The sequence below is a fragment of the Scomber scombrus genome, chromosome 18 (genome assembly GCF_963691925.1).
Source record: "Scomber scombrus chromosome 18, fScoSco1.1, whole genome shotgun sequence".
NCBI lineage: Eukaryota > Metazoa > Chordata > Actinopteri > Scombriformes > Scombridae > Scomber > Scomber scombrus.
The window spans coordinates 24506586-24650764 of NC_084987.1; the positions used below are offsets into that span (position 1 = coordinate 24506586).

At 39.2% G+C, this 144179-nt stretch overlaps 3 protein-coding genes across 3 annotated transcripts; all 3 read left to right on the plus strand.

The window, feature by feature from the left end:
- Nucleotides 1–3166: 3166 nt before the first annotated feature.
- On the plus strand, nucleotides 3167–94410 carry LOC134000055 (uncharacterized). Its single transcript, XM_062439362.1, has 9 exons — nucleotides 3167–3245; nucleotides 4330–4365; nucleotides 4463–4777; nucleotides 5166–5474; nucleotides 6426–6719; nucleotides 6857–7150; nucleotides 8067–8387; nucleotides 9766–9900; nucleotides 93899–94410. Exons 1-9 carry the CDS (start codon nucleotides 3215–3217, stop codon nucleotides 94408–94410), a joined length of 2247 nt encoding a protein of 748 aa, XP_062295346.1. The 5' UTR covers nucleotides 3167–3214.
- Nucleotides 94411–109471: 15061 nt separating this feature from the next.
- On the plus strand, nucleotides 109472–110607 carry hspb9 (heat shock protein, alpha-crystallin-related, 9). The gene is made up of 2 exons (XM_062439114.1): nucleotides 109472–109857; nucleotides 109977–110607. The coding sequence occupies exons 1-2, from the start codon at nucleotides 109634–109636 to the stop codon at nucleotides 110437–110439; spliced, it is 687 nt and encodes a 228-aa protein (XP_062295098.1). The 5' UTR covers nucleotides 109472–109633; the 3' UTR covers nucleotides 110440–110607.
- Nucleotides 110608–131528: 20921 nt separating this feature from the next.
- pyya (peptide YYa) lies at nucleotides 131529–136188 on the plus strand. Its single transcript, XM_062439119.1, has 3 exons — nucleotides 131529–131716; nucleotides 135978–136058; nucleotides 136164–136188. The coding sequence occupies exons 1-3, from the start codon at nucleotides 131529–131531 to the stop codon at nucleotides 136186–136188; spliced, it is 294 nt and encodes a 97-aa protein (XP_062295103.1).
- Nucleotides 136189–144179: the final 7991 nt, after the last annotated feature.

Here is a 144179-nt window from a genome sequence, read left to right on the forward strand (position 1 = left end):
CAAACATATTAACATATTTGTACAGCAATGTCCTATAAAAGCAAAATGATACCAGACAGTTAACTAACCCTACACTGATTACTCTCTACTGTGCTGTTCAATGCTGGAAAATCTGGAAAAGAGATGTCATATATTCTGATGTCATATCCAACTGTGTCATTACACAGGGTACCTTTTGGATTATATTTGAATACATACAATGAAAATCTTTTTTCTGAATAAAACCATTATGTGGGAATTGCTAAGCACCTTGCTATTCATATACAACTGTGACAGAGCATGAAATGGGCTATAGGAAATTTGATAGGAGATATTTGATTAGAAGATGTGATATGGATATGTAAAACTTTATTTAAAAGTTCATCTCAAGCTAATATGAAGCCTCAAGTCATCCAAATAAGTCAAATTAAGTAGATATCTGTCAAGGTTTCAGTCTTAAACTTGTGAACGTGTCCTGTATCTTTATTATAGACTATGAATTTTCTATCTTTGAAAACTTGAATGAGGCCATTACTGTGTTATCTTTGAACATAGATAGATAGATAGATAGATAGATAGATAGATAGATAGATAGATAGATAGATAGATAGATAGATAGATAGATAGATAGATAGATAGATAGATAGATAGATAGATAGATAGATAGATAGATAGATACCAACAACAAACACACATTCACTACCCCACAATAGTAATCCACACCCCCACAGTGGAGAAATCTGATGTGTCAAATTAAGCCAAAAATGTATTTAAATCATTAGCAAAAGTCAGGTCATCATCACTGTTCCTCACATTTCTATTTTTCTCCTCCTTACCTATCACTGTACGACCCCTGGTATGCCTGTCTTAAATAATTACCTCTAATCTTCCGCTCAATCTTCAATGTGTACTCATGCTTGCATTCACTGATTATTTAAATGTCTTTTTGTATACCTTTCAATTAGAACACATCTCGTTCGTCAACGGGACTCATCTCCCATTATCTATGAATCATGATCCACTCTTATTGGGTCTCTGAACCCTGTGATCCGAAGTCTGTGATGGTGCTCCCTCAACTCCCAGAGTTGATTATGACTGTAACAGATAATATCACTGGCTGGGGCTTCTATTGACTTGGAAACAGTAGAAGGAAGATCACAAAACATATTGCATACAAGATCACTGTTAAATGCATCTTGATTGTCTCCAATTGTTTCGGCTCCCAGCACCGACAGACCTGCAGCTGATGTTTGAATTAAGACAAACGAGGGCACATAAAGACACATTACAAACGAACAAGGAAACAAATCTGACGTTCCTTCCGTTTCCACTCTGCAGCAGACAGAAAAGAAAAAGAGAGAAGTCTGCACACTGTGGAGGTACTGTCAAGAAAATGATGAGGAACTTGTGGCCATTTCACACCCCAACCCAGTTGTCACAGTCATTAGTTGCTGCTTTCATAAAGTTGAGAGTATGCAACCATATTTGTCCATTACTCCAGAACTCAACTGCATGTGTGCTTCAGGATCCATTTTAAGATTCTTTTATTGGGTTTTAAAGCTCTTAATGGTCCTAGTCCTACTTATTTATCAGAGTTACTTCTAACTTATGAGCCATCTAGAACTCTGAGGTCTTCAGATAGAGGTCAGATAGAGGAGGGAGAAGCAGCTTTTTTATTATTACGACCCCCGTCTGTGGAACGGCCTTCCTGAAGACCTGAGAGCAGATGCGAGTTTGGACATTTTTAAAAGCAAACTTAAGACTAAACCTTTTAGCCTGACTTATGATTACATTTTATTCATAGGTTTTATTATATTCTGTCATTCTATTAATCTATTTTAATTGTAGTCTTTAAGTTTATTTAGCCTATTTATTGTATAATTTTAGTTGTTTTTTGATAGTTGTTGATTTTTATGTCCTTGTATTAATGTTTGTGTTTTTGTGTGTGCTTTTATTGTGTAAAGCACTTTGTTCTACATTTTATTGAATGGAAAGTGCTTTATAAATAAAATCTGATAGATTGATTGATTAAATTGAATACATAGACTCTAGGGACTGACATGAAACAATGCATTCATATAATCCATCATTTCTATCAGAATCCTTGGAAGAACTGTGCTAGTAGATCCAGGTGTTAAACTTGCCCAGGAGTCCAGACAGTCTACTGCCACCAGATGTTTCTTGAGCTCTCGCCCAGTTGATTTGACAGATTCTGTGTCCTTCAGAAAACTGTTGAACACCTTTCTGAACCTCTTAATTGGCTTTAGGGTTAGATCCCTTTCCTCAGCAATTATGACCTGGATTTTATTGGTTTACAGCTAATCAGTGCCCATGTGATAAGCCTCTCCAGACCACTCAGTAGCTAGCTGCAACTCTGGGACCGATGTTATAATTACAGTGAGATTGTCAATAAATGCTTGGATTGGTGGCTGACAGACCCCAGACCTGGACAATTAGCCTCTGCATTCCACCTCTGATAATTTAGCCAGCATGTTCATAGCCATGGCTAAAAGGTTGACTGATACTGTGCATCCAGTGATTATCTCCTTCTCCAATCAATGCCAGTCTGATGTAACAGTCCCAGAGGTTATTCTGACTCTGAAATCACTGAATCCCCACAAATGCTCCTATATTTCAACACTTCCAATAACAAGATGTTTCAGTCTTTCGGGTAAAATAAAGCAAGCAAACATAAAACAGGAAGAATATTTACATTTTATTTAAACAAAGATGACATTATCACACAAATGCACACAGTGTACATTGCAACAAATAAAATTGGACACCTGTACCCAGAGTCAAATCCTATTCAACACGTGCAGGCAAGCAGCCAGTCAACACACGTTTTGTTGAAGGGGGGCAGGGTTTCTGTAGATACACCACCACACACTTTTATTGGGTCATAAGTGATGATTGAGAGGAATTATTCTTGTATGATTCGAGGCATTGATTTTTTTGGAAAATCCTGCATAGTACTGTAGATGTTTATTAAAAAGAGCATTTTAAAGAAGTAAGACAGTTGGTGTTAATGATAAGTCGGTGATATCTGAACAGGAACTAGTGCTGTTTCATACTGTGTCTCAGCTGTAGGCAGGAAGCAACTACTGTTTTGTGGCTTTGAAAAAAAATGTGTTAAAGTGTGATGAAGTGCAACACATGCAGTAAGCAGTAGTGCTGCCTATCTACATCTATACCAGTCCTCCTGAGCCTGAATGCTTCTCTGTGTTTGACCAGGATGTTGAAACTAACACCTAGACTGTTTTTTGGTGAGTAAAACTTGCTTAAAATGAAACTGTTGTTACTGGCTTTATGTGGCTATGTGAGCTGTACTTTTCTTATGGCTATATCATAACTACAGTATATCAAGGGCAGCAGGACACTAAACTCAGTCTGTTCACATTCAGATTCAGATTATACAACTGTGAAGGTTCTTAAACTGAACTAAATGCTTTGTTACATCCTGTAGGAGCCAACTATAGCAGTGGTATTAATGACAAGTTTACAATTCACTAAAAATGTTAACTTCTATGTAAGAGTAATGCATGGGTATTTAGTTACTGTTGCTATTTACTGTTGAGGTTTCCATTCTTGCTCAGTAGTTTTAGGACATTACATGTTATCAATGAGATAAACTTGTTCTTATATACATGTATTGTTTATTGTGAATCCTTCATGATTCAGATTGTCTCTGAATCCATTGCAACCATGGTGGCCTCCGCCACTACCAATATATACTAATTTATACCAATATATAGAGAGGAAATATCTGAATTGAACAATTGAGAATGATTATTGCAGAAAAAATGCAGGTTTGACATCATTAAAAAATATACTATACAGTAAATATGTTCATGACCTACTACATAATTTATTGGTAATAGCTCAGAAGTAAAGTGCTTATATTTAAAAGTGAGACTTGTACCCTTTTATATGTGTTTCTTGAGTGATGCAGCTTTTGTTCCTTTCACATTATGGTTTTATTTTAAGAAGAAGTAAAAATACCAGAAAGAGAAAGAGGAAGTGGTCCAACATGGGCAAGCAGTATGAAGCGTTTCTGTACACTGTGGTTTTTAGTTCTCTGTTAACTGCTCTGTTTTTGTCTCATTAATAGGAGCATACTACAGAAAAAGCTTTGCTTTTTCACTCTGATGCATTTTCTAAAATTGAGTTCTAAAAAACAGTTTGTCTGTATTCAGATTTTAGAAGAAGAAGGAAGACTTTCACATTTCAGTTTAGAGATTCATGATTTTCTTTCATTACAATAGGAACTTAAATCAGAAAAAGGCATTTTTTATCTCAGCACTTTTCAGCTTATATAATGAGCCATGTTGTGTTTTTTCTTTCCTATAGTCTTTCTTCTCCTCACTTCAACTTCAACTGCTGCAGGTCAGTCCATTTCCCTGTGTGATGCATAAAATCATTTTAGACTATGAGAATTTATGTTTTGTGAAATTTTGCACATTATGTCTTTTGTGCCTTATAGGTCAGCAGATCAGATTAGCTGGATCTGGGTCCACTCGGTGCTCTGGAAGAGTTGAAGTCTATCATAACAATGCTTGGGGAACAGTATGTGATGATGGCTGGGACTTAAATGATGCTAAAGTGGTTTGCAGACAGCTGGGCTGTGGGACATCACTCAGTGCCCCTGGATCAGCTCACTTTGGTCAAGGAACAGGACAAATCTGGCTTGATGATGTGAGTTGTTCAGGCAGTGAAAAGTCTCTAACTGAGTGTCAACATAACGGATTTGGGACACACAACTGTGGACATGAAGAGGATGCTGGTGTTGTCTGTTCAGGTAAGAAAACCTTTGAATTAAGTATTTAGAATAATTGTACACATTGATTTTTAACAGCTTTTTCACCCAGTCAGTGACTTGTGATGTGTGTCAACACAAACCAGCTGCTAACCACTGTCTGCAGCATGTTCTCAGAATCTAAAAGTAGAATAACAAGTGTGAAATGTTGCTTAATCCACTGTTCATGAAACTGTGTAAGTGTTGATGTCAATCAAGCATTTGATAACTCTAAAAAGCATTATATCTTACTGGCAGTTGATTATAGTTATTTGTTTATTCAACACTATTTGTCAATAATAATGGTTTTGGTAAAACTACTCTTAAGATAAACACACAAGAGAATCTTTTACTATCCAGTAATAGTTTTTCCTCTGTGTTCTGTATGTAGGTGTCAGATTAGCTGGATCTGGGTCCACTCAGTGCTCTGGAAGAGTTGAAATCTATTATGACAACACCTGGGGAACAGTCTGTGATGACGACTGGGACTTACAGGATGCTGAGGTTGTCTGCAGAGAGTTGAACTGTGGGACAGCTGTTAATGCCCCTCAATCAGCTCACTTTGGTGAAGGAACAGGACAAATCTGGCTTGATGATGTGAGGTGTTCAGGCAGAGAAATGTCTCTAACTAAGTGTCAACACAGAGGATTTGGGATAGAGGACTGTGGACATGGAGAGGATGCCAGTGTTGTATGTTCAGGTGAGAAAGCCTTTTAATGACTTATAATAATGTACTGTAAAATATAATAGAAGATTGGTAGTCTGAGGGGCCATATTACACAATGCTGTTAACTTTAATATCATATGAGTCTTAGATACAAAGACACTAAGTTGCAGTTTGACTCTTTACTAATTTAACAGAAAAGCTACACTGACAAGATATTTACAAAGTCTGCACAATGTTAAGCTGACATTTAGGAAAACCAAGCAGTTCTCCAAAGTGAACCAATATAGAAAGTGATTCATTGTTACTGTTTAGAAACACTGTTAAAGGAATGCTTGAAGTATCACCCAAATCACATTATTAACAAGTAATAAACAGTTTGAGACTCAAATAGTAAAATTTATAAATAGCAAACATATGATAAAAGTTCAAAGGTACATGCTTTTTTCTGTTTTTTCTGTTATTGATATACTGTTGTTGGATGTCTGTTAAAAATGGTCAAACCTGAGGAGAACAAGTCAGTCCTGAATGCTTCATTTACAGTCACCTATACTCCCTCCTCATGGTGATGTCAGATTATTCACGCTTGCCAACAAACAGCCAAACAAACAGTCATCTCTTCTGTAGCCTTGGTTGCTCAGATTGTTGCTAAGGTCTTTTCATGTGTTGTTCACGTCGTCCAAGCTCGAACATTTACGGATGCATTTGAGAAGTTTACATTTTGATTAAAGAATGAGAAAAAGAAGGGAAATCCTGCTACTTCTACAACAGAGTGTTCTCATTAGGAGTGGGGTCTTAAAAAGAATATCAAAAGAATGTCTTTTCTTTCAAGATTTTTTTTATTGAATTTTCCTTGGTTGCACATTGACATCAAATTAACAAAGCACAATTGTGAATTTGGTCCAAAACATCCATAGTATAGGCAAACATTTATGCTAAAACTGAATGCCTTGAATCAACTTGATTACTCTGCTTTTTTTTTCTCAGTGGATCTCCCAAAGCCCAGCATCTCCATGAATCCTGCTGGTGAGGTTAGCTGGGGTCAGAGCATCAGCATCACTTGTTCAGTCTCAATTCAGCTTTTAGGTGGAACATTCATTCTGAAGAAGACATCAAGTTCATTCAGAAAGACCCAATCATCAAGTACCAACTCTGCTACCTTCAGCATCCGTAACGTGAACTTTGATAATGAGGGATCGTACCAGTGTCAGTATGAGAAAAGCATTTCAAGTCGATCGTTCAGCTCCCTACTGAGTGACTCTGTCAGACTCTCTGTTACTGGTAAGATCCAGGTCCTGCACTTATTTTATTCTCTTGTTTGTAGAAGAAGAAAGGAATCAAGAGTTATCAAGAGTGCAGAGTATATCGCTCAGATCAGTGGCATCCCATTTAAAACTAATATTTTGTTGATTTTTCAGTGACCTTCCCAAAGCCCAGCATCTCCATGAATCCTGCTGGTGAGGTTAGCTGGGGTCAGAGCATCAGCATCACTTGTTCAATCTCAACTCAGCATTTAGGTGGAAAATTCATTCTGAAGAAGACCTCAGACTCATTTAGAATGACCCAATCAACAAGTACCAACTCTGCTTCCTTCAACATCCGTAACGTGAACTTTGATAATGAGGGATCGTACCAGTGTCAGTATGCGAAAAGCATTTCAAGTCGATCGTTCAGTTCCCCACTGAGTGACTCTGTCAGACTCTCTGTCAATGGTAAGAAAAAAAATCTATATAATACAATAACTCTTAAAGCCAAAACGAGAATCACACAACAGTATACCGCAGCACACCATCAAAAACCTCATCAAATCTGTCACATCACTAGATAAAAGGCGTTATGCTCTACCAACAAATCAATGCCATGCAATGTGATGCAATCAATTTCAGAAATGTGTTAGAAAAAGTTATTGTTAAAATAACTCAAATATACTGCATAACTGGCTACAGTAATGTATATCACTAGAAACTAGAAACACACTGACACAGAATTCAGTAAGTTTGTGTAGCTGATGAGAAGCTAAAATGATGCATAATTAAGAAACAAAAGAACAGAGAGGAATCTGCAATGTTTTAGTATAATGTAATTGCAACTGGAATGCTGCTGTACCTGCTGTTCAGGTCAATGAAGGTTAGGGTTATTGTTAATGTGTTTCATGTGTTAAACTGTGAACATTGTAAATGGAACAGCAAAAATTAAATTTAAAAGCCCTCTAAATATGTTCACACATATTACTTTTATGAATTATGTTTACTTTTTTCTCTTTTCATTATTTTATTACAATAATAGTAGAATAGAATAGTAATACATAACACAATTCATTTTAATAATGACTTCATGGTTTTCACAGCAAATCAAATTTGTTGATTGAATGAACCACAAAAACATCTACGATTATTCCAGTGTCAAAGCACAGCTCTAATTCAAAATCATAGTATCATCACTTATCCTCTCTGTTCTTTGTTTGTTGTATGTTTTTTTCTCTTTTAATCTTGAAAAATTGCATTCAGATCAGTCTCACGAATTGTGATGCTTGAATATGCAAAGTTCAGAATGAATCTTATCTTTGCTGATTTAAAAGTTGCACAGTTTTCAAAATGTTGAAAATGATGTTTGCCCTTTTGTACCCAGTGCCACTGCAGCAGCCCAATATCTCCCTGACATCTCCTAATCGAGGACTGGTCTGGGGTCCTGAAGGTGCAGAGGTCACTAGGGGCTACAGCTTTGTCTTGACCTGCTCCATTAACTCCAACTATCATGAAGGCCGTTTCTTGCTCATCTTCTCTGGCTCCTACATCACCACCAAGCCAGCAGTCAACCTCTCAGCTTCCTTTAACTTCCCTGTAGCTGAGTATGAACATGAGGGCAACTACAGCTGTGTGTATGAAGTCACTCTGTCCAGACGGGACTTCAGGTCACCAGAGACGGCACCGATTATTGTCATCATTAAATGTAAGTAGACAGTAGAATTTAAACAAAGCATTGTTATATTTTATGAACATCACTGAAAGATACATTTGCCAATTATATGACAACGGTCCTCTAAACTTGTATGAATCATACAACCTGATGCTGACTGACAGTGGTGTTAATTACTTTCCACACTTCTTCACTGGAGGACAAAGTGTGTGGTTTTCACATACACACTGTAATCATCAACCACCAAAGTTTTGGTTCAGGCACAGTTTCTTTCTATTTCTCCTCCCACCACACACACACAAACAAGCCTTGATATATACAGTATATGAGAAAAAGACATTGAGACCGACAGAGAGAGAAACCGGAACACACAAAACAGAACATGGATGAGCATGAAAACGAAACTAAGAGAGGAAACAGACTTCAAGTTCAATGAACCTGTGTCTAAGGACAGAGTTTGTCATGTGCTGTACTGATTGTAAAGCATTTTAGAGTCCTGACTTTAATTTCTTTGACTGTAATGTTACGTGATTGTTTTTCATAAAAAAAGGGGGAAAATATGTTAAGTTAATGAAGGTCTTTCCTGGATTAAATCTTGTGTTATTAACAGCAGCCAAATGGTACACTTTAGGAACTGCCTCTCTGAACCCCTCTTGTGAAAGACTAGGATCCACCAATTAACATACTCTAACAAAACAGTTTATGCTCTGTTCAGAGCAGTGGCTTTCAAAGTGGGGCCTGGAGACCTCCAGAGATCCTTAAGGGGGTATCAGGAAGTCACCAGCAAAAAGGAGAATTTTCTTTTCTTTATAATGTTATCCATAGGTAACACGATGACAGAATGTATGAATATTTTGGTGATGGGTTTTTCTACATTTTCTGTAATAAAACACATAGAAGTAAACATCTTTTCAGAGGGCAGATCCTGGGACAAAATCTTTTCAAATAGAGGTTTGTGGTCCAATGTGTGTCAGTTTAGGGATCCTTGATGTGAAGAAGTTTGAGAACCACTCACTGTTGGGGAATTAAAATGCAAGTGTATGCAGATGATGCAGGTTTGTCATAAAAGATGGGAACAAGAGCAACAAACACATTTAGAATATCTCCAAATTGTTGACTGCTTCCTCATTGCACCCACATACTACATTGCCTTACAATTGTCGATATGTATGATTTTTGTAAAGGTTTATCCACATATGAAATTTTAAAGGTAGTAAATGTCAACGGAAAACATGTGAGTGGATGCAAAAACACGCAGGCTCACTTTATGCAGCACTGACACAAGCACAGAAACTCAGTTTTCTGAAAAGAAAGAATCATTCATGTGTGAATAAAACATGTGAATGACACAGTTGTGTGTGAAACCCAATGTGTTAACCATAACTGACTATGATGTTATTTCCTCCTATAGTCCCTTTGTTGCTGCTGGTGTCCTCAGTAGCTGCTGGGAGTCTGCTGCTGTTCCTGCTGGTCTTGCTGGTTTTCTTTCTGGTCTGCAGGAGAAGACGACGAGCCAAACATCCCATAGCCATTGCCATGAGTCCAGGTCTGTGTTCACCAGAACACACAATTCCTTCATTTTTAATACACACTTTAGTCCAAGGAATTTCGTTCTGTTAACAAACTGATTTCACATTCATGGCATGCTTGTGTTTCAGTGGCTTTCAGTGTTGTGAACCATTATGAAGGTGTTGAAGAGGAGGAAGGGGATGAGGAGGAAGACTATCAGAACATTGAGGCAGTGTACAGCGAGAAGAAACTCAAAGAAGATGAAGATGAGGAGGACGGGGAAGACTATGAGAACATTGATTCAATGTACACTGAGAAAAAACTCACAGATGATGAAGATGAGGAGGACGAGGAAGACTATGAGAACATTGAGCCAGTGTACAATGAGAAAAAACTCAGAGAGCAAGCGGGGGTAGCGGAGAAGGAGGACAGTGATGATGAGGAGCCAGAGAGTGACGAAGATCATGATTATGAGGATGTGGCCAAAGAGACAGATTACATAAAAGTGGAGGAGGACACTGTAGAGGACAACAGAGAGGAAGAAGAAGAAGAAGAAGAAGAAGAAGAAGAAGAAGAAGAAGAAGAAGAAGAAGAAGAAGAAGAAGAAGAAGAAGAAGAAGAAGAAGAAGAAGAAGAAGAAGAAGAAGAAGATGAATTCAGTGATGATGAAGATGACTATGAAAATGTGGGCTAAACTGATTATTTTGGGAACAAACTGTACATAGAACAACAGGATATTTATCAAAACCTCTGAGGTTACCACACGTCAACAGTATTACAGTGCTGACTATGAATACAGGACTGAACTGCAAACGTTTTTACCTAATGTTGGAACTATTAAGACAGTGAGGTAAATGAAAAATGGCTGGAGCAGATAAATACTGAACGAGAAGAATGCAGATCTATGCAATGTGTGTCTGTGGGGCATTTATAGTCTCAGTTTTCTTTAAGATGCATAGAGAGAATAGTATAGTGAGAATAAGGACACTCCTACATATTTGTTTATTTTATTGTCTCAGATCCCTATAATGTATTGGTCATGTTATGTGTTTGATGTAGTCATTATGCTCCAACTAGATTACACAGACATTGGACATTGTTGATGTAGTAACTAAGTTTCACCATAAGATGGAGTTTCTGCTTTGTGATTGCTATATGTCAGGAGAATCCTTATGCAGGAAACACACTGAAGAGTGGCGAAAAGCGACCTGCGGTGAGTTGCCATGCAATCTCTATGTAAACTCGCAGCGGCTGCACTTGGACAGCGGCGGTGTGTTTATATTCCACTTTAAAAGACAACACACTGAACGACTGAGTATAGTTATATGAGATTTATACATTTACAATAATAGGCAATCAATAAAAAAAAATATGAATAATTAATAAAACAATATGAATAAGAAAAATAAGGATGTGGCTACAATAATTCAATGAATGGGAAGATGATGATGAATGGTGAATTTGAAGGAGGTTTTGTGATTTATCTTAACAGTATTGAAACTGAAATCAACTTTGATTTAATATTTTAATTTAATTTAATTTAATTTAATTTAATTTAACTCCTAATATCACACCAGCCCGATCATATAAGAGAAATGTTTCAGTCCACTTTGCTAGGAGATGGAAAGCATCAGCGGTCTGTATGTCAGAGCCTTTGTGGTGCTTAACCGGAGGGAGGTATGGTCAGCTGGCTTGTTGTGGCTGCTCGGTTTGGCAGCGGCTGCTGGTCTCACAGGTTGAACTCTTTGCTGTAGAAAGGCTAGCACGCCTGGTGCGGTGGTTTTGAGGGTGGTGATGAAGGAGCGGGTCTAATTAACTGTTATCTCATTGCTCAAGACATTTCAGAGAGTCAACAGTGGCAACACGTCAAACTCCGAAAAAATTGTCAAACAGACAAAACTGATCAAAAATCAAAAGGAAGTATTTAACTTCTGTAGTTGACTTAGCTTGAACTGGTCTAAAAGTAATACTGAGCTTTCCGTGCACGCAGCTCACAGGAACAAAAATTAAGGACTTGGCAAAACTACATAAGCTGAGCACTCAACTCTATATTTTCAGAAAGAAAGTAAAAGGCCGCCTTTTATTCTTTAATGCCACTTTGAGTTTCCTCATGGTCTTTACTGGGAATACACAGTCCACACAAAATTGTATACAGTATATCTGTCACCACATAGTTGAGCTCATCAAAATCCCTGCAAGTGTCAATAAAGGTATCCCATGTTGTACAGTCAAAGCACTAAGCCTAAGCAGTTAGGCACTCCTAACTAAGTTATTGTGTCTTATGTTACATCTGCAGCACCCTTGGTGTTAGCACAGGGATAGACATATACTGTACAACAGTGACAAACAATTGTCCAAACTCCCTGGGCAGGTAGAAAGGCCTAAATGAAAGGGATAAGAGCTCAATGTCTACTCAAATGTAAACTCAAACTACTCCACACATTGTTTTTGCCCGTTACCTATGAATCATGATCCAGTCTTATAGGGTCCTCTGAACCCTGTGATCCGAAGTGTAGAGTTGTCAATCGGAGCAGACAGTTACTTGGGGAGAGAACAGGTGTTTGCTAAAGTCACTGTTGGTGGACTGCTGCCATGCACAACCCCCGAATTGCACGATGGGCCCTCCACCTTCTTCCTGGTGTTTTTGCTTCTCTCCTGCAGTCCTCAAGCAAATCAAGTGTAAGGTTATCGCCATGATGGCGCTCCCTCAACTCCCTCAACTCCCAGAGTTGATAACGTCTGTAGCAGATAATGCCCCTGGCTGGGGCAGTCTGCTGAAGCCTCTCTGCTGTGTTTGCAGCTACTGTTTGACTCAGAAAAAGTAAAAAGTAGATCACAAAACATGTTGCATACAAGATCACTGTTAAATACATTTTGATTGTATCCAATTGTTCCGACTCCCAGCACCTACAGACCTGCAGCTGATGTTTGAATTAAAACAAACAAGGGCGCAGTAGTGTATGTGTATTTAGTTAGTGCTGCTATATCCTGTCGAGGTTTACATTTTTGCACAGTAGTTTTATGACAGTTCATGTTATCAGTGAGCTGAACTTGGGCTTATATACATGTATTTTTTACTGTGAATCCCTCATGATTCAGATTGTCTCTGAATCCATGGCAGACTGTGCCAATAGCAATATAAAGAGAAATTACGAACAAGCAAACTAATCTGACATGCCACAGGCAGAAGAGAAAGTATGCACACTAGGAGGTAATCTGAAGAAAATGATGAGGAACTTGTGGCCATTTCACATCCCAACCCAGTTGTCACAGTCAATAGTTGCTGCTTTCATACAGTTGAAGGAAGTATGCATGCATAATTTAGAGAAAAAAATGTGTCACAAAAGGAACTCAATTAACGAACAGCAGATGCTCATGGCTCCAGAGAAGAGGAAGTGAAAATTCTAACGATAAAATGCAACCATATGTGTACATGTTTGAAGATCATTTATCGTGGTTATATGTTAAACAGGAAAGACTTTAGAGCAACCATCTTGAGTTTTGGGTCATTTTGTCTAATGTCTAATGCTGATTAGGTTACACAGAATGAGAGCTGCTACCATCCATATGTACAAGAAAGTTTGTATGTTCTCAGTCATTCACTAGTAGTGTCCAACCAAACATAATGCTGCTTGTATCCAATCAGATTCCTTGTATTCTATGTATGTAACTCATTGTATTTACATTCTCTAATCATCTCTTTCTATGTTGTTGTTATAGTTATATATGTAATGGACTCCACCAGTCCATTAAATTGAATACATAGACTTTAGGAACTGACATGAAACAATGCATGCATATTATCAATCATTTCTATCAGGATCCTTGGAAGAACTGCGTGCTAGTAGATCCAGGTGTTAAACTTGCCCAGGGGTCCAGACAGTCTACTGCCACCAGATGTTTCTCAAGCTCTTGCACAGTTTATTTGATGGATTCTGTGTCCTTCAACCAAAAAAAAACTGTTGAACACCTTTCCAAGCCTCTTAATTGGCTTCCCTGAGATGGACGGAATCTGAGTGCCTGCTACGGAAAGGTGAAACTGGTCAGCCACCTTCCCTTTCCTCAGCAATAATGACCCGGATTTTGTTCATTTAAAGCTAATCCGTGCCCATGTGATAAGCCTCTCCAGACAACTCAGTAGGAACTAGTGGTATTTTATTCTTACTGTTTCCCAGTTATAAGCGGGAAGCTACGATCTTTGTAGATTTGAAAAAAAGTGTTAAAGTGTTGGATTGATGATGTGCAGTAAAACATGCAGTAAGCAGTAGTGCAGCCTATTTGCACCTATACCAGTCCTCCTGAGCCTGAATGCTTCTCTGTGTTTGACCAGGATGTTGAAACTAACACCTAGACTGGTTTTTGGTGAGTAAAATTAGATTAAAACACTGCTGTTACTGGCAGTGTGTGGTTATGTGACCTGTAATTCTCTTATGGCTATATCTAGCCTAACTACAGAATACCAACCTCAGTCTGTTCGGATTCAGATCAAATAATACAACTGTGAAGGTTCTTAAACTGAACTAAATGCTTTTATTACATCCTGTAGGAGCCATCTACAACAGTGGTATTAATCAAAAGTTTACTTCGCTAAAAATGTTAAGATGTATGTAAAAGTAACATATCTGTATGCATGCATAATTTAGAGAAAATAAATGTCTGAGTAAAGGAAATCAATTAACAGACATCAGTTTCTCATGGCGCCAGAGAAGAGGAAGTGAGAATTTCTAACAAACCATATTTGTACATGTTTGAACATCAGCATGTTTGTTTACAAGCCTCATGCATGAGTATCATTCATCATGTAATGTTAAACAGGAAACACTTTAGAGCAACCATCTTGAGTTTTGGGTCATTGTGTCTAATGTCAAATGCTGATTAGGTTACACAGAATGAGAGCTGCTACCATCCATATGTACAAGAAAGTTTATATGTTCTCAGTCATTCACTAGTAGTGTCCAACCAAACATAATGCTGCTTGTATCCAATCAGATTCCTTGTATTGTGTGTGTGTAACTCATTTTATTTACATTCTGTAATTATCTCGTTCTACATTGTTATAGTTTTTAATGGACTCCACCAGTCCATTAAATTGAATACATAGACTCTAGGCCTCTGCACTCCACCTCCGATGATTTAGCCAGCATGTTCATAGCCATGGCAAAAAGGTTGACTGATACTGTGCATCAGGTGATTATCTCCTTCTCCAATCAATGCCAGTCTAATGTGACAGTCCCAGAGGTTACTCTGACCCTGATATCACTGAATCCCCACAAATGCCCCTATATTGCAACACTTGCGGCAATAGTCATTCCCGTCATTTGGGTAATTTGCCTATACCCAGAGGTGACGCCTATTCAATATGGTTACGCACGCACCCACTCATCACACATTTTGTGTGAGGCGGAGGACAGGGTTTCTGTAGATATGTACAGCACCACACATTTTAGTGGGTCATAAGTGATGATTGAGAGGGATTATTTTTGTATGAATCAATACATTTAAAAATAAATCCTGCATAGTACATGTTTTTCTTTGAAGAGCTGAGGTTTGTGATAATGACGAGTTTGTAATATCTGAACAGGAAGTAGAGCTGTTTTATTCTTACTTATTTCCAACTGTAGGAGAGAAGCAACTACCGTCTTTGTGTATTAAAGTGTTGGGATGATGAAGTGCAGTAACACATGCAGTAAGCAGTAGAGCTGCCTATCTACATCTATACCAGTCCTCCTGAGCCTGAATCCTTCTCTGTGTTTGACCAGTATGTTGAAAGTAGGTGTTGTCTACTGTGAATAATTCATAATTCAGTGCAACCATGGTGGACTCCAACACTAACAATTTAATCCACTATATAGAATAGAATAGAATAGAATGGAATAGAAAGTCTTTATTGTCATTGTACAAAGCACAGCGAAATTGAGATGCTGTCTTTAAAGTACAGAAACAAAAATAAATAAATAATTGCCATTATTTAATGCAGTTTAGTGCATTTATGGCTTTAGCGTAAAAGCTGTTTTGAAATCTATTTGTGCGTACTCTCAATGTCCTGTAGCGTTTGCCTGAGGGCAGCAGCTCAAACAGCGAGTGTCCTGGATGAGATGAGTCCCTGAGAATATGGCGAGCTTTCCTGAAACAGCGGGAACTGTACAGGTCTTTCAGGGAGGGGAGAGGGCAGCCGATGATCTTCTGGGCTGTGTTGATGACCCTCTGGAGCGCTATCCTCTCTGCAGCTGTGCAGCTGGAGAACCACACACACATGCAGTAGGTCGAAATGCTCTCAATGAAGCAACAATAAAAGGACACAAGCAATTTTTGTGAGAGTTGGCTGAGTACTCTCAGGAAGTACAATCTCTGCTGTGCCTTCTTAATGATAGCAGTGGTGTTGATGCTCCAGGTCAGGTAATCCTCCATGTGAACTCCCAGGAACCGGAAGTCTGTGACCCTCTCCACACAGTCCTCGCCGATGAACAGGGGCGGAGTGTCGGTTTTATTTCTCCTGTAGTCTATGACCAGCTCCTTTGTCTTGGTAGTGTTCAGTGCCATGTTGTTTTCTGTGCACCACACTGACAACTGCTCCACCTCGTCCCAATATGCAGACTCATCCCCCCCCAGAGATGAGCCCCACCACAGTGGTATCATCAGCGAACTTGATGATGCTGTTGCTGGAGTGGACGGGTGCAGTTGTGGGTGTAGAGGGTGTAGAGGAAATATCTGAATTGAAATATATTGAATGACTATTGCAGAAAAAAATGCAGATTGACTCCATTCAAAATGATCAAGGATTATAACATTAAGTAAATATACTATACAGTAAATATTTTGATGACATACTACATCATTTATTGGTAATAACTCAGTGGTACGGTGTTAGTACAGTGCTCCATTTTATACACATATATGTTGCTTGAGTGATTTAAGAAGAAGAAAATAAAAACAAAACCAGAAAGAGAAAGAGGAAGTTGTTCAGGAAGGGCAAGGGGGGTGAAGTGTTTCTGTACACAGCAGTTTTTAGTTTTCTGTTGCTATTTGACTCTGATGCATTTTCTAAAATTGTGTTCTAAAATCTGTATTCATATTTTAAAGGAAGGAGTACTTTCAGATTTCAGTTAAAAGATTCTTGATTTTCTTTCATTAAAATAGAAACTTAAATCAGAAAAAAGGCAATTTTTAGCTCAGCACTTTATTAAATGAAATGACAATGATTGTTTCTTGACTGGATTTAAAATATAATATCCTAATCATTTATTATTGTCAGATGTTCCTTTCTCAAAACTGAAATAAATGAAAAGCCAAGCTCACTTAAAGCTTGTTGACCATCATATTTGATTTTCAGTGTCCATTTCTTCAACAAACAGTGGTGTTTGACTATAAAATGAACATGGTCAGGCAGTTTATCAGATTTGTAATGAAAAATACCTGTTACATCCATTGATACAACCCTGTGTCCCATAGGTGTAAGCAGTATTTTTTCATAAAAACCTAATTATGTACAGGAAAATAAATAATTAATAATAATAGTAATCCTCTTTTGCAATGCAACAAAATGTTTTTAAACACATTTTACATCATTGGCTCCAACATATTTAGAAAAAAATCAAATTTTTTTCTCTTCATTTGATGTTTTAAAATGAAGTAATTCATTTAGGGAAGGAACTACTGTCTTGTGTTGGGGTGGTGAAGTGCAACACATGCAGTAAGCAGTAGAGCTGCCTAGCTTCATCTATACCAGTCCTCCTGAGTGCTTCTCTGTGTTTGACCAGGATGTTGAAACTAACACCTAGACTGTTTTTTGGTGAGTAAAATTAGCTTAATATGAAACTGCTTTTACTGGCTTTATGTGGCTATGTGAGCTGTATTTTTCTTATGGCTATATCATAACTACAGTATATCAAGGAGAGAATACCAACCTCAGTCCGTTCACATTCAGATTAGATTATACAACAGTGGAGATTCCTCAACTGAACTAATTGCTTTGTTACATCCTGTAGGATCCAGCTTCAAAAGTGGTCTTGAGTTTATTGCACTAAAAATGTTAACTTTAATGTAAAAGTAGTGTATGGGTTTTTAGTCATAAATGTTCAGTTTATTAGATGATTTTCTGCTCAGATATTTAGCTTGTAGCGACAAGTTTTCAAAATCGTAGTTTATAAAATCTGTAAATTTGCAGATTATAAGAGAAATTAAATTGGTGGAGACCAAATCAGGGCCCCCTTAGTTACTGCTGTTGAGGTTTCCATTCTTGCATTTTAGGATATTAGAAATGTTATCAATTAAATAAATGTGTTCTTACATAAATGTGTTGTTTACTGTGAATCCTTCATAATTCAGTTTGGCTCTGAATCCAGTGTGACCATGGTGGACTCTGACACTACCAGTATAAACCACTATATAGAGAGGAAACATCTGAATTGAAATATATTGAATTGCTGTTGCAGAAAAAATTCAGTCCATAAATAGTATCAAAAAATGGGGTTTAATTTCATTAAAAAATCTTACAGATTATAATTTTAAATTATATAGTAAATATAATATACAGTTAGTATGTTGACGACATACTACTTAATTTATATGTAATAACTCAAAAGTACCACACTTCTATTTGTATTAACAGTAAGAATTGCACTCAAAGAAGGGGATTTTTCAGATTTCAGTTTAAAAAATCTTGATTTTGTTTCTTTTAAATATAAATATAAATCAGGAAAATGGCAATTTTTATCTCAGTACTTTTCAGCTTATATAATGAGCCATGTTGTGTTTTTTCTTTCCTATAGTCTTTCTTCTCCTCACTTCAACTTCAACTGCTGCAGGTCAGTCCATTTCCCTGTGTGATGCAGAAAATCACTTCAGTCAATCAGAATTGACATGATTTGTGAAATGTTGCTTGTTATGTCTTTTGTGCCTGATAGATGGTCAGATCAGATTAGCTGGGTCTGGGTCCACTCAGTGCTCTGGAAGAGTTGAAGTCTTTTACAACAACACCTGGGGAACAGTATGTGATGACAGCTGGGACTTACAGGATGCTGAGGTGGTTTGCAGACAGCTGGGCTGTGGGACATCACTCAGTGCCCCTGGATCAGCTCACTTTGGTGAAGGAACAGGACAAATCTGGCTTGATGATGTGAGCTGTTCAGGCAGTGAAAAGTCTCTAACTGAGTGTCAACACAGAGGATTTGGAACACACAACTGTGGACATGGAGAGGACGCTGGTGTCATTTGTTCAGGTGAGACAACTGAATCAAGTATTAAGAAATAAACACACTTTAATTTTAAAAAGCCTTTTCACTTTCAGTCAGTGTGGCTTGTGATGTGTGTGAACACCTTTCACTGCTGGAAAACAGTTGCAAACCACTCTCTGCAGTATGTTCTCAGAGCAGAATGAAAAAGCAGAATAACAAGTGTGAAATGTTGCTTAATCCACTGTTCATGAAACTGTGATGTTAATGTAGATATTTGTTGAGCATTGATAACTGTGAAAATCATTATATCTTACTGGCAGTTGTGATTACAGTTATTTGTTTTTTTTAACACTGAGTGTCAATAATAATGGTTTTGGTAAAACTACTCTCAAGATAAAAACACAAGAGAAACTTGTTCTATCCAGTAATAGTTTGTCTTGTTCGTGTCAGCTGGTCGTATCAGATTAGCTGGGTCTGGGTCCACTCAGTGCTCTGGAAGAGTTGAAATCTATCATGACAACACCTGGGGAACAGTCTGTGATGACAGCTGGGACTTACATGATGCTGAGGTTGTCTGCAGAGAGTTGACCTGTGGGACATCACTCAGTGCCCCTCAATCAGCTGTTTTTGGTGAAGGAACAGGACAAATCTGGCTTGATGATGTGAGATGTTCAGGCAGTGAAATGTCTCTAACTAAGTGTCAACACAGTGGATTTGGGAAACACAACTGTGGACATGGAGAGGATGCTGGTGTTGTTTGTTCAGGTGAGAAAACATTTTAATCACTCATAATGATGTACAGTAATAATATAATAGATGATCAGCAGTCTGAGGGGCCATATTCCACAATGCTGTTTACTTTAATGTCTTGAGTCTACAAGGAAACACTAAGTTGCACAATGACACATAACTAATTTAACAGAAAAGCTACACTGACAAGATATTTACAAACTCTGCACAATGTTAAGCTGACATTTAGGAAAACCAAGCAGTTCTCCAAAGTGAACCAATATAGAAAGTGATTAATTGTTACTGTTTAGAAACGCTTTTAAAGTAATGCTACACTGACAGTCTATGAATAATAACGAGAAAAATAAGTGAAATCCTGCTACTACTACTGCATGTAACCTCTTGAGCTGTTGGAGGTTGGTTGAGACGTAGATTTGGGGAGCTAACCAATCAGAACGGAGTGTTCTCATTAGGAGGGGAGTCTAAAAGAAAAATTAACTAAAATGGCCTTTTTCAGGCTGAACTAGATAAATACAGACCTTTTTAGAATCTTAATATAGAGCTGAAAATGAGCAGAATATATCCCTTTATAAAACAAGAAAGAAAAGAATATCAATTTCAGCAGAACTTTATCCAATTACTTTTTGGAGAGGGCCTGACTCCTAAATGTAGAACCACAGGAAATGAATATCTTAAACCTCCAGTCAGGAACTTTTACAAAAAAATGATGTTTGTTACAAGCAATTATCAAACAAGTTCACACAATGGTGATCAAACCAGCTATCACCACCAGGTAAATCTGTCTGTATTTCATGCCTGTGTCAGCCAATCGTAGCCGAACGCCCCCCTTTACTCTCACATTGAACTACCCACCTCAAGCCTTAGGGGTACATGGGCCAGTAGCTATTTTACTACACAGTCCTTGATGGCTGTGGAGCACTAAGGACCAACTCAAGAGCCATTTTATACTGTCTCAACAAAACTACAATAATTTTTCTAATTCAGTATAATCCTCATTAACCAAAAAGATATTTCTATAACCAAAATAAACATACATTCCCTTTAAACTGATACTATCTTCTGTACCTTCAGTTATTGCTACAATTTAAATAATCTGTAATATTGCACATCATGTACATCTCATTCAACTGGCTTTCACTCCTAACAGTATAATTCTGACTGACAATAAGTTGTTTCAACTACCACCATCTTAGCCCTAATAATATTTTTATACCGTGGGAGTCCTATTACATAACTGCAAAGTCAAATATATGAAAATGATAGAACAAAACCGTTAAAATAACAAAAACAACATCGCTACATATAGTTCTCTTCTCCTTACTGGACCTGGTATTGCAGCGACACCTAGTGTCATAAGAAGGAAAGGCAATATTTTACCCACACATATTATCTGATGATATACTATCTTTTTTTTTTTTTTTAATAAAAAAATAAATGAGGGAAAAATATTTATGCTACTGAGTGTGGTGACTCAATTTGATTTCTACGCAATTTTTTTCCAGCGGATCTCCCAAAGTCCAGCATCTCCATGAATCCTGCTGGTGAGGTTAACTGGGGTCAGAATGTCAGCATCACTTGTTCAATCTCAACTCAGCTTTTAGGTGGAACATTCATTCTGAAGAAGACCTCAGGCTCACTTAGAGACACTCAAACATCAAGTACCAACTCTACTACCTTTAACATCCATAACGTGAACTTTGATAATGAGGGATCGTACCAGTGTCAGTATGAGAAAAACATTTCAAGTCACTCATTCAACTCCCCACTGAGTGACTCGTTCAGACTCTCTGTTGCTGGTAAGATCCAGATAATCTATTTGATGTTTTATTTTCTTGTGTTTATAATCAATAAAAATTAAGCAATTTAACAAGAGTGCAGAATAAATAGCTCAGCTCAAGGGTAACACATTTATTACTTATATTGTGTTACATTTTCAGTGACCTTCCCAAAGCCCAGCATCTCCATGAATCCTGCTGGTGAGGTTAGCTGGGGACAGAGCATCAGCATCACTTGTTCAATCTCCACCCAGCTTTTAGGTGGAACATTTATTCTGAAGAAGACCTCAGGCTCATTCAGAGACAATCAAACATCAAGTACCAACTCTGCCACCTTCAACATCCGTAATGTGAACTTTGATAATGAGGGATCATACCAGTGTCAGTATGAGAAAATAATTTCAAGTCAATCGTTCAGCTCCCCACTGAGTGACTCTGTCAGACTCTCTGTCAATGGTAAGATCCAGGTCCTGTACTTGATATTTTATTATTTTTGGATAATCAATAGACATTAAGTGCAGAATAAATAGCCCAGCTCAACACATTTATTACTAATATTTTGTTGCCTTTCAGTGACCTTCCCAAAGCCCAGCATCTTCATGTATCCTGCTGGTGAGGTTAGTTGGGGTCAGTGCGTCAGGATCACTTGTTCAATCTCAACTCAGCATTTAGGTGGAACATTCATTCTGAATAAGGACTCAGGATCATTCAGAATGACCCAGTCATCCAGTACCAACTCTTCTAACTTCAACATCCCTAACGTGAACGTTGATAATGAGGGATCGTACCAGTGTCAGTATGAGAAAAGGAGTCCAAGACAAAACTTCAACTCCCCTCTAAGCGACTCTGTCAGACTCTCTGTAAATGGTAAGAAAAGCAAATTAATCAATATAATACAATAACTCTTAAAAAACAAACAAAAATCATTATACTACAGCACACCATCAAAAACCTCATCACATCTGTCTGAAAACATCACAAGATAAAAGTCATTATGCTCTACCAACAAATCAAATTGTGATGCAGTTAAATGTGCTTTTTTTCTTTGCTGTCTTATTTAAAATATGTCTTAGATAAAGTTATTGTTAAAAGAACTCAAAAATACCACATAACCAGCAACAGAAGTAATGAATATCACTGTAAGAATTCAATAAGTAGTAAAATGATGCATGATTACTAAACAAAAAGAACAGAGAGGAATCTTAAATAGCAATTTCAAATGTCCATTACTATTAATCACTGCTCTGTTTTCCACTAGAGCCCCTGCACCACTGTCTACACTTTCACTGATTTCTGTTGACAAGTACCTCCCCTTTCTGTTGCACATTGCAGTATTAAACACTAATGTAGTAGTCTTATCTGCAATCAAACTTGAGGAAGAACAATAAAAAGGAAAATTCTTATTCTATTTTCATCCCCATTAGCTGCCACTAATGCTCTTGATGCTCATTCTGAGGTCCACATCATGGTGGTTAATGAAGGCTAGGGTTATTGTTAATGTGTTAAAATCTGAATAGCAAAAATGAAATTTAAAAGCCCTCTAAATATGTTCACAAGTATATTTTTCATGAATTATGTTCATAAAAAAAGTATAAAAATGTAAAACACAACTTATTTTATCAGTGACTTCATTGTTTTCACAGCAAATCAGTTTGTTGATTGACACTAATCAATCACAGAAACATCTACAATTATTCCAGTGCCACATGCCAGCTCCAAGTCAAAATCCTAGTATTATCACTTATCCTCTCTGTTCTCTGTTCTTTGTGTTTCTTTCTCTTCATTTGTCTTTTATTCTTATGATGTTGCATTTAGATAATTTCCATGAATGATGTACCTTGAATATGCAGAGTTTAGAATAAATCTCTTCTTTGCTGATTTAAAAACTGTAAAGTTTTAAAAATCCTGTTTGCCCTTTTCCCCTCAGTGCCACTGCAGCAGCCCAATATCTCCCTGACATCTCCTAATCGAGGACTGGTCTGGGGTCCTGAAGGTGCAGAGGTCACTAGGGGCTACAGCTTTGTCTTGACCTGCTCCATTAATTCCAGCCATGGTGAAGGCCGTTTCTTGCTCATCTTCTCTGGCTCCAACATCACCACCAAGCCAGCAGTCAACCTGTCAGCCTCCTTTAACTTCCCTGTAGCTGAGTATGAATATGAGGGCAACTACAGCTGTGTGTATGAAGTCACTCTGTCCAGACGGGACTTCTGTTCACCAGAGACAGCACCGATTACTGTTACCATTAAATGTAAGTAGACTGTAGAATTTAAACTAAGCTTTCTTATATTTTATGAACATCACTGAAAGATACATTTGCCAGTTATATGACAATGGCCCTCGTGTCATTCATATAACCTGTCATGTGATGTACTGATTGTAGAGTGCCGACTTCAATTTACTTGACTGCAATGTTACCTGACTGTTTTTTCATTTAAAAGGGGGGGAAACTGGATGTTAAGTTAATGAAGCTCTTTCCTTTTTATTTGTTCACATGTGAAGCAAGTTTTAAAGGTAGCACAATCAATACAATGTCAATGGAAACATGTGAGTGGTTAATGGACTCGACTTATATAGCGCCTTTCTAGTCGTTATGACCACTCAAAGCGCTTTTGCACTACATGCCTCATTCACCCATTCACACACATTCATACACTGATGGCAGGAGCTTCCACACAGGGTGCCAACCTACTCATCAGGAGTAAACTAACCATTCATACACTGTTGGCGCAGTAATGGGAGCAATTTGGGGTTAAGTATCTTTCCCAAGACACATCGACATGTAGACTAGAATGTAGAGGAACCAGGAATCGAACCGCCAGTCTTCCAATTGGTGGACGACCGCTCTACATCCTGAGCCACAGCCGCCCCAAATTGATGCAAAAACGCGCAGGCTCATTTTATGTAACACTGACACAAGCACAGAAATTCAATTTTCTAAACAGAAAGAATCATTCATGTGTGAATAACACGTGAATGACACAGTTGTGTGTTAAACCCAATGTGTTAATCCTGAAGAGGGTTAATGCCTGACCCTGACCCCACCCAGTCAGTCAGAACTGAAAACGTCTTTAGGATGAGAGATGACAAGAATCCAAAGCAAATCCAGCTTCCTTGGAATGAATGAGAATGACTTGTGGAGTAATATATACTTGTATGATATCAGCTATGCTATGAAGATGATCCATAACTGACTATGATGCTATTTCCTTCTATAGTCCCTTTGTTGCTGCTGGTGTCCTCAGTAGCTGCTGGGAGTCTGCTGCTGTTCCTGCTGGTCTTGTTGGTGGTCTGTCTAGTCTGCATGAGAAGACGACAAGCCAAACATCCCATAACCATCGCCATGAGTCCAGGTCTGTGCTCACAGGAACATACAATTCCTTCATTTTTAATACAATTTAATCCAAGGAATTTTGTTCTTTTAACAAAATGATTTCACATTCTTGACACGTTTTTTTCCCGATGCTTGTGTTTCAGTGGCTGTCAGTGCCTTGAACATTTATCAAGGTGTTGAGGAGGTGGAAGAGGAGGGGGAAGACTATCGGAACATTGAGGCAATGTGCAGTCAGTGATGATGAAGATGACTATGAAAATGTAGGCTAAGCTGATTATTTTGTGAACAAAATGTATTCTACATAGAACAGGATATTTATCAAAATCTCTGAGGTTACCACAGGTCAACAGTATTACAGTGCTTACTATGAATAAAATACTGAACTCTGCAAACATTTCCACTAAATGTTGGAACTATCAAGACAGTGAAGTAAAGAGAAAATGGATGAAGCAGATGTTAAACTAGAAGAGTGCAGATCCCTGCCAGATGTGTCTGCTGGCATGTATAGTCTCTTTATTGTCTGAGATCCTCATTTGTGTATCATTTACTGCTGATGTTATGTGTTTGATGTATAAATAGTTATTGTGCTCCAACTAGATTACACAGGCATTAGACACCCTTGGTGTAGTGATTAGGTTTCACCACAAGATGGAGTTAATGCTTTGTGATAGCTATCTGATTTCTCGTGACATTGTCATGCAGTGCTAAGACAGAAAAGTGTTGCTAACAATGTATCATTATGTCTGTGTCAATATTCTTCTATTTGTTTTAGTAAATAGTCTCCATTAATAGTATCCTGATTTAGCTACCAGCAGTTCCTGTTTGCAGTGTACCTTACTATATCTGGATTACTTTGATACTGAAGAAAACTTGCAGATGTTATGATTCTCAGGCACATTCTGTTTTTAAAAGGATTTTAAGCATATTTATGGATGATCATGAGCAATAGAAATTGTAGATAATGACAATTCTGGGAAGTGTATGTCAGTCTGTCTGTGAAAATGTATGACACTGAGAAACAGAACAGTTTTAAACTTAAGTTCACAACTTCCCCCAATGGAGGCTTTTGTATTTCTTCTTGGCTATGTACGGCTCAATGTCCACGTTCTATTACACACCATATCCTGAAATTTGAAATCATCAAACTGTGTCTGCTGAGGAAGGCCATGCGATGTGGTTGAAAGTAGAGGGCATCAGGTGGACAGGTGGTCTGGAAAGTTCCATAGAAATGAATGCAACCTGGGTGAAGTAAGGAGTAACTTAAAATGCAACCGTGTTTCCTTTTCTTTTTACCTCAGCCATCGAAGATAAAGCAGGGACGCAGGAAAAGATGGAGGGCAAGGAAACAATTTTACACAATTTTAATGGAGTGAGTTTTTCCTCTGAACCATCATTTGAAGCAATGTCAGTTTCTGTTTAAATCGATGGTTCGGCGTAATTTCGACCTAGCGTCATATGCACCATGAGGTCTATCTAAACACCGCCTCAGCCCTTTTTTTTCATTTGGTCACAAATTAGTGGAGTTAGAGCTATCAGCCGAATGGCTTAGTACAGGCGCTAATGGGACCACCAGTGTATCTCGTAAATTACCCCACTAATAATGCCTGGATTGTTATCAAACTTCTACAGTAGTACAAATAGGGTCTCAATCAATGCATTGGAAAGTTTGTAATTACACCAGGAGTTTATTAAAATAACACTTACTTGATGGCTTTTACTCTGCTGCTACTGCTAAAGCTGTAAACATCGTCGAAATCTTGCACGATCACTGAAATACTGTGTGGTCCCGCGAGACCACACCATATCATCGAGGGAATCCCTGTGCTGACTGATCTTGAAAATCTGGCCAGAGAACGTTTCCTCCTTCTTGGGGTGACATATAGCCTAAACTTAAAGTATCCATTCAAATTTTCCCAAACTTTTAGGTCTTTCAAAGACATTTTGTGGAACTCATTATACTGCACCCAAAACGAATCTCCAAGTGCGTTTGCAGCTTTTAGCTGTTATGCTGCACACAACTGGAACAAACTACCAGCAGAACTGAAATCAGCCCCAACTGTGAATATTTTTTAAATCCAGGTTAAAAACACTTCTCTTCTCCTGTATTTATGATTGAGCTCTTTCAAAGCACTTTAAATTTGAATCTTTCATTTGCACTCTATGTCCTTTTAATGATTTTAAAGCAAATCATTATTTTATGCTGCAACCTTATATTTAATGCTCTATTATAGTATTTTATTTGTCTCTCTTTCTATGTTTCTGTACTTTGTTTGTATTATTAGTGTCTGTGTGTGTGTGTGTGTGTGTGTGTGTGTGGGGGGGGGGGGGGGGGGGGGGGGGGTATGTATGTGTTTACTATAATTGGGTTTTATTTTTATTTCTCAAATTATTTTTTTTCAATTTTTTCTGTTAAATGTTTGTTTTATGTAAAGCACATTGAATTGCCACTGTGAATGAAATGCGGTATATAAATAAAACTGCCTTGCCTTGCCTTGCCTAAAGACATTTCTGGCGGGAAAGTTGTATTATATTTTCATAATCTTTCCCCAGTGAATGCATACAAGCATCAGTTTGTCTATTAGAAATTATTTGTCGGCAATATCTATGTCAAGTAAATGCATACAACCCGAAAATATCTGAATTTAGAACCTTCAGTTTGTTATATGATGGAAATCAAATCTAGTTGCCATGGATACCAAATACATTTCAGACCTCTCAAGTGTCAGGCATTGGGAGTCTTCCGCATATCTCCAGATGCTAATGTCTCAGCAAGAAAAGGCACAATTTCATTTTTTTCAAGATCAACCAGAGACTACTACCTGAAGAGAAAATGAAGAAGTAAATACTAAAACGGAGTTCAGAGGTAACATTTTGCCGCTTATTTGTCAAAGTTTACATTTTAACAATGTCAACTAGTATTCCGCCAGTGATAGATGTCTGTTTGTCTAATTTCCTCTCAACTTTTATTACTGTGGTCTATTTTAGCCGACAAGCTAACATTAGGTATATGGCTAGCAACAAATGACAACCTGTGGTCGTTTGAGATGTGGAAGTTGTAGGTTATGACAGCAAAATATAGTTGATAGTTATGTAAATCATTAGTAATGTTCGTGTTCCCAAGGAATTTTATGGCGTCATGTATTTGGCTTGTCGTGGCACCTGCTCCCTCCATGGTCCCTTGTTTAAGCTGTAGGTTAACATGTGTTCACCTGGGGCCGGGCTAGGCTATGTCGGTCAACCTATGTAGACTTAGCTATTTGACAGTTGCTTTGAGCTGGAGATGGCTTATTTCAACAAGTTTTTATTATGGTTATTTGTGTAGAACTTTTAAATCAACTTTAAGCAGTGAAGATACTGATGAGACAGATCTCTAAACTAATGTTTTGAATTGGTTGTGTTGTACACTTCTAATGTTGACAATTAGTAAACATACTGTGATCTATATGCAGCATAGGCCAATGCAGGTTACGTTGTTCTTCTTTAAAGGAACAAAACAGAGGAAAATATACTCAGGGCAGGCCTTTGACAGTTATGCAGATTTCAACAGAGCACTGAAAGCATGGAGTGCTGAGGGCTACCATCCCATGCACAAAGAGAGATATGAGAAGATGCAGAGTTCAGATACAACTGTCTTGTGTGCATTATGGTTGCCAGAGGACTCAAAAAACAATTAAAATTGTAAATTGACCTATAGCCTTATTGTACAGGGTCACAACGTGCTGTCCATAGGGGGGGAAAAAAGAGAATTTGGCACAACCTAGACTGAGTTATGGACAGGTAAGTAAAGGTGACCTAATGGGGCATAGAAACTAAAGGCTCTCTGCCCCTACAGGTCAGCTTTAGCTGCCTGTCCATAACTTTGTCTAGGACCTAGGTTGTGGCTAATTTTCTTGTTCTTTTTTCTATAGACAGCACGCAGTGACTTTGAACCACAGGGCTATGGGTCCATTTAGAACAGAATTGCCCTTTAAATTATAATTTGAAAAGAGAAATGTATCGACATATTGTTCAGTTATGACTAAAAGACATTTCATATTGTTACAGGCAAGCATAAAATACTTTTTCAACACACTCCGCGGATGGGATGCCCTGTGGTCATTAAGATTCGAGTCAACAAAAAAGTGAACAAGCTGGTGGTTTTCGAAGTGGTGGAATAACACAATCATCCTGTGTCTGCGCAGCTGTAGAGAAAATGCCATGAACGAGCAAGGATTAGTAGAAGGCTTATGCCTTCCTCCGTTCAGAAACAGGAAATAGCCTATCTGACATGTGTGACCTATTCAAGCAGAGAAACAGAGACTGGGAAAGGATAAAGATGTTTATGGTTGATAAAGATACCACACAGATTAAAGTTATTTGTAATAATTTTGAAGGTGCAAATGTGTTGCTTTGCTCTTTCCATGTCATAAAACACTGGGAAAAAAAGTATTGCTGACCTGGTGCTACCAACAACAGAAAAGAAATAACTGCTGACTGTATTGAAATCTCTACTGTACAGAAGTACAGATGGGCAGTATCAGAAAGCTCTTGAAAAATTAAAATGTGAGTGCAAAGATGAACACTTTCTCAACTACTTCATGACACAATGGGATGCCCAGAAACCGGCTTAGGCACACATGTTCAGAAAGAAATTAGCCACCATGGGCAATAACACAAACACCCGAATTGAGAGTCACTTTCAGAAAGTGAAGAAGGTTCTGCACCTGAACACGTCGCGGAGACGACACCTTGTGGACTTGTATATCTGCTATTTTCAGTGCAAGACGCGACGGAGCACAAAGCTAACGTTAGCTTAAACGTTGGTGAATATAGTAGCCTCGGATCGAGCCTGTTCTATTTATGTCTTCACAACTTTTTGAGGAACTTTTTTTTTGAATAGCTGAAGGATAAAATAGAGTTATAGTAAAACCACGGCAGCCAATACACAAATGTGTATACTGTCAGAGTTATACACATGTAAGGGTCCTCTTAAGTCAGTGAGGGTTCGTGGGTACCACTTTTAAAACCACTACTGTGTAGGCTAGTTATGTATGCCATAATTTTATTCTTCAAAATGTGTTGCATTGGATGTCTACTTTAAAGTAATTGTATACCCTCTTTTTTTCCCCTCACTCAGATCATACAGAACATAACTCCAAAAAGAGGTGGCGCAAAGAATGACCAAACACAATCATCTCTCCCAGCAGCAACCGGACTCAGCAGAACAACTTTGGATAGGACGCACCGGACTTCCTGCTAGATCTGTGGAGGATGAAGATTTCACCCTTATGATTGAGAGATTTGATAAGAGGCTGACCATACCCAAAAAAACAAAAATAAGCAACTTAGTTGACAAATTTTATAATGCTTAAAAAAAAATTATAAGAGAGACTTGCCACAACACGCAAAGTAACACTTGGGATGGATATATGGAACAAAAAAGGGCTAACGGCGTCATTCCTGGCAATTAGTGCATGCTACTTATGCACTGAGAACAATAAGGCAGAGCACATATTGTTGAGACTTTAACAGCTCACCCACCCACACAATGCAGAGACCATATAAGCTTGTGTTGATAGATGCTGTGTTGGGAAATACGATCACACAAAATTCTGACAGTGATCACCGACAACAGAAGCAACATGATTGCGGCATTCATAGCTAACGAGGAGCCCAGCAGCAGTGAGGACGAGACCAAAGGTAAATTATTTCAGTTTACTGTTACTTAATATTTTCAGTAGCAGATTAGAATGTCTGTCACATTTAGACATGTTTGGGTTGGGTATATTCTCTTTTAGCAATAAAGATGTTGTGTGCACATACATTCTTTATTGCATGTTGTTCAATGCTCATTGTAATAGAATTTCCTATAGAAGATTGAAGTCTTTCTTTTTTCTGTGCTTTTGTGTTGTCTTTCTAAGTATGAAGCCACAGATAGGAGCCCCTGCGTTGTACACACACTGCAACTGGTGGTGAACATGATCCAGAAAGAACCAAGTGTCAAGAAACTCCTGGGCATAGCTAGAAAGCTTGTCAGGCTCTTCCGCAAGTCATCCGTGGCAACTGAGCGACTGTTGGAGCTGAGTAAACTAAAGCCCAATTTCCACTGGGTCCGTCAGGGACACTTTACGGCTGCGCCGTGGTCACCAGAGCTGATAGGTACCACTATAATCAATGAGAGTATTTCCACTAGGAGCGTCCCAGCAACGTCCCAGCAGTGGCTCTCCGCGCTGCAGCGCTATCAATCCGCAGCATTTCTATTTTTGACGGAGACGTTTCTAACTCGCGACAAGCTCAACAGAGCAGACTGCACCAGACAGGAAGTCAGACACAGAATCGGCATAATAAAACTTCCGTCCCCTTACAAAATAAAACACAAGGCGCAGATCACAACCTCACATCCACATTACGTCATAACCGGTGGCCCCAGGTCAGCAGTCAATCGATCAGAGGGTCTCGGAGAATTAAAAAACAACTAATATAGAAACTGACTAGAAAACTTACCCATGGTAGAAGCAGAAAATTGAGGAAAAATGACAAGATGAACTACTTTCACGTCCGAGAAGCAAAGTAACCAGTTGTTTCTTGTTGTTGACTTTATACACCCAGTTGAGATCACGCGATAATCGCGAGATCTCGCGCGAATACTACTGGCTCGCAAGGCAACGCTCTGCTGCTGTAACGCTCCCGGTGTGAGTTGACGCTGGGCAGAGGACGGAGCTAAACTGTGGTGCAGCTGTAACGTTCCGCTGACGGACCCAGTGGAAATCCAGCGTAACTCTGCTCAAAGACTGTCCCACTAGATGGTCTAGCACATACCAGATGATCGAACAGCTTCTCATACTCAAGGACTCTGTAGTTCAGGTCGCTGAAACGATGAAATGGGACACTCCACTGATAAGTGAGTGGCAGAATCTGACTGCTGTGTGTGATTTGCTCTCCCCTTCTGTTGAACACACCAAGATGCTCCAGAACGACACAGCATCTCTATCCCTGGTGGTTCCTGCCCTCTTGGACCTTCAAGCTCACCTGCATGACTATCCCAATGCCCAGGCCTCTTTCAAGGACCTAGGTTCCTTGGCAAAAAAGATGAAGACAAACATGTAATGTGAAGACAAATTCCTGTTAAAGGGAAGCCGGCCATCTAGGTCTAGTGTGGTACACTCAAAAATATGTGATGACTTAATGAATGTATTTTTGATTCTTCATTTTTCCGGGCATTTCATATGTTTTTCAGGTCAGTACACTGCGAAAATCACAAGAATCCATCCATCCATCTTCTACCGCTTATCCGGGGTCAGGTCGCGGGGGCAGCAGCCTAAGCAGGGAAGCCCAGACTTCCTTCTCCCCAGCCACCTCGTCCAGCTCTTCCCGGGGGATCCCGAGGTGTTCCCAGGCCAGCCGAGAGACATAGTCTCTCCAGCATGTCCTGGGTCTTCCCCGGGGTCTCCTACCGGTGGGACGTGCCCTGAACACCTCACCCGGGAGGCGTCCGGGAGGCATCCTAACTAGATGCCCAAGCCACCTCATCTGGCTCCTATCAACGCGGAGGAGCAGCGGGTCTACTCCGAGCTCCTCCCGGATGACCGAGCTTCTCACCCTATCTCTAAGGGAGAGCCCAGCCACCCTACGGAGGAAGCTCATTTTGGCCGCTTGTACCCGCGATCTCGTTCTTTCGGTCACTACCCAAAGCTCATGACCATAGGTGTGTCATGAGCCCTCTCACTCCACCTGTCTCTTCCCTGCTCTGCTCTAATTACCTGGCCAGCTGCGCTACATTATCCACTCACCAACCTCTCCTTGCACCACTCTGCTCTGATTACTCTGCCAGCTGCGCTGCATTACCCACTAACCTCTCCCAGTATTTAAAGCCTCTTCTTACAGCTCTACTTTGTCAGATCGTCTGCAAAGCCCAAAGCAAAGTTTGCTCGCACTTCAATCTGATTCCTGCTTTGTGACCCCGGACCTGCCTGTATCCTGACGACTCTTCCACCCCGGAAAACTAGACCTGCCTTCTGCCTTCTCGACTCCTGACTACTCTTCTACCCCGGTAATTCTGACCAGCCTTCTGCCTTGCACTACGATTTTGGATTCTCCTTGAACTGTACTTCTGCCTTCTTTCATCGTGCTGTTGTGTTTGTGTTCCCCCCCACCAGGACTTCTGGACCACCCACCACCGGCTCCCTTGGATGCATCATTGCCACTGGGGGGGACACACACACAGCACGTTGGACGGACCACTGGAACCACTGGAACTCCTGTAACCCCGGTACCCCTTCACCACTGGAACCCTCACTCACTTCCAACTTCCCTTTCCCTGAAAATTCAATAAACATTCTTGTGTGACGCAATTGTGGTCCTCTGGTTGTCTGTCTGATCTGTGACAGTACGATCTGACCACCATGGACCCAGCGCACACTTTCCCCAACATGGAAACCGACGAGCCTGAGCAACCCACCGCCATGCAACGTCTGGAGAACGCTGAGAGAGAGGTAAACCGCATGAGCGGCGACATTGCCTCCCTGCTACAGGTCGGCCACCTACAGCAGCAGCAGTTCCAGCAGCAACTGCAACAGGTCCAGCACCAGCAACAACAACTCGGCTTAATCGTCCAGCTCCTCACCAACCTTACCCCAGTCGCTCTACCCACTGGCCCAGCTCCAGCCGCTCTGCCCGCCAGCCCAGCTCCAGTCAGTCTGCCCACCAGTCCAGCTCCAGTCAGTCTGCCCACCAGCCCAGCACCCGAGTCATCTGCCCCAGCCACTGCAGCCGCTGCTTTTGCCCCAGAACCCAAGATTGGAAACCCAGAGCGGTTCAACGGCGATTCAACCCAGGTCCGGCCATTCCTGATTAGCTGCCGACTTCAGTTCTCCTTGCAGCCAAGGACCTTTGCCACGGAAGGGGCTAAAGTCGGGTATGCCATCACTCACCTGACGGGCCGAGCTCGACTCTGGGGAACAGCAGAGTTTGAACGTCAAACCCCTGCATGTGCAACCTTCGACCTGTTTGCCGAGGAGATGCTGAAGGTGTTTGACCTGGATTCGACGACCGCAGAGGCATCCCGTGAACTGTTTAGTATTCGACAAGGCAGACGAACAGTTGCAGACCATTCCATCGACTTCCGAACCCTGGCAAGACGAAGTTCTTGGAACACACTGTCTCAATGAGCCTGTCTGGAAACGATCAAGAAACCATCTGGTTTCACCTGCTCCACTCCCCGGGCCAGCCCCTCATCCTGGGTCACCCATGGCTCCGCCGGCACAACCCTCAGCTCGACTGGGTGACCGGGGAGATCAGGGAGTGGGGAGAAGACTGCCATCGAACCTGCCTGCTTGCTGCCGCCTTACCCCAACGGCCAGTACCCACCAACTCTGCTCCAGACCTTGCCAATGTCCCGGAATGCTACCACGGTCTCAGAGAAGTGTTCAACAAGGCAAGAGCCACATGCCTGCCCCCTCACCGGCCGTACGACTGTGCCATCGACCTCCTCCCTGGAACAGCTCGTCCCAAGGGCCGTCTCTATTCATTGTCTGCTCCTGAGAGACAGTCCATGGAGGACTACATCAATGACTCTCTGTCTGCAGGGTTAATCCGTCCATCTTCATCTCCTGCTGGTGCTGGCTTCTTCTTTGTGGGGAAGAAAGACGGATCCCTTCGCCCCTGCATCGATTACAGGGGGCTCAACGACATCACGGTTAAGAACCGTTACCCTCTGCCTCTGCTCACCTCTGCCTTTGAGTTGCTCCAGGGAGCCACAGTCTTTACCAAATTGGATCTCAGAAACGCATACCACCTAGTGCGGATCCGGGAGGGGGATGAATGGAAGACTGCATTCAATACACCAACAGGCCACTACGAGTATCTGGTTATGCCCTTTGGCCTCACCAATGCTCCTGCTGTGTTCCAGGCTCTTGTGAACGACGTGCTGCGGGACATGTTAAACCAATTTGTCTTCATTTACCTGGATGACATCTTGATCTTCTCCAGAAGCCTGTCTGACCACACCCGTCATGTCCAGCAAGTCCTTCGTCGTCTCCTGGAGAATTCCCTCTATGTCAAGGCGGAGAAATGTTAGTTTCACGTCAAGACGGTGGCCTTCCTGGGGTACATTGTGGCAGAGGGAAGTATCCAAATGGATCCAGCCAAGGTGTCAGCAGTCAGTTCATGGCCAGTTCCGGAGAACAGAAAGAAGCTGCAGCAGTTCTTGGGGTTTGCTAACTTCTATAGAAAGTTTGTCAGGAACTACAGTACCGTTGCCGCCCCTCTGACTGCTCTTACCAGCACCAAGCAACCCTTCACCTGGACCCCAGCAGCCGACAAGGCCTTCGCTATCCTCAAGGCAAGGTTCACCTCCGCTCCCATCCTCCTGATGCCTGATGTGGACCGGCAATTCATCGTGGAGGTGGATGCCTCTGATGTGGGAGTTGGGGCTGTGATTTCCCAGTGGGCTGCGGAGGATAAGAAGCTCCATCCCTGTGCATTTTTCTCACGTCGGTTGTCCCCCTCTGAGTGCAATTACGACATAGGGAACCGAGAGCTGCTAGCTGTAAAGCTTGCCCTGGAGGAGTGGCGTCACTGGCTGGAGGGGTCCACCGTCCCATTCCTCGTTTGGACTGATCATAAGAACTTGGAGTACATCCGCACGGCCAAACGGTTGAACTCCAGGCAGTCCCGCTGGGCCCTCTTCTTCACGCGGTTTAACTTCACTCTGTCATACCGGCCTGGATCACGCAACACCAAGCCAGACGCCCTCTCCCGCCATTTCCAGAAAGGTGACACTCCTTCCAAGGATCCTGTGTCGATTCTGCCCAGTCCCTGCATCGTAGCAGCTCTGACCTGGGATGTCGAGGAACGGGTGCTGGAAGCTCTTCGTAACCAGCCAGGTCCCAGCACTTGTCCAGTTGACCGCCTCTTTGTTCCCGAAGATCTCAGGTCCCAGGTCATTCAATGGGGACACATCTCCCGCCTAGCTTGTCACCCTGGCTCCAACCGCACTTACGACCTGCTCGACCAGAGATTCTGGTGGCCCTCTCTGAAGAAGGATGTACGGGAATTCGTCCAAGCCTGTCCCATCTGCAGCCAAAACAAGTCGTCCTGCCAGCCCCCAGCCGGATTGCTGCAGCCTCTGCCTGTGCCCACACGTCCCTGGTCTCACATCTCCCTTGACTTTGTCACGGGCCTGCCCCCTTCCAGTGGCATGACTGTCATTCTCACCATAGTCGACAGATTCAGCAAGATGGCACACTTCGTTCCTCTCCCCAAGCTCCCAACCGCCAAGGAGACCGCCCAGGTGGTCCTAGAACACGTCTTCCGCATCCACGGCCTGCCCAAGGATGTAGTTTCTGACCGTGTCCCACAATTCTCCTCTGCCTTTTGGAAGGAGTTCTGCCACCTGCTGGGAGCCACAGTCAGTCTGACTTCTGGATTCCATCCCCAATCCAATGGGCAGTCAGAACGGACAAATCAGGAGCTTGAGAAGGCACTGCGATGCATGTCGTCCCGCAACCCCCACTCCTGGTCACAGCAATTGACATGGGTGGAGTACGCACACAATTCTCTGACCAGCTCTGCCATCGGTATGTCCCCCTTCCAATGTGTCTATAGATACCAGCCTCCTCTATTCGCCAGCCAGGAAGGGGAGGTTACCTGCCCATCTGCACTTGCTTTTGCCCGTCGATGTCGTCGCACCTGGTCACAAGCCCGAGCCACACTCCTCAAATCCGTTGCCAGCTACACTACCGGGGCCAACCGTCGGAGAATCCCTGCACCCACCTACCATGTGGGCCAAAGGGTGTGGTTATCATCCAAGGACCTGCCGCTCAAGGTGGAGTCACGAAAACTGGCGCCCAGGTTCCTTGGTCCATTCCCCATCCAGAGGGTGATCAGCCCAACTGCTGTCCGGCTCCAACTGCCCAATTCCATGAGGGTGCACCCAACTTTCCATGTGTCTAAGAATAAGCCCATTCATGAGAGTCCGCTGGTTCCGGCTGCACCCCCTCCTCCTCCTCCACGCCTTGTCGATGGTGGTCCAGTATACACCGTCCGCCGCCTGCTTCGGTCCAGACGGAGAGGTAGGGGCCTCCAGTACCTCGTCGACTGAGAGGGCTATGGACCTGAGGAGAGGTCCTGGGTGCCGGCTGGTCGGATTGTGGATCGGACCCTCATCACCAGCTTCCACCAACGGCATCCTGATCAGCCTGCAATCCGGAGGGGGCGCCCCAGAGGGGTTCCTGACCATCCTACCCGCCCGGCCTCCCGTCCTGTGCCTGACCCTGACCCTCTCCCGCAGCCAGTGATCCATAGGGGCCGTCTCAGAGGGGCCCCTGGCCGTCCTACCCGCTCGGCCTCCTGCCCTGTACCTGACCCTGACCCAGTATTGGGCCCTGTCCCCGACCACGAGCCTCCAGCTTCCTCGGAGGATGAGGGCGCTCACTCGGACCGTTCGGAGGAGTTCTGACCCTCCGCGGGCTCCCCTCCTCCCACCCGGCGTGATGTTGCTCCTGGGACTTCTGTGGCCGTCCCTTGGGTGGGGGGTTCTGTCATGAGCCCTCTCACTCCACCTGTCTCTTCCCTGCTCTGCTCTAATTACCTGGCCAGCTGCGCTACATTATCCACTCACCAACCTCTCCTTGCACCACTCTGCTCTGATTACTCTGCCAGCTGCGCTGCATTACCCACTAACCTCTCCCAGTATTTAAAGCCTCTTCTTACAGCTCTACTTTGTCAAATCGTCTGTAAAGCCCACACTCTGAACCTGTTTGCTCGCACTTCAATCTGATTCCTGCTTTGTGACCCCGGACCTGCCTGTATCCTGACGACTCTTCTGCCCCGGAAAACTAGACCTGCCTTCTGCCTTCTCGACTCCTGACTACTCTTCTACCCCGGTAATTCTGACCAGCCTTCTGCCTTGCACTACGATTTTGGATTCTCCTTGAACTGTACTTCTGCCTTCTTTCATCGTGCTGTTGTGTTTGTGTTCCCCCCCACCAGGACTTCTGGACCACCCACCACCGGCTCCCTTGGATGCATCATTGCCACTGGGGGGGACACACACACAGCACGTTGGACGGACCACTGGAACCACTGGAACTCCTGTAACCCCGGTACCCCTTCACCACTGGAACCCTCACTCACTTCCAACTTCCCTTTCCCTGAAAATTCAATAAACATTCTTGTGTGACGCAATTGTGGTCCTCTGGTCGTCTGTCTGATCTGTGACAAGGTGAGGGTAGGAACGAAGATCGACTGGTAAATCGAGAGCTTCGCCTTTCGGCTCAGCTCTCTCTTCACCACGACGGATCTGTGCAGAGCCCGCATTACTGCAGACGCCGCACCGATCCGCCTGTCGATCTCCCGCTCCATCCTTCCCTCACTCGTGAACAAGATCCTGAGGTACTTGAACTCCTCCACTTGGGGCAGGATCTCATCCCCGACCCGGAGGGTGCACTCCACCCTTTTCCGGGCTGAGGACCATGGACTCGGATTTGGAGGTGCTGATTCTCATCCCGGCCGCTTCACACTCGGCGGCGAACCGATCCAGTGAGAGTTGGAGGTCACGGTCTGATGAAGCCAACAGGACCACATCATCTGCAAAAAGCAGTGACCCAATCCTGAGGTCACCAAACCGGAACCCCTCAACCCCCTGGCTGCGCCTAGAAATCCTGTCCATAAAAATTATGAACAGGATCAGTGACAAAGGGCAGCCCTGGCGGAGTCCAACCCCCACCGGAAACGAGTCCGACTTACTACCAGCTATGCGGACCAAGCTCTGACACCGGTTGTACAGGGAACGGACGGCCTGTATCAGGGGGTCCGATACCCCGTACTCCCAGAGAACCCCCCACAGGACCCCCCGAGGGACATGGTCGAATGCCTTTTCCAAGTCCACAAAGCACATGTGGACTGGTTGGGCAAACTCCCATGCACCCTCAAGGATCCTGCAGAGGGTGTAGAGCTGGTCCACAGTTCCACGACCCGGACGAAAACCACATTGCTCCTCCTGAATCCGAGGTTCGACTATCCGACGGACCCTCCTCTCCAGTACCCCCGAATAGACCTTACCAGGGAGGCTGAGGAGTGTGATCCCCCTATAGTCGGAACACATCCTCTGGTCCCCCTTCTTAAAAAGAGGGACCACCAGCCCAGTTTGCCAATTCAGAGGCACTGCTCCCGATGTCCACGCGATGCTGCAGAGTCGTGTCAACCATGACAGCCCCACAACATCCAGGGCCTTGAGGAACTCCGGGTGGATCTCATCCACCCCCGGGGCCTTGCCACCGAGGAGCTTCTTGACCACCTCGGCGACTTCAGCCCCAGAGATAGGAGAGCCCACACCCGGGTCCCCAGGCCCTGCTTCCTTACCGGAAGGCGTCTCGGTGGGATTGAGGAGGTCTTCGAAGTATTCCTTCCACCGATCCACGACGTCCCGAGTCGAGGTCAGCAGGGCACCGTCAGCCCCATACACAGTATTGACGGTGCACTGCTTCCCCCTCCTGAGACGCCGGATGGTGGTCCAGAACCTCTTCGAAGCCGTCCGGAAGTCGTTCTCCATGGCCTCACCGAACTCCTCCCATGTCCGGGTTTTTGCCTCAGCGACCGCCGCAGCCGCCCCCCCCGCTTGGCCAGCCGGTACCTGCCTGCTGCCTCCGGAGTCCCACAGGCCAAAAAGGCCCTATAGGACTCCTTCTTCAGCGTGACGGCATCCCTCACCGCCGGTGTCCACCAGCGGGTTCGGGCATTGCCACCACGACAGGCACCGACCACCTTGCGGCCACAGGACCAGTCGGCCGCCTTGACAATGGAGGCGCGGATCATGGCCCACTCGGACTCAATGTCCCTCGCCTCCCCCGGTACATGGTCAACGTTCTCCCGGAGGTGGGAATTGAAGCTCTCTCTGACAGGAGACTCTGCCAGACCTTCCCAGCAGACCCTCACAATGCGTTTAGATCTACCAGGTCTGACCGGCATCCTCCCCCACCATCGGAGCCAACTCACCACCAGGTGGTGATCAGTTGACAGCTCTGCCCCTCTCTTCGCCCGAGTGTCCAAGACATGCGGCCGCAAGTCCGACGACACGACTACAAAGTCAATCATCGAACTGTGTGTCCTGGTGCCAAGTGCACATATGGACACCCTTATGCTTGAACATGGTGTTCGTTATGGACAATCTCTGACGAGCACAGAAGTCCAATAACAGAACACTGCTCGGGTTCAGATTGGGGGGGCCGTTCCTCCCAATCACACCCTTCCAGGTCTCACTGTCGCTGCCGACGTGAGCGTTGAAGTCCCCCAGCAGAATGATGGAATCCCCAGAGGGAGCACTTTCCAGCACCCCCTCCAAGGAGTCCAGAAAGGGTGGATACTCTGAGCTGCTGTTCGGGCCATAGGCACAAACAACAGTCAGGATCCGTCACCCCACCCGAAGGCAGAGGGAAGCTACCCTTTCATCCACTGGGGTAAACTCCAACATACAGGCGCCAAGCCGAGGGGTATTAAGTATTGCCACCCCTGCCCGGCGCCTTTCACCAACGGCAACTCCAGAGTGGACGAGAGTCCAACCCCTCTCGAGAAGACTGGTTCCAGAGCCCTTGCTATGCGTCGAGGTGAGGCCGACTATATTTAGCCGGAACTTCTCAACCTCGCGCACCAGCTCGGGCTCCTTCCCCGCCAGAGAGGTGACATTCCACGTCCCTAGAGCTAGCTTCTGCAGCCGAGGATCGGACCGCCAAGGCCCCCGCCTTCGGCTGCTGCCCAGCTCACATCGCCATCTACCCCTTTGGCCCCTCCTGCGGGTGGTGGGTTCGCTGGAAGGGGGTCCCATGTTTCCTCTTCGGGCTGTGCCCGGCCGGGCCCCATGGGTGCAGGCCCGGCCACCAGGCGCTCGCCATCGAGCCCCACCCCCAGGCCTGGCTCCAGGGGGGGCCCCGGTGACCCGCGTCCGGACAAGAATAAGTGTCTCCTAAAGCTAAACTTAATGTAGCACGAGTGTGACGAGTTTGTTGACATAACTAAGTGTTTAATACAGAGTTTAAAAGTGCGCGAGTGCAGAGCTGTGTATGACGTCACTGTTAGAAAATGCCGCGCTGTGAAAGGAGCACAATATGAGAAATGTGTACATTGTACAGTGATATTTTTTTATGCTAAGGGCCTGAACACCTGACGGATATTTTGAGTAACGTTATTTCTGTTGATGTGATGTTAATAAGACCTGTGAATATTCCCATTTCATGATTTGGTTAAAGTTTAAAGGGTAACTTCTTAGAGTTGAGAGATTGAATCAGACCCAGACAAGCTAGGGTATGTAGTGTTGTAAAGCTAGCAAGAGAGCTAGCAAGATTTGAAAATATCACCTCCTCCTGCCTCCTCTAAGTTCCACCCCGCTGCTCACCCTCCCGTCAGTGAGTCCGTCCAAGCCACGCCCCACCAACTCTGTAGTTCTGTAGAGAAGTGTGCTGTTTTTTTCCGGCAACAGCGACAGGTGAAGACTGCACGCGCGAAGTAGGCAGGGAGAGAGGGGGGCGGATGCAAAACTAGACATGAAGGCACCTGATTGGTTTTTGCTTTTCGGTTCGAAGAGCATGGATTGGTCGGTGTTTTATCAGTCCTGTGACTGTCACAGAGGTCAGATTTTTTCCGTTCCTTTTTCTAAAGTCATAATGTATTGATACCTATGATAATAGAAGGACCATTTCACCCAGTATAACAAAAAGTGCTTCTGAATAACATAACATACCCTACCTTTAAACTGTATTTTAAGTTCATTATGTGTTGAATGTTTTGGGATGAGAACAGTCATCTATCAGTCATTTATATTACAAAGAGTATTTTAAAGCGAAAGTAGGTTAACTACTGCACGTTGCTCAGTTAATTAATTGTATATTAAAGTTGTAGCTTAGGTATTTGATTTGATTTGCACTATGTTAGCTATGGAACAGCATACATGCTAAAGTGATGCACCTGAACAAATAATGTTCATTTGGTTTAAAGTGTTTTGAAACTGACAAAGTGTGTGAAGGAGTCAGAAAGCAAGAGAAACCATATTAATGCACATTTAAAGAAAACAATGGACATTGAAACAAAGAGACACTATTGCACTAGGGAGTGTTCAGGAATGAATATTTTATGTTTTTGACTAAGTTGTAATAAATGAGAGAAAACTTGGGAAGAGAAACGTTTGGTTCACGTCTTCATTTCTCCTTACATTACCTGTGTCTTTACATGTAGTTGACACTCATGTATTTAAACCGCTGTCTTCCCTCAGTCTGTAGGTGCATTTCCAACTCATGTTTTAATTCACATTACCACATACCATCCTTGGTTTTGATGCACATTAAAACATGGGTTGGAAATAGATCTCATGGTCTGTCTTTTGTAATGTATGTCTTGCACTCTTTAAATAATCTTGGTTTGTGACCTAGTGCCTTATTCAAAATAAAGCTCCTAAATTTAATCTGCGGTGTTTGTGCTTTTGGGTGCCTTTTGCCAAGTCTATGATAGCCATGGATACCAAATACATTTTTAAATAATAGAAAGAGTACTTTAATAATAAAGGCAATGTTACAAGATGATTGGTGGGGGGAAAAATCACAGTATGCCTATGGTTAACTTATTAAATTACTTTTTACATAGGTATACATACATTAGAATTAGCCTACTTTGTTCAACAGTTCCTATCTAAATTTTGTAACCTGAGGTCAAGAGTTCCTCACTGCATTTTGTAACCTGAGGTCAGCAGTTCCTCACTGCATTTTGTAACCCGAGGTCAGCAGTTCCTCAATGCATTTTGTAACCCGAGGTCAGCAGTTCCTCACTGCATTTTGTAACCCGAGGTGAGCAGTTCGTCACTGCATTTTTTAACCCGAGGTCAGCAGTTAGTCACTGCATTTTGTAAGCCGAGGTCAGCAGTTCGTAACTGCATTTTGTATCCTGAGGTCAGCAGTTCCTCACTGCATTTTGTTTAATAAATGTTGGAAACAAATACCATAAAAATGGGTAAATAAGTCCCACTAGTGTATGAGATGCAGTCTATTTAGGGGATTGTCGTTCTGGAAAAAATACTTATTATTAAAGACTGGTTTATTTGAATCACCAGTAGCTATTCATTTATAAATACATACGTTTAAACAAATTATTGGAAAACCTTTATTTATATGGTAATTTTCCATTCACCACACCCCTCCTCTACTCCTGCTATCAGCCACACCCACCTCATCAATTAACTCTGTTCACCTGGGCACTCAGCTGCAACTCATCAGCAATCACCTGGACTCTCAGCTGCACCCCAGCTGTATCAAGCCAATATATATACTCCTGTTGTCCACTCACTCTTTGCCAGATTGTCATTTGCAATTGCTTCATGCCAGACCTTCCAGCACTGATTCACGGACTGAGTCCCTGGTTTCGACCCTGCTTTCCTTTTGACCTTGTGTCTTCCCCGGTAAACGCACCAGCCTTCTGTTCCTGATTTTGAGTATCGCCTGTTCCTTTTTGCCTGGGGGTGTGTGGCGTCCTCCGGCTTCGATCCTGTCAGGAGAGCCCAGAAACTCCAGCTTGGTCAATCTCATGTCTGTAAGTGCTACTGGCATTGCCTTACCTGCTGCCAACTGTGTCTTCAGTGACCCAGCCTGCCCACCTACACATCCTGCTTGATACCTGTTCTTTTACCTTGTGGACTATATAATAAAGATAATTTAAAACTTCTCCCTGGTTCTGTGCTGCTATTGGGTCTTACCACACACGTTACATATTACACCTGAAACAGTGTCAGCTTAATTGTTAATGGTCTAATAATGATTTGCTTAACTCAACTGTATCAGTGTATTAACCCATAACAGTTCAGGCGAAGCTGTGAGTATTAGTTACATCTTTTTAAAAGATCAGTTCCATTAGCATCCTGTATTGGAGCCATGCCTCGGTCATTCCATTTCTTTCCTTCCCTCTCCTCAATCCAGTGTGAGTTTGTTTTTCTGCACCTATAATGCAATACTGTTTAGTCTGCTTGGCAACCCCAGTTGTCTGTTGAGGTACTGGCTGATCAGACTTCATACACTTGCAGTGGCCACAGGATTCTTAAACGAACTGTGTTCTGGTAGATCCAGGTCTTAAACTTGCCTGGGAGTCCAAATTTGCCTACTGCCAGCAGACGTATCACCACACATTCTGCACCCTTACCCAGGCTATTAATTGACTTCTCTGAGATGGACAGAATCTGAGTAACTCCCAGGGAAAAGCTGAACTGGTCAACCAACCTCCCTTTTCTCAGCATTAATGACATATGGATATGTTGATTTAAAGTTAATCTGCGCCCTTGTGATAAGCTTCTTCAGACCAGACAATGTTGTGGTTACAATGAGATGTGCATAAATGCCCAGCAGTGGTGGTTGCCACAAATATTATGTGTGTATAGATGTGGGTCAATGACATTACTTACCTTTTTGTTTCCATGTGGTTTAGTTAAATTTAAAGGGTTTACATTTTGAAAATAAATGCATGAATAACACATGCACATTTTTGTCTTGTGGACCGAGTTTAATATTTCTGCTTTTAATCCATTTTGAGAGAATATATTACACATTTATAGCAAAAATGTCCCTGTGGTATAACCATCAAAACTTGAACCAAAATTACACCTGCTTAAAAGTGCTCAGTCTAAATAAAATACCACATCAACTAGTTTGGCATGATCTTACATTATCACTTTTTCGTATAAGATAAAGGTTAATGGAATACAATTGTTCTGAATATTAAATATAATTTGGGGAATCATGTCAAGTCAAGTGAACCACATCTAGTGTCTCAAAGTGTAACCACCATTTAAAATGCCATTTTGTTAACATTGTGAAGAAGGCCATATAACAGGAAGTGGTTTTACAGAGAGGGACCCCTGATGATCACAACTGCTGCCTGACAGGGTTGGAAGCTCTTAACAACTGCTCATAAACTGACATTTTATGGACTGAGCCAGGTTTGCTGGAAATTAGATTTCAAATATTGAGACCAAAGCCATGTGCTTACACAGGTGTCAAATTTGATTTTAAATATGAAATGTCAAACTTGTATAACCGCTGACATCATTTGAGTCCTATTAAAAGCCTTTCTGTTAGAGGACAATTTAGTCAGTAGTTTATGTACTAATTTTGTTAGATATCAGTAGTTTACGAGGCTAATTTTGTTAGATATCAGTAGTTTATGATAATATGCTAATTAAAGACAAAACATACTTTTGAACATGTACAGTAGCTTTAAAATACCTAAAAATCCAATATTTCATTCAAATGAGATGTTACTCAAACATAACATCTGTGAAATATAATCAGTTACATTTCTGCTATTTCATTACTAATATAAACAAAACTAAAACAATAACACCAAATAAATAAAATGGATGTTTCCCATTAGATGCCATCTTCTAACAAGGAAAAAGTGACTCATCACAGAGCATGTGTGAATACTAATGCTGCTGCATGAACGTCTTCACCTGGCCTCAACCACCTGACCTCTTTATAATACAATCACATCATCTCTGAACCACCTGACCTCTTTATAATACAATAACATCATCTCTGAACCACCTGACCGCTTTATAATATAATAACATCATCTCTGAACCACCTGACCTCTTTATAATACAATAACATCATCTCTGAACCACCTGACCTCTTTATAATATAATAACATCATCTCTGAACCACCTGACCTCTTTTTAATACAATCACATCATCTCTGAACCACCTGACCTCTTTATAATATAATAACATCATCTCTGAAACACCTGACCTCTTTATAATACATTCACATCATCTCTGAACCACCTGACCTCTTTATAATATAATAACATCATCTCTGAAACACCTGACCTCTTTATGATACAATAACATCATCTCTGAACCACCTGACCTCTTTATAATATAATAACATCATCTCTGAAACACCTGACCTCTTTATAATACAATAACATCATCTCTGAACCACCTGACCTCTTTATAATATAATAACATCATCTCTGAAACACCTGACCTCTTTATGATATAATAACATCATCTCTGAACCACCTGACCTCTTTATGATACAATAACATCATATTTGAACCACCTGACCTCTTTATGATATAATAACATCATCTCTGAACCACCTGACCTCTTTATGATATAATAACATCATCTCTGAACCAGAACCTCTGAACTCATGATGGAGGACTGGAACCAGTTTCAGTGTCTCTCTCTCTCTCTCTGCCCACACACATCTTTTAAAGATACATTATCCAAAAGTCTTATTGTCAGATTAAATATTTATCAACTGTATTCACAATAGACTTATGAGTAGAGTTGACTGATGAGTTGTTGTTGTCAGGTCATTTCTCGATGATACAAATTTTAAGATGAAGTTACCATGATTGTTGTTATAAAAGGTTTTTGTTTTTTTTAGCACAGAATTTATAGTTGAAGAAATGAGTTCATTTATTAAATGAAATGGCAATGATTGTTTCTTGACTGGATTTAAAATATGATCCTAATCATCTATTTTTGTCAGATGTTACTTTTTCAAAACTGAAATAAATGAAAAGCCAAGCTCACTTAAAGCTTGTTGACCATCATATTTGATTTTCAGTGTCCATTTCTTCACCAAACAATGGTGTTTGACTATAAAATGAACATGGTCAGGCAGTTTATCAGATTTGTAATGAAAAATACCTGTTACATCCATTGATACAACCCTGTGTCCGATAGCTGTAAGCAGTATTTTTTCATAAAAATCTAATTATGTACAGGAAAATAAATAATTAATAATAATAGTAATCCTCTTTTGCAATGCAACAAAATGTTTTTTTAACACATTTTACATCATTGGCTCCAACATATTTAGAAAAAAAACAATTTTTTTTCTCTTCATTTGATGTTTTAAAATGAAGTAATTAATTTAGGGAAGGAACTACTGTCTTTGTGGCTTTAAAAAAAATATTGTGGTGTGTTGGGGTGGTGAAGTGCAACACATGCAGTAAGCAGTAGAGCTGCCTATCTACATCTATACCAGTCCTCCTGAGCCTGAGTGCTTCTCTGTGTTTGACCAGGATGTTGAAACTAACACCTAGACTGGTTTTTGGTGAGTAAAATTAGCTTAATATGAAACTGCTGTTACTGGCTTTATGTGGCTATGTGACCTGTACATTTCTTATGGCTATATCATAACTACAGTATATCAAGGAGAGAATACCAACTTCAGTCCGTTCACATTCAGATTAGATTATACAACAGTGGAGATTCCTCAACTGAACTAATTGCTTTGTTACATCCTGTAGGATCCAGCTTCAAAAGTGGTCTTGAGTTTATTTCACTGAAAATGTTAACTTTAATGTAAAAGTAGTGTATGGGTTTTTAGTCATACATGTTCAATTTATCAGATGATTTTCTGCTCAGATATTTAGCTTGTAGCGACAAGTTTTCAAAATCGTAGTTTATAAAATCTGTAAGTTTGCCAGTTCAGCAAACAGGAAAGAGATTTTACAGAACCTGTAGCAGGAAAGGAGCCATATATTTTCCTCAGGAATTGGTGGAGACCAAATCAGGGCCCCCTTAGTTACTGATGTTGAGGTTTCCATTCTTGCATTTTAGGATATTAGAAATGATATCAATTAAATAAATGTATTCTTACATAAATGTGTTGTTTACTGTGAATCCTTCATAATTCAGATTGGCTCTGAATCCAGTGTGAGTGTAGAGAGGAAACATCTGAATTGAAATATATTGAATTGCTGTTGCAGAAAAAATTCAGTCCATAAATAGTATCCAAAAATGGGGTTTCATTTCATTAAAAAATCTTACAGATTATAATTTTAAGTAAATATAATATACAGTTAGTATGTTGACGACATACTACTTAATTTATATGTAATAACTCAAAAGTACCACACTTCTATTTGTATTAACAGTAAGAATTGCACTCAAAGAAGGGGATTTTTCAGATTTCAGTTTAAAAAATCTTGATTTTGTTTCTTTTAAATATAAATATAAATCAGGAAAATGGCAATTTTTATCTCAGTACTTTTCAGCTTATATAATGAGCCATGTTGTGTTTTTTCTTTCCTATAGTCTTTCTTCTCCTCACTTCAACTTCAACTGCTGCAGGTCAGTCCATTTCCCTGTGTGATGCAGAAAATCACTTCAGTCAATCAGAATTGACATGATTTGTGAAATTTTGCTTGTTATGTCTTTTGTGCCTGATAGATGGCCAGGTCAGATTAGCTGGGAATGGGTCCACTCAGTGTTCTGGAAGAGTTGAAGTCTATTACAACTATGCTTGGGGAACAGTATGTGATGACAGCTGGGACTTAAATGATGCTAAAGTGGTTTGCAGACAGCTGGGCTGTGGGACATCACTCACTGCCCATCAATCAGCTCACTTTGGTGAAGGAACAGGACAAATCTTGCTTGATGATGTGAACTGTTCAGGCAGTGAAAAGTCTTTAACTGAGTGTCAACACAGAGGATTTGGGAAACACAACTGTGAACACAGAGAGGATGCTGGTGTCGTCTGTTCGGGTGAGTTTTTAGAATAAATGTACACCTTGATTTTTTAACAGCTTTTTCAACACTGTTCACTGCTGGAAAATGCTAACCACTCTCTGCAGCAGAATAGCAGAAAAATGTGAAATGTTGCTTAATCCACTGTTCATGAAACTGTGATGTAAGTGTTGAGCATTTAATAACTATTTAAAGCATTATATCTTACTGGAAGTTGTGACTCTAGTTATTTGTTTCTTTAACAGTCTGTTTGAGTGATGCAAAGTAGTACAATTAATAGCAACTTTTGCAAAATGTGTTCTACTAAAATAGTTTCTTTCATAGATGTAGTACATACAGCCTTCCTCTCTTTTACCATCAAACCAGACCTGTGATCTCTTCATGTGAAACTCCCTTACTGCTTGTCTGCAAATCACTCTGTGGCTCTGGGCCCAAATACTATACATGTCTGAAATGTTTGTTGCATATCAACCTTCAGACATGTGGGGCTGGTCTATTGGCTGTCCCAAGATTTAGTCAGTTGTCTTTCTGTTTCGCTTGATTGAACAGCTGTAGTTTACTTTTAATTGTTTTATCTTTTGTATCCCTTGTCTTTACTTTTCCATATTTTAGTTGTGAATCTTTTAATTTTACTGTATTTATATCACTCTTGCTCTGCCTTGCCTTCCATTAGAGACTATTTTCAAAGCCCTTCTGGTTAGAGGCTTCTACCATAAAAAACAAGTAAGAGTGAATCTGACGGAGTTTCCCTCCAAAATTCACCAAAATCTGCTGCAAGTCTCAGAAAACCTACTTGTGATATTGATAATATAATTTCATGTATTGGGATCATTTGTGTATGTTCATATTACTTGTGGCTGGTTTAGTGTTGATGATATATCTGCATATGGGTCAATGACGTATAAGGATTTGGAACAACTCAATTGTAGAATAATAAAAAACAAGCATATCTAATGCAGTAGTTCAAACATTCAGAATGTTGTGTACCTGAAGATCCATATTATAATGTGAAATTAAGTGATTCTAGTGGGGGGTTTTCAAGATTAATTGGCACTGGCCTTTAAAAAAGTCATGTGGTGCGACCATGATTCATCTTGAAATAAATTAATATACTTAACACGCTTCACATCTTTTTTTACAAGTTTTCAGTAATATAAAGTGTTTGGAAACAAAGTATTTGCATTTTTTAAACATTTTTTGTAAATGATGATCTTTTATTTATATAAGATATTTCAAGATGAATCATGGTCGCACCACATGACTTTTTTTTCAGGCCAGTGCCAATTAATCTTGAAAACCCCCACTAAAATCACTTTCAAATTGTAATATGAATTTTCAGGTACACAACATTCTGAATGTTTGAACGACTGCATTAGATATGCTTGTTTTTATTATTTAAAATTGAGTTGTTGAAAATCCTTATACGTCATTGACCCATATATCACCTTTTTTACTGTTAGTGTTGTTTGTTGTAATTTAATAGTATCAATAATAATGGTTTTGGTAAAAGTACTTTCACAATAAACACACAAGAGAAACTTGTTCTATCCAGTAATAGTTTGTCTTCTGTGTCTAGATGTCAGATTATCTGGATCTGGGTCCACTCAGTGCTTTGGAAGAGTTGAAATATATCACAACAAAACCTGGGGAACAGTCTGTGATGACAGCTGGGACTTACAGGATGCTGAGGTGGTTTGCAGACAGCTGGGCTGTGGGACATCACTCAGTGCCCCTGGATCAGCTCACTTTGGTGAAGGAACAGGACAAATCTGGCTTGATGAAGTGAACTGTTCAGGCAGTGAAAAGTCTCTAACTGAGTGTCAACACAGAGGATTTGGGACACACGGCTGTGGACACAATGAGGACGCCAGTGTTTTCTGTTCAGGTGAGGAAACATGTTTTATAATGTACTGTCATGATAATAATATAATAAAAGATTGGCAGTCTGAGGAGCCATATCAAACTATGCTGATTACTTTAATCTCTTTAATCTTATATACAAGACACTACGTTGCAAAACGACCATGGGCAAAATGGCTGCAACAGCATGAGCCATTATGAGAATTGTATTAAGTGGGTGGGACCATGTGGGTAGCCGAGTGGTGAGGGCCCATGCCTTCTAATCACTAGGTATGTGGTTTGAGTGAGAAGGAATGAGAATAATTGAAATCCTGTCAGAACAGAGAGGGCTCATCATGAGGGAGATCTCAGGACCATCAGAATACAATGCTGGTGGATCATCAAAACACATCCATGTTTACCATCCATGTCATTCAGGGTGCAAATGAAAGTGTACTGCATGTCTGTCAGCCAATCACAGCCGAGCGCCCCCTTTACTTAAACTGCCTGAGGCGGAGATAGAAATCATGCACTCCAGCTTTAATAAAGTATTTACAATGAACTGCTTACTCTCGGATGCATTTGCATAACAATCTAATAATACAGTATACAGAACATATATATCAGTGCAGAAGCAGTACTTTTAAACGATGCTTTAAGTACATCCTACATCTTTACTTTCACCTTGGCTGGAATTTCAATGCAGGACTTTAAGGTTGTATTTATATACTTATTTACATACTTATATGTATAAGTAAATCACCATGGCTCCTGTCAAAATGTGTTAAGATGATGAAAATTCAACAAAGCCAAACTAGAAGGCAGTGTCTTGTACATGTTATTATTATTGTTATAATTGATCATTAATCCAATTAAAGACAGGATTGGATAAACAAAGCTTGTGACTGATTATTTGTTAGCTGTTGCATGTCAATTCTGCCCATGACAGTCATGATGTGACTCAACTTGATTACTGTGCTATTTTTTTCAGCTGCTTTCCCAAAGCCCAGCATCTCCATGTATCCTGCTGGTGAGGTTAACTGGGGCCAGAGTGCAAGCATCACTTGTTCCATCTCAACTCAGCTTTTAGGTGGATTATTAACTTTGAATCAGATCTCGCTCTATTCCACAGTGATTAATCTCATGCCATTTTCCATCTATGGGACTATTATCTTCATCTTCCCTAACGTGAACTTTGATAATGAGGGATCGTATCAGTGTCTGTATAAGAAAAGCTTTTCAGATCAATTGTTCAGCTCCTCCCTGAGTGACTCTGCCAGACTCTCTGTTGCTGGTAAGATCCAGGTCCTGTACTTGATGTTTTATTCTCTTGTGTGTATAATCAGTAGAAATTAAGCAGATAATATATTCTGCAGTGCAGAAACTGCATTCCATTGTAGTTGTTCAGGTAAATTAAGGTTAGGGTTAATGTGTTAAAATGTGAACATTCAAACAGAGAACATATTACAAGCAAACATTAGAAGAGGACATCTTAGATAATGGAACGGCAAAACATTTTTTAAAGAAAACATCAAAATATGTTTAGTATTTTTGATAAATTCTGTTCACTGTTTTTCTCTTTTCATTATTTTTATTAAAATAATAGTAATATAACACAATACATCATTTTTTGATGTTTTCCGTTCATTTTTCTTTCATTTTTAAAATGCTGCATTGTAGATCAGTCTATAGAGTTCAGAATAAATTTCATTTTGCTGATTTAAAGATGGCGTATTTTTAAAATCCTGTTTGCCCTTTTGTACTCAGTGCCACTGCAGCAGCCCAATATCTCCCTGACATCTTCTAATGGAGGACTGGTCTGGGGTCCTGAAGGTGCAGAGGTCACTAGGGGCTACAGCTTTGTCTTGACCTGCTCCATTAACTCCAACTATCATGAAGGCCGATTCTTGCTCATCTTCTCTGGCTCCAACATCACCACCAAGCCAGCAGTCAACCTCTCAGCCTCCTTTAACTTCCCTGTAGCTGAGTATGAACATGAGGGCAACTACAGATGTGTGTATGAAGTCACTCTGTCCAGACGGGACTTCAGGTCACCAGAGACAGCACCGATTACTGTTACCATTAAATGTAAGTAGACAGTAGAATTTAAACTGCTGCATGCATAAAGATGATGAGGACAGTTATTGTTAGGCGATGTGATTGAGTAGTGATGTTGGAAAAATAGAGAGCAGACTGAGCCAAGTTCAATGAACCTTTGTCTAAGGACAGAGGGTGTTATGTGATATACTGATTGTAAAGTATTTTAGAGTGCTGACTTTAATTTACTTGACTATAATCTTACCTGATTGTTTTTCATATAAAAAGGGGAAAACTGGATGTTAACTTAACTAAGCTCTTTCCTGAATTAAATATTCTGTCATCAACAGCAGCCAAATGGTCCACCTTAGGGACTGCCTCTCTGAATCCCCCCTGTACATCTACCAATTAACATACTCTAACAGAACTGTTCATGGTCTGTACAGAGCAGTAGTTCTCAAAGTGGAGTGTGGGGACCTCCAAAGATCCTTAAGAGGGTTTCAGGGGGTCGCCAGCAAAGAGGGGATTTTCCCCCCATTATAATTCCATCCATGAATAACACAATGACAGAATGTATGACTATTTTGATCATGGGTTTCATGCACTTTTTGTAATAAAACATATAGAAGCAAACATCTTTCCAGAGGGGTGACCCTGGGCCAAAATCTTATCAAATGGGGTTCTGTGGTCTAATTTGTCACAGTTTAGGGGTCTTTGATGTGAAAAGGTTTGAGAACCACTGACTGTTGTGGAATTAAAATGCAAATGTATGCAGATGATGCAGGTTTGTATAGTCATAACAGAAGAAACCAAGAGCAAATCCCAAATACTACTTAAAATATATCCAAATGGTTGACTGCTTCCTCATTGCAACCAAACACTACTTTACATTAAAACTGTCTACATGTATGCATTTTTGTTATGGTATGCTGACATGCAAAGTGAGTTTCAAAGATAGTACAATCATATACAATGTCAATGGAAAAATATGAGTGGATGCAAAAACACGCAGCCTCACTTTATGCAGCACTAACAGTTTGCTAATAAATAAATAAACATTTAAAAAAGGATCATTCATGTGTGAATGACACGTGTGTAAAACTCATTAATCCAGAAGAGGGTTAATGCCTAAGGTTGGGATCGGGGTTAGCTTGAGAGATTTAGCAATAACACAGTTCATATGGCATAGTTATAGTCAGAAAATATACAGTATCCTCATATAAAAGTGCAGATTTTCCATCAAGTTGCAGCAATAAATTGTGGAGTGATTTGTACTTGTAGAGTATGGGGTATGCAGTGAAGATGAACAATAACTGATTTAGTTTCTGTTATTTCCTCCTATAGTCCCTTTGTTGCGGCTGGTGTCCTCAGTAGCTGGTGGGAGTGTGCTGCTGTTCCTGCTGGTCTTGTTGGTGGTCTGTCTGGTCTGCAGGAGAAGACCACGAGTCAAACATCCCATAGCCATCGCCATGAAAGAGCCCTCCCTCAGAAGGCAACCGACGGTAGAGGAGGAAGAGGACAGTCATATTTATGAGCAAATAGGGAGTGACGAAGATTATTATTATGATGATGTGAACAATTATGTAGATTACATAAAAGAGGGGGAGGTCACTGTAGAGGACAACAGAGAGGAAGAAGAGGAAGAGGAGGACGAATTCAGTGATGATGAAAGTCACTATGAAAATGTATGCTAAGCCACAAAATGCAGATATTTATAGAGAACAGTGCTTACCATGAATAAAGGACTGAACCATTGTTCCTCTACAAACTTTTCCACCAAATGTTGGAACTATCAAGATAGTGAAGTAAATGACAAATGGCTGGAGCAGATAAATGTTGAATTAGAAAAGTGCAGATCTATGCCATGTGTCTGCAAACATTTATGATGTCAGTTTTCTTTAAGATGTATAGAATAGTGTGAGAATAGTGACTTTCAAATAAAGATGCTCCCTATGTATTTGTTTTATTGTCTGTGTATTGTTCAGGTTAACATTTACTGCTGATGTTATGTATTTGATGTATAAATAGTTATTGTGCTTCATCTAGATTACACAGGCATTGGACATTGTTAATGTAGTAACTAAGTTTCGCCACAAGATGGTGTGAATTCTTTGCGCCCATACATTGTCATGCAGTTCTGCGATAGAAATGTGTTGCTAACAATATGTTGCTATGTCTGTGTTTAAATGCAGTTTGCTTATAACCCAGTAAAGGCAAAATATAACTCTAAAGCCCACTGAGTCTCTTATTCAAGTATACTACAATGTATTTTGATGAGCCCCATTCAGACAGGATTTATTTCTCTGTGGGAGGTTGGGTGATGTTAACATTACCTGCCATATTGAGTGACATCCTGGGAAGTGTAAATCAGTGTGTTCATCTGTGTGTGAAGTTACACAATAATACTAACTTTATATAGCACCTTTCAAAACCAATTTACAAAGTGATTTACAATAAAACCAGATAATGAAAGTAAAATATCCAACACAAAAATATACAATAGTCAAGTAACACAAGAAATACCAACAGTTAAGATAAAGCCTTATGATAAAAGTGAGTTTGATATCCTGGCAGAAAGTTCCACAGCTGAGGGGCCCGAACAGCAAAGGCCCAGTCCCCTGTAGTTTGATTCAGAACTTAACTTCAAGGCTGGGTATGTGACCAAATCTGCTTTTTATCACCTTAAAAATATTGCAAAAGTGTGATCATTTCTCTCTCTGAGTGACAGACACACACACACACACACACACACACACACACACACACACACACACACACACACACACACACACACACAGAGAGAGACAGATGCTAGAGATACAGGTTTTTATCACAAGGCGACTGGACTATTTTAATGCTCTCCTTTCTGGTCTACCCAAAACTCTCAATGTGTTTATTTATTTATAACTTATTAGTTATTTAAATGTTCTAAACATTTTTATCATCCTTATTTTCTCTTGCATGTATTAGTCTCAATTTTTGTCTTTTAATTTGTTCTTTGTTTTTATTCATTTTCTTTATGCTGTCTTATTATCAGCTTGTCAAACATCTAACTTTAAAGCACTTTGAACTACACTAGTCTATGTCAATGTCAATGTCAACTTTATTTATATAGCACATTTAAAACAGCCAATGGCCTACCAAAGTGCTTTACAGCAAAATAAGCAGAAACAATAAAAACAAACAATAAAAGCAATAAAAACAAAACAAAAAAATAAAAAAATAAAAAAGTCTATAGGAAAGCTATATCAATAAAGTTTGATTGATTGATTGATTGATAGTAACATGGAGATATTGGAACTAACAGTAGGGCCCAGCTGGAGGATCTCAGGCCACCAGCGCACTTATTAGAGGGCCTGAATTTAATGCTTGAAGCCATAAATGGATGTCTTAGTATGTCCAAAGAGAAGTAGAGGCTTTTTCGAATGTGACTCAATTGGTGCATTTAGGGGCTGTCGGTGGCATTGCACTTCTGCATTAAAACATACCCAGAACCTTCTTGCTGTGAGGCAACAGTGCTAACCACGGCACCACCATCTACTGAGTGTCATCTGAAAAAAGAAAAGAAAAAGGAAGTGTCTTGGGGGAAAAAAATAACAGTGTTAAATGCTTCTTTTCACTTCAGCTTTTAGTTCAGATCTGTCATCTATTCTGCCAACAATGCCATGGCGAGTACTCCGAGAAAATGGTTCTATTTGACTATAGGTGAGATTTTGTCAGTACTTACTGTACTACTTATCATTGCACTACTGTACTACTACTACTACTATTACTGTTACTGTATTTTTCAGCATATTTTAAGTTCCATAATGACCTATGTCATTTAAAAAAAATATCTCCTATAGTTTCTCTCCTCTTCACCTCATCTTCACCTGCTGCAGGTCAGTCCATTCTCCTATATGAGTTTTCCTTTTGCTGTGTAAATTCGGTGTAAATTGTCTTTTGTACCTGATGGGTGTATTGATCTTCAGCTGGGCTGTAACATCTTGATTAAGCGTTTTGTTCATTTTGGATGATGCAGTGTTGTTAATAGAATATCCATAAATGCTCATTTTCTGTGTTCTTTGCCTAGGTGTCCCAATGAGATTATTTGCATCTACTTGGTGCTCTGGAACAGTTGAAATCTATTACAACAAAACCTGGGGAACAGTTTGTGATGATTACTGGAACTTAAATAATGCAAAGGTGGTCTGCAAACAGTTGGAATGTGGGACAGCTTTAGGTGCCCCTAAAGAGGCTGTATTTGGTAGAAGAGCCAGCCAAATCTGGCTTGATGATGTGCGCTGTTCAGGAAGTGAGAGTTCTCTTGCTGAGTGTTATCACAGAGGATTTGGGATACACAACTGTAAACACAATGAAGATGCAGGTGTTGTTTGTTCAGGTGAGTATCATTTTGGATGGCTCTAAGTTTCATTTGTAGTAAGTAAGTAAATTAATGTATGTTGGCACCATGACCCGAAGTCAAAGAAAACCATGAACATCTTATTCTACTTTTAGTTGACAAAAACAGATGATACATTAAGGTGGCAACATCTTCTGTTAGAACTGCTAAGGGCTGTCTAAACAGCCTGAGTTTACATGTGAACCAGGGCGTATTGTTATTGGGTGTGGGGAAAGTTTAAGTAGGCACACATGTCCTCACAAAAGCTGATGTATGAAGTCACAGTGTAGGGGAGTTCATCCAGTTCTGTAGATACAGCCTCAACAACACTCCAGTCAGTCCAGTCAAGGCAAGCCTGTAGCTCTATCTTTAACTTTTTGGTCAATCTTCTCACAGTTTTAACCTCATTCCTTGCAGATTTTAAATCTCTGCCTGTAAGTTGTGGAAAGATGAAGAAGAAGACTCTAAACAGTGATGAGAGTTTCAAAGCCACATGGGGAACAGAGGGATATGCGTCATTTTATTTATTGTAGCAGTGATCCATTGTGTTTTTATCCCTGGTGTCTAGATTTTGGCAGTTCAAGGCTGAGTTTTGCTCTGTTAAAATCTCCAGGAATAATCAGAGGGAAGCTATGTATGCTCCATGCTGGTCTATGTATCTGATGAGCCAGGTGTTGGGTGTTTAATGTCTAACTATCATAGGCCTAAGGAGTGATGTAAACACTGATCAGAATCAAGGAGGAAAACTCATATGATATCTGTACACCAACTTTCATTTATGTAAAAGAAGACTGTGCCTCCCCTCATTACATGTTACATGGTCTGCTCAGAGGAAATGGACAAAACAACATAATGTTCACAAAACCTTCTGCATTTGTGAAGATTGGAGAAAATGTGTGGTGCAAACTGCCAAACATTCAGCAGTTCTTCCCTGGTAAAAGTAATCGTATGAAGGTGGAAAAAGATGGTATAAATGAACAAAAACAGTGAAAGCCCAAGAGCAAACTACTAAGCAGCTTTCCATAGCACCATCTTGCTAGTATAATTGTAGTACTCAAGTATTTAAAGTACTAGTGATATCAACTGTTGTACTTGCTTATTTTTCGGTAATTGTAGACTGGCCAGGGGATTTAGAGCATTATTCTAATTTATTAAAGAGGCAGGTAACATACCAAAGCCCGGAAATTTGATTCAAAGCTCAGTTGGTCTGAAAGGCTTTTGACCATGTATTCAATATTCACTGGGTGCTCCATCAGTAATATTTGATTATGCTTCAACAGCACATGCGTATTTAGTCTTGAAATAAAAAAATAATTAAAACAATCCAGATCCAGATCAAATAAACACTTAATATTTTATTATTTTGCTTTTTTTCCAGATGGCCTAACAAAGCCCAACATCTCCATGAATCCTGTTGGTGAGGTGACCTGGGGTCAGAAAGTTGAGATCACTTGTTCTATTTCAACCCAAATTCAACGTATTTTACCTGGAAACTTCATTCTCACAAAGACTTCAAGTTCGTTCAGACAAGAGCAGACACCAAGTTCCAACCTTGCTGCCTTCAACATCAATAAAGTGGATTTTGATAATGAGGGACTGTACCAGTGTCAGTTTCAAATAACTGTTTCAGGTCGAGTCTTCAGCTCCCCCATTAGTGACTCTGTCAAGCTCTCTGTTACTGGTAAGTAAAAAAAAACAAAAAAAACAATGTACAAAAGTGGCACAATTTTCAATCTCTTCCTCCAATACACTGTGTACATTCAGGCTTGTAAATAAGTTGAAAGTCAATAAGTTGGAGATATATAGTCAGGGGCCAAAACATGCCTTAAAAATAATGATTATAATTTTAAAATCACTTCTAAAAAACATACAGGTAACTACTATAGGGATGCTCAAAGTGGCGTTATGTGGCGTCTTATCTTATTAGATAGTAGTCTTGCTGCAGTATTTTGGACTGGATAGGTTGTTTTGACATGAGTAGTTACGGTAAGTGAGTTACAGTAATCTAAGCAGTATATATTCAAATGTGAATTACAGTTATTTAACAGTATTATCACTGTAGTTTAACTGAAGAAAGCTTTTGGCATCTGTAAGACCAAATGCTTAAGTCATTTAATTAAAGTCACATGCTCAACTGTTACAAAAGTTGCAGTAAAATCTAAAAACAATGAAACAGATGTTTGGCCATTTTAAGCTGCTAAAATAATACCCAATACTTAAGAACTCTAGGAAGTCTTGTGTATTCTTACTGGAAGGCAATGTTGGCCACTGAGGCTGACCATGATCTCTGCGCACTTGCTTCTTGCTTACACTTGACTTTTGAAGAGATTGTAGGATGTTTGGACCAACGTAAAGATAGCAGGAATGGTAAAAGCAATAGAAAATTGAGGTCCGGGGAACACCATTGCTGGTCATGCTGTCAAACTTTGGCGGATGTTGGCAAAGATCGATCTGGATTGATGTGTCAATTGTTACATACTGTAGTATGGTGGGTTCTGGAGAGTTGACATGGAGAAACGTAAGAACTAAGTAATGTCTACTGCAATGCAGCATAGATCCTCTTCAATTATCTGAAGCCCTTCAGCTCCCTCACAGCTGGAGCCAGTTCACGGTTTGCTCAGAATTACATTTGCATCTATGTTTGGTGTCTCAAACATATATTGTTTTGGGAAGTTGCAGGAAGAAATGTTCAAGGTGGGTTAGGGTTCAAATTAAATGAAAAATTCAGCCCACTCTCCACCCCAACCATTTTTGCATTGCCCTACAGCTTTCTAAATGGTCAGTGACTAAAAGATGACTTTGGGAGGCATCCCAAATAGTGCCAAAATAATATTTGGGAATAGAACTACAAATTCTATTCAAATTCAAATTCAATTCACTCTATTCTATTCTAGTTTAAATCAGTAACAGAGCAGACAAACATGACCCAAGTCATGACCCATTTTAAAACATTTGACTTTAGATTATAGGCTAATTATAATTTATGGAGTTGAGCAGGTAAACTCAAGTAGAGAAGTCTGCAGGCAGGTTTATGCAGGCAAAAACACAATTAACAGAATACATAACAAATGATCCAACAAAACTGCTCTGAAAAACAGGACTTAAAGACAGACTAAACTAACGAACAGGTAGCAATACACAAGGGCAGTCTGGGAGCTGATTGGTTGGGAAGACACAGATAGCAGGGCAGGGCTAATGAGACTGATGCAGAGCAAGTGTGGAGCACAAGAACAGAAGGGAAACAGAGTCAACAGAAAACCAAAAACACAGAAAACACAATATGACCACGCACAAACACGAACAGTCCCATTATGACTTAATTAGCAATGTTTTAAAACTTAAATGAATGTATGTAAAATTTGAATACTTTATTCAGTTTGATGGATGCAACATATTTACATAGCTTTTCAGAATAGTATAGTCATAGTATGTTCAGAATAAATCATGATATCATAGTTTCTAGTTTGCAAGTCAGGATATCTATATTGTCTTTATAATGTTGCACCTTGTAACCTTTTGTACCTAGTGAGGCTGCAGCAGCCCAGCATCTCAGTGACATCTAACGCAGGGCTGGTCTTGCGTCCAGAAGTTGCAGAGGTCACCAGGGGTTACGACTTTATCATCACCTGCTCCATTTCCTCAAATTGTCCCACTGGTGTTTTCTTTCTCATCCTCTCTGGTTCCAACATCATCAACACCAAGCCAGCCATCAACCACTCAGCCTCCTTTAACTTCCCTGTAGCTGAGTATGAACACCAAGGTCACTACAGTTGTGCGTATGAAGTCACATGGTCTACACGGAAATACACTTCTACAGAGTCTACACTGATTAGTATCAGCGTTAAATGTAAGTACACTGTATAATTAAAGTGTTGCTGCATTTTATTAAAAGCAGCAACTGGTACTTATCTGATGCTAACATTTGATGCTAATTACTGTGTATTGTGAATGTTCACACAGCTTATCAGAATGTTATATCAGATCAATAAAGTTTAGTTTACCACTGAAATTCTTCAACCTCCAGATTTTACATTTATCTGAGCATACACACAGTAATCAGAGATAAACTGTTTTTGTTACTTGAGTGAAAACATCACTGTGTTGTTTTCATCTTTCTGTTTCATTAAAGAATCAACTGGCCCACGTCATCAATGAATTTTGTCACATAACAATAGGGAATAGAAGGAAGGGAAAACTGAGCATTTTTAAATAGGCCTGAACTTGTGACCAAAATGTCTAACCTTGCTGATGAGATGATGTCAAATGGTCATGCATGCCCATAACTGACTGTCCATTCCATAGTCTTGAAGTTTTGGTTGCTGATGGATGCAGAGTTCTTTTAAAGTAAAGAACAAGAAAAATATGCTAGATCTTACTACTAGTGTGTGTTTGCATAGCTGGCAGAACCAACCAGTCAGTAAAGACTGAGCTCATTGGGACGGGGGCATTAAAGACAAAAGCCGAAATGGCCTGTTTCAGAGAGATGCTGAACAGAGGCGCTGCATAAAGACTTTTTTTAAACTGTAAATCATGCAAAGACCAGTAGACATAAATATGCAAGGTATAAATATATAAATATACAGCTGATAATGTGCATGTCCCCTTTAAAATTGGTGCTGTAAGCGGTGTATTAATGTTCATCACCTGAGTTATGAAAGTGTTGTTGGAGATGCTCAAACTGAGCTGGTGCCATTATAACACACTAACATCATGCACAGCCCACTGGAATCAGCTCTACTTAACCTCTGCAATGAGAGCAGCATCCAAATACAGCAACAACAATCTGCTTAGAAATCATAGAAAATTTAAGAGATTCTCACACAATCTTGCTACCTAGTCATCATATTTAGTGATGTGATGATGGTAGTATGTATATATTTAAAGTGCAAACAGGAAGTACTAAAAGCTCACGCAGCTATTTCTATGGTGCAGATTTGCCAAAATGAAAAGGTGAAAAACTAACAGCTCAGTTGTGGCCCACACCTAACTTACCCACTCTACAGCACTTCCTGTTCAGTCAGGAACACTCTCGTCATAGATCAAACTATTTATTGCAACAAATGGAAATACAGATTTACTTGGCGCTGAAGGCTCCACTCTAATGGCGCTTTTCCACTACACAGTTCCAGCACGACTCGCCTCGCCTCGGCTCGCCTCGACTCGGTACGGTTCAGGAACAGACCTCTTCCATTACAAAAAAAGTACCTACTCAACATGGGCGGGGTCGTCATAGCACGGTTCCGCGAAACTGCCGTGACTTCGTTTAATACGCGACACAAAACACATAAACAATGGAGGACATTGAGGCAGTGGTGTACTTGCTGCTGTATGTGGCTTTTTGTCACTCACAAAGCAAGAAAATTGAGCCGTATAGCTGTAACTATGGTTGTAACGCTGCTGCCGGTATTTAAAAATGCCGGGTTTGATTCTTGTGTGGGACGGCTCATGATGCTTCCAGCGACAACTACCAATCAGCGGCCAGCAGTGTGTCGACGTCACATTTTAGTACCGGCTTGGCTCGCTTGGAACCTCACCAGAGCAGGTACTAAAAAAGTACCAGGTACCAGGTACTTTCCCTAGTGGAAACGCAAAAAGAACAGAGGCGAGTCGAGGCAAGTCGTGCTGGAACGGTGTAGTGGAAAAGCGCATTAGATGCTCCCTGGATTAGCAAGCAGCATGCTGAGCTAAAAACAGAGAGCGAAAAGCCAAACCCCCCTGCAGAGTGGGCTGAAAGCAAGGCATGAATTGCAGACTGACCCTAGAGCCATGATGGGACCCTGAACCAGAAAGGTGGAGGCTGAGGTGCTGGAGCAGCAGTGTGAGCAACGGTGAAGCAAGATCAGTGTAGGTGGGAGTCATATTTAAAGGGACCGCCTTGTGGTGAGAATGGCTGTGATTGGTGTGTGACTGATGAGGTATGCTGGTTCAATCAGCGGCTGTCAGCTGATAACAGCTGGGGCGTATGACTTCCGTGTCCTGTATGAACTAACGCGATGCTTCATTTTACATCCAAAGCATGATGGGATAACCAATGTTATTATAGATAAGCTATCAATTGTTCTTCCTCCTATAGTGTCGTTGTTGCTGTTGGTGTCTATAGTAGCTATTGGGAGTCTGCTGCTGCTCCTGCTGGTCTTGTTGATGGAATATCTGGCCTGGCGGAGAAGACGAGCCAAAAAGCTCAGATCACACAACCTAAACCAAGGTCTGCTAACACATACACACAGTATATCATATGAACGTGTGCGTGTTTGGTGTACATATTTTTAAGACACACTTTCTTCTAAGTGCTTATTTTTCATAGCATAGTAATTTCTAACTTTAGTTTGACGTTTGTGTTTCAGTGACTGTAAGGAACCATTGTGAAGATGAGGAAGACAAGGACAAGGATGTCTATGAGAGTATTCAGTCTATGGACACCAGGAGGAAACAGAAAAAGCAAGCAGGAAGGGTAGAGGGAGAGGAGAGTGAGAATAATTATGAATTGTCTGCAGAGCTTTTAGTAATTGTGGACGACAACGGACCAGAAGAAAACGATGAAAATGACTATGTAAATGTTACCCAGCCTTTTACCGAACAAACTGGATAATTTTGGTGAATGTCAGAATGTTTATCAAAAGTCTTAGGTGTCCTCATGTCAAGCTACATCTATTCATCTATCTATTTACATGTGATATGTAATACTGTATGCTTTACATTAAAATGCACACAGAAACAAGTAACATTGATAGAAGGTTGTACTGTAATAAATATACATGAAATTAATCAAATGACATAAGAAAAGAAAGGAAATTGAAGCTGCAAGCAGTAATGAACGGGCCCTCACATTACAGTGTGTTGGCGGGAACGGCAGCTGTGGGATTGCTACTAGAGGTTGGTGGACCAAATTTTCAGGATAATCGAACATCTAGGCTTCTCTTCCTGTTGCCTGGGTTAGGGTTAGGGTTATTTAACATAAGATTAACAGGCGCATGTTCTGTTTGACCCTTGTTCCGGCCTGTAGTTTGGAAATAAGGAAGCGATGCAGGAACAGAAGACAGTTAGTTAGTTAGTTAGTTAGTTAGTTAGTTAGTTAGTTAGTTAGTTAGTTATTGACAAGTTTGAACATAGTAGTACATTATTCATCCCAAATCAACTTTATTAGGTGATAATATCTTAATCTTATAACATTTCTGTTTTCAGCTTGTTCTGCAGTCAAATAACTGAATGAATGTAGCCACAATAAAAAATATCAGCAACTATTAAAGTATTTGTGTGGGGAAAAAACGTGTCAAAGTGTTAAAACCACAGGGGGTTGGGGTGGTGAAGCTTGCCTACACATGCAGTAAGCAGTTGTGCTGCCTTTCTGCACCATACCAGCCTCCTTTGAGCCAGAATGCTTCTCTGTGTTTGACTAGAATGTTGAAACTAACACCTAGACTAGTTTTTGTGAAATGTGCTTCAAGGGGAACTGCTGTGTGTGCCTATGTGAACTCAACTTGTCTTATGGCTATATTATAACTACAGTATATCAAGGGCAAAATACCAACCTCAGTCTGTTCTTATGGTCTTAGACAACAAACTATCAGATTATACTACTGTGAAGGTTCTTAAATTGAACTAAATGCTTTTCTCAGGAGTTGGTGGAGACCAAAATAAACCTTAGTTACTGTTTGTATATGCTCTATACAATATATATGGTGTGACATAAACAGTTCTACCAATGAGATAAACTTGTGCTTACATACATGCATTGTTTACTCTCTGAATCCAGCACAACCATGGCGGACTCTGACACTACCAATAAAAGCCACACTATAGAGAGGAAATATCTGAATTTAAATATATTTAATGGCTGTTGCAATATTATCAAAAATGGAGTTTGACTTCATTAAAAATCCTAATTTATACATGAATATGTGGATATAATATAACAATACATAACTCATGTACCACACTCAGGTAATAACTCAGAAGTGCAGTGTTTGTATTTAAAAGTGACTGTTGTAAATGTATACACAAATGTGTTGCTGGAGTTCTGCAGCTTTTGTTCCTTTCACATAAAAAGAAACAAGCAACCACCAGAGAGAGAAGGGGGAAAGGCAAGCAGAAGTGTTTCTGTAAATCGTGGTTTTACGCATTTTCTAAAATAGCGTTCTAAAAAACAGATGTCTGTATTCAGAGTTTAGAGGAAGGAGGACTTTAAGATTCAAATTTAAATTTTAAAATTTCTTGACTTTGTTTTTTTCAAAATCAGTTTATATAATGAGCCATGTCGTGTTTTTTCTTTCCTATAGTCTTCCTTCTCCTCACTTCAACTTCAACTACTGCAGGTCAGTCCATTTCCCTGTGTGATGCAGAAAATCACTTTAGATTATCAGAATTTAAAATAATTTGTACAATTTTGAATTTATGTCTTTTATGCCTGATAGATGGTCAGATCAGATTAGCTGGATCTGGGTCCACTCAGTGCTCTGGAAGAATTGAAGTATATTACAACTATGCTTGGGGTCTGTGATGATGACTGGGACTGCTGAGGTGGTTTCAGACAGCTGGGCTGTGAGACATCACTCAGTGCCCCTCAATCAGCTCACTTTGGTGAAGGAACAGGAAAAATCTGGCTTGATAATCTGTGTCAGCGCAGCTGACTTGTTTGTTCGCTGGTGTTGTTTGTTCCGGTTGAGAAATATTTAAATCAAGTATTCAGAGTAGCTGTATAACTTCTTAAACCTGATGTTCTTTCATTCAGTCAGTGTGGTTTGTGATGTGTGTCAACTCCGTTCACTGCTGGATAACAGTTGCTAACCACTCTCTGCAGCATGTTCTCAGAATCAAAAAGCAGAATAACAAGTGTGAGTTTGTACAGATATTTTAGCGTTGTTCCATATCAAAATTAAAAGTAGCTTTAGAGATAGAGCTGCAGACACCACACCTGCCTCACAGGAACTCATAAGGGAACCTCTTAAAACTCAAGCACATACTGAAAGATGTCCCCTCAGACACATGGCCGTAGCTACCATTGAGGACACAGAGGTCATGTCCTTGGTATTTTTTTCTTGAAGTTTCGTTTAATTGTGAAGTGAAAATAGCCGACGAGACGATTATCCTTGCATCAACGGACCGTCATGTGACACGTACTTGAAGGTTCCGCTGCCACGTCAAAACGAAAGTATCCGGCTATAGCCAGCGGTGGAGTGAAGCCTTGAAATCACCAGAAATATGTTGTCTACATTTGTGAATTGGACTTGACCCGATTTTGCAAACTGTTCATTCATTGGACAAGCCCTTTTCTCCCTTTCCCAGCAGGCCGTGCTCCATTCCACATTTTAAGAAAAAACAAAGAAAATAATATATTGCAGTTATAATTTTTACATATACCATACCATGGAAGTTGTAGAATACTGAAATAGGAGTTGTTTAAGTTGCACAATTGGAAATGATAAGAAATAACTGGACCACAAAAGTGACCATAACTGAGAAATGCACAACAAGAAAGCAATATAAATACATCATGGATTAAGCTGAAGTGTCATATAAATTGTGGTCTTATTTTTGACCTCGGTATTTGAAAATTTCCTGGCTACAGCCTTGCAGACACACACCATACACACAAAAGACCACAACCACAACCACATACAAAGTTTCTCATGTCTACTTTTTAAGAACATGCTTTGTTAGAGCTGTTAACCACAGCTGTATCTTGGTGTGCAGAACATTGGTGGTAGAGACATGCATGCATGCACATGCTCACACATGGCTGACTAATTCGACAAAATGTGTATGCACAACTTCCACTTTAAAGTTTGAATGACAAACGTAATTTCTTACAAAGTTAACTGAAAATGTCTACAGCTAAGGAACATTTATGGTCTTAAACCTCTGATCTTGTATTGAAAATCGAGGCATTAAATAAAACAAAAATAAATTCATCAATTTTAAAAAAAAGTGCAAAATACACCAAAAACAGAGGTCCTTCTAAGGCTTTCATCAGTTATCTTAAGGAGTCAGAATGGAAATCTCATTTGTTATCTTGCCAAAGACCTTGACAGTCCATAATAGATTTTTTGACAGATTCTTTGGCTTCCCTCCATCCATTGATACAACATTGATAGAAGATTGTACTGTAATAAGTATAGACCATGAAAATGAATTAAATGACATGAGAAAAGAAAGGAAATGAAAGCTGCAAGCAGTAATGAACAGGTCCTCGCACCACAGTGTATTATGCACTTCTGTACAATACCACCACCCACTACAACCTCAATAATGAAAATAATATACAACTATCACCTTTTCTGTCAAAGTAAATGATAAATGGACTGTACAGTGTTTTTCTAGTCTTTTTGTCCACTCAAAGCATTTTTACACTACATGTCACATTCACCCATTCATACACTGATGAGAGGGGCTACCATGCTCATCAGATGAGGGCTAACCATTCACACACTGTTGGTGGAAATCCCGCAATATCTTGCCCAATGACACATTGGAAAAGCCAGGAATCGTTCTGAATACCTGCTGAGCCACAGCTGCCCAGATTGGCACACTTTTGCAGAGTCAGGCTAAGGCAGCCTGTAAGAAAAAACGTGTCGTCACTGCAGCCTCAGAGCAGCAGATAACTGTGGTGAGCCACACTACAGAAACAGCCACAGTGAATATGTTTGATGAAGAGCTGTAGACGTCATGTTCTTACTGCATTTTCATTAAACAGCACACTTTAGCGGGTAAACAACTTCTTTTACCTGCCTTGATTTGTAATGGAAAAACACTTGCAGCTTGCCAGCCTTTTAGCACCTTTCAGCTGATTATTTTGGTTTTATGGCCTCTAACTTGATTCATCAACCTTGTTTCCAGGGCTTTAAAAATGTATTCCGATACAATAAGCCTACTAGTTACGTCAAAAAATGTAGTCAGTAATGTAATCCAAGTACCACATTAATAAAGCAATAAAACTTGATTACTTACTTTAAGATTACTGCAAAACCAAATATGCAATAATGAAGACATAAGGCATACATTTGGTTCAAAGTTGGCCCTTTTCTATGCAACTAAGAATTGTTGCAAATGCCAGCACAAATTTCCGCAAGCATTCGGGGTGTAGATGTTAGTGTGTTAGATTAAGATTTAGCGTTTGTTCCTTTCACATTGTGGTTTTACTTTACTAAGAAAAAACCCCGCTAGAAATAAAAAGAAGAAGTACCATGGGAAGGGCAAGCAGTGTGAAGTGTTTCTGTACATCGTGGTTTTAAGCATTTTCTAAAACTGCATTGTAAAAGACAGACTGTACACCGAGTTTAGAGGAAGGAGGATTTTTAGATTTGAAGTTAAATGTGAAAGATTCTTGACTTTGTTTAATTTAAATAGACCTTTTCTTATCTCAGCACTTTTCAGCTTATATAATGAGCCATGTCGTGTTTTTTCTTTCCTATAGTTTTTCTTCTCCTCACTTCAACTTCAACTGCTGCAGGTCAGTCCATTTCCCTGTGTGATGCATAGAATTTTTTGTTTACATCATTTGTGAAATTTTGTAAATGTCTTCATTTGTGCCTGATAGGTGAGCAGATCAGATTAGGGTCTGGGTTCACTCAGTGCTCTGGAAGAGTTGAAGTCTATTACAACAACACCTGGGGAACAGTCTGTGATGACAGCTGGGACTTACAGGATGCTGAGGTGGTTTGCAGACAGCTGGGCTGTGGCACATCACTCAGTGCCCCTGGATCAGCTCACTTTGGTGAAGGAACAGGACAAATCTGGCTTGATGATGTGAACTGTTCAGGCAGTGAAAAGTCTTTAACTGAGTGTCAACATAAAAGATTTGGGACACACAACTGTAAACACAATGAGGACGCTGGTGTTGTTTGTTCAGGTAAGAAAACTTATGAATCAAGTATCTAGAATAACTGTACACCGTGATTTTTAACAGCTCTGTCAACTCTCTCAACATGGTGTTGAGAGAATTGCTGCTAACCACCCCCTGCAGCATGTTCTCAGAATCAAAAAGCAGAATAACAAGTGTGAAATGTTGCTTAATCCACTGTTCATGAAATGATGAGTGTAGATGTTTTATAAAGGTGAAAAAAGATTAATTATTGGCTGTGTGACAATAGTTATTTGTTTCTTCAGCAGTCTGTTTGAGTGATGCAAAGTACAGTAGGTCAATTAATAACTTTTCCAAAATGTATTTGACCAAAATAGTTTCTGTCATGGATGTAGTACATATAACCTGTCTCTCTTTTGCCTCTAAACCAGACCTATGATCTCTTTAGCTCCTTCACTTTCTTCATAAAGGCTATAGCTGCTTGTGTACAAATGACTCTGTGATTCTGCATCTCAATACTGTACATCTCTGATATGCTTGTGGCATTTCAACCTTAAGACATGTGGGGCTGGTCTATTGGCTGTCCAGAGAGTTAGAACAAAATGTGGTGATCTTTCTTGACTTTACCCTTGCCCTGCCTTGCCTTCCATTAGAGACTATTTTTAAAGCCCTTTTGGTTCGAGGCTTCTGCCATAAAAAAACAAGTAACAGTGACTATATACAAACAAAGCTGCATTGCCTTCCATTAGAGCCTTTTCAGGCTCTATGTCAAGTCCTGCTGGTTCAAGGCTTCTGCAAGTCTCAGAAAACCTACTTGTGATATGAATAATATAATTTCATTCACTGGGATCATTTGTGCATGTTCATCTTACACTTGTGGTCAGTTTAGTGTTGATAATATATATATATATATATATATATATATATATATATATATATATATATATATATATATATATATATATATATATATATAACCTTTAAAAAAACTTGTTTTACTGCTAGTCACGTTTGCTGTCATTTAATAGTATGAATAATAATGGTTTTGTAAAACTACTCTCAAGATAAACACACAATAGAAACTTGTTCTATCCAGTAATAGTTTATCCTCTGTGTTCTATGTTAGATGTTGTCAGATTATCTGGATCTGGGTCCACTCAGTGCTCTGGAAGAGTTGAAGTCTTTTACAACAACACCTGGGGAACAGTCTGTGGTGACGACTGGGACTTACAGGATGCTGAGGTGGTTTGCAGACAGCTGGGCTGTGGGACATCACTCAGTGCCCCTGGATCAGCTCACTTTGGTCGAGGAACAGGACAAATCTGGCTTGATGATGTGAGCTGTTCAGGCAGTGAAAAGTCTCTAACTGAGTGTCAACACAGAGGATTTGGGAAACACAACTGTGGACACAATGAGGACGCTTGTGTCGTTTGTTCAGGTGAGAAAACTTTTGAATAAAGTATTTAGAATAACTGTACACTTTGATTTTTAACAACTCTTTCAACTCTCTCAACACTGTTCACTGCTGGAAAACAGCTGCTAACCACTCTCTGCAGCATGTTCTCAGAATCAAAAAGCAGAATAGCAAGTGTGAAATGTTGCATAATGGATGCGTCATAGATGTAGTACATATAACCTGTCTCTCTTTTGCCTCTAAACCAGACCTATGATCTCTTTAGCTCCTTCACTTTCTTCATAAAGGCTATAGCTGCTTGTGTACAAATGACTCTGTGATTCTGCACCTAAATACTGTACATCACTGATATGCTTGTGGCATTTCAACCTTAAGACATGTGGGGCTGGTCTATTGGCTGTCCAGAGAGTTAGAACAAAATGTGGTGATCTTTCTTGACTTTACCCTTGCCCTGCCTTGCCTTCCATTAGAGACTGTTTTCAACGCCCTTTTGGTTCGAGGCTTCTGCCATAAAAAAACAAGTAACAGTGACTCTATACAAACAAAGCTGCCTTGCCTTCCATTAGAGCCTTTTCAGGCTCTATGTCAAGTCCTGCTGGTTCAAGGCTTCTGCAAGTCTCAGAAAACCTACTTGTGATATGAATAATATAATTTCATTCACTGGGATCATTTGTGCATGTTCATATTACACTTGTGGTCAGTTTAGTGTTGATAATATATCTGCATATATCACCTTTAAAAAAAAATAGTTTTACTGCTAGTCATGTTTGTTGTCACTTAATAGTATGAATAATAATGGTTTTAGTAAAACTACTCTCAAGATAAACACACAGTAGAAACTTGTTCTATCCAGTAATAGTTTATCCTCTGTGTTCTATGTTAGATGTTGTCAGATTATCTGGATCTGGGTCCACTCAGTGCTCTGGAAGAGTTGAAGTCTATTACAACAACACCTGGGGAACAGTATGTTATGACAGCTGGGACTTACAGGATGCTGAGGTGGTTTGCAGACAGCTGGGCTGTGGGCCATCACTCAGTGCCCCTGGATCAGCTCACTTTGGTGAAGGAACAGGACAAATCTGGCTTGATGATGTGAGCTGTTCAGGCAGTGAAAAGTCTCTAACTGAGTGTCAACATAACGGATTTGGGACACACAACTGTGGACATGGAGAGGACGCTGGTGTCGTTTGTTCAGGTGAGAAAACTTTTGAATAAAGTATTTAGAATAACTGTACACTTTGATTTTTAACAACTCTTTCAACTCTCTCAACACTGTTCACTGCTGGAAAACAGCTGCTAACCACTCTCTGCAGCATGTTCTCAGAATCAAAAAGCAGAATAGCAAGTGTGAAATGTTGCATAATGGATGCGTCATAGATGTAGTACATATAACCTGTCTCTCTTTTGCCTCTAAACCAGACCTATGATCTCTTTAGCTCCTTCACTTTCTTCATAAAGGCTATAGCTGCTTGTGTACAAATGACTCTGTGATTCTGCACCTAAATACTGTACATCACTGATATGCTTGTGGCATTTCAACCTTAAGACATGTGGGGCTGGTCTATTGGCTGTCCAGAGAGTTAGAACAAAATGTGGTGATCTTTCTTGACTTTACCCTTGCCCTGCCTTGCCTTCCATTAGAGACTATTTTCAAAGCCCTTTTGGTTCGAGGCTTCTGCCATAAAAAAACAAGTAACAGTGACTCTATACAAACAAAGCTGCCTTGCCTTCCATTAGAGCCTTTTCAGGCTCTATGTCAAGTCCTGCTGGTTCAAGGCTTCTGCAAGTCTCAGAAAACCTACTTGTGATATGAATAATATAATTTCATTCACTGGGATCATTTGTGCATGTTCATATTACACTTGTGGTCAGTTTAGTGTTGATAATATATCTGCATATATCACCTTTAAAAAAAAATAGTTTTACTGCTAGTCATGTTTGTTGTCACTTAATAGTATGAATAATAATGGTTTTAGTAAAACTACTCTCAAGATAAACACACAATAGAAACTTGTTCTATCCAGTAATAGTTTATCCTCTGTGTTCTATGTTAGATGTTGTCAGATTATCTGGATCTGGGTCCACTCAGTGCTCTGGAAGAGTTGAAGTCTATTACAACAACACCTGGGGAACAGTCTGTTATGACAGCTGGGACTTACAGGATGCTGAGGTGGTTTGCAGACAGCTGGGCTGTGGGCCATCACTCAGTGCCCCTGGATCAGCTCACTTTGGTGAAGGAACAGGACAAATCTGGCTTGATGATGTGAGCTGTTCAGGCAGTGAAAAGTCTCTAACTGAGTGTCGACATAACGGATTTGGGAAACACAACTGTGGACACAATGAGGACGCTGGTGTCGTTTGTTCAGGTGAGAAAACTTTTGAATAAAGTATTTATAATAACTGTACACCTTGATTTTTAACAACTCTTTCAACTCTCTCAACACTGTTCACTGCTGGAAAACAGCTGCTAACCACTCTCTGCAGCATGTTCTCAGAATCAAAAAGCAGAATAGCAAGTGTGAAATGTTGCATAATGGATGCGTCATAGATGTAGTACATATAACCTGTCTCTCTTTTGCCTCTAAACCAGACATATGATCTCTTTAGCTCCTTCACTTTATTCATGCATCAAGGCTATAGCTGCTTGTGTACAAATGACTCTGTGATTCTGCACCTAAATACTGTACATCACTGATATGCTTGTGGCATTTCAACCTTAAGACATGTGGGGCTGGTCTATTGGCTGTCCAGAGAGTTAGAACAAAATGTGGTGATCTTTCTTGACTTTACCCTCGCCCTGTCGAGCCTTCCATTAGAGACTGTTTTCAAAGCCCTTTTGGTTCGAGGCTTCTGCCATAAAAAAAACAAGTAACAGTGACTCTATACAAACAAAGCTGCATTGCCTTCCATTAGAGCCTTTTCAGGCTCTATGTCAAGTCCTGCTGGTTCAAGGCTTCTGCAAGTCTCAGAAAACCTACTTGTGATATGAATAATATAATTTCATTCACTGGGATCATTTGTGCATGTTCATCTTACACTTGTGGTCAGTTTAGTGTTGATAATATATCTGCATATATAACCTTTTTTTTTTTTTATTGTTTTACTGCTAGTCACGTTTGCTGTCATTTAATAGTATCAATCATAATGGTTTTGACAAAAACTACTATCAAGATAAACACACAAGAGAAACTTGTTCTATCCAGTAATAGTTTGTCTTCTGTGTTCTGTGTCTAGATGTCAGATTAGCTGGATCTGGGTCCACTCAGTGCTCTGGAAGAGTTGAAGTCTATTACAACAACACCTGGGGAACAGTCTGTTATGACAGATGGGACTTACAGGATGCTGAGGTGGTTTGCAGACAGCTGGGCTGTGGGCCATCACTCAGTGCCCCTGGATCAGCTCACTTTGGTGAAGGAACAGGACAAATCTGGCTTGATGATGTGAGCTGTTCAGGCAGGGAAAAGTCTCTAACTGAGTGTCGACATAACGGATTTGGGAGACACAACTGTGGACACAATGAGGACGCTGGTGTCGTTTGTTCAGGTGAGAAAACTTTTGAATAAAGTATTTATAATAACTGTACACCTTGATTTTTAACAACTCTTTCAACTCTCTCAACACTGTTCACTGCTGGAAAACAGCTGCTAACCACTCTCTGCAGCATGTTCTCAGAATCAAAAAGCAGAATAGCAAGTGTGAAATGTTGCATAATGGATGCGTCATGGATGTAGTACATATAACCTGTCTCTCTTTTGCCTCTAAACCAGACCTATGATCTCTTTAGCTCCTTCACTTTATTCATGCATCAAGGCTATAGCTGCTTGTGTACAAATGACTCTGTGATTCTGCACCTAAATACTGTACATCACTGATATGCTTGTGGCATTTCAACCTTAAGACATGTGGGGCTGGTCTATTGGCTGTCCAGAGAGTTAGAACAAAATGTGGTGATCTTTCTTGACTTTACCCTTGCCCTGTCGAGCCTTCCATTAGAGACTGTTTTCAAAGCCCTTTTGGTTCGAGGCTTCTGCCATAAAAAAAACAAGTAACATTGACTCTATACAAACAAAGCTCTGCCTTGCCTTCCATTAGAGCCTTTTCAGGCTCTATGTCAAGTCCTGCTGGTTCAAGGCTTCTGCAAGTCTCAGAAAACCTACTTGTGATATGAATAATATAATGTCATTCACTGGGATCATTTGTGCATGTTCATATTACACTTGTGGTCAGTTTAGTGTTGATAATATATATATATATAACCTTTTAAAAAAAATTGTTTTACTGCTAGTCACGTTTGCTGTCATTTAATAGTATCAATCATAATGGTTTTGGTAAAACTACTCTCAAGATAAACACACAATAGAAACTTGTTCTATCCAGTAATAGTTTGTCTTCTGTGTTCTGTGTCTAGATGTCAGATTAGCTGGATCTGGGTCCACTCAGTGCTCTGGAAGAGTTGAAGTCTATTACAACAACACCTGGGGAACAGTCTGTTATGACAGATGGGACTTACAGGATGCTGAGGTGGTTTGCAGACAGCTGGGCTGTGGGCCATCACTCAGTGCCCCTGGATCAGCTCACTTTGGTGAAGGAACAGGACAAATCTGGCTTGATGATGTGAGCTGTTCAGGCAGTGAAAAGTCTCTAACTGAGTGTCGACATAACGGATTTGGGAGACACAACTGTGGACACAATGAGGACGCTGGTGTCGTTTGTTCAGGTGAGAAAACTTTTGAATAAAGTATTTATAATAACTGTACACCTTGATTTTTAACAACTCTTTCAACTCTCTCAACACTGTTCACTGCTGGAAAACAGCTGCTAACCACTCTCTGCAGCATGTTCTCAGAATCAAAAAGCAGAATAGCAAGTGTGAAATGTTGCATAATGGATGCGTCATGGATGTAGTACATATAACCTGTCTCTCTTTTGCCTCTAAACCAGACCTATGATCTCTTTAGCTCCTTCACTTTATTCATGCATCAAGGCTATAGCTGCTTGTGTACAAATGACTCTGTGATTCTGCACCTAAATACTGTACATCACTGATATGCTTGTGGCATTTCAACCTTAAGACATGTGGGGCTGGTCTATTGGCTGTCCAGAGAGTTAGAACAAAATGTGGTGATCTTTCTTGACTTTACCCTTGCCCTGCCTTGCCTTCCATTAGAGACTATTTTCAAAGCCCTTTTGGTTCGAGGCTTCTGCCATAAAAAAACAAGTAACATTGACTCTATACAAACAAAGCTCTGCCTTGCCTTCCATTAGAGCCTTTTCAGGCTCTATGTCAAGTCCTGCTGGTTCAAGGCTTCTGCAAGTCTCAGAAAACCTACTTGTGATATGAATAATATAATGTCATTCACTGGGATCATTTGTGCATGTTCATCTTACACGTGTGGTCAGTTTAGTGTTATTGATATATCTGCATATATCACCTTTTTAAAAAATAATAAGATTTTTTTTTACTGCTAGTCATGATTGCTATCATTTAATAGTATCAATCATAATGGTTTTGGTAAAACTACTCTCAAGATAAACACACAAGAGAAACTTGTTCTATCCAGTAATAGTTTGTCTTCTGTGTTCTGTGTCTAGATGTCAGATTATCTGGATCTGGGTCCACTCAGTGTTCTGGAAGAGTTGAAATATATCACAACACCTGGGGAACAGTCTGTGATGATGACTGGGACTTAAATGATGCTGAGGTGGTTTGCAGACAGCTGGGCTGTGGGACATCACTCAGTGCCCCTGGATCAGCTCACTTTGGTGAAGGAACAGGAAATATCTGGCTTGATTATGTGAGCTGTTCAGGCAGTGAAAAGTCTCTAACTGACTGTCAACACAGAGGATTTGGGACACACAACTGTGGACACGATGAGGACGCTGGTGTCGTTTGTTCGGGTGAGAAAACTTTTGAATAAAGTATTTATAATAACTGTACACCTTGATTTTTAACAACTCTTTCAACTCTCTCAACACTGTTCACTGCTGGAAAACAGCTGCTAACCACTCTCTGCAGCATGTTCTCAGAATCAAAAAGCAGAATAGCAAGTGTGAAATGTTGCATAATGGATGCGTCATAGATGTAGTACATATAAACTGTCTCTCTTTTGCCTCTAAACCAGACCCATGATCTCTTCAGTTCCTTCACTTTATTCATGCATCAAGGCTATAGCTGCTTGTGTACAAATGACTTGAACCGTAAGACATGTGGGGCTGGTCTATTGGCTGTCCAGAGAGTTAGAACAAAATGTGGTAATCTTTCTTGACTTTACCCTTGCCCTGCCAAGCCTTCCATTAGAGACTGTTTTCAAAGCTCTGCTGGTTCGAGGCTTCTGCCATAAAAAAACAAGTAACAGTGACTCTGACATAGTTTCTCTCTTAGATTCACCAAAAGCTGCTGCTAAACTAATAAAACCTATGTGTGATATTGATAATATAATGTCATTTATCGGGATCATTAGTGCATGTTCATATTACACTTTTGCTTGGTTTAGTGTTGATGATAATTCTGTCATGTTTGTTGTCATTTAATAGTATCAATAATAATGGTTTTGGTAAAAGTACATAAGAGAAACTTGTTCTATCCAGTAATAGTTTGTCTTCTGTGTTCTGTATCTAGGTGTCAGATTAGCTGGATCTGGGTCCACTCAGTGCTCTGGAAGAGTTGAAATCTATCACAACAACACCTGGGGAACAGTCTGTGATGACGACTGGGACTTACAGGATGCTGAGGTTGTCTGTAGAGAGTTGTCCTGTGGGACATCACTCAGTGCCCCTGGATCAGATCACTTTGGTGAAGGAACAGGACAAATCTGGCTTGATGGTGTGAACTGTTCAGGCAGTGAAAAGTCTCTAACTGAGTGTCAGCACAGTGGATTTGGGACACACAACTGTAAACACAATGAGGACGCTGGTGTCATCTGTTTGGGTAAGAAAGGAAAGCACAACATCAAAAACCCCAACAAATTTATCACAAGATAAAAAGCATTATACTATCCCAACAAATCAAATTGTAATCTTCTTTTTTTTTACCATGATGTTTAAAAATTGTGTCTGAAAAAGTTATTGTTTAAAGAACTCAAAAACACTGCATAACCAGCAATAGAAGTAATTAATATCAGTGAAAGAAAACTTATATAGCCAGTCAAAATGCTGCTTTGTTCTCTGAGGTGATCACAGAGCCCCTGCTCCACTGTCCACAGATTCACTGATTTCCATTAACAAGTAACTTTGTTCTTTGATTTTGTAGTTGTTCTCCATTTTTCTGTCTATAAAAAAAGAATTTAGATCAGCTTTGTGAAACTATTTTCAGAATAATGTAGCTTGAATATGCTAAGTTTAGAATACATCTTATATTTGCTGCACATTTTTAAAATCCTGTTTGCCCTTTTGCAAATTAAGCAACCTTACAAGAGTGGAAATATATGGCTCAGCTCAAAGGTAACATATTTAATTCTATTATTATGTTGTTTTTCCAGTGACCTTCCCAAAGCCCAGCATCTCCATGAATCTTGCTGGTGAGGTTAGCTGGGGTCAGAGCATCAGCATCACTTGTTCAATCTCAACTGAGCATTTAGGTGGAACATTCATTCTGATGAGGACTTCAGGCTCATTCAGAGACACTCAAACATCAAGTACCAACTCTGCTACCTTCAACATCCCTGGCGTGAACTTTGATAATGAGGGACCATACAAGTGTCAGTATGAGTTTAGCTTTTCAATAAGAAACTTCAGCTCCCCCCTGAGTGACTCTGCCAGATTCTCTGTCAATGGTGAGAAAAAGAAATTAATCAATACAATAAAACACAACAAATATCACACAACAGTACTGCAGCATACAATCATAAAAAACTGTTTTGAAAAAATCCTGTTTGCCCTTTTGTACTCAGTGCCACTGCAGCAGCCCAATATCTCCCTGACATCTCCTAATGGAGGACTGGTCTGGGGTCCTGAAGGTGCAGAGGTCACTAGGGGCTACAACTTTGTCTTGACCTGCTCCATTAACTCTAACTATCATGAAGGCCGTTTCTTGCTCATCTTCTCTGGCTCCAACATCACCACCAAGCCTGCAGTCAACTTCTCTGCCTCCTTTAACTTCCCTGTAGCTGAGTATGAACATGAGGGCAACTACAGCTGTGTGTATGAAGTCACTCTGTCCAGACGGGACTTCAGGTCACCAGAGACAGCACTGATTACTGTTACCATTAAATGTAAGTAGACAGTAGAATTTAAACTAAGCATTGTTATATTTTATGAACATCACTGAAAGATACATTTGCCAGTTATATGACAATGGTCCTCTAAACTTGTATGAGTCATACAACCTGATGCTGACTGACCCACTGGTGTTAATTACTTTCCACACTTCTTCACTGGAGGATAAAGTGTGTGGGTTCACATGCACACTGTAATCATCAACTTAAGTTTAGGTTCAGGCACAGTTTCTCACTACTTCTCCTCCCACCACAAAAAGAAGCCTCAATATGAGTTAGATATATGGAGACAGAGACAGAAACAGAAACACACAAAACAATGTGGGCCAGCATGAAAACAAATATGAACAGGAACTTATGTGGTTTGTATTTTTGTACAGCAGCCACATGGTCCATATTGGGGACTGCCTCTCTGAATCCCTCATGTGCAACACTGGGATCCACCAATTAACAAACTCTAACAAAACAGTTTATGGTCTGTGCATTGGCTCTCAAACTGGGGTCTTGGGCCCTCCAGAGATACTTAAGGATGTTCCATGGGGTCATGAGCAAAAAGGGGATTTTTAATGTCTGCATATATGACTTTTTGTTATGGTTTGTTCACATGTGAAGCACGTTTTAAAGATGGTACAATCATATACAATGTCAATGAAAACATGTGAGTGGATGCAGAAACACGCAGGATCACTATATGTAACACTGACACTAGTGAAGAAACAAAAAAAAAAAAATGTTTAAAAAAAGGGAACTGATCATATGTGATGACTCATGTGTAAATTACACGTGTGAATGACATAGTTGTGTATGAAACCCAATGTGTTAATCCTGAAGAAGGTTAATGCCTGGACCCTGACCCCACCCAGTCAGTCACAACTGAAACTGTCTTTAGGATGAGAGATTACATGTTTCAAAGAATCTAAAACAAGTCCAGTTGCCTTGGGTTAAAAAAGTTCACAGACAAGTACACACATATTTATCAGGTTGTTCACTTTTACCCACACTTTAGGTAATATCTCTGGAGCTCTGTCAGGCTTATTTAAAGTTTGGGTTAAGGGTTAAGGTTAGGATTAGGCTGAGCCTGAACAGAGATTTAGCAATAATTTAGTTAATAGGGCATGGTTACAGTCAGAAAACATACAATATCCTTGTACAAGTGTAGAATTTCAGGCATGGTTTGAAGATGAACAATAACTGATTTAATTTTTGTTTTTTCTTCCTATAGTCCCTTTGTTGCTGCTGGTGTCATCAGTAGCTGCTGGGAGTCTGCTGCTGTTCCTGCTGGTCTTGTTGGTGGTCTGTCTGGTCTGCAGGAGAAGACGACGAGTCAAACATCCCATAACCCAAGCCGTGAAAGAGCCCTCGCTCAAGGAGCAAGCGACAGTAGCAGAGGAAGAGGACAGTGATGATTATGAGCAGCCAGACAGTGACGAAGATCATGATTATGAAGACATACTCATTGATGCAAATTACATAATAATGGAGGAGGTCACTGTAGAGGACAACAGAGAGGAAGAAGAAGAAGACAGACTCAGTGATGATGGCAATGACTACGAAAATGAAGAACATGTAAACTAGTTATTTTGAGAAACAAACTGTGGATATTTATATAGGACAGCAGGATATTTATCAAAACTTATGAGGTTCCCACAGGCCAACAGTTTTATAGTGGTTACTATGAATAAAGAAGTGAACCATTGTGCCTCTGTGAACATTTTGACCAAATGTTGGAAATATCAAGACTCACTTACAGTTAAGTAAGTGAGAAATGGCTGGAGCAGATACATGTTGAATTAGAAAGTGCAGATCTCTGCCATATGTGTCTGTAGTATTTATAATCTCAGTTTGCTGTAACATGCATAGAATAGCTGCTTTAAAAAAAATATACCCCCTACGATTTGATTTATTGTGGGAGATCCTGATTTGTGTATCGCTCGGTTTACCATTTTCTGCTGATTTTGTTAGTATGATTTATAAGTAGTTATTGTGCTCCAACCAGATTACACAGGCATTGGACATTGTTGATGTAGTAACTAAGTTTCGCCAAAAGAGGGAGGTCATGTTTTGTGATTGCTATCTGTCAGAGAGACCACAGCAGCACCCATACATTGTCATGCACTGATGAGATAAGGGACAGAAACGTGTTGGTAACAATGTATCACTATGTCTGTGTGTATTTGTAGTTTGCTGAGAACCCATTAAAGTGAATATAATTCTAAAGCTTACTGAGTGTCTGATTCAAGTGTGCTACAATGTTATTTTATGTGTCAAAACTCCATTGAGACAGGATTAATTTTTCTATGGGAGGTCGTTGTCATGTACTGAGGACATCATTGCTGATGATAATGGCAATGAGGATTATAAGTTGAGTTATATCTGAAAAGTTTAATAATGTGACAATGACGAAAAAGATGAAAATAGAAAACTCCATGACGAAGTTTGATTGTTGCTGTGAGCCCTACACACTGGGCCCACGGTGGTCTAGGTGGTTCACAGCTTTTGAACTGCATGCTGACGGTAAGCAATTCATTGTGTCAGACAATGCAGAGAATCCAGTAAACAAAGATGGCAAACTTAGTTGCCTCAAGAAGATTTCTTCTCAATACTGCCTGACACAGATGATGCAGCTGTTGAGGTGCAAACGCATACTTTGTGCCACAGCTAAATGCACCCTTCATGCACCAAGCTTTCTACCAGATAACACAGAAACCATGGAAAACTGGGCAGAAGTTTGACATTGGCACAGTGTGAAAGAGTGGAGACCCAGATGAAATCTATGAAGGTGACATTAAGGCAGTGAACCATGTTCAAATTAAGATAAAAAAACAACAACAAACTTTTGTGGGGGCAGGAATGAGAAGACTAGAAAAACTAGAAAACTGCAAGCAGTGTCGAAAGGGCCCTCGCACCGCCCAGTTTGTTTTCCAACTGTAATATGTGTTGTATGAAAATATAAACAGTATAGGGAAAAAAAGTATGTGAAGAAACTTGTGTTGTTTGCCATGTAGGTGTTTGTTTTGCATTGTTAAATGAAGGAGTGATATTTTGTGTTTGAGTGATTTGAGTGGTTGTTTGTATTTAAAACGGATGTACAATAATCACAAGGAGTGTGTCTGTATTTATTTGACAGTTTATTCACAGTATTGAATTTCACAAGTGAATTATTATCAAAGAAAGTTTGTACAATTTCAATTTCACGTCAATATTATAATAATGGTAATATGCTAGGATTTACATGATTTTGTTTGGTTTGAGTTGAAGGTTTTAATCACAGTGTTTACAGCAATGTCATGGGTCAGAACTTCCATGGGGTTTTGTTCTTTGTTGAATATTGCAGAATTCTGAGAAATGGGACAGACATTTATCCAAAGAAAGTTGGACAGTTGTTCATTTTTGTACAGTTCAATTATTTGGTGTAGTTTGTTTTTGTTCAATTGAAATACATATTGTGAAGTTTGGCGATCTCATCTGGGCAGATGATGCAATTTAAAACATTACAATACATTCAGCTTTATTTTCAATTAGTTGTGCTACCAAAAAAACAAAACAATAAAACAAGGTAAAGGTCAAGAAACAATTCAATGTTGGAGTGTGTTACAGTGTGTTAAGCCTTCTCCTTAAATATGCCCCTTTAGTCCCGCCCACATATGATTGTGATTGTGATTGATTCAAAGTCAAATGTGGCCGATTGTGATTGCTCGCTAGTGATTGCTCGGCGGGGTTAAAGGTTGATTATGATTGTGATACACAAATATACTATGAACTGTGCTCTTCTTTCAATCTTTGACCTGTTAAAATCTATTATTGCTTGTTTTTTTTTCCAGCCTGTCCACCATATAATTAATCTCCCAGACAAATAAGAGTCATTACTATACATTCAATAGTGCACTTGTGCTGCTCTAAAATTCTACATTCAACTAAAGTCAATAAATAAAGTCTTTGTAACACATGATCATAAATCTGCAGCAGAATATATATATATATATATATATATATATATATATATATATATTTTATATACATATTATTTTATATTTATATATTACATATAAATACAATTCTTACAGTAATATGAGTATAGGTATAAAGATTAAAAATAGTGTACATAATGTAACTCTTACAATATTCTGACTATAAATCTGAATGTAGGTAATGTGTGTATATATATCATAAATAATTTTCAATATAAAAACATAATACACTGCACTGCAGTGGTGTGAGACTGAAGTCCTTTTGACACCAAAACGGTCGCCCCCTGGTGGCCTTTTGATAGAATGCAGTTTTAAGTTACTTCCGCGTTGGCATCATTTCAGAGGACCAGGTGGAGCGGGAGATCATCAGATATTTATGGAAGTACATTCAGGCATACGCGAGGTCAGCTACGTTTTCTCTCCGTGATCGAAACATCTGCAGTCACAGTGAGAGAGGCCCAACTTTTATAAACAAAGGTAACCAGTTAACGTGGAAACCAGTTAATTTGTAACACCGGAACTCCCCGCCTGATTGGGAACAACAAGTTTCGGTTTTGTTCGTCAAGACAGTATATTTGTTTCTAAAGTAAGTATGAGGCTGTGTCATAATTTCGTAACATTAGTCTTTCATTATGTTTTGTTGATATTTTTGTGGTTTCGTTTGGAAGGTTTTTTGGGTGTTTTTGTTGATTTTAGTAGTCAATAGTGTTTGTTTCTAACTAGGCTACGCCATGTTTGTTACCGTTGTGTTTGCACGAAGTATTTCTTTCCCTTTTGTTTTAACTTGTTTGTTTGATTAGTTTGAGGTATTGTGTTTAAGTGATGTTTAAGGTACATGTTGCAAGTCTTTTTGCATCGTGTATTTGTTAACGTTTGGTTTCAAACGTATTTAGCTTTTTCGTTATTGGTTATGAGAAAGCTAATTGTAAATGTTGGGGGATGGGGTTTAGCGTGTCTCTATTGTTTGTATAATGATTAGATACTTCTGCTGAACACATAGTTCCATTTTTGTAGTGTTTTGTGATAGTATTTACTGTTATTGTTATTTGATTAGTAATTTGTTATTCTTGTGTAATTACTTTTATTTTTTAAGGAATTTGAGTTTTTCTTGGATTTGTGGTATTTTTTAATATCAAATGTAGTTGTATGTTACCTTTTTTAATTTGTAACTGTAGTTGGAGTACATTTTTATTTATCTACTTTGTTAGTTCATTTTATTCGTTTTTTGCAATACTTGGTGTTTTTTGTAAGTTGTGGTAATTGTTTAGAGTACAATAATTTAGTATTATATGTGTAACTTGTTTGTTTCTTGTCCATAATGTTATAGATGAAAGCGTCTTCCCCCTTAAGATTTCCTCGCATGGACGATGCAGAGGTTGATCGCCTGCAGAAGGAGTGCCAAGTTTTTAGTGTGAGACATATTTTGATATTGGTTTTATTTATAAACATTTATGATGTTTGTGTAGATATTTTGTTTGTTTGAGTATGGTATTATTTGAAAAATGTGTTGTAATGAATAAGTGGTATGTGGTGATGTGTAATCTATAATGTCTTATTTGTTCTTTGACAGTACTCGCTACAAGACACAGTTGTGACAAGGCGCAGCTTGTACCAGAAGAGCCTGATGCTGTTTTCCAGCCTTTTGTCTCTTCTGGTGAAGTATGTGCGGCTTTTTCAAGCAGAGAGACGGAAGAACGAGTATTTAAAGATGCAGCTCTTTGAAGCCGCAACCGAAATAGAAGCGTGGAAGGCTATGTGGGAGAATTCCAAAGATGGTAAGTGGGGTTTGGTTTGTATTTGTATTTGTCATATGTGCACCTTTTATAGTATCGTAATAATGTTTTTCATTATCATTTTTATTGGTTTTTATTGTTATTGAATGTGTTTATATATTTATAGAGCAAACTATTGCATGTATCATGTTATGAATAGCTTAAATCTTGCCTTTTGAATATGTCATGTAATCACAGTTTTGTATGAAAATGCAAAATGCATCCTTTTAAGACTGTTGTGTATTGGAAGCTTATTTCAAGATACTTCAAATAATAATTCATTCACTGTGTGTATATGACATTGTATTAGATCTATTGAATTGAAAGTACTTGTAGAGTTTTTATTTTATTTTTGTAAGTTAACCATGATAATAGATGTTATTTGAAAGCAATACTCGATACAAACGTTTATACACAATACATTTTTAGTATATCAATAATGACAGTTAAGATTATAATAATTATCAGAGGAAATAAGTTGTATTATTATTAAAAGGATACACATTGTCATATTACAACAATTATGTGAATGTAGCAGTAACATCAATCTTGTAACTAATTTAAGTATTTATAACAACCTAATAGTGTTAAGAAATTCCTTTTTTTAAAGCAATTAAGGTTAACATTTAATTATTATATTTTATTTGAATGCCATCATTTATTATCTCACGTACTGTTTATATTTTGGAGAAGTATGTGTGCTGTGTTGTGTACTAATAAGGAATGGATTGTTTTCAAATATATTTATTTTTAATTTGCGTTTGTTTTTCAGGGACAGATGTTGATGCCCGTTCGCCAGCCTTTCCCGAGCCAGATGTTTTGCCGTCGTTGCCTTCAGATGGTATGAGTTTTGAGGGTGTAGATTTGTGTTGTAATGTTGTGGAAATAGTAGTATTATTTGCATATCAGTTTATTATTTTTCATTCTTTTTGTTATGGTAGTTTATTATTAAATGAGGATTTTTAATAAGTATGTATGTTTGTCATCAATTTTTATGGTGACATTTTTATAATTGAATGCAAATTATATTATTTAGTATATTCTGATATTACTTGATCTTGTCAAAGTGTGTTATATGATTGTAATGCAGTTCGCTATTGTTGATGGATTTATAGGACATTTTATAGATAAAGGCATATTGATGTTGGATTTTTTGGTGTTTAAGTGGAAGTTTGTTTTTGTTTGATTACATGTAGTTTTGTTGTTGATTATTTTTTTACATTGTCTTTTAGGATGTGGTTCAGCATCACCACTGTCTCCTGATACGGTGGAAGTAGAAATTGGTAAAGTACTGTTATTATGCGTTTGTATTTTTTTATACATAGTAGTATTACATGATTTGTAATCTGGGGTATTATCAGTGAACATTGATTATTGTATTTTAATGATGTATTGAGATAGGTTGAGTTGGTTCAATGGAATGGGTGTTATAGTCCTGTTTACTGAATGTATTGGTGATGTATTTTAGAAGTATATATCTGAAATATGATTTGTATTATATGGGTTTGTTTAATTTTACTTTGAATTCCTTATTGTGTTTGTATGTTGGTTTGTCTCTGATGATATTTGTTATACGATATATTTGGTAGTGATAGTTATTGTTGTGTCCATTATATTTGTATTATTGTTCTTGCTAAATGACAGCGATTGTGTTGTTTTGTGAAACTTTTTTGCAGGAGACGGTGATGTCATGGAGCATCTGGAGTTGGTGGTGTAACCAATGTGTGGGGAGGGAGAGTAGCTGCTCTATTTAATGTTCATGTGTGGTTTTGTGCAGTGTGACTTTATAAATAGTCGTATGTGTAATACGGTGTGCTTTGTTTGGAATTTATTGTAGTCATTATTTATATTAAACCTTTTTGTGTGAGCAAATGTGTGTTTGTGTCATAGCTTTATGGGGGGGCATAATACAAATATAATGGACACAACAATAACTTCCAGTACCAGACTGTGATGCAAGAGGTCAGCACACTCTCCACCACACACCTGTAAAAGGAGCTGAGGATGTTTGGGTTCAGCCCCGCCCCCTTCAGCTTCCTCAGAAAATTCAGGCGCTGATGAGCCTTTTTGACAAGGCTCATAGTGTTTTCACGCCAGGTGAGGGTGTTGGAGAGGTGTACACCAAGGTACTTAATGCTGGGGACCACCTCCACAGCTGTACCGTTGATGTGAAGACGAGGAGGAGGGGCAGTGCTGGTCTTCCGGAAGTCAACTATCATCTCTTTTGTTCCAGTCCACTGGTGGGAGTCAGTTGTTATATTGATGGACTTTTTAATGCTCGCCATAACCAGCCTCTCAAAACACTTTATCACAATAGGGGGTGAGAGAGATTGGACGATAGTCATTGAGACAAGACACTGCGGAGGCCTTTGTCACAGGGACAATGGGAGAGGTCTTGAAGCATGTTGGAACGGTGGCCTGAAACAGTGAGATGTTAAAAATGTCTGCCATAACTGATGAGAGCTGGTGTGCACAGTCCTTAAGGACCCTGCCTGGAACTCCATCAGGGCCTACAGCTTTGCAGGGTTTCATTTTTTGCAGTCCTCTTTACCTCAGGTGATGTTATACTGTGAGGGGAGTCATCAGGTGAGATTTAGGCCTACATAAGTTACCAAGTATAGTTATTCTCATGATAATTACCATGAGTGTTGTCATCCTTTGTTACTATTGTAGTAACATCTAAGTAACTGCTTGAATGTGCAAAGTAAAAACAGCAGCTACATGTTTGTGAGTTTTCTGTAATTAACGTTAAATAATCAAGTTAAGATGGAATGTAACTAACTACATTTACTGAAATATTGTACAGCTACTTTACACTTCTCCTCCACTACATTTCAGTATACTTTTTACTCCACTACATTTATTTGACAGCTTTAGTTACTGGTCACTTTTCTGATTAGTATTTAATACGTACAATATATGATTTTAAGTTTATTAAATATGTTCATTTGAGTACCCAGCAGTGTTGTTAACATTAGATTTAACTTAACATTAAAATGCTTCAGTTCCTACATTTACAATATTAAAATAATGATATAGGAGCATTAAATATAACACTAAAGAGGGCCATTTTACATAACAAGAACACATATTTTTAAACATAAATATATTACATTAATAAAAATACAACTGTCTAAGACGACAGTTGCGCCTATTTCCTTTTACGCTAAAAGGCTTCAAAATAAAAAATCCAAAACATTAAAAACAGAAGCTTACAGGAAGTGGATGATGGAAGTAAAGGAAAAATAAGGTTTTGAAATTATTATTAACGGGCTATTATAAGAGTCATTTACAATACTTCTGTTCTTTTACTTAAGTCAAGTCAGTATATAGTGCATTTCATACACAGGGGCAACTCCATGTGCTTTACATAAAAACAAAATATCAGATGATTTAACAGTAAGAATTGGAGCAATAAAAACACACATTAAAAAAAGAACCCAATTATAATAAAAATAAAACAAAGTACAGAAAAATAGAAAGAAAGAAAGAAAAAAAAAATCTAGACTAAAATAGAGCATAAAATATGAGAGTGCAGCGTAAAATAATGAATTGCATTGAAATAAATAGAATTAGAAATAGTAGTTTTAATAGTAATATAGTAGCAGTAGTAGTATTGTCTCATCCTAGTATTACTATGTTTACTTAATAAAAATAGCGCAGCAGTTCTTCCACCACTGCCTCACATATAACTCTCTCCTGATAGAATGGAGTGGTGGTATTTCTTTCTTTTCTGTGCTCGATTTGTCCAAAACAGACGAACTACAGTGGTGTTAGAAAGTTTGATGTATTAGAATTTTGCGAGCTACCTGCTCAGCACCAAACAGAAGACAGCCAAAGTTAGTCACAAGCTTTAACATAGTCAAGGATCTATCAGTTTAAGAGTCATGTGAATATAGGTAATTCAATTCATCAACTTTATAAGGTGATAGTATCTTAAAATTCTAACAGTTCTGTTTTCAGCTCGTTCTACAGTCAAACACCTGAATCAATGTTGAATACAACAACACCATCATCCAGCAGAAGAGCATGATCAGCGGGAGACTACGCTCACTGTCATGCAAAACTGACAGACTGAGTAAATCATTTGTCCCCAGGGCCGTACAAATTTATAATCTGGCAATAAAAGGACACCCACAGCCACAGCCTGGACTAAATTCACTTTAATCACTTTAATATTGCACTTTATTTTTATTTTTATTTTTATTTTTATTTTTATTTTTATTTTTATTTTTATTTTTATTTTTATTTTTATTTTTATTTTTATTTTTATTTTTTATTTATTTATTTTTTTTAAATTTATTTTATTAATTTTATTTTATTTTATTTTTGCACTTTATCACACAGTCTCAGCCTCAGACCTTGCTGTTTTTCTTATTTAGTATTTAGTATATTGTATTTTGTATTTAATTTTTTAGTATATTGTTCTTTGATGTCTTGTGTATTAAGCTGCTGGACCCTAAATTTCCCCAAGGGGATCAATAAAGTTTCTATTTATCTATCTATCTATCTATCTATCTATCTATCTATCTATCTATCTATCTATCTATCTATCTATCTATCTATCTATCTATCTATCTATCTATCTATCTATCTATCTATCTATCTATCTATCTATCTATCTATCTATCTATCTATCTATCTATGTAGCCACAATATAAAATATCATTCATGTCATTTATTCCTGTACACTCTAAGACATTAAATTGCATAAAGCAGGTAAACTTAAATGCTTACACAACTATAGGCAAAACCCATTTGACATGTGCAGGCAATCACAAAATAAGTAATCTTCCTCCAGACAAAGATCTGACATTTGTATGAATGATGCGATGGGAATATCTTCACAGAAACTAGTACAGTAGGAAGGAAGCAACTACTGACCTTGTGTGGGAAAAATGTGTTAAAGTGTTAAAAATACAGGGGGTTGGGGCTGTGAAACGCTAATCTTAATTAGCTTCAGTACAGTATATAAAAGTATGTGTGAGTGAGAACTAGAATGTTGAAACTAACACCTAGACTCGAGGGGAACTGCTGTTTATGGTAATGTGTGCTTATGTGACCTGTACTTTTCTTATGGTTATATTATAACCATAAGAGAAAGGGGAAGGGCGAGGGCAAGCAGAAGTGTGTCTGTACATTGTGGTTTTAAGCATTTTCTAAAATGGCGTTCTAAAAAACAGATGTCTGTATTCAGAGTTTAGAGGAAGGAGGACTTTAAGATTTCTGTTTTAATTTGAAAGATTCAGCACTTTTCATCTTATATAATGAGCCATGTCGTGTTTTTCTTTCCTATAGTCTTTCATCTCCTCACTTCAACTTCAACAGCTGCAGGTCAGTCCATTTCTCTGTGTGATGCATAGAATCATTTTATATTTTCAGAATTTAAAATAATTTGTAACATTTTGAAGTCATGTCTTTTATGCCTGATAGATGTTAACATCAGATTAGCTGGATCTGGGTCCACTCAGTGCTCTGGAAGAGTTGAAATATGTCATAACAACACCTGGGGAACAGTCTGTGAAGATGGCTGGGACTTAAATGATGTTAAAGTGGTTTGCAGACAGCTGGGCTGTGGGACACCTGTAAGCACCACTAAAACAGCTGTTTTTGGTGAAGGAACAGGACAAATCTGGCTTGATGATGTGAGCTGTTCAGGCAGTGAAAAGTCTCTAACTGAGTGTCAACACAGAGGATTTGGGACACACAACTGTAAACACAATAAGGAGGCTGGTGTCATCTGTTCAGGTAAGGAAACATTTTAATCACTTATATGATATCCTGTATGACACAATAATACAATAATGCAAAACTAATTTAACAGAAAAGCTACACTGACAAGATATTTACAAACTCTGCACAATGTTAAGCTGACATTTAGGAAAAACAAGCAGTTCTCCAAAGTGAACCAATGTAGAAAGGGATTCATTGTTACTGTTTAGAAACACTGTTGAAGGAATGCTCCACTGATAGTCTATCATTGAAGTATCACCTTAAGTACATTTTTAAAAAGTAATACATTTCATAAATAGCAATAACATGAAAAAAGTTCAAAGGTACATGATTTGTGTGACATGTGTATACTGAAAATGTCCCCCTCTAAGTCAAAATCCAGGGCTGTAACCTGTCCTCAATGCTCTGTTTCCAGTTACCTCTACTCCTTCCTCATGGTGAGGTCAGATTGTTGACGCCCACAAACTGAGGGTGTTACTCAGGTCCTTTCATACTGTTCACGTTGTCCACTGTCAAATTTCAGATCTGATTCAGGCTCAAACATTTAAGAAAGTATTTGAGAAGTTTGTATTTGGAGTAAAGAACAATAGAAAGAAGTGAAATCCTGCTATAACTATTGTTTGTTGTGTCTTGAACTGGTTGACACGCAGCTTTTGGAAATAATATTTTTTTTTATTGAAGTGAGTAAGGGTCTGGGCACAATACAAACCACCTTTCAACAACATTTCTTCTAGAAATTAAATAACTTAAATTGAGTGTGCTTAAATTGCCCATCCACAAAGTTCCATACAGTCACATTCAGTTGTCATCACATAATAATTCATACATACCCCTAAACCCTGAGATACAGACACTCAAACACAGACATTCACATACACAGAACTACACAGAGCTAAGATAAGAAAAAAACTAAAAAAAACATTAAAGCTGCAAGCAGCGTTGGGCGGGACCTCACACCCTTGTGCACATCAGGCTGTAGCGAAGCGGAAAGGTTTCTGTTAGGAGCATTTAGACGCATTCAGCTTTGATTGGAAACTGCAATAAGGAGATACACACACACACACACACACACACACACTCACACATACACACTCTCTCTGCCTCTGTCTGTGTGTGTAGACATTTAGACTGAGCAACTGAAATGAACCTCCAACACTTGGATGAGTCGAACAGGAGAGGAACTTATTTCCAGTGAAACCATGGCCGTAGCTACCATTGAGGACACCGAGGTCATGTCCTCTGTATTTTTTTCTTTCGTTTTTCTTTCGTTTCATTGTGAAGTGAAAATAGCCGACGAGACGATTATCCTTGCATCAACGGACCGTCATGTGACACGTACTTGCAGATACCGCTGCCATGTCAAAACAAAAGTAGTCGGCTATAGCCAGCGGCGGAGTGAGGTCTTGAAAAGTGACCATAACTGAGAAATACACAGCAAGAAAGCATTATAAATACATCATGGATTACATTGAATCAACATTTAAGTTGTGGTCTTCTTTTTGACCTCGGTATTTGAAAAATCCTGGCTACGGCCTTGAGTGAAACCTGTAGATATGTTTGTACCGTAGTTCATGCTCATGTAATTCGTGTTTGATCTAGACTTTGACAGCAATGTCAGTGAAATAGTTGACAGACTGCACAGACATCAGAAGAGTGGCAAAAGAATGCTTCAACTTGTGCCAGCTGCACACACACACACACACACACACACACACACACACACACACACACACACACACACACACACACACACACAGTCGTTGCCATGGTGGTTAACGATTGGAGAGCATGGCAGAGAGCAGGAGAGGCAGCAGGTAGATTCAGGATTGAATGGGAGAGGAACAGGGTGCATATGTGTGTCCGCAGATCAAAAATTATAAAACATAGCCAGACCAAATTACACACATCTATAGATGATACTTGTGGCGACATTTCGACGTTTGAATGGAGTCTGTAACTGAAAGTATGCAGGAATAATACATATATTTTGAAAAGCGTTAAAAATCGACAAAAATTTTACATTTAAAGGCAAATTGTGCACTTCCTGTTTGATCTGTAGGTCTTGATAAGACAAAAAATTGAGTTTTGGTTTGATCTTTCTACGACATTCCTATCAGGCGTAGTGGCTATCTAAGCATTTCAGGTTGGCGCTAGAGAGCACATTTCGGCACTTTTGGGGTTAATTTTTTCCATTTTATCACATTTATGGCCAGACCTGATGTGCGTGTTGAATTTGGTCTGTCCTGGAGCATGTTTAGGTGGTCAAATTTAGGGTCAAAGTGGCATTAAACTCTCCTCCCATTCATTGTCTATGGGAGCGTTTTGACGAGGGTTTTTGGGCACTTGACCTTTGAGGGCTTCTAAAATCCAAACCGGACGAGTAATGAAAAAGTTGTTCAGAACTTTTGTGCAGCAGGGTGTGCTCAGTCAGCTATTTAAGTTTGAAGCCGCTACGATGAACGCCCTCGGAAAAGATATCGTTTGTAGGAGGCCAAAAATCACAGAAAATGGCACATTTAAAGGCAAATGTTGCACTTCCTGTTGGATTTAGGTCTGGGGTGTCAGCGCGTGACCTGTAGGTTCCTTAGATTTTATAGATGTTGGTTGATTTTGATTCTGTGACGTCACACTGTACTGTCTGAAACACTATTGGACCAGTTCTCAGAATTCAGTCCTTTAATCAAGATAAGGGTGATAACAGGAAGGCAGTTAGACAGTGTGAACAATTCAAGAGCTGTTAGAGCTGTTAACCCCAGCTCTATCTTGGTGTGCAGAACAATGGTGTAAAGTCATGCATGCACGCACATACTCACACATACTCACACATGGCTGACTAATTCCAGAAAATGTGTATGAACAACTTCCACTTTGTAATCTGAATGTGTGTATATATATGTATGTATGTACATAGCTATATACACACACATATATACATAAATACCAATATGTACATATATACAGTACCAGTCAAAATTTTGGACACACTTTCTAATTTAAATGAATAGGAAGGTGCGTCCAAACTTTTGACTGGTACTGTGTGTGTGTGTGTGTGTGTGTGTGTGTGTGTGTGTGTGTGTGTGTGTGTGTGTGTGTGTGTGTGTGTGTGTGTGTATCTATATATATACAATATACATATATACACCTATACACACACACATATACATATGAAATGATACTTTAAGTAGTCTACATGTAGAAGATCGTTAGTTTCACTAAAGTTGGAATTTCAATGCAGGAGTTTAACATTTTTTTTATTGTCACTGTATTTAACAAGTAAATGACCACGACTCCTCCCCTGAAAATGTGTTAAGAAGCTGGACATACAGTAAGCCAAAATAAAAGGGAGTATGTTATACATAACTTATTATTAGTGTTATCATTTTTTGATGAATCCAATTAAAGACAGGATTGGATGAACAAAACTTGTAACTTTGTGATTATTTGATCATTGGTGCATGTCAGTTCTGCCCCATAGTAGTTGCCTCTGTGGTTGTCTCGACACTACATGCTCATTGAGCTCTGAAAAAAAGGAAAAGCAAATGTGAATCAAAGATACAACACTGAATACTGTGACTTAACTTGATTACTCTGCTATTTGTTTCAGCCGACCTCCCAAAGCCCAGCATCTCCATGAATCCTGCTGGTGAGGTTAGCTGGGGTCAGAGCATCAGCATCACTTGTTCAATCTCAACTCAGCTTTTAGGTGGAACATTCATTCTGAATAAGACCTCAGGCTCATTCAAAAAGAGTCAAACAGCAAGTACCAACTCTGCTACCTTCAACATCTCGAATGTGAACTTTGATAATGAGGGATCGTATCAATGTCAGTACGAGAAAAGTATTTTAAGTCAATCGTTCAGCTCCCCACTGAGTGACTCTGTCAGACTCTCTGTTACTGGTAAGATCCAGGTCCTGTATTATTTTCTTGTTTGTATAATCAATACAAATTAAGCAACTTAACAAGAGTGGAAAATATATGGCTCAGCTCAAAGGCAATACACTTAATGATAATATTTTGTTTTCTTGAATTTATGTCTGTGAAACAGTTTTGCAGCAATGAATTGTGGAGTAATCTTCTAGAGTATCAGGTATGCAGTGAAGATGAATAATTACTGACTATAAAATGATTTGCTCCTAAAGTCCCTTTGTGGCTGCTGGTGTCCTCAGTAGCAGCTGGGAGTCTGCTGCTGTTCCTGCTGGTCTTGTTGGTGGTCTATCTGGTCTGCAGGAGAAGACGAAAAGCCAAACATCCCATAACCCCCGCCATTAGTCCAGGTCTGTGCTGACCATTGTGCTTTTAACAAACTGATTTCACAATTGTTCATAACACATTTTTGTTCTGATGCTTGTGTTTCAGTGGCTGTCGGTGTTGTGAGCCAGTATGATGAGGAAGAGGAGGTGGAGGAGGGAGACTATGTAAACATTGAACCAGGGTACACCGAGACAAATCTCAACGATGACGAAGATGAGGAGGACGGACAGGATTATGAAAATGTTGAGCTAGTGTACACTGAGAAGAAACTCGAAGATGACGAAGATGAGGAGGAAGAGGAGGACTATGAAAATGTTGAGCCAGTAAACACTGAGAATAAATTCAAAGATGATGAAGATGAGGAAGACGCGGAGGACTATGAAAATGTTGAGCCAGTATACACAAAGGAGGAAGAAGGGTTAATAGAGGAAGAGGATAGTGATGATTATGAGCAGCCACAACGATCTTCGTCAGAGAGTGACGAAGATCATGATTATGAGGACGTGGACAATCATGGAACTTTCATAGCAGTGGAGGAGGTCACTGTAGAGAACAACAGGGAGGAAGAAGAAGAAGAATTCAATCATGATGAACATGACTATGAATATGTAGATTAATCTAGTTATTTTGTGAATAAAACTGATATTTATAAAGAACACCAGCATACAGTATTTATAAAAACTACAGGTCAACAGTATTACAGTGCTTTCTATGAATAAAGGACTGAACCATTGTTCTTCTGCAAACATTTCCACCAAATGTTGGAACTATCAAGACAGTGAAGTAAATGAAAGATGGCTGGAGCAGATACATGTTGAACTAGAAGAGTACACATCTCTGCCATGTGTCTGCAAACATTTATAATCTCAGTTCTCTTTAAGATGTGTAAAATATTGGTTTGTATTTGTTTATTCATATATATTGGTCCTGATTTGTGTATTCTTCTGTTTAACATTTACTGCTGATGGTTTTTGCATGATGTATAAGTAGGTGTGCTCCAACCAGATTACACAGGTATTGGACATTGTTGATGTAGTAACTAAGTTTCACCACAAGATGGAGGTCATGCTTTGTGATTGATATCTGTCAGGAGAAACCACAGCAGCACCCATACATTGTTGTGCAGTGATGAGATAAAACGACAGAAACGTGGAACTAACAATGTATCACTATGTCTGTGTGTATTTTTATAAAAGCCCCATTCAGACAGTATTTATTTCTCTATGAGAGGTGGGGTGATATTTAACATTATCTGGAGTGACATCCTGGAAAGTGTAAGTTAGTCTGTGTGAAGATTTGACACTGAGAAAGAGTACAGTTTTAAACTTAAGTTCACAACTTCCCCCAATGGAGGCTGTTGTATTCCTTTTTGGCTTTGTACTGCCCAATGTCCATGTTCTATTACACACCATATCCTTAAGTTTGAAATCATAGGCCTACAGTTGTTGTGCTCCACTCACATCTTCCTTTTCTGATTCAGGCTGTAATATGATGGATGCAGAGTTCCTTTAGAGTAAAGAATAATAAATAAAAAAAGTGAGATCTTACTACTAGCGTTTGTTTAGATAGCCATGTTATGATGTTTTGATTTGCCTGTGTTGTGACAGCTCTCTCTCCCAGCTCTCAGTGACTGCAAATCAGGGTGTGGTGATTGACTACAGGTGTTCCGGCTGGTCTGCTGACGGATTGCTGATGGCCGATTGGTTGGACCTGGTTTTTTAAACTGGCTGCTGCTGGACCTCTGCTCCTCCCTCCTTCCCATTCCCAACAATGGAGGCCATGCTGCTGGTTGTGCTGTGATGTCTGTTATCTGAAGTACTTAACATGTGTGCCTGTTTGTTGTCCAGATAGCCAAAAGTAGGGAGGAGAAGCCCTTTCTTTTAGTTTGAAACATTTTTCTCCTGTTTATATGGTGAGGAGTTAAGTTTAAGTTTTGTGTTTTGTTTTGACTTGTTTTATGTGCAAGTTAAGATCAGGGCCAGGGTTAGGGTTAGGGTTAGGGTTAGGGTTAGGGCATTAAAGAGACAAGAGACAAAACGGCCTGTTTCAGAGAGATGCTGAACTGAGGCACTGCATAAAAGGATAGTATAAGATAGACTTATTTTAACTGTAAATCATGCAAAGTTGTTCCACTAGATATTAATATACAATATATACATATACAGCGAAATATATGCATGTCCACTTTAAAACTGTTGCTGGAGGTGGTGTATTAATATTCATCACCTGACTTATGAAAGTGTTGTTGGAGATGCTCAGACTGAGCTGGTGCCATTATAACAAACTAACATCATGCACAGCCCACTGGAATCAGCTCTACTTAACCTCTGCAGTGAGAGCACACCTAACTTACCCACTCCACAGCACTTCCTGTTTACATAATCCAAAGCATGATGGGATAACCAATGTTATTATAGATAAAGTATCAATTGTTCTTCCTCCTATAGCGCCGTTGTTGCTGCTGGTGTCGAGCAAAAACAGCGCAGAGCACACAACCTGACTCAAGGTCTGCTAACACATACACACAGTATATCACATGAACGTGTGGCTGTTTGGTGTACATATTTTTAAGTTGCACTTTATTCCAAGTCCTTGTTTTTCATAGCGTGTACGGAATTGTTGGATCTTTGGAGAAGTAATTTCTAACTTTAGTTTGACGTTTGTGTTTCAGTAACTGTAAGGAACCATTGTGAAGATGAGGAAGACAAGGACAAGGATGTCTATGAGAGTATTCAGTCTATGGACACCAGGAGGAAACAAAACAAGCAAGCAGGAAGGGTAGAGGAAGAGGAGAATGAGAATAATTATGAAGTGTCTGCAGAGCTTTTAGTTATTGTGGACGACAACGGACCAGAAGAAAATGATGAAAATGACTATGTAAATGTTACCCAGCTTTTTGGAGAACAATCTAGATAATTTTGGTGAATGTCAGAATGTTTATCAAAAGTCTTACGTGTCCTCATGTCAAGCTACATCTTTTTTATCCATTATCCATTATCTATTTACATGTGATATGTAATACTGTATGCTTTACATTAAAATGCACACAGAAACAAGTAACATTGATAAAAGATTGTACTGTAATAAGTATAGTACATGAAAATTAATTAAATGACATGAGAAAAGAAAGGAAATGAAAGCTGCAAACAGTGATGAACGGGCCCTCACACCACAGTGTGTTGGCGGGAATGGCAGCTGTGGGATCGCAACATAAACAGAATGTCTGTACTGATCAATATATTAGTAAAAAGAAAAAGTTGAACATTGAACATTTTGTCCCTCTCATGTATGTTTAATAATAATTACAATAATAATAATAATGATGCATTTCATTTAAAGGCTCCTTTCAAAGCACTCAAGGACACCTTACAAGACACACATAACACAACAGTACATCAAATAATATAAATCAGGTAACATTGATGTGGAAGTTACTGCAATTTTGCAAATTCAAATAAATGAAAATATGACTACAGAGACAGAGTATGCCACTTGGAATAAGTGCGTTTTCAGGCAGGATTTAAAGGTGGAGACAGAGTCAGAATTGCAAATGTCTGGTGGGTGAGAGTTCCAAAGGCAGGGGGCAGATTGCCTGAAAGCTCTTGACCCCATGGTAGTTAAGTTGGCATATGGGACAAAGAGCTGGTTGGCAGAAGAACAAACTGTGTGCGACCAGAGAGTGTCACGGTGAGTAGCGCAGATGGACCCAAAAAGTCAGGCAGTCTCTGGAAACAAGCACTTTATTGGCCAAACCAGGAATAAACCACTCAACAGAAAAACACAGGCTGAATGGTCACTGGCAAAAACTATACAGTACAAAACACAGAGACTCAGACCAAGACTGAACTGAAAACCAAAGCCTATATAGACATGGGGTAATAACTAACAGGACACAGGTGAGAGAAACAAGACAGGTGAAACACATGAGGCAATCAACCAAAGCAGGGGAAACACAGGAAGTAAAACCAACAAAATACAAAAGGAGAGAACAACTTTCAAAATAAAACACAAACCAAAACAGGATGTGACAGAGAGATATGATCTAAACAATGTCAGTGATTCCAATGGAGGCTAACCTGTCCAGGAGGATGTCATGAGAGACGGTGTCGAAGGCTGTGCTGAGGTCGAGGATGGCGTGGACTAATGGTGGATAAATACTTTTCAATATTATGCACTTCTGTACAATACCACCACCCACTACAACCTCAATAATGAATATAAAATACAACTATCACCCTTTCTGTCAATGTCAATGTAAATGGTAAATGGATTGTACTTGTATAGTGCTTTTCTAGTCTTTTGGACCACTCAAAGCGTTTTTACACTACATGTCACATTCACCCATTCATACTCTGATGAGAGGGGCAACAATGAGGGTGCCAACCTGCTCATAAGATGGATGCTAACCATTCACATTCACACACACTATTGGTGCAGCCATCAGGAGCAATTTGGGGTTAAATATCTTGCCCAAGGACACATCGGCATGTGGACTGGAGGAGCCGGGAATTTAACCGACAATTCCAACCGGTAGATGGCCGCACTACCTCTTGAACCACAGATGTCTAGATTGGCACACTTTTCCAGAGTCAGGCTAAGGCAGCCCGTGAGAAAACGTGTCTTCACTGCAGCCTCACAGCAGTACATACATGTAAGTGTAGTGAGCTGTAGATGTCATGTTCTTACTGCATTTTCTTCAAACAGCACACTCTAGTGGGTAAACTTATTTAACCTGCTGTGCTGTGTAATGCAAAAACACTTGCAGCTTGCTAGCTCAACTTGAGTGATCCCAGCATGGCTAAGTGTGATGATCCCAAACACTATGAAAAAATACAAAAACTCTATAGTTTTCCTCTGCTCTATAGAGAAGCATGGAGCACCTTTAAACTGATTATTTTGGTGTTATGGCTTTTAACTTCATCAACCTTGTTTCCAGACTCAGTGGGCAAAGAAACTCTTGTTAATCTACTTCCTGCTAACCTAACCTTTCAGCTTGTTCTGCTGTCAAACACATGTAAAAACAATGAAAAAAAAGTAATCTATCTTACAAATGCATATGAACATATACACCCATTTATACATAAGCATAGATGTCATGTTGATCTTTTCTGGCAACATTTTAGGGAAATCCTGCATAGTACAAACTACATTGTATATAATAATCCTCCAGACACAGTCTTTGATGACCTGACATTTGTATTAATGATGAGTTGGTAATATCTGAGCAAGAACTAGTGTTGTAGTGTTGTAGGAAAGAAGCAAATACTGACTGTGTGTGGAAAGAAAATATGTTAAAGTGTTAAAAACACAGGGGGTAGGGGCTGTGAAAAGCTAACCTACACTGCTAAAACATACCGCAAGCAGTTGTGCTGCCTTCCTGCACCATCAGCAGCCCCCTTTGAGCCTGCATGCTTCTCTGTGTTTGACAAGAATGTTAAAACTTACACCTAGACTAGTTTTGGTGAATCAAATGTGCTTCAGAGAAAACTGCTGATACTGGCACTGTGTGGGCTGTACTTTTCTCATGCTAATATTATAACTAGAGTATATCAAGGACAGAATACCAACTTCAGTCTGTTCTTATGGTCTTAGACAACAAACTATCAGATTATACTACTGTGAAGGTTCTTAAATCAAACTAAATGCTTTGTTACATCCTATAGAAGTCAGCTACAACAGTGGAATTAATTAAATGTTTATAATTCACTAAAAATGTTAACTTTTATGTTAAAGTGGTGTATGCATATTTAGTCATAAATGTTCTTTCAGATATTCAGCTTGTAGCTAGCGGTTTCCAATATTGCTTTTTATAATATCTGTAAGTTTGCCAGTTCAGCAAACACAACAGATTTTTACAGACCTTTAACAAGTAAAGATCCATATATTTTTCTTAAGAGTTGGTGGAGCTATATGCTCTTTACAATATGGTGTGACATAAACAGTGATTTTGTTGTGTTGAGTTTTTGTTCCTTTCATATTGTGGTTTTAATTTACCAAGAAAAAAGAACAAACAACCACCAGAAAGAGAAAGAGGACGTGCTCTAGCAAGGCTAAGCAATGTGAAGTGTTTCTGTACATCGTGGTTTTAAGCATTGTCTCAAATGGCGTTCTAAAAAACAGATGTCTGTATACAGAGTTTAGAGGAAGGAGGACTTTCAGATTTAAATTGAAATTTAAAAGATTATTGACTTTGTTTAATTTAAATACACAATTTCTTATCGCAGCACTTTTCAGTTTATATAATGAGCCATGTCGTGTTTTTTCTTTCCTATAGTCTTTCTTCTCCTCACTTCAACTTCAACTGCTGCAGGTCAGTCCATTTCTCTGTGTGATGCATAAAATCATATTAGATTTTCTGAATTTAAAACCATTCGTAAAATTTGGAAATTATGTCTTTTGTGCCTGATAGATGGTCAGATCAGATTAGCTGGGAATGGGTCCACTCAGTGCTCTGGAAGAGTTGAAATCTATTACAACAACACCTGGGGAACAGTCTGTGATGACAACTGGGACTTAAATGATCCCAAAGTGGTTTGCAGACAGCTGGGCTGTGGGACATCACTCAGTGCCCCAAAATCAGCTCACTTTGGTGAAGGAACAGGACAAATCTGGCTTGATAATCTTTACTGTTCAGGCAGTGAAAAGTCTCTAATTGAGTGTCAACATAACGGATTTGGGAGACACGACTGTAAACACAATGAGGACGCTGGTGTCATTTGTTCAGGTGAGAAAACTTTTGAATCAACTATTTAGAATGACTGTATTCATGGCTTTTTAACAGTTTTCACCCAGTCAGTGACTTGTGATGTGTGTCAACTCTGTTCACTGCTGGAAAACAGCTGCTAATCACTCTCTGCAGCATGTTCTCAGAATCAAAAATCTGAATAAAAAGTGTGAAATGTTGCTTAATCCACTGTTCATGAAACTGTGATGTGAGCGTAGATGTTTGTTGAGAATTTAATAACTGTGAAAAGCATTATATCTTACTGGTAGTTGTGACTATAATTATTTGTTTCTTCATCAGTCTATTTGAGTGATGCAAAGTAGGTACATTAATGACAACTTTTGCAAAATGTGTTCTAGACAAATAGTTTCTGTCATAGATGTAGTACATACAGCCTGTCTCTCTCTTTTAACACCAAACCAGACCTCTGATCTCTTCATCTCTTTCACTTTCTTCATGCATTGAGGCTGTAGCACAAGGTGTGATGTGAAACTCCCTTAATGCTTGTCTACAAATCACTCTGTGGCTCTGGTCTAAATACTATACATGTCTGATATGCTTGCGGTTTATCAATCTTCAGACATGTTTGGCTGGCCTATTGGCTGTCCCAAGAGTTAGAATAAAACATGGTGATGTTTCTTTTTCACTAGTTAACTTTTAAATCTAATACCTTTTGTATCCTTGTCTGTATTTTTCCATGTTTTATTTGTAAATCTTTTACCGTTACTGTATTTTCATTACTCTGTAAAGCACGTCGACTTGCCATAAAGTATGAAATGTGCTATACAAACAAAACTGCCTTGCCTTCCATTAGAGCCTGTTTTCAGGCCCTAAGTCAAGTCCTGCTGGTTCACAGCTTCTGCCAAAAAAAAAAACACATTTCCCCTCCTAGATTCACCAAAATCTGTCTCAAAAAGTCTCATAAAACCTACTTGTGACATAATAATATAATTTCATATATTGGGATCATTTATGTATGTTCATATTACTTGTGGCTGGTTTAGTGTTTTTTAATGCTAGTCATGATTGCTTTCATTTAATAGTATCAATAATAATGGTTTTGGTAAAACTACTCTCAAGATAAAAACACAAGAGAAAATTGTTCTTTCCAGTAATAATTTGTGTGTGTGTTCTGTATCTAGGTGTCAGATTAGCCGGATCTGGGTCCACTCAGTGCTCTGGAAGAGTTGAAATCTATCACAACAACACCTGGGGAACAGTCTGTGATGACAGCTGGGACATACAGGATGCTGAGGTTGTCTGCAAAGAGTTGAACTGTGGGAAACCTGTTAGTGCCCCTAAAACAGTTCTTTTTGGTGAAGGAACAGGACAAATCTGGCTTGATGATGTGAGCTGTTCAGGCAGTGAAAAGTCTCTAACTGAGTGTCAACACACAGGATTTGGGACAAACAACTGTGAGCACAATAAGGACGCTGGTGTCATCTGTTCAGGTGAGAAAACATTTTAATCACTGATATCCTGTATTATGTAATCATATAATAAGAGACTGATTGGCAGTCTGAGGGGCTTTATAAAGTAAAATTGATCACTTTAATCTCATATGAGTCTTATATACAAGGATACACTAAGTTGCTAAATGACTCTTTACTAATTTAACAGAAAAGCTACACTGACAAGATATTTACAAACTCTGCATAATGTTAAGCTGACATTTAGGAAAACCAAGCAGTTCTCCAAAGTGAACCAATATAGAAAGTGATGCATTATTACTGTTTAGAAACACTGTTGAAGGAATTCTCCACTGATAATCTATCCTTGAAGTATCACCTTAAGTACATTTTTAAAAAGTAATACATTTCATAAATAGCAATAACATGAAAAAAGTTCAAAGGTACATGATTTGTGTGACATGTGTATACTGAAAATGTCCCCCTCTAAGTCAAAATCCGCTTTAACCTGTCCCCAATGCTCTGTTTCCAGTTACCTCTACTCCTTCCTCATGGTGAGGTCACATTGTTGACACCCACAAACTGTCATCTGTTCTGTAGCCTTGGTGGCAGTTAGACAGTGTGAACAATTCAAGAGCTGTTAGAGCTGTTAACCCCAGCTCTATCTTGGTGTGCACAACAATGGTGTACAGTCATGCATGCACGCACATACTCACACATACTCACACATGGCTGACTAATTCGACAAATTGTGTATGCACAACTTCCACTTTGAAATCTGAAAGACAAACAACTCCATTTATTACAAAGTTAACTGAAAATTTCTACAGCTAAGGAACATTTATGGCAGTGGGAGATTTAGATATTGCGATATGGGCAGTATCCCATGTTAATACTATTATTAACATGGGAGTGGATACATATGCTTACTTTATACAAATGTATGTTTATCATTATTGAAACAATCCAGAACAATGAAATACTGCATGCTCCCAAAATCTGCTGTCAGTTATGATATCAGTTAGGAACTAGTTACATATATACTGTACATATGTGTGTGTGTGTGTATATATATATATATATATATATATATATATATATATATATATATATATATATATATATATATATATATATATATATATATATATATATATACACACACATATATATATATATATATATATATATATATATATATATATATATATATATATACACACACACACACATATGTACAGTATATATGTAACTAGTTCCTATATATATATATATATATATATATATATATATATGGCACCATACAAGCTAGAACCATCACTGGTTGTCTGTAAGTGGTCCAACGCGATGTACTCTTTAGTGTTAGGCTCCATTTCTCTTTAAAGGTTCTTAACAAAAGGTGATCATTGCTATATCTTAACAACAGTATATCAGTGTACTTTAAGTACATGTACTACATCTTTACTTTAACTGAAGTTGGAATTTCAATGCAGGACTTTAAGGTTGCATATGTTTTTATTGTCACTGTATTTAACAAGTAAATGACCATGACTCCTCCCATCAAAACTTGTTAAGAAGCTGGAAATACAGTAAGCCAAAATTGAAGGAAGTGTCTTGTACATAAGTTTTTATTATCGTTATCATTTATCATGAATCCAGTTAAAGACAGGATTGGATACAAAGCTTTTAAATAGGTTATTATTTGATAATTGGTGCATATCAATTCTGCCCATAATAGTTGCCTCTGTGGTTGTCTCACCACTACATGCTCATTGAAAATTTAAATCAAATGTGAATCAAAGATACACCACTGAATGCTGTGACTTAACTTGATTACTGTGCTGTTTTTTTTTCAGCGGATCTCCCAAAGCCCAGCATCTCCATGAATCCTGCTGGTGAGGTTAGCTGGGGTCAGAGCATCAGCATCACTTGTTCAGTCTCAACTCAGCTTTTAGGTGGAACATTAATTTTGACCTCAGGCTCATCTATAGACACTCAAACATCAAATACCAACCCTGCTACCTTCAACATCCCTGACGTGAACTTTGATAATGAGGGACCATACAAGTGTCAGTATGAGAAAAGCATTTCAATAAGAAACTTCAGCTCCCCCCTGAGTGACTCTGTCAGATTCTCTGTCAATGGTGAGAAAAAGAAATTAATCAATACAATAAAACACAACAAATATCACACAACAGTACTGCAGCATACAATCGTGAAAAACTGTTTTAAAAAAATCCTGTTTCCCCTTTTGTACTCAGTGCCACTGCAGCAGCCCAATATCTCCCTGACATCTCCTAATGGAGGACTGGTCTGGGGTCCTGAAGGTGCAGAGGTCACTAAGGGCTACAGCTTTGTCTTGACCTGCTCCATTAACTCTAACTATCATGAAGGCCGTTTCTTGCTCATCTTCTCTGGCTCCAACATCACCACCAAGCGAGCAGTCAACCTCTCTGCCTCCTTTAACTTCCCTGTAGCTGAGTATGAACATGAGGGCACCTACAGATGTGTGTATGAAGTCACTCTGTCCAGACGGGACTTCAGGTCACCACAGACAGCACTGATTACTGTTACCATTAAATGTAAGTAAGTAAGGGTCCTTGATGTGAACACATTTGTGAACCATTGACTGTTGTGGAATTAAAATACAAGTGTATGCAGATGATGCAGGTTTTTATAGCCATAAAAGAAGGAAATAAGAGCAAATAACAAATACTATTTAGAATATCTCTAAATGGTTGACTGCTTCCTCATTGCACCCAAACACTACATTACATTAAAATTGTCTGCATGTATTTATTTTTTGTTAAGTCCAGTTGCTTTGAAGTGACTGAGAATGTTCACAGAGTGCACAAATATAATCAGGGTTTTCACTTTAAACTAAACTTTAGATGATCTCTCTGGAGCTCTGTCAGGCTTATTTAAAGTTAGAGTTAAAGGTTAGGTTTAGGGTTAGGGTTAGCCTGAACAGAGATGTTGCAATAATTCAGTTCATATGGCATAATTACATCAGAAAACATACAGTAGTTTTGTAAAAAAAAAAAAAAAAAATGCAGCAATTACTTGTGGAGTAATTTATACTTGTAGAGTATCAGGTATGCAGTGAAGATGAACAATTACTGACTATGATGTTATTTCCTCCTATAGTCCCTTTGTTGCTGCTGGTGTCCTCAGTAGCTGCTGGTAGTCTGCTGCTGGTCTTGTTTGTGGTCTGTCTGGTCTGCAGGAGAAGACGACAAGCCAAACATCCCATAACCATCGCCATGAGTCCAGGTCTGTGCTCACCAGCAAAAACACAAGTCCTTAATTCTTAATGCACACTTTAGTCCAAGGAATTTTTTGCTTTTAACAAAATGACTTCACATTCATGACCCATTTTTGTATTTCAGTGGCTGTCAGTATTGTGAACCAGTGTGACGAGGATGAGGAGGTGGAGGAGGAAGACTAGGAAGTTGAGCCAGTAAACACTGAGAATATATTCAAAGATGATGAAGATGAGGAGGACGCAGAGGACTATGAAAACATTGAGCCAGTATACACGAAAAAGAAAGCAGGGTTAGTGGAGGAAGAGGATAGTTTTCATTGTGAGACACCAGAGAGTGACGAAGATCATGATTATGAGGACATGGACAATGATGCAATTTACGTAACTGTGGAGGGGGTCACTGTAGAGGACAACAGGGAGGAAGAAGAAGAAGAGGACGAATTCAGTGATGATGAAAATGACTACGAAAATGTAGGCCATGAAAACCAGTTATTTTGTGAACAAACTGTGGGTATATATATAGAACAGCAGGATATATATGAAGACTACTGAAGTTCCCACATGTTTAGAAATATAATAGCGGTTACCATGAATAAAAGACTGAACTATTGTCCCTCTGCAAACATTTCCACCAAATGTTGGAACTATCAAGACAGTGAAGTAAATGGAAAAATGATTTCCAGGTGTGTCTGGATGTCTGAATTTACTTTAAGATGCATAGAATAATGCAATGTCATTGTAACCGAGTGTCCTGGGTTTGTCTAACTGTATAAACGGGACGATAAGCTCAAACTGTGTGTGACACATGGGCACTCACATGATCTCCTTTCAGGCTTACAACTGGTGGAGTTAATAATGTGAAATGAGAAATAAAGAGAATATGCTAATCATTGAATATTTACATCCCCCTCTGTAGTCAAAAAATGTGCTTATTATTGCTTCACTGTGTAGAATGATGTACAATGTGTGCAGAGTTTGTTTTCACATTCACCTGCTGAAGGATGAAAGTTACTCTGTGAAAATGTGAAGCATCCTCCTACAGTGAAGTAGGACACCTCTCATGCCCAGCTGTTAAACTTTTAAATTAAATATATTTACGTGTTTATTGATTGTGGATTTTTCAATGAGAGTAAAGTAGTTGATGTAATTTTAAGTTTTTAAAAAAAAAGATATTCTTGATTAGTTTTCGTGGACAAAACATGTCAAAATAATTTTTTATTTTAAGTATATTACTGTGTTAATATGTCCTAAAACATGACTGGAGGGGATTTTTTATCATATGTCGAATTGCTAAGTGTTACTCACAAAATATACTGTAATTATTGTGTCAAATAATGTTATTGGGGTTTCAGGTTGAGATATGCTACAGTGGATCAGTAATGAAATTTGTGATGTTTTTTGAGAGTTCTTTTCCACTGAGAAATATTTTTGTTGCTGATTTAAACCATTTTAGGACATCATTTAAATATATAAATTGTATTTTTGTTTAAATGAAATATTGCTTTAAAGACTACATGTGAAGTGATTCATGTTTAAAAATAAATACATTTTGTAATGAGGTCATATGTTATCTTGCCCATCTCTGTACACACACACACACACACACACACATAACCCAGATATAACCATAGGGAGTCTTTAGCGGGATAGTCTCACATAACCATGAATACTAACCAGATTGGATGGTGTAATAATAGTGCAGTAATTTAGAGCTGAGGAAAAGGCAGCCATCTTGAAACTCCCTTTCTATTTCTGTTCCTGGCATCCCTTGGCTCACTGACACGCTTCTTTATTTTTGCAATAGCCTTCCTGATGACTCAAAGCTGACTATCTGTGTGTGTTTTATTTTCTTCAGTCTGATGATATCTTATTCTGTCCCCCTTTAGTCAAAATCTGTGACTCCACATCATGACCATAAACAGAAGGCCTTAAAAGTAACTGCAACACCTCTGTGATCCTGCCAACAATGACTGAACACATTTTACTTTAGTAATATATTTTTTTTTAGTAATACCACATGCTTAGCGGTTGTATTAGGTTACATTCATCCACACTAACACTGTTGACAAAATGTTTGATAGATTAAAACAAAACATATAGAGAAACAATAGATAGACTGATATAATTTTGTCTATTTTGCCTCAGCACACTGTGACAAGCAGAAGTAGCAAAAACCCCAATGAGCCAATCACATGCGAGCTACATCACAGTTCGAGCCAATGATGTGAAGGCAGGTTTACCGTATGACGCTTAAACAGCCATAAATAGATATGACACAGGCACCTTGTAATGTTGCCTCACAGACACACACACACACACACACACACGGACACACGGACACACACATATATACAGACAGACTCTCTGGGGAATGTTAGTGTACTGAGCTTATCCCCTAGAAGAACCAGTGATGAAGCCTTGTAACCTGACACAGGAGACGCTTCCTTCACACTGCAGGTCAGGCTCAGTTCTGAACAGCTGTTGAGGTCGGATTCTTGTGTTTCAGTTTATGTCTTCTAAGAGAAAAATGTACATACGACATATGAAACGTAAACAATGAAAGTGTGTGTGAGCTGTAACAACAGCAGAATATCAATGTCTATTCTAATACCTATACCTTCAACTTGATTTAAACACATTTTAGATTAGTAAAAGTTTTTAATGAATGTTACATTAGCATCTCATCAGCTATAAACTGAATTTCAGTATTTTTGTGTAAATTGGTTGGCAACATTTGTCATGGCAGCTCAGACATATCCTAGTTTCAGCATATCATCTTTAATTGAATAGTTTTACATGTTGAGAAATATGCTTATTCACTGTCCAGTTGAAAATTAGATGAGAACTTGATACCACTCACATATCAATGGGCTAAATATGAAGCAACAGCCAACAGCTGGGTTAGCTTAGTTTGGCACAAACAAGGGAACCTAGCTAGCCTGGCTCTGTCCAAAACTAACAAAGCCTGCGTAACAGCTCCCTGTAAAACCAGAACGTATGATGTAAAAAAAGCAAAAACCTAACATGTCAAATCTTCAGATGCTTCCCTATGGAAGCAAGCCTATTGGCATATTTTTATTTAATCCAATAACACAAAACTTGACACTGAATGGTTGGTCAGAGTCCACCTATACATAAGTGAAGTTTTGGCTGATACAAATGAACATTTAATGTTTATTACAATAGATGCTGGATCTAAAGATGTTATGATACTTAACCTACTGTAGATATGTTCAGAGAGAACACAACTTTTTAGTAGCCATCACATATTTAAAATCCCAGTCAGCATGTCCATGTGAGCCCCATATGGATTAAATGTGGGTACTGAGTGGGCATGGGCTTGAACTGGGCAAATTTTGTGGGTCCCACATGGTTGCAGTAATATGGGCCCCTCATGTGAAGCCCACATAGGCTGACTGTACGAGCCCCATAAGGGATGTAAGTGGGCATGGGCATAAACAGGGCAAATTGTATGGGCCACATATTGTTTCAGAAACATGGGCCCAACATGTGAAGCCTATGTGGGCTGGCTAAATGGTCCCCATTTAAGGTCCATTCTGATCCAACTTTCCAACTCTTATCCAGTTGGGCCCCACCTGAAACCCAGTCAGAACCCATTTGAAGCCCATATGGGCAAACACAGGTGGAAACTGCGGACAAAACCCATTTGGGACCCATATTTGCAGCCCAAATTGAACCCTAATGGGGTCCACATGGACATGCTGGCTGGGATCAAACACACATTTGGAGGGAAACAATGATATCCTGTTAAATATCAGAACTACATAAAACATTTTTACATCTTCTTTTTTGTTTCAATAAAGAGAGTACTGAATTGAAAGACATTTGTTAAATTAAGTGCTTCAGTTTCAGTTATTTTTAGTGAATTATTACATCAGTTCTTTTCACCATATATACACCCTGCAGATGTTCTCATTCTGCAGAATTAAAAATAGCCAACTAGCTAACCAGTTTTATATTCACACACTTTAGAAATCTGTATCTGCTCTGTATATTAAGAGAGAAAATAATCACAATTAGGACTGCAGTGTGAACATGGACATATACACACAAACTCAAACAGCTTGGAGTATGACCATGAGCTGTCTTTAGCCTTTTGATGAGCTACAGGGCATTCCTGACCTCCCTGGCACATGCGAATAGACAACAGTGAGCTCATGGGGCGTAAATAGCTCAGTGGGAGGGATGAAGCAGGACAGCTGGGGTATATAAAGGAGAGAAGTCCTGTGTTATGTCCCAAACTACTTAGAGGGGACTAACAACACAGAAGAAACTTAAGAGAGTAAGAAGAGTTCTTTTTCGTCACTGGAGCCTTAAGATATCAAGTCTGAGGAGGGGAATCTGAAGACATAGCGGCGAGGATACGCAACGCTCACAGGTTGCCTTATAAACAAAGTTTTTATCAAGAGCTGTTTTCTGACATGATGTCCCAGCACGCAGCCTTGACCAGCCTGTTCGGCAATGACCCTTTCTTCAGCCAAGAACGGCTGCTGTGGCCGCTCCACAACGAGTCTCTCTCCTCGCTGCAGCAAGAATTCTTCAACAGGAGAGCCACGCTGGCCAACAGCCTCCTGAAGGAGCTCACCGATGGGCCCAACTTGATCAAACATAACCAGTTGCCCTTCATTTCTTCCACTTTCTCCAGGTATGTACAGTAACTCACTATTGTGTATATAGTTATAGTAGATGCACCTTAACAGGGTTATGTTTTAGACCAGTACAGTCAGAGAGCTGATTCTGATCCAGATTGTGATTCTCTTTCAGGGTGAGTGATGGTAAAGAGCAGCTGAAAGACACTCCCAGCTCAGAGGTGCAAAAGGAAGTCATGCAGGCCACAGAAAACAATGGTGATCTCCTGGTGACCCTAGATGCACGCGGTTATGCCCCCAACGACATCACCGTCAAACTGGAGGGACGCAGCCTGGCAGTGGTGGCCATGAAGCAGGCAGGAGCAGAGGAGAGTCAGTCCTGTTCCTCCTCCTCCTCCAGAGCTTCCTTTTGCTCCTCAGCCGCCTCTCAGATGGGATTTGCCCAGAAGATCGACTTGCCCCCCCACTTGGATCTGTCTGGCTTATCCTGCTCCCTGATGGACGATGGACAGCTGCGTATCCACGCCCCTGTGGCCAAACAGCCAACCGCTGAAGAGCGAGAGGTGCCTATTCGGTTCAGGACATCATTGGAATTTCCCATCACCAAGGACAAGACAGAGGAGGACCACAAAAACTAATACACACATATACACACACTTAATTAAAATATACATGTTTTTATGCTCACACACATCCTTCCACCAAAAGACTATCTACAATGAGATGATTACGATGAAGAGATTATTTATTTTATAATTGTTTGTAATTTGTATAATTTGATGAAATGAAATAAAGTGATTTTCAGAAAATAATTTAAGTAGCGTACATTAGTGTGTGCATGGGGCAGGGATTTATTGAAGAAATAGAAAACTATACATATCTAATGGCCTTGTATGACCATAAGATGGCGCCAGCAACCTATTTACACAGGACCCGCAGGAGAAAGGGAGTGAAGGAGACAGAAAGTAAGAGGAAGATTAAGAAAAAGGCCTAACTGCTAGCATTCCATTTAACTCCCCTCAGGTGACTAAATTAGTACCTTTAAAAGGTTCCAGTGACATTTGGTCACCTGGGGAGAAGTTATTTGTTAGCATGCTGGAGCAAGGTGACAAAGAAAAGCAGCAGTTGAATGTTTTATGAGTCCTGCCCTGAGGGGGTCACAGCAGTGGAGAGAAGAAATAAAACCATTAGGAGAAAAGAAGTGGAAATGCCAAAAGAGAAGAAAAGAGAAGAGAGATGAATATATATATACATATATATAACAGTATGATCTGCTGTTTTCTGCTATAATTAACATCTTTGCCTCTTTTTTGCCACCTATTATGTCCGAGACCTGACCCAAACCTTAGATAACAAATATTTCAAAATTGGAATTCAAACAATGCAACTGTCAGGAAAAATTAACTACAGCTGAACTTTTGTGTTTAGAGTTTAAATATAGTGTGATCTCTGTTAACCTCTTAACAGAGATCACACCCCTGGTTAGTAAAAGCATATCAACAGGAAATCAGGGGTCTGTGAAGTGAGCTGTAGTTTCTGCACCTCACTGAGTCTTCCTTTTATGTATATAGCGAAATATCCAATAGCTTGTTTTGGTGTTCTGGTTTTGTAACCATATATGGATGATGTGATGGAAGCAGCTTTTTCCCCCTTGGCTTTAGTCTTTGGCTTCTTTTGGGCATGTTTGCTCTTTTAGGGTTCTCCTTTTTGGGACAACTGTGGAACTTTTTTTAACCTTAGAGAGATTTTTTTACTCAATGTTTTGTATTCTAATTTTTACATCTTGTCAACTTCATATTTGGGAGGAAATCAGTTATTACATCTAGGAGTCACTTCAATATGAAAAACATGTTCTTACTTACATCTAGTGGTAACTATGCATGCAGGTAGTTTTGGTGTTATTTGTCCAAATTTGAGATATTTGTGATCTGCTTCCATCCCAAATGAGTTAAATTTAATCAAATATAAATGAATGAATATACATTTAAGTTGTTTGTAATGAGAAACATACAGAAAATGTATATTTAAAAAAATGCCAACAGCTGTATCTTCTCGTTAATTAGCCAGAGTAAGACAGATATCGCTAAAACTGGCCAAATAACATCTAACCTAACCATCTAAATATCCCTATAGATTAGATTAGTTTTTTTGTTTATTTTTTGATCATATTACACACATAGACTGGGAAAAACATGGAAGAAACATGAGCACTGACAGGCACTGGGACAAAACACACATTAAAACTCACTGTAAGTCCCAACTCTATAACATAAAGCATGGTGGTTACATTGCAAAATAATGATCATTTGACCGTACTGTGGCACTTATGCAATACATTAACCATCTCTACTGTTTTACAAGGACCAACAATAATTTCATGTAGCAGTGGAACTACTGTCAACATCAAATTTAAAGGTGCACTGTGTAGAATTTAGTAGCATTTGTGGAACAGACCTTTATTTGGAAACTGTTATTTTTCAGTACCTTGGAGTAGCATTGTAGTTCCATCAGCATCTGTGTCTAGTGGGCAGATTGTAGACTGTATATTGAATGCAGTAGAATTCATTTACTATTATTTACATTCAACTTGTGGGATTCAAATAAGTTTATAACAAAACATCTCAACACGTGTGAACTCTTTTCTCCATGTATATCTCACTGACAGTGAAGTCTCTTCGCATGTCTGAATGCACAGATTTGATTGGCTGATTAGCGTCGCTTGAGAAGATTGGCTATGCACATTGGTCTTTGGGTTTCCGAGGGCCGCTTCACTTTGACGGTACTAGCTGGAGAAGCTACGCCCATTAAAATAGTAACACTCTATAAAATTTAACAATGCAGTCTGCCTATTAGTGACCTCTGTCCTACATGGTTAGAAAGGGAGAGAGAGGGGTTGCAAAGAGTTGGTTGCAATCTGCAACGTCACCACAAGGTGCCACTAAATCTTACACAATGGTCCTTTAAAGGCTTCACAAACAAAGCAAACATGTTTAACAAGGATTGAATGTTCTTTTAATTGTTCACTTTTGAGCCTGCAAGTAAACCTGGGCCTTAAAAGAAAGATATATACATGGTCACTTTCATTCTCAGATGCAAATGTGTAATCATATATATGATTTAAACATTTTTTTTTATTATTTTTTTTATATCAATCTGTTTTCTTCCTCTACTAAAATGAAACAGGATTCTTTTTTGAATGCATTGTTTCCATTGCCTTGAATTTGCCCCCTACAAAACTAAATGCCTTTAGTTTGTAGGTTATTATTGCAAAGTTTTCCTTTCTTTCTTTCTTTCTTTCTTTCTTTCTTTCTTTCTTTCTTTCTTTCTTTCTTTCTTTCTTTCTTTCTTTCTTTCTTTCTTTCTTTCTAATAGTCTGTTTTTATGCTTCACACACAATGTCTTTCTCCCCTCAAATTCTTCGTAATTGTCCTCGCAGAATGAAATGTCTTCACAGGCTCCACGGGGGTTTGTTGTGTGTAGGTGTATGTGATTGTGACTGAGCATGTGTTTGTATTATGCATGTGCGTACATTCTTGCATTTCTACAGTCGTAAGGACCAAATGTGTTCATGCATGTAGAATGACGTCCATCAGAGTGAAGGCATTTTGCCGACAAATAAGTTATACGGATGTGTGTGTGTGTGCGTGCGTGTGTGTGTGTATGAGTATGTTCACACAACCATGCACAAATGATGATTAATCCCTTGGTGTGATATTTTGTCCCCCCCCCCCCCACCCAAACACTTAAGACTCCAGCTCACATACACAAACACACACACACACACACACACGCACACACTTTGCGGGAAATGACTGCACATTTTCCATGGCGACAGATATGAGGTCATAATGATGATGGATTCTCCAGTCCAGTGAGGTGGTAAACTTTGTTTTTCCTGGAGACAGATTTCCTCCGCGGAGGACACTGTTTACATTGGCAGCCGGTTCATTTCAAACATACAAAACTCTCATCTCAATAATCTGATTTGTGCTTGTGTGTACGGCAGTCCGGGATTTCTTTGGTTGATTTTCCACCAAAGGTTAAAAATCCTCTTGCCGCTTACAGAGACACCAGATACCAAATACAAAGAGAGGTACAAGTCCTGCCAAATGCGTCCTTCCCTCCCACTCAGCCATTTAAGCCATTGCTTAAAAGTATGTTAATTGTCAGGAAAATTAGGAGTTGATTTGCTGCACTTTATTGTATGAATTGTAATCTTTGCTGTTTGTTGAGGATCGGCTTATTTGGTGTTGAAATCAAAGTCAAGTTGAGGCATCCCATTTTCCAGGAGTTCATGTAATTACTTGCTGCTTCTGTTACATACAAAAATCACAGTGGCCCAGAGAGCTCAAGGCACTGCAACTGATTACTAGACATCTTTTCTAATTTGACACAATGCAACATAATAAATCATGCTATGAATACAGACAACACAACCAAATACAGAAACGCACTGTATCTGTAGTCAGGTTGTGTTGTCTTTATTCTGTTTTTAGAAACCCATATAAAATATTAAGGCATACGCGTTTCTGTGTTAAGTTGTATTTTCTGTGTTTGATTGTGCCTTTGGGTTTTGTTTAATCATATAAATTTGACTCTGAAGTCTGTAAACAGACTTTTCTCTACTTGGTTTTGATATCCAAATTTCTTGCATAATATTTGTTGCACGTTTTTGGTATTTGGTTGTATTGTCTGTACATCCAGCACTTTTATTTTTTAAATCTGAATGTGTTTTCTTAAAGGACCAGTGTGTACGATGTAGGGAAATCTATTTGCAGAAATGGAATATAATATTTATAAGTATGTTTTAATTAGTGTATAAATAAAAGAACTGGCATGCTCAACTGACAGAGGGTATGGGTGTCAACTCAAAAAAAAAAATCATCATTACTTCTTTAATGATGAACAGCATCATGTTTAATAGGGTCAACCCACAACTGCGACCCACGCTGCTCCACATCATTAAATAAGTGATATACAATAACATGTGAGTGCTGATGACTCCATTAATTCAATTTGTTAGTGTATAATTCACCTGAAAATAAGAATTTTTCTTACTTTAGAACAGGAGTGTCAGACTCATTTCAGTTCAAGGGCCACATAGAGCCCAATTCGATCTCAAGTGGGCCGGACCAGTAAAACCACTGCATAATAACCTATAAATAATATATAATATATAAAACATAACTTTACTGTAATAAACCATCTATTTAAGAAAACAGATCAACAGTCTGAGACGTCCTAAGAAAAATGAGTGCAGTTTCAACAATATGATGTTCAATATGAATAAAACCAAAATATGTATTAATTGATTTTTCAGAGGATTAAATTCTAGTCAGGGTTTGAAAAAAAAAAAAAAAACGTGTAAAGCTATAGAAAAATGACTGGTATTTTCAAACTTGAGTTATCCAGCAGACCGTATTAGACCCCTTGGTGGACAGGTTCTGGCCTACGGGCCTTATGTTTAACACCCATACCTTAGAATGTTACTTTTATATCTACATAGGTCCTCATCTATGGAGCTCTCAATGTTTCTACAGAAACTCAGAATAAACAAACCAAATACTGGCTTTAGAGAGGGCCTTCCAACTGGTTGCAATCTGTAACATCACCATTAGATGTCACTAAATCCTACACACTGGGTCCTTTAAGTTGCGAAGTGTTGAGATCTTAGGGCACTGTATAAAATAGTCACAATAAAATTACATTAAGCACATACAGTTTTAATAAACGGAGCGAGAGAGGGATGGCACAATAACTCAGCCATACATGTTGTGTATCTCTGAGCTGTTTCATTTTAGTGCGACATCACTGCCTACAGCTGTATCCCACCGGACTAATGCACTAACGTCACAGCAGAATTGGTGTATGCAGTGGTGAGCAATTCACCCTGCAGGTTTAATTTTGTGATCCTTTCCTGTCTCTCCAGGTATCACTTTAATTGTTACATCAATGTGTGTGCTGCTCCCCTTACAAACTGCCACATTCTGATCGATGACTTAAATAAATCTCAGATGAGCATACCTGGCCTGGAGTAGGCACTTACTGGCATGCTCACTGTGAAACAACTTATTACAGACTAATTATGTTCCCTGATCAATCAATCAAAAACAAAAATAAAAAAACAGCTTGTATCAATCTTACTTTTGTCAGATTTGATTTCTCATGAATGACAACTTCACAGTGTTGGTCTGGTACGATGCTGCTTTATTTGCAGTACTGTGGGGGAAGAATAAAGCACTCTAACACTGCCAGGGTTAGCTATTTGATTCCCACTGGGCCATCCTGGCTAAAAATGGATGAGCTTTTGTCAGCTTTTGTGAGTCATTTTGGATCAAGATGTCCACCAAATGGCATTAGAGTTATGACATGGTGACCACTGATTCATCAAAAGGTGACCAATGGCAGTATGTACTGTCAACTTGGACAAATTAGAAGAAACAAAATGTCAACAAAGAAGCCATCTGGTCTTGAAGCTGCATTTCGCATTTTGTGGCAGAAAATGTGTTGGGCTGATTTACACTGCAAAACAAAAACCACTCATTCTAATACTGTGCATGATACCAGCATTCCCTTTGTAGGTAGGAATCTTTTCCAAAATGCTGCACAGGTAGATGGCAAAAAACGTACATAGTAAACAGTCATACAACCAATGATATTGTTGCTTTTAGCAATAATGGAAGATATGAATTCCTTATTGACAGCAAAGGGTTTTATGTGGTCAACATTCAGACATTCAATATCAAATCTAAAACTACAGAAAACGTTGACCCAGGTTTTTATCAAAAATGTAGGACAAGCTCCTCAATCCCCTAAGAAAGGTTCCTGGGGTCCTGGGACAGTTCCTGAGATGAAAACAGGCTACTATTTACATGTTGTGTTGTTTTTAGCTGGCTTGCTTAGTCATTGATAGGCCTAAATCCAGGAATCAATTGGATTTTCTGAAGCTTCCTCGATCTGTGATAGGTCAGCAAGAATCCTGCCAAACCTTCTTGTTCAAATACAATTACATTTCTTAAGTAACTACTCTTTTTGTATTAGGGCCAAGACACACAAACTTTTTAAAACTAGTTAAAACCCTAAAAGTAAAGTGAAACAATCAAAATGTCCATTGCACTCCATCTAATCCATTCTATCACAGAGCTCTGTGGTGCTGTAATGACCTTAATGTAATGATCATAAATCATTTGTTTATAATGACCGATACGAATGAAAATAACATCCAGCTCAATTAATAAAAAAGTCTGTCTGTGCTTTTTCATTTTCACTTCGTTGAAGACAATGAATAGAAAAGCATTAGGTAGATGGGTTTTTTAAAATCTTCTGCCGTTTCCTACTTTCTATCTCTCTCTCTTCCCCATTTGTTCTTTTACCTTCCTTTGGGCTATTTAGATGTGTTTCTTTCGTTGTCTTTAAGGTTTTGTTGCTCTCTCGATTGTCTGCCTCGTAATTTTTATTTTGCCTCCACTCTAAAAGAGGCAAACAGGTGTGTGCAAGATGCTGGGAGATCGATGGTAGAAATGAGCTTTATTGATTGGAGGATAGGCTACCAAACAGAGAAGCCCTGGGGCTCCTTGTTCACTTTGTTACCCTTCTCTCATTTCTCTGGTTTCTGTCTTTTTTCAAAAAATGTACTTTCTCAGTTCCTTCCCTCCTCTCATCTGCCTCTGATGTCTCTCTATGTCTACATAGATATTTTCCTCGATATTTCTTACTTTCCCAGTGATGACAACTCACCTGTAAGGACCCTTTGGATTCTTCTGTCTCTAAATCTCCTTTTACAAACACACAAACAGATTCTCACTCCTGGCTTTCCAGCATCGAATAAGAGGAGTTACAGCAGGACAGAAGACAGCACTAAAGCTGTTTCTGACATGTCATAAATATGAGGAGCAGCCTGTATTATGCTGGGTAGAGCCTCATGCCCTGGGGAAAAACAAGGCCTTACATCTGAACAAACCAAACAAAACGGTAACTGCCAAGGGCAAAAATGTCAACTGCTCTTTGATATTCTGAAAGTCTCAACACCATTTTAAGTTAATAATAATAAAAAAAGGTAATAGCCCATCCTTACATCAATTTTCTGCAGTTCATCCAGTTCCCTTTCATGGAAGAAGCAGCCTCAACAAGGTAGTTCAGATGTCCCTCTTCCTGACCATCTCCTCCAACTCTGATGTCGGCATCCCTAGGTCAGATGGGATATATATGTACAATCCCTGCAGCAAATGCCCAAACAACCTCAGCTAGTTTTCAGTTCAAACATTCTATAGTTGTCCTAAATGTTTGGGCTCCTCACCCTGTATCTAAGGGTAAACCCTGCCACCTAGTGGAAGAAATAGATTTTGGTCTCTTTTGTTGGTACCCAAAGCTCATGGCTTAGGGTTGGAACATAGACTAAATCAAGTGTTTCACTAATCTTGGGTTCCAGATTATCTTCATTTCCTCCTCATCACAAAATATTTGAACATTTGAGGAAGGGACAAACTTCCAACTCAGGGTGAGCAATTAAACAATTACAGATGCTGACGAGCATCTGATAGCTGGACTGTAATTGAGCCATGTTGGGCTTAGCTCAAGGGAGTAAAATTGAACCACAACCAGGTGAGCCCACCACACACACAACAGGAATAGAGATAAGGCAAAGGTGCAGGCTTTGTCGTGAAGAACACTGGCTGCAAAACATTCTAAGGATTTATTTTTAGCATAAGGTAAGATAATCGGTACATCAAAAATGTCAACATCATGGTGGCACTAAAGAAAATGTCAGGGGATCACCAAAGTCAGTAGGATTTATCCTCTGGGAACCATGAATAACGAATCTGTAGTTATGACCCATTTGTAAAGGTATACATCTTCAGCAGGAATATATGTATTGAATGTTTTTATTTGCTGACTATAAGAACAATATACAGTGACTCTAGATTTATAACGTAATGTCAGGAAAAAAGATTATGATTACGATGCTGCATTTTGGTTCAAAAGAAGTCTAACAGGTGTAAATAAAGATAGAAACAACCAATTCGTGTTTGATATCAAAGCTTACTTCTCAATGTCATATTGCACTTACATGTGTATTAATGTTAAAATTGTGCATGAGGAATACTTTCTTTAGATGTGTCCTTTATTATGCATTCTACCATTTCATATGATGTTGATATTAAAGGAGGCAATGAGAAACTATGATAGCATCACATTTTTAATCAACAGCAGCAGGTAATGGAGTTAGCAGCTAGTTAGAATTTACTGCATGGTATTGAAGAGGAAAACAACAGTGTAATGATATAGCTATGAAACTTGAGCTTATTAATCTCAGCCATTATATTACGTCTAATATCTGCTTATAATTCATAAAGGGATTGAGGCTCTGTTTTTTGTGTGTTTTTTTTGTGTGACACATTTTGGGATTTAGACTTTGCAGTATAGCCTGTATAAACATAACAAAGGCATAACAGCCCTCCTGAAGAACAGAGACATGCAGAGAAGAAACTGAGCGTAAAACACACATTCAGGGAACAATGTGCATGCAAAAATATATAAAAAGGGGCAAAGTGAGAGATATGCACACACACACACACACACACACAAACACAGAAACAGACAAAAACCCACAGCAGGGTCCATTAGAGAGACATGTTGTTTTTGTTGCTGATATGGCTGGTTATCAGTGAAGTCTGGCTGTCATATTGTCCTGACAGAGCGGAGATACAGATAGAAGAATCACAGACTTAAATAAATATTGAAAGGCTCCCGCACATCAGGACAGGAGATGGGCTTTAAAAGCATTTGCGTGTGTGTGTGTGTGTGTGTGTGTGTGTGTGTGTGTGTGTGTGTGTGTGTGTGTGTGTGTGTGTGTGTGTGTGTGTGTGTGTGTGTGTGTGTGTGTGTGTGTGTGTGTGTGTGTGTGTGCGTGTGTGTGTGTGTGTGTGTGAGAGCATATTGCATGTGCTTATTTATGTGCTTCGTTATCTGTATGTATAGCACTGGTTAACATTCCTCAAGATGTGATTTGCGGTTTCCATTATTAAAAGTAAATGAAATCAATATTATTATTATTATAATATATTTTAAGAGTGTATACGTGTGAGGGTGTGCATGTGTTTGTGGGTGTGTGAGGAGATGCTGAGTGACATGCAATGACAGCGACAGCACTGTGTGCTTTATCAGTGCTCGTTAAATGTTTCCTGCCACTCTTCCACTCCGCTTTCGGCGACACTAACCTTTACAAGGCTGCTATTGATACAATCACGCACAAACACAGATGCGTAAACACACTGACGCCATGACATGCTCTTTCTAAGACATGGGGTTTTTTTTTGGTCTTATTAATGCATAGTGTATGTTCACATTCACAGAGGGAGCTTCCTGGTATGACCGTAGTCTACTTCTGCATATGCCCAGTGGCGCCTACAGATTGTGAGATAAAATAGAATAGAATAGAATATAATTGTCTTTATTGTCATTGTACATGTACAACGAAATTGAAAGCAATCCTTATGGTGCCATAAGTCAAAAAGAAAGAAGGTGCTTATAAAAGAATAAAATAAATAAGTAAATAGTAAAAACACATAATACACACACAGGACATTCCACACAGTGCCATCAATATCACACAATTCCACTTAATATTACACACAAAGAAATCAGGATTTTGGAGCATTTAGAGCAGTTATTACTTTAGAATAAAAACTGTTATTTAACCTGCTTGTCCGTTTTTAACTGTCCTGTAACATTTCCCTGAGGGCAGCATTTCAGTGAGAGTGTGACCCAGGTGGGATGGGTCTTTGAGGATGCTGTGGACCTTTTTGAGACACTAGGAGCTGTAGAGATCGTCCAGGGAGGGGAGAGGGCAGCCGATGATCTTCTAGGCGGTGGTTACGACCCTCTGGAGCGCCTTCCTCTCTGCTACTGTGCAGCTAGCAAACCACACACAGATAAAGTAGGTCAGAACGCTCTCTTTGGAGCAGCGGTAGAAGGACACAAGCAGTTTCTGAGTGAGGTGGTTCTTCTTGATGATCCTCAGAAAGTAAAGTCTCTGCTGTGCCTTCTTAACAAATGCTGTAGTGTTAGTGCTCCAGGTCAGGTCGTCCTCTATCTGGATACCCAGAAAGCAGAAGTCTGAGACCTTCTCCACACAAATCCAGTTGATGTGTAAGGCAATCTTATACATTTATTGCAAGCCACTCTGTACAACATGGATCTAATAAACTTGGGTACGACATCAAGTTTGATGTTTGATCACACCGACTGAATCGTAGACAATGATGCAAATCAATGTACAAGAAAGCGTCATCAGCATGCATCATCCATTCGCGCCACTGTAAACAACGAAGCTCAGCAAGAATCATAGTTTACACTGTTGGCATGAAGCTTGATCCTTCTCCAGTGGAGGTCTGCTCATCCTTCCAGCTGGACTCAGTGGATACAGGAGGCAATGCAGCATCTGAAACTTGGACAATTGAGACTCACACTATAAGACTCCTCGGCAACATTTGTGAAATTCTGGCAAACCATATATACAAGTAGATTATACTACAGCCAAGCTCCTCACTCCCACACCTTTTTGAATGTTACCTTATATGTAATAAGTAGCATTTACTTCTGATCTTATAACTTTCTCAATGTTAACCCACCTCAATGGAATATTCATTAAATTGATATTAATTCTGTCTTTTGTAACTGCCTGTTTAATATTATATATTATTTTTTTTGTTGTTGTTGTTGTATGATGTTTGAAAAAGCCAATGAAATATGTCAACAAAAATAAAAGAATTGTAGCTCCATGCTGTCATTTTTTTTTCATGACCAGCTGGAAGACACATCATAGGTTAGGTTAGGTAAGTTTTATTTTTCCGATCATTTACAAAATAAATTCACAATAATTTACATGAATAATTTCTTATACAGATGTTCATGCAAACAAAACAAAACAAACAAAACAAAGATAAGAGAAAAAGTTATAAGATATATAAACAAAACAATTAATATGTCATCATTCTTTCTTCATCCCTATCTGTTTCTCTTACAAATTATTTATTCTTTCTCTTTTATTCTCTTTCATTTTCTTTGACCGAAAAAAAGGTGTAGACTGAAGCCTAAGCTTATTTTGTCTACTCTTTTTAAAAACATAAATTCAGTTTCTTCAAACAAAACTTACGTCAGTAGCAGTGACTTTTAAACATGACAAGGTAAAATAAATTAACTTTTTTTTCCTTTCTTTTTTTCAAAGGTTCTCATAACAAACTAAAAGCATAAATATCAGATACCTGATTTCAAAAAATTCACAAATCCCCATATTCACTTTCTAATGTTTTGGTTTTAAATAATTTCTAAAATGAACCCATATTTTTACTTTCTTTCAATTCAATGTCACAATCATTCCATAACTTCACTCCATACACTGTCTGACACACATCTACTTTTCATATTAGTTCTTGCCCATTACCTTTCAAAAATGAAATTTCCCCTCAGTGGATAAGTGCTTGTCCTCTTTGTGAATAACCCTTGGATACAGTCTGGAAGGGTTTTACAATGTGCTCTATACATTAGCTGTAATGTTTTAAAGTTAACCAAATCCATAAACTTCAAATTTTGAGAGTGCACGAATAACATATTGGTGGGGTGTGTATATTCAACCTTGTTAACCAGTCTTATAGCTCTTTTTTGCAACAAAAAAAATGCAATTTGTAAGTATTTCCCCCATCATACAAACAAGGGTGTGAGTTCCCAAAACATCCATTCACCTCCCTTATATTGGGGTGGAAGCAGAAATCTCACAGATGGATATCTGAAGACCTGGACAATTCTTTTGACTGGAGGAAAATTAAATGCCTTTCACTCATTACTCCACTTTTTTTCTTATATGTTATTTCACTTGGATGTTTGCCCTTCAATGATATATGTGCTGAGTTTGACAGCAGATTATTACAAATGTCTTTACGTGTCTGGAGAGGATCCTTCATTTCACAGCGATACAAACTGATGAATAAATAATTCATGTGCTCCCTTCCCATTTCTCCAACCCAGGCACACCTAAATAATTCAGGTACACTTCAAGACATAGTGTAAAATGGTTTCTGATTAGACGATGTGGGTCTGTGATGCTTTCTAAATGTGAGTGCGTGAGTGTGTGCACATGTGTCTGGGCCTTGAGGCTGACCTGCAGCAGGTGCTGCCGCAACAGACAGACAGACAGCCCAAGGCTGTCAGAGAGGGAGAGAGAGAGAGAGAGAGAGAGAGAGAGAGAGAGAGAGAGAGAGAGAGAGAGAGAGAGAGAGAGAGAGAGAGAGAGAGAGAGAGAGAGAGAGAGAGAGAGAGAGAGAGAGAAAGAGAGAAAGCTGTCACCTGTAATTTCCATCCATGAGTCACCAGCTGTCACATCAACATTTAGAACAGCAAAATTTCAAACCAAAATCAATTTTACTTCAATGGAACTGCAGCCATCAGTGAATTTTAGAGTTAAACTAAGCTCTTTCGCGGCATCCAATTTCACATGACCCTGTTCTCTAGGAGTACCAACTGTTCCATGAAATAGGATGAGACGTAGTGTAATCTGCAATCTTTTAATAGCCAGTAAAAACAGGAGAAATGTCGCTGCCATTATTTTTATTTGTCTCATTTCATAAATTAATCTGTATTCTGTAAAAAGTGTCTTTGGCAACCTTAACGTGGCCCTTGGGTAGACAGTCAGGCACACACACAGACATAGACATACACACTCTCCTTAATAATTGCCCTTTTAGCAAAGCATTATCACAGGTAAAAATATTTGTGGAAGGAACTATGGTGTTCTGGCTTCTCCAAACACACCTACATTCCCCTTCAAACGCACACACGCACACGCACACACACACACACACACACACACACACACACACACACACACACACACACACACACACACACACACACACACACAAACATAAGAAGGCGGTTGGCTACTGTGTTTGCTCATGGGAATAGACTATGGTTGAGAGCTAATCTCTGACATGTTTGAACTGCTTTTATTGACTCTGTGTGTGTGTGCAATACACACAGAGAACGAGACAACGAAAGAAAGATTAAGCTGAGTCAATGGAAAAAGTATCCCAATTTAAATGATAAAAATACATTATTTAACTTTAGATAAAGATGATTGAGAGATGGAGAGGGATCAAGGGATGAAAAGAGTTAAAACAAAATGTTACGTTTCTTAGGGTAAGTTAAAAAGAGTAGTAGTAATACAAGATTGACGTCAAGCATGTGTCATCCTAGCGTGTGTCTGTGTGTGTGTGTGTGTGCATGCGTATGTGTGAGTGAGAGACAATAAGAAAGATGCAAAGGACTCTGCGTTTCCCTCTCTGTCTTTCTATCTATATATAACACCACATCTTTCACACTGACGCTTAAATTGTGCTTTTCAAAGAAAAATCACATTTCTGTGCAGGAACATACTGTTATTTTGTAAGTGTTGCATGTCCTACATCTAGATTTGCTAAAGTGCACTCAAAGATTTGAGTTGAATTTCTTTCCCCTTCAGGCAGCCACAAGTTGCAAAGCAAACAAATACGGCCTGAAAATCAAATTGCAAACTTGCTCACAGGTAATTCATCACAGTGATCTTTTCCAAATCATCTCCTTCATTTATATATTTCCTTTTCTTTTTTTCTTTTTCAAAGCTACAGTATGTCATAATCCAGCAGAATAATTACATTCACTTGATTCAATTTCACGCTTTGCAGTGGAAAGTGATATCTGATTGCATTTTTCTCTACTACAGTAATAAGGGTGTTGTGTTACATAGGTCAGGCTTTACACATCTAGACTATAAGGCTTTATTTATTTCCACACAGTATTGAGAGGAAGAAAGATGATTAGCTATGACATAATAAATGAGTGGTTGTTTTGTTTATTTATATATTTCATATTAGTTGAGTGTTATTGATATCTCAGCTCTGATTGTCCTCATACTTCAATCTGATATGTGATGCCTCATTCCAATTAAAACATATACAACCAACCCTCTCAGTGGGTTGTTTTCAGACTTTGTAACATTATCTACACTGACTAAATGTTAAATGGAAGTTGATTAAAATGATATCTGAAAAATCGCTCTCATTTTCAGGCTGTGCTGCACATAAACCGCTCAAAGAATACTGCAACTGCACACAGGTAGAAGACAGACAGATTGTTATCTTTAGCAGTCCCGACACGGAAAAAGTCCAAATGCCAGTCACTGTCAACAATTCACAGTATCTTGAGAATCATTAAAACCAAATGTCTCTTTCTTTCTTTTCTTTCTGCTTGTAGTGTTAAACATATTGCATCATGTATTCTGTTTATCTTCTCATCCCTGTATAGGATGTCAGTGTGATGTGATGTGATGTGTGACATATGGGTAACATGTAACAAACATTTTACATGTGATGAATTCACATAAAGGCACATGATGTGTATCATATGCTACATGTCATTTCTGGTTTTATTATACTGAGTAAGGCAAGACAATAACTTATTACAGTTACTCATGTGGGCCCCATAAGGGTTACATTTGGGCTGCAAATATGGGTCCCAAGTGGGTTTGTCCATAGTTTCCATGGTGGTCCACATGGGTTCTGACTGGGGTTCAGGTAGGCCCAACTGGATAAGACACTTGTAGGCCCCATGTGTTTGCCCATATGGTGTCTAAGTGGGATCAGAATGGACCTTGAATGGGGCTCATTTAGCCATCCCACATGGGCTTCACATGTGTGGCCCATGTTTCTGAAACAATATGGGTCCCATCAAATTTTCCCTGTTTATGCCCATGCACACTCACTACCAATGTAGCCCGAATTTAACCCATGTGGGGCCCACATGGACATGCTAGCTGGGTACAGACCAGATTTTAACCCACAACCTCTGAATTATCAGCTCTGATACAGAAAATTCCTAGACATGGCTGGCTAGCACTCACATGCTACCAGGAGCTTGCTAGCCACAGTAACTGCAAGTATTCACAACCCAAGATTCCATTCTACTGTCATGCGAAATTTAGTCAAATAAAAAAACTACTACTGTGATTTCTCTCTCTATTATATTAACATTGTAGTTTGGCATGTCAAGCTAAAAATTTGCAATGAGATTACCTAGTTAAAAGATCGACAGTCAAAGCTAAAATGATGGAAACACTTTGTGGGAGACATGAGGAAAACATGACATTTTTGTGTTTTTCATGTATTCATCTGAAGAATTTTAAATTCTCCTGATCACTCCACACAGATCAGATTTTTTGTTCATGGACGCTAGAGTGACTTTTAAGTCACATGCTTAATGTACATCATGATTTTATTTGCCAAGTCCATTTCTACTGCACTGCACCTTCATTGCATGTGTATAATTTGACCTTTTCCCCTTTCCAGAGGTTCCACACAGTTTTTTGTGCAAAATTGAAAATGAGCATAGAAGCAGGTGGGTGGGAGCCAGCAGAGGGAATGAGTTGCGGCAATTTTACGATGATGAAGGGGGGGCCATGATCATCAGTATTAATACTACAGGGTTTGGTACAGTGGAGAAGGGCAGTACAAAAAGCCAGTAAACCAAGAACTGGAGGGCACAGAAGATCACTTGGCTGCAACTTTGTTGTCATGGCTACAGCAATGTTAGGGGACGATTGTAGATGTAAGTTTGGAAATGAACAGGGGTCTCCTGTGGCAAAGTCCACTGTTAGGTTATACCAACGACCCCTCTGAATGAAAGAATGTGTCAACTTATGTAGGTATCGTCTGAGTTGAGTCACTATTCTGGGTCATAATTACTTTGGAAACTAGATGGTGTCTGTCACTCAGACGTAACAATATGTAATTTTTGGGTGACTATGACTTATTGTGTCATTTTGGAATGAAATAAGGTAAAAATGTGATATCTGACTATGATCATATAGTCACTATCATATAGTGTCTATACAACACAAACCAAGAACAATTTAGTCTTTGTATTCTACATGTGGGGCTGGGTATCGGTACTTGAAACCTTCAAGGTATCAACCAAAATAAATCAATACCAAGTAGTACAGGAATGTCTCCTGTCTAACAATACCTGCAGTCGATGCTTTTTGTACCCAGAGCTAGAAAAAATGTCTATTTGTATGGACTTGCTCACAGCCAATCAAGGCAAGCATTCTTCAATTTAATGCGACATGTGATTGGCCCACTGCCACAGCAGCTACAACCCGTCTGTGGAGGTGAATTTGTGGTGAATTTGAGTTAGTGCGCTTAGCAGTTCAGCAGCTGAGATGCCACCTAAACGCTCTAAAGTGTGGCTACACTACACGCCTGTTACATCGGATTAAAGACAGAACACTAAATGTGTTAATGGGTATTGAATGAAGTACTCAATTGGTATCGGTATTACTTAAAGGGTACTTGGATTGGTACTGGTATTGTCAATTTGTAAACGATACCCAGCCCTATCTACATGGATCATCACGTGATAAGGATATCTGACTGTTTGACATATACCTTCAGCTTTAGTCTTTCAGCACAATATCATGTATGCAGCCATCATGTGCACCTGTTTTCGTGTTAAAATGAGTTGGCTGGAAACACTGAAATGTCAGCCAGAGCCAGCATCATGTTAGCTGGAGCTCATGTTGGCTTGGTTAGCTACAGAAAAAATCTGCCATTGACAATGACCCAATACATCAAGGACCCATTGTTAAAAAAAATCATATGAATTTTGGTTGACATATCTACCGTTGTTATCATTGCAAACTGTGTATGTGCTGTGCAAGAACAGATCACTTGACAGCTTTGCAACATGGTCAATTTATTATTCCTCCTGTCCTCAGCAGGACTCAGAGATCTTGTGTGTCCAGACTCTTTTAAGGTCTGTTTGTTGAGGGTTCAGAGGCTATAGTCAATTTATTTACTTTAGTACACCAAATCCATTCTCCTATAACCACAGTCAGATTATTGGATTTAACATGTCTACTCTGAAAGTGAGAAAAGTCAAGTAATGTTACAGAGTTTTAAATAGTTGCTGCAGACACAGGAAGAGATGGAAGAGGTTTATGGGTAGCCGAGGGGGGCTGGAATAGAAACAAGGTGATGCATAAAGCCATATAGTACACGTGTTTGTGCGTCAAAGCCTTGGAGAGCTGAGACTTTGCGTCACCACAACTACTTTCCAATGAAATTCCTGTATTCTTGCCTGGCAGCTTCATGGTTGCCATACAAAGATCAGAGCTCCGCCTAGTGGTGGGAACCAGAGCAGGTGCATCTTGTTTAATCATCTTCAACCCCATCTCGGCCAAATGAAATGGTCTACATGGCAAATAAAATACAGGTAATCTCTCAGAACCATGTTTTTGAAATCAAATGTAGGATTTCGACACTCCTCCTCGTCTGCACTTATCTAATGCAATGAGAATGAATTAAATGTTCTCACTAAAGACACAATTGAGCTGATCAGAAAAACTTATTAAAGTAATTCTTTGCACCTTGGTGTTTCATATACAGCTGCTGCCTCTGTGCACTGCAAAACACAGCAACGGCTCTGCAAGACTAATGCAGATGAAACAGAGTTATCCCTCTTTTAGACATTTTCTGGTTGAGTGATAGAGTTATCTGGACATGTAAAGTGAGATTTTATGGATTTTCTTAAGGATTGCTTATTTGTGCTTCTTAATGGTGAGGTCATAGGTCAATATGCTGGTAGAGTTGTAGGAATTTACACTACTGCTGTATGGGACAATTCAGCAAGGGTGGATGAAGACTGGAGCTTACTAAAATATATGAGTATTTTCGGGAGAAAGCAGATGGAAATCACAGCAAACATTCTTTTTTCTCCACTAATGGAGCTGTCATGAATGTCATGGCCCAAAATGTCATCTGTTAACTTTATCAAAAAACAGAGGACTGACTGCGTGACCGACGCGTTAGTCTCCATCATCATCACCATCTGACGCATTCGGCCTCTTCACCCACCCTTTTCCTTCACACACGCACACACACACTCACACACACACACACACACACACACACACACACACACACACACACACACACACACACACAAACACACACACACACACACACACACACACACACACACACACACACACACACACACACACACACAAGCACGCAAGCAACGTGGTTTAACCCCTCCCTCCTCTAGTGCTGGTAAACTATATAAATCACCTCTGTCGGAGTTTGAAACCAAGGTGCAGCGAGCAGAGTAAAATCTGATCCAACAGCAAAGACAGAAAAACAGACCTGATCCAGGAACCTGCAGCAGTCAGAAACCACCCGTGGCTCCGACTTCTACCTATAACCTCCAAAGTCTTCTCAAAGTAAGTCTTCAACGCTTCTTTTCAACACATTTTTAAGCAAGGATGTTCATTGGTATTTAAAAAAAAAAGAAGAAAGATTTAAACTGCATTGGAAAGCAAGTTTGTCCTTGTACAGAAATGTATACATGAATAATATAAAACAATTTGCAACTTTTGTGTGTAAAACCTTCTAATTTAAAGCCTTTATATGACGCATGATGTCGAAATGCTTTTGTTTACCCGATTCCTTTTTTTTCAATCAACTTTTACACACGTAAGAAAACGCATGTGGTGATATTATTGACTTTATAAAGCTCACATCTTTGCAGGCATACTAATGTTCTGCAAAGGCATGAAACAAGCACGCATTCAAACTGCAGGAGACTAAATGATTCCTTACGATGCAATGAATTTGCAATTGAAAACGACTTTCTAAAAGAGTTAACATGACGCCTACAGGCTAATCTTTAGGTTCTATTGGGACACGAATGTATTAAACAGCTTAAAAGAATATTCAGATGATGTGTTTGTGCGTAAAGTTGAAGTGAAATCACCTACAGAGCTTTCAGCACTACGGACAGCGCTGCTTGCATTTCAATCAAACACAGACCCAACAAAATATCTCAGCAAAGCATCTCTTAATAGGTTAAGAGTTAATTAACTAGTAAATGATGCTAATTTAAGAGTGGTATAACATTATTGCAGACATATGAAGCACCTGAGATGAGCTTTTTTAAAGTAAAACTAAGCGCAAAGCTGATTCATCTTCTGTAGAAGAATGAGAGGGGCGCTGAGGATAGCGATGAAGTCAACCTGTTGCTCGTTGTAACTGATCTTAATCCGTGTAACTATTTTAACACTTTTAGCTCTATTTGTGATATATCCTGAGTATTTAAAAACTGGAAGTGGTACCTACAGTACCGTACCGTCTTATTCCGCTTCTATTTATTAATAGTTTATAGTCTGCATTTGAAGTTTTTCAGAGGCAGATAGCTAAATCCAGATAAGTAAAATAATCCATATACTTTTGCATGTTGCCCAAGTAGAAAAAACGATTTAATAATTATTTGAGTTATTATGAACAATCATTTCAGGATGTTTTGTATTTGAGCAGTAGCAAGGCGGGATCACCCCAAATTGGTAAAATCCTACAATGATCTGACCTGTCTAGAGTACTGAATTTAGACAGTGTCTGTCCTCAAACAAGGAGCAAAATACGGTAAAAAGGGTATAATTTATGCATTAAAAAGAACTGGACCAGGATGCTGCCTCGTACACTAAAATAAGGGCAAGTGAGCTGTAAAGGAACTCTCAAGTAAAAATGTTATTATTAACTTATTACTCCTTACACCTGAAATTAAGCTAATTTAAATAAGTTATTTAACATTATAGCAAATGATCAGAAAGTGTAGGGAGTAGTAATGAGTAATGACAGGTGGACTTATAGTTTATCATTGTGGTGGCTATCACAAAATATAATTGGTAATTGAAATATTTGTCAGCTTTCTTTAGGGATACTGTTGGTCTGACTTGAGAGTTCATATCAAATTTACTAGTTTTTATAAATGCTGTGTGATAACTGAGGTTTTATTGTCTCATCAACAACCTTTATCCAATTGAGGTTGGTCACTTTGGGGTGTTAAACTCCCATGGGTGACAGTGAGATCCACTCAGCCCCTGCTAGTGAAGATTTTACCAGGTCACACCGACAAATATTCAATTCCAGAGCGTTATTATTATGATTATTATTATTATTATTAGTCATAATAATAACATCCCTAAAGGTTATGAAGATATAACTGCCTCATCATCAATAGAATGGAAATCAAGCCATCGCAACAGCATATCAAATATTATTGACACATCATACACATGCTATTATAAATGATGTCCATTTCATACCAACCATCAAATCCTCAGCCTCCCTGATAATGTGTGAAATTAGTTTCCTCCTCTCAAGTCAATCCATTTTCTTCATCTTTCCCAGGAACTAAGCAACACTCAGCCAGGGGAGTCTGACAATAAGTCAATACACAGCCTAAAGCTTTCTTTTTCCTTAAATGATATACAATACATTGACATGTTTCACTGCTTCATGATTCCTTAATAAACCCTCATGCCTCCATCATTCTCTTCTTCTTCTTCTTTTTCAACCTTTTAAGATCATGGGTTAATCCAATCAAAACATATGTGATATGAGGCAATATTTCCATTTACGTATTGATTTTCCAACTTGTAATCCTGCTCCTAATTTTGACCGATGATAAAGTAGAAAATAAGACAGTTCAGTGACCATGATTAACCACCAAGAGACATATAATCACTTAATAAAGACCGTTAATTTAAAGTATTTCAAATCTTCTTAATTGAGTTAGGTGTTCATTTGAAACGCCACCCCCAGCATCTATAACTCCTCACTTTTTGTTCTCTCTGTTCCAGATGGCCGTGATGATGAAGCCATGGACAGTGCTGTTGGCCGTTGTGCTGTGTATGCTGGTGTGTCTGGGAATGCTGGCAGACGCCTACCCCCCCAAACCTGAGAACCCCGGTGAAGACGCCCCACCCGAAGAGCTGGCCAAGTATTACACCGCCCTGAGACACTACATCAATCTGATCACCAGGCAGAGGTATGTTTTGTTCAGTCTTGTATTTCTGTATTTTTGAAAGCTAAATAACCCCATACAACCTTCTAATGAGGAAACTGTGAATGCCTTGAAAAGCATGTAGCGTTCAGGTTCAGGTTTAAGACTAGGATTAATGTTAGATTAGAGACTGCATGAACATTATTGGCATGGAGAATTGGGGGGAAGTTTAAATGTATCTTTTTAATGAAGTAAGACCCTCCCCAGAGTTACTTATTATATATCTAGACTCTCACCTCGATTTAGAAACAAATACCAAATTTAAGATATCAACGCCTAAATTGAATTACAACTTTCACAATAGCCACCAATGCACATTATACAATGAAATGTCACATTCAAAAATGACAAAATATTCCAGCCACATTTCATTTTTATATAAAGGCCTATGAAATAAAGGGTTATTACTGCCTCCTGATTAAACTGGGTATTTTAATAACCCATGGTAATCTTTTTTTTTACCATATTAAATCTTGCAAGGAAAGACAAGAGCAAAATATATTATATGGACTCACAAAAATAAAAGGACCTTCCATGCCCCCAGTAAGAAGTAAGATTATTCTCCCTTTAGTAAAACAGTGATAATGCAATCCCCCTTTTATTACTTGCCCTCCAATCCTAATCATTTTCATATAGTTCCTAAATTTGTATGGTTACGGATCAGTAATCAACATAGTGAGTTGAGATAGAAGAAGATAATTCAGTGACTAGACTGCGATGTTCAGCTATTTCTCTTCTGTGTAATGGACCACATGGATCCCCAAAAACCTATCCTTTTTTTGTCGTCTTCCCATTTTTTCCTTTATTCCAAATTTCTTTCTTTTTGTTTGTTGTATGAGTTTACTCATAACTCAGCCCAGAGCTCTATATGTCTATGTGTGATGCACTCCCGCACTTATCCAACCCACCTCAACCTTTCGCCCACGCACACAATGGCAGCTCAGCATATTAGATTACTGGCCACTTTCCAAAACCTCCAGGCCTCCAAATCAACGGGTCCAGAGCAATAAAAGTGGTACAGATGGACCCAAGAAAGAATCTCAAATTCAGTTAGTGGGGCCTGAGCTAAGGCCTGCTACGCTTAGGTATAAAAGTCACTGGTATGGAATTGGCAGCAGTAAGGCTGATAGGCAAAGGGAAGCATGGCTCATGAGCTATCTGCTGATATTCATGAAAGTCAAATAGGTCATTGATATTTAGATACTTGGTTTAAAGGGGACTCCTGGTGCCATAAAAAGTCAATACATCTTTTTACACTTCACTGGAGAGTTGCAGATGAAGACCAATGTAATAAAGATAACTAGTAAATGTATAAAGGTTTGGCTATATCTAATAAAATGCTGGAGAATGTGATGGCAGTCAGCTTTAGGCAGTGCACTCCAGATATAATTGATGGATGTGGGCAGTCTAGTGCCTTTAGTGCATAATTATATATGACAGTTCATAGCATTGTTTATACTGGAGTCTATTAAAGACATGGAAATCAGGACTGTAGCTATCATTGAAGTCGTGACCACTGTATCGTTTAAACAACTTTGAGGGGAGTTGGGATTCTATAACGCACTGTATTTGTTCACCAGGATTCTTTCTATGTGCTTTCAGTGATTACACATGAAAAGATTCAGCTTTGAGCAACACTACAACTGCTTTATGCAAACATTTAGAATTTTAAGACCAGTACATACTGTCGTATCCGGCAATGTTCAATATAAGCGAGCATACTTACATTTCCGTTAACAAATTTAGCCTTTTCTCATTCCCTAATAATTCAACCCTTACATCCTGTTCATATTCTACACCCTCACAGTAACCCAGTCTAAGAATCCCCCCATAAAAAGTGTCTATACCTAATTTTAAAACACAGATCTGTTAAGACAGCATCAAGAGAGCAGAGAGAGTGTATTTTTTAGGTTTTACAACAAAGAACGCCTACAATCAAACAATATCATGTCCTATTTTACCTAAAACATGAAAATATAACAATATCAATAATGATGGAAATGTATTTTATGTAAAGTGAAAATAACAAGAACTTTATGGAAGTGTGGGGTTTATTGTATAACCATTAGAGCCATCAGTCTTCACTGCTACATCATAAAAATAAATCCTTATGAAAACTTGTGTAGCACCTATACAAAGGTATGAAATTTTAAAATATTTTCATTTTTTGTGCATTTTGGGCCACAGTTATCATTTCAGGGTAAAAAACATTTGGGGTGTTTTTACAGCTGTCAAATGTCAAAACCGGTCACATTTGACCTGAACAGTATATAAGGGTTAAACTATGTAATCTGTTACGAAGTATTGACAAAATAGAGGCGAGAAGTTTTAACGCACTTATTTTAGGAAGAGTTTAATTTAGTTTAGCCCTGGTTTTTGTAGAAGTTATGCCTCCTAAACACTGTATCATCCGCTGTATTAGTGTATATTGATGCTTCCGATATTTAATATCGTACATTCATACTAATGTGCTAGTCTCTTCTTGTGTTTGGCAAAAAAAAAAGCAAATACATTCTTGGCACATTGATTATGAACAATCACAACTTGACAAATGGGTCAAAAATCATTTTACTTGTTGGGGAGAGGCACAGATGGAGCCTACATTTCTAAAAGCTGTGATGAAGATGTCTACATTTCAGGTCAAGTAAGGCAAACAAGTTAAAACAAGTTAAAAAAAAAAAGAATCAAAGAAATTTGATCAGATGGAGAAATAAATGCAAAAATGCAGAGATGGAGAGATAGTAAAAGATAAGAAAATAAAGAGCAGGACCAACCAGGGAGACTCATGGAGACATATGGGTGGAGATGGGCCATTATCAGATGGGAAAGCATTTTACATCCTGATGTGTCGCATTGTGTGACAGCTGAGACTGAGCCTTTCAGCTGTTTGATTGCTTTCCTACAGGGCAAGACACACACACACGCACACACATACACACGCACACACACACATACACACACACACACACACACACACACACACACGCACTTAAGTGAAACGAAGCATAAGATTGGGTGCCGGAGTCTTAGAGTGAGGTGGAACAGGTGGTTGATGGGGAAAGAGAGGAACTGTGTGTGTGGGTAGCGCTGCAGGAGTTATGCTGAATAGCGCTGTTTCACCTACACACACACACATACACACACACACACAAATACACCCAAACACAGATGCATATTACCAAGTAAACTTTCTGTTAAACGGTTCTGTGATTTTACATTTGCGGCTCTCTTGGACCACTGGTTTCCTTATCAAGAGAATGATAAGACTCATCCAGACTAGGAAATGACAATGTGTATACACACACATTAAAATAGATGCACAGTCTGAATCTGGCTGTGAAATTGAACCATTAGGAACAAAGAAGGGGAACAAGTTGTCTAATATGTTGGAAAGGCAGACAGACAGAGCTAAGAGGACCCAAACAATGGACCGACAAGAAGGGCAAAAAGACATTTATAAGATATCCTCTGTGCTTTCACATTTGAAGCCACAACAACCACCAAAACCAAAGATTTAAGGAAGCAATCTGCGTCCTTTTCAAGACAAGATGTAACATATAATGAGGTAATGAAGTAGTCTTGATTTAGACAGTGCTGCTTTCATATGCGCTAACCAAAGAACCAAAGATTTGTTTAAAGAGGAACTGAGTTGATGTTACACATAAAGGTCAGTTTATTAGTCATGGTTAGTGTTACTCAGACTGTGAAAACAGTTTCTTAATGTCCTCTGTGTGAAGAGCTGCCAAGTCTGAGATAATAACCCTGATGAGGTCATCAAAGTTGTCTTGGGTCTAGCATGGAGACTACAAATTAGTCCTGTCACTAATTGGGGGCTTTGGAGCTTTGGACACATGAGGGGCATTAATAGACAGAAAGGCAAAAATGTAATGCTATTGCTTGCATTGTGGGAAATGTAGGATCTTGGTGGTTTTGGAGCTTGACCCATGCTTGGGATTAAAGTTGATATATCTCAACCTCTGCTTTGTCACTTTGGACTATTCTTTTTCTAAATTATATATACAATATTATACAACAAATGGCTCGAATGAATCCAGACATAGTTTTGGCATTCTGATGAGCAAAAAATGGAATTTTGTGTTTAGTGCTAATTAGCAATGGTTGTAGACTTTTAGCAAATGTGAATTGTTAATGAGGGAATTGTGTTTGGATGTTTTTAATTTCTAACTGAGGTTGAGACAGGATGTAAGACGTATTTCTAAAACTCCTCTCTTCATCTTTCTTGCAGGTATGGAAAGCGTTCAGCTCAGGAGGATGTGGTTGCAGAGCTGCTGTTTGGTGGCGACAGCAACAGAGATCAGAGATCAAGGTAAAGACCCTGATAGACATAAGCTGAACGAGTCATGTGACCTGCACAAACACATAAGAATGATTTGACAAGTCGTTTTACATTCTTGTTTGTATCTTCCCACAGATATGAAGACTCCTACATGTGGTGACTCCACCACCTCTCTCCCTCCTCATCGGGCATTCCCTCTGAGTGTGTCCCACAATGCACCTAGAGGGGCCGACATGTGCCTATCACTTCTGATCCCCGAACCTAAACCCAACTGATGACCATCACTGACTGGAACACAAGCTCCCTCTGTCTCTCTTGTCACTGTGTCACATCTCTCTCATGACAACAAAATTGTACATAATTTATTATTGAAATAAAGATATATATAAGATCAGAGCTACTAATCAGAAGGTGGAACTGTCTGTATGTGTGTATGTATGAGCATCTACTGTCCAACACTGTTTAGAGGAGTAGGAAATTCTTGTTTTACTGTTGCTTATGTAAAAAGTAACATCAGAATAAATGAATACAAACATTTCTGTGTGAATAACATTTGTTGAAAAGTTTAGAATAGTTTTCTTTTAAGATTTATATAATGATGTTGACAGTATGGAGAGTTCACTCATCTTATATTCTAGCCTAACCTCCCTGGATAGCAGATAATTAATGTTACAACATGACCTAAGCATTACCGCATCAGTTTTAGTAAAACGGGTTCCATTTCTTTTAAATTATACTTAACCCTAACCATAACCCCTAACCCTAACCCTAGGTACTCCACTTATTTTACATATTAAATGATGATTTCTTATTGTCAACAAATCCAATGAAAAGACGAACAATCAGATGATGAAAGCCTGTCTCTCAGAAATATAAAATCGTATTTACATTTTCAAAAAAAGGTTTGATATTTTCCTCAAACAGCTGGGCAATCAGCAAACATTACTCAAACAGGAGGAAATAGTACTTTTACTGGGGACTATTTTCAGCTGCGGATTAATACACAATACACAATAATACACACACAATACTTGTTAGTAAGGAAATTGTACATTTATTGGGGAGTATTTACAGCTGTGGATTAATACACATGTATACACTCTATGACACAGAGAAATGAAGATATATCAGGCTTTGGATACACATACAACACTTGTTAGTAAATGTACATGTTGTTAGTTTGGCTCTTTTTGTGGGATTTGTAACATATTTTCTATGGTGAGGATAACACTAATTCATCTATGTTGCTGTATGGCACAGAGGGATATCGCTTACCAGTGCAGAAAAGTACAGGACAGTCACTACATGTGAACTACATGGAAATTTAACATGACTACAGAGCTTTATAGTGTGTTTCAGCTCATTGTGTTGGTTTTTAGGCCTTTTTTGTTCAGTTTTATCGCTTTCATAGCATAGTTTTTGGCAGGAGCAGGCAGCTGTTTTCAGTAAAGCTCTAAAAAGCCACTTCTTTCCCAGCACACAACAGCAGATATAAAGTTAAACCTCTAGCTGGTGAACATAGTGGATCATTTAGCAGCTAAAAAGCCAGATATTTTCCACTAGAGTTAGTGGAGAGAAACAGAAACATGACTCCAAAAGAATGATAATGACGCTCCATATCTACTAGATGTGTAAAAAGGCAACTGTTTGCCATATCAACTTACATGCTGATAACATGTAAGTGTTGTTTACACTTTTTTTCCACTGCCCCCAAGTGACCAGAAAATCTGTCATTAGAGGTTTAAGATATCATCACTGCATAAGGCTTGAGAGTCATAAATGTTCAAACCTGGCAGCCTGTACAGCCATCACACTTGCGTTTCACATTGCAAGCCATTGGGTTCCACTTACAGGAACATCTACCAGGTTATTGCCCAGCACATAAATGAAACCGGGTTCTCTCCTTTGAGAACAGAGTAAAATCTGTGAGCTGTGAAATTAAAACATGTTGAGACTCTGGTCTAGTTTAAATGGTTAAATTGTACAGTCAATTTAAAAAATACTACAGATTGCACCTTTATAATATAATGACTCATGGTTAAAGGAACATACAGTGCACTTTCATACTTAATACATAATCACAATGAGAAGTGCTTTCGACGCCTATGCATTTTACCTCACAGCTTGGTCTTAGCAAAGTAATGAGTATCTTTGGAAGAACAGGATTAAAGTGGGATAATATCATAGTAATTATAGAAGTGGTTTATTTGCAGTAACATGGTAATAGTAGAGCAAAAACATAACAGTAATATCGGGTAGAATGTTTCAATAATCACAAAGATTATCATTATCAATTCATAATTTCCATGATATTACTGAGACGTTCTGCCTCATTATCTACTTAAGTTTTTTCCCCATTTTACAGCAATAAAATCCCAATATTACAAATGGTCTTATTGTTATTGCAAAGATATTACCTAGTTTTAATATCTGTATTTATCATTGAATTGTTCCCAAGATATGAACCCATTGTCCCCTCATTAATTGTTATTACTGGGCTGTAATAAAACATGTGCAACCAATCACTTATCACCCCATCGAATCAACGCTGCATACACAAGAGTTAACCCAACTCAATTGTAATACTCCAATATCTCCACTGCATGGTGCTGTTGCATTGTTTTCACTGGATAAATACAGTATGTCTGCGGCAACATTCTTCCAAACCATAGAGCTGAATGGAGATTGTCCTGTTCACATAACAGCACATATCAGGGAAAACACACATGAAAGGAGACTTTCACAACAGTGCTGTCTCAAGGGCAATGGACAGAGGGGGTGATGATGTCCTGTGTCTCAGTTTAACGGGTCATAATTTAAAATTCAGCTCACAAGGTTGTGATTGACCCACTGCTGTCATTCCCTGCTCTCAAAACTGAAAGTTTGTGTTTTTTAGTTGCAACATCATCAATTTAAAGAGATATACTCCAGCAATTTAATGTTACACTACTAAAAAACTGTTAGTGACTTCTGAGAGACAACTTTGAAAAAGAATGGTCAAAACCAATGCTGAGATATCCTGACTTCTGGTCACTAGTAGCATCTTTTTGTTAGACGTCTCCTCATCCCCAGTTCATCTGGGTTGTAGAGGCAATATACAGACAAAGGCTACTTTATTAGGTACACCTGTGCAATCTAATCCAATCCAAATTCTACATTTATGAAGCCTATACATTTGAATTCTACTTTAAGTTTATTATTGAGGTCATACTAAGTGGTGGTAGCATACTGCGGTGTGCATTATATTGAATGGTGTTTCTAATATTTTGCCCCTCTCATGTATGTTAATGGAATAGATAAAATATTAGGAACACCATTCAATTTAATGCACCCTAATACATCACCATCACCATCATCATCAATAATAAAATTAAAACAGAATTATCACTTCCCTGACAACATCAACAAAAACTGAAAATGTAGGCCTATAAACTTCATAAATGTAGAATGTTTAAAGCAGAGCTGTTGTATTCCATTGCATTACATTGCACAAATGAACCTAATAAAAGAAGCCAGTGTTTGTATAACTGTTTTATACTCTCCGTAATGAGCAAACCAATATTTATGTGAAAAGTAAAAACATAAACAACGCACTGGCCCTTTAAAACGCCTCAAATTCTAATGTACCGTGTCGATTGAAGTCAAGATGCCAAGAATAGGTCGAATTTAACCGGAAACGTACCGCATTTACCTTCAAAATTAAGGCCTAATCAATTAAGTAAGTGTTTAACATTGTAAGTTACAACAGATTCATACTGTATACGGTATGTTTTGGGTCTTAAAGGTTCATTCTATATATTTTATTCCGAAGCAACAATAACAATTTATTGAAACGACACGAAGGGTGGATTAGGGTAATATGGGAGGACATTGACCAATGTGGGACAACTAGGCTCCAGTGCATTTATCTCTTTTTCTATTGACTTTTTAAAGCTTACTAGTATATGCAAACTGTGTAAGTTATATTGTCTAACAATAAACATGTGAACATACAGGCTACTATTTTTTTTTAGTCTATCTGATTAAATTACCAAATATGGGTATGCACATTTCAGAAAGTTTTGGCAGATAAGGCTGCTTTGTATAAATCAGTGTATTTACAAACCTAAAAAATCATGTCCGAGATTATCTATAAAATCTACTAATTATGAAATTATTTGACACAAGGAATATTGGTATGTTCCATTTTCCTTTTGAGTACAATATCTAAAAAATTGTATTCTGATTTAACAAGGAAACATCTTAGGGATTTCATAATGATATTAAGTGTTGATATAATGTATTGGATGTATGTAAATGTGGTGAACAAGACAGAATTGGAAAAAGTGTCAAACATTACCCTGATCCACCCTATAGCTGCCAAAAGGGTTTTATTCTGAAATCAATCGGAAGTCATGCGTATATTACTGCTGCAATTGACGGTACTGCTGTCGTGACTGGCTGCACGGAGCCAGACGATAACAAGAAGCACACGAGACATCACAGACAGCGGGTAACCTGCCTCATTGTGTAGAAAGGTAGGTGAACGGATCTATATTCTAACACTGACATAGAGGCTTTATTAACAGGAGGACGTGTATTGCAGGTACCGTTGAGCATCTCTCTCTCTCTCTCTCTCTCTCTCTCTCTCTCTCTCTCTCTCTCTCTCTCTCTCTCTCTCTCTCTCTCTCTCTCTGTCTCTCTCTCTCTCTCTCCTCCTGCTTTAGCTGCTTTATTGTAGGGCAGCTGTGCGGGACCACCGGGCTCACAAAGGTGCGTGGGTGGCAATGCGCGCGCGCGTGTGTGTTTGTGTGTGGCTGCTTCAATAATAATAATATATGATGATGATTTAGCACGCACGTAGTAGTAATAATATCAGAATAGTATTTAATACAAATTTGCTGAGGTAGAATTTTCTCCCTTTGTGTATGTGTGTGTGTGTGTGTGTGTGTGGGGTGTGTGTGTGTGTGTGAGCATGCTTTGTTATATATGACCCCTGAGACTAATTAGAAGACCCCTCTATGTGTGTATGTGTGTGTGTGTGTGTGTGTGTGTTTGTGTTATATGGGGAATGCACATTGAATAAAGCCAGCAATAGCCAAATTACCATGTTAACAAACATGAAATACACACATGAGCCTATGAAATACACTCACAGACAGTGCTGATGAGGTTCAAGTGATGTAAAAAACCCACAAAAACTACAAAACGTGACCACGCACTTGACACTCACAACACACCCACCCACTTTACATACAGACACACATAATACCCATAAGATCCAATTGGGCATAATATATTGTTTTATCATGTCAGGACAGGTGATATCATGTGAATTGAGTGGGAAAAGAACAACATTGTATCTTCACATCAAGGCAGAGTGTGTGGGTGGGTGGGTTTGTGTGTGTGTGAGTGTGTGCATATGTGTGTGTGCACCAGGCATCATTTGTTTCTTTATATATTGGCGCAGCCGAGCAGATGGAAGATGGTAGGAGACGGAGGGAGGAGGGGCAGTGATGGAGGAGGAGGAGGAGGAGGAGGAGGAGAAGGAGGAGGAGAGAGGGGAATAAATAAGGGAGTAATAGAGGGGAGGATGTAGGAAGGAGGGAACATTAGGGGTGGGGGCTGCCAGCAAGGGAAAACATAAAGGAGAGGGGGAGAGGATGCTGGGGCGTCGGAGGGAGTCGAGGATTCAAAAATGTGGAGGGAAGAAACAGCGAGGGAGGATAGCAGTTAGAGTAGGAATGAAGAGATGAGGAGGGAAAGAGGATGGAGGTAGAGATGGAGGTGAGGAGGAAGAGGGTAACAGATGGAGTTCACAGCAGTGTATGTTTGGCTTTTTTTGTAGTTCAGGTGTAGAGTAGCTGAGCCCAACTGTGAGCTTGTTTACTCTTTTTTCTCTGTTCTACTTCTCCACCACTATTCTGTACATCATTTTCACCAACAGGGAATTCATTTATAAAGAATAATGCAGGGCCATGTGCTTAGTTAGTTTCACATGTATGAGTCTAGGGAACTTTAAAGGACATGTTCACAATTTTTCAAGTGTGTCTTAAAACAGCAGTAAGGTGTCTATATAAAGAGTTTTTCTTTACTGTTATCTTTCCTGTTCATACTGACTATTAAAAGATCTCCTTCAAATGTGTTTCTAGTGGAAGTGATGGAGAACAAAATCCACAGTGTGTCCACACAGTCATTTGAAAGTTGATGTGAAGCTTATATGAGTCTTCAGCAGTGTGAGTTAGTCATATCAAGTGATATCTGACACATTTACAGTCTTTTTAGCATCAAATTCCCTCTTTGTTTTTCCCTGTTGAGCTGTGGTGGAAGTATAGTAACAAAAATTGGGACTTGGCCACTAAAAGCACTGTAACATCGAAACATAGAAGACTTGATTTGACTCATTTGGACGGCTGGGGTCATTTAAAATCTTTGACTCGTGACGTTTTGGTGAGTTTTATCTTCAGAGACGCTCATCGGCTCTCTGAAGGTACACCACTTAGACTTTTTTGCTAGCTAATATATTCTTTAAAAATGTATTAATATGTTGGGTCCGCAAAAAAAGAATGTGTGCAAGGTATTCATATGTTTATTTTCACATTTTAACACCATTATATTTGACTAAACCACATGGACACAAAAAAAAACGTTATTGACCCATATGTGAAACTTTCATACTGTGGTTGGTAACAGCTTGAAAAATCCGATTTTGTCCTCCGCCTGTCTGTTAAGTTGTGTCTTTGAAAACGTCTTTTGAAAAAGAAACTGCTTAAATCTGTCTGAAGTGGGCAGTTATGTCTCATGAGAGCACAAGTCCCACATCTGTAAAACATCTGGACTGGACTTGTACCCACAAGTAGTATCTTCAAGTACTTCCCATTACTGTTGCTGCCATCAGCTTGCCTAACATTAGTGTAAAACATAGATAATCGTGTGTGGGATGATTATTCACACCTAGTTAACACTCCATACTCGATTCCTCTTTCACAGCTTTAAATCTTTACAGATTTTCTTTAGAGAACTACGTCATCACCTCTTCGACTCATCTCTTGCCTGAGGTGTTGTGTAATGTCTACTCTAGCATAAAAGGCAGTGTAAGCGTGTGTGTGTGTGTGGAGGCAAAACTGAAGGAGGGCAGGTTTCCATGGCAGCCACGACGAGCTGTACTAGCAGCTTTGTCATAGCAACATATAGATAGATAGATAGATAGATAGATAGATAGATAGATAGATAGATAGATAGATAGATAGATAGATAGATAGATAGATAGATAGATAGATAGATAGATAGATAGATAGATAGACAGTGTTAAAGCTGCATATGTCAAATATAGTTAGTATGTCTAACAGTAAGTATGACTCTTTGTTCTTCTGTCCCGCTCCGAATTGCAGTATTGTGTCTGCTGTCACGGTGATGTTTAGATTAGTTACACCCACTTACCCCTCCTCTACCCCTCTATCTCTCTTTCTTTCTTTACTTTCCTGTCTTTGTCAACCTCTCTCTCTTTCTCTCCCTCTCTCCGTACCATATCGATGCTCGATTCCAGAACAATCGCTGGAGCTCCGTCCACCCTTGCTGAAATCACTGCTCGCCGTGTATGGTTGTTGTGCTTTGTTGTGGTGGGAGGAGTTTGCATATGATTCCTCTGTAATACAAACACGCATGCTCCAAGCCAGTAATCACAGCAGCTATCAAAAGAATCTGCAGATTTTCAGCACACAATTATAAGAATAACCTGTGTTTTCTTTGCTTAAAAATCTGTGATTAACAGAATACTCAGAACCTAAAGTTGGAAGATATTGACTAAATCATTTTTTAAATTAACTTCTAGCCAGCTTGTCCATTTGGGCCCCATAAGGGTTACGTTTGGGCTACAAGTATGGGTCCCAAGTGGGTTTATCCACAGTGACCCCACCTGTGTTTGCCCATATGGGCTTCAACTGGGTTCTGACTTGGTTTCAAGTGGGGCCCAATTTGGTGAGACCCATGTAGGCCACATATGTTTGCCAATATGGGGTATAAGTGGGATCAGAATGGACCTTAAATGGGGCCCATTTAGCCAGCCCACATGGGCTTCACATGTGGGGCCTATGTTACAGAAAAAAATATGGGGCCCATACAATTTTCCCGGTTTATGCCCATGACATGCTGGCTGGGTTTGTCACAAATAAT

Coding starts and splice junctions, on each gene's coding strand:
- LOC134000055 (XM_062439362.1), top strand. CDS start 3,215: ATGTTGAAACTAACACCTAGACTGTTTTTTG. Junction 3,246..4,329: donor AACACCTAGACTGTTTTTTG/GTGAGTAAAACT, acceptor TCTTTCCTATAG/TCTTTCTTCTCCTCACTTCA. Junction 5,475..6,425: donor TGCCAGTGTTGTATGTTCAG/GTGAGAAAGCCT, acceptor TTTTTTTCTCAG/TGGATCTCCCAAAGCCCAGC.
- hspb9 (XM_062439114.1), top strand. CDS start 109,634: ATGATGTCCCAGCACGCAGCCTTGACCAGCCTGTTCGGCAATGACCCT. Junction 109,858..109,976: donor ATTTCTTCCACTTTCTCCAG/GTATGTACAGTA, acceptor ATTCTCTTTCAG/GGTGAGTGATGGTAAAGAGC.
- pyya (XM_062439119.1), top strand. CDS start 131,529: ATGGCCGTGATGATGAAGCCATGGACAGTGCTGTTGGCCGTTGTGCTG. Junction 131,717..135,977: donor AATCTGATCACCAGGCAGAG/GTATGTTTTGTT, acceptor TCTTTCTTGCAG/GTATGGAAAGCGTTCAGCTC. Junction 136,059..136,163: donor AACAGAGATCAGAGATCAAG/GTAAAGACCCTG, acceptor ATCTTCCCACAG/ATATGAAGACTCCTACATGT.